Source organism: Opisthocomus hoazin, chromosome 1 (assembly GCF_030867145.1).
Source record: "Opisthocomus hoazin isolate bOpiHoa1 chromosome 1, bOpiHoa1.hap1, whole genome shotgun sequence".
Taxonomy (NCBI): domain Eukaryota; kingdom Metazoa; phylum Chordata; class Aves; order Opisthocomiformes; family Opisthocomidae; genus Opisthocomus; species Opisthocomus hoazin.
This window is the reverse complement of record NC_134414.1, coordinates 101,811,434-101,955,612: the sequence shown is the minus strand read 5'-3', so window position 1 is coordinate 101,955,612 and position 144,179 is coordinate 101,811,434. Positions and strand designations below refer to the sequence as shown.

At 43.0% G+C, this 144,179-nt stretch overlaps 2 protein-coding genes across 5 annotated transcripts in view; both read left to right on the top strand.

The window, feature by feature from the left end:
• The window catches only part of FUNDC1 (FUN14 domain containing 1), a 52,184-nt gene extending 42,104 nt beyond the window's left edge, over positions 1-10,080 (top strand). For 2 of the 3 annotated variants that reach the window (XM_075430944.1, XM_075430957.1), the window contains exons 3-5: positions 874-949; positions 7,707-7,835; positions 9,447-10,080. In XM_075430944.1, coding sequence (XP_075287059.1) covers positions 874-949; positions 7,707-7,835; positions 9,447-9,524 — 283 coding nt within the window. In that variant the 3' untranslated portion in view covers positions 9,525-10,080. Of the gene's footprint in view, positions 1-873; positions 950-7,706; positions 7,836-8,326; positions 8,381-9,446 lie in introns of all 3 variants that reach the window. The other variant, XM_075430951.1, reaches the window with a different exon arrangement.
• A 29,866-nt stretch (positions 10,081-39,946) lies between these two features.
• Positions 39,947-104,873, top strand: EFHC2 (EF-hand domain containing 2). 2 transcript variants are annotated; one of them, XM_075430922.1, is made up of 15 exons: positions 39,947-40,036; positions 48,901-49,089; positions 53,349-53,499; positions 61,291-61,514; positions 64,410-64,661; positions 66,275-66,385; positions 66,711-66,849; positions 74,286-74,451; positions 75,450-75,592; positions 81,190-81,386; positions 85,854-85,987; positions 91,068-91,265; positions 91,855-91,947; positions 98,910-99,015; positions 101,464-104,873. In XM_075430922.1, exons 1-15 carry the CDS (start codon positions 39,995-39,997, stop codon positions 101,557-101,559), a joined length of 2,241 nt encoding a protein of 746 aa, XP_075287037.1. In that variant the 5' UTR covers positions 39,947-39,994; the 3' UTR covers positions 101,560-104,873. The 2 variants fall into 2 exon arrangements, with proteins under 2 accessions (XP_075287037.1, XP_075287045.1); XM_075430930.1 differs by lacking the exons at positions 91,068-91,265; positions 91,855-91,947; positions 98,910-99,015; positions 101,464-104,873 and adding an exon at positions 87,834-87,899.
• The last annotated feature ends 39,306 nt before the right edge of the window (positions 104,874-144,179 follow it).

Sequence of the window (144,179 nt, the reverse complement as noted above, 5' to 3'; positions counted from 1 at the left end):
TCATGTATATAAATATGAATTCACTATTCGTATGCAGGGGGAAGAAAATTGCCCTCTGTGTGTGGGCTGGCGGGGGAGTGGGGGGAGGAGAGTGGGGTGTCAGACACCAGCAGAGCTGCCCAGAGGAGCTGCGGAGCCATCAGCCCTGGAAACATTCAGCGCTCGCCTGAGTCAGGACCCTGAGCAACCCAATTTAGCTGGGGTGTGGGGCTGGACTTTGCAGCAAGCCTAGTTCTGGGAGGGTGGCTGGACCAGATGACCCTCAGAGGTCCATTCCTGCCCAGACTATTCTATGATATCGATATCTATGCTGTTCTCTATTTGATGTGGGAGTGTTTGGAGACTGTGAACAAATTTTGTGGTTGCCTTGATCCGTTAAAAATAGACAGAGACCATGTCCCAGTAGAGGGGCCCCACTGATTTTAACTCTCGTGGTAGGGATGTAACTCTTTCTACCTGAGATATTGAAGTTATGGGTTGTGTAGTTAATATAAATGATGGTATAATATATTTACCTTCCATTTGGGAACAGTTACAATGGCATTTTTGTATTACTACTTTGTGCTTTATTAACGTGCTCCATTTAATAGCAGCATACAGCTTTTGTGTATAGACAAGGCCTGGAGCCTACTTTAAAGGGACTGTCAAACAGCCATGAACTAGCAACCATTACTCATGTTGTCTTGTGTTAGACATTATTAATTAAATATTGTTTGTATTAAATACTCTGATTTTTAAATTTTAAAATGTAAAATCATACATTTTCTTTGTTAAATGAAAAAATAGTAGTAGTTGTAGTTGGGAATTTTGGAGTGTGGCATTGTTCAGCAGACAACTTCATTGGACTGGGTTTTTTTGTTTTGTTCTCCTAAGGTGTGCGGGATTTTTGTTCCAGAAAGTCGGAAAGCTTGCAGCAACTGCAGTAGGTGGTGGCTTTCTTCTGCTTCAAGTATGTAGAATTTCATGCTTTATAAGTTGGCAAATGTTATTTACTAAACAATAGGAAAAACACAGCTGTTGGGTAAAATTTAATTAGGAAGGCTTCTTATCTACTTCATCATTTTAGTCTTATCAGTCAAAACCTTACATTTCAGCTGGAATATTGTGTGCTTTTCTAAAAATCAGTGGTAAATCAGAATCAGCTCTGTCCCGTAAAATAGTTTGTAGTAAGCCAAAATAAACCTCTGTGCAGAAACTGAGATGCCGGATGTGATTCAGTATTGCCAGATTAGAGGAACTGCCTGTAAACCCATGATGGGAGATCAAGGAATATAAGCTGTGTTTATTTTAAATAGGTTTGAGAATTTTGTCAGTGCTTTAAAAGAAGTAGGCTTCTTTGGCAGTTGCTTACAGGGCATACTCTGGTCCCATTATGAAACTGTTTTCTGTTTTCTCCCCATGCTGTATTTACTGGTTCTATCTCTTGAACCCCTGAAGCTTTGCTGACTTCTTGTAGCTTCATTGCATTCCTTTGTTCAATTGGATTTCAAGTCTAGAATTTTAAAATTATGTTATCTGACGTGACCATTTGCATTTTTCATCAGATGTTATGGTTATGGAAGGACATATTTCCAAAAAGCCTTTACATTAGATGAAGAAACTGTAAGTGAAGGAGAACTTCACATACCATTCTGTAAGATGCCAAGTAATTCTTATGTTTTTACTGGCATTTTTCAAATCTTAATACCTGTGAGCTTGTCATTTTTTTCTCAAATCATTATAGAGGAAGTATATTGGTAACTGCTTAGGTTCATGCAAATAATATACCATTTTCTGAGACAGGATGTTAGAGATTTTTTTATTATTATTATTTTTATTATTCTTTCCAACATCACCCTGGAGGGTTTCTGAAAGGCATATCCCACTTTTAGTTACTCTCTTGATTGTAGTGGCTGTTGCAGTCAACCATTGATCAGGAAGGCTTAGGTAGTACCTCTGACTGCTGCTGTGTCATGCATCAAAATGTCACAGCTCTGTGAAGTACTCTCACTTCATTCATGATCATGTTCTCTACTGTTTTAGGGTTTGGTTTTGTTGTTTTTTTTAAACCCCATGCTAAACATATACCTGAACTGCAGCACTCTACATGAGAATGTATGCTCTTGGAACTATGTGGTTACACTTTATATTTGTTGAAAACAAGTTAATTTTGTTTTAATTACTCAAAAGCAAGCATCATCAACAATGTACAACGTCAAAGAGAAACAGTTTTGATATGAAGCTTTATAGTAGTTGCATTTGTTCCACTTCACCATTGTGCAATGATGACCTTTTTAAATCTCCTGGATATCACTGGTTATTGGGCTTGTACCTCAACATAGGTATGAATTTTACAAGGGTGTTGAATTTGAAATGGCTTAGAATCATCCAGATGTGAATTTTTGGCAAAATATTCTATGCCAGCAAATGAATCAATTTGATGGAGTATTCTGGACTTCTTTAGCCCGTAATTGTGGATTTCTGGATCACGAGGGAAGAATTAAATCTTTATATGTATCTGTCTGCAGTGGATCTTGAAGTACTTGTCATGCTTTTCATCTAGTTGACTTTAAGATTCCAGTCTCTCTTCCTGTATTATATGCCATTTGTCTTAATTCTTCTGATGACAATTCTTACCTAAATATGACTGAAGAGCCTACAGAACAGAGGCCTGGCATCCAGGGGTAGCAGGCACAATGTTGCCTGCAGGTGCCTGCTGTAGTACTTCTGACTACAGGAAGCTGAAAACTTAAAACTAAGACCCACAGACAAAGGAAAACAGAAGTTGCTTAAAACACATTACTTGTGCAGTGGTTTTGCTTGTTGAGCTGTGAAGCTTGGGGAGCTTTCCTGCACATAAAATAGATTTGCCGTGTGTCTGAGTGTCTGATTTCTTAGCTGGTCTCATTTACAGTGTATCTGAAAAGGGATATTATCCAAGAGGAAAAATGAGTTGCATATTTTGATTGAGTTGTCTGTATCTTTAATTAAGTAAGATCAGATTCTCTTGGAAGGGAATGAAATAAATGCCTTGGTCTTTCATTTTAATTCAAAATGTTTTGCATTTTAAAGCTGAGTCATAAATTCTATAGTGTAATTACATTCCTGTAGTCTTCAATTTTTTCATTTAAAGATCACACATTGTGATTCTAATTTCCCTATGAATACATGTTCAGTGCTTCCCCTGAGTGGGCAGAGCAGCGTTTCAGCACATGACTAGAAACCTCCTTTTTATCTGTAAATTTCTCTGAAGTTGCAGATTTCATTTCAACTCCTGATTGCAATATAGACATTGTAATTACCTGCTAAAACAAGAACAACTACAGAAGGCAAGATTCTTGGCTAAAGCCCATTCAGTGAAACATTTCAGTCCTGAAACTAAAAAACTGCGTTGTTTCTTCAGCATGGGATGACTTCATCTGAAGAAATCTAGTAGGAAGCCAAAAGCAATACATTTTTGGAGTGTCAGTTTGTACAAGAAACAAAAAAAGACTTTCCCAGATTTTTTTGTAAGTGGTCTAGAATTTTTTCAGTCTTAATACAGATTAAATGAAAAGTAGTCCGAGGAAGAGAATAAAAATGACATTAAGGAATTTGCATACTTTTTCAAAATTATGATCTGTTTTCACATCTTTGTGTTGGGTATTTCACCACCTTGATTTGATCAGTCAACTATCCTTTTTATTGAAATAGGAGTAGTTCTTCAAACGTGCTGGTATAAGACTAATACCCATGCACTATGTTAAGGAAAATACAGTTCATTTCTCATAGCACGTAAGGTATTTTCCTTGTGTAATTTCTAGTTTATACAGCACAGATTTAGTGAAATCCAGAAGAGCACGGAAGTATGAACTCGTGTGGTTCTGCTATAATGAATTAGTTAAAAGCAATTGTTCTTAAGGAGTGTCTGTTCTCTCTCTGTTTTTAAACTCCTTTATCTTCAATAATGGTTTTATTGTTTTTTGCTCTGCAGCCAACATTGCAGGTTTTTCTATTGTGTGTTGACCATTATTTAATTATAAAATTGTATTTTTGTTTGGTGATTTTTGCTTTCATTGATATATTTTGCCTCATTCCATTAACATGCCATTCATGAATTCAATTCAATTCGTCATTAAATTATTTTCTAACTTAAGTGAATCTTGGAAAACAACACAAGGAAGCAAAATAAAGGCACTATAAGGTATCCTTAGCTATATATTGTACGGGGGTTTGTGGATACCATGCCATGATGATGATGCGGCATCTTGTTGAAGTAGGGAGAGAACAACATGCTTCTGGGGGTGGGGACTTAATGAGAAAGAGTTGTATTCAGTTTGTGTTGAATATGCCACTTGACAGTTGATGTCTGCAGACTTTGAGGGAACATTCAGTGGAACAGCCAAAGCAAACGGTAGCTGGAAGTTAGCCTTTTAAAGACATACCGTATTTCTGGCAGGTTTTGACATGAAATGGAGGGGCATCGTTCTTCTGCCTTTGTAAACTGGAGTAGTTTCACTAGTTACAGTGGAGCTGTGCCAGCAGATGGTGGCTGAAGATACCAGCCTCTGCAGTTTAACTCTAAAAAAAATGTTGTATCGTTTCTCACTCCCTCCTTGTCTTTGTATATTGAAGTTAGAGACTTGTCAGATCTGTTCTGGAAACTGGTTGAGTACGATGGGGGTTGCTACCTATCTAAATACCAGAAAATACCTAAAAGTATGCATGTCTTCTGCATGCTGCACACGCAGCTGAGCACAGGGAGCTCACGTGTACCTTCTGGGCTTTGCTGGGCTTTGTTAGTACGAAAGATTTTGTCTTTGAAGAAATAAAAACTCTTTTATCCCATCTTGCCATATAAATTTTTTGCTCTTAAACATTTTTTGCCAATTACTCTTAATGTTTCACAATAATGAAGTACTTGCATGCTGCTCCAGTATCGCCCCCAAAATGAGGTCTTCCTTTTCAGGTTCTCTGTTTTCTTTGGTTAGTGTAGAGAAAGATGCACGTATTTTTAGTATTCCTGCACTGATGTATTTTTTCGATTGCCTTTTTGGAAAAAATCCATTATTTTTTCAATAGTTCTGGAAGATCTTCAACAAAAATCAATTTTACTAATGTTATATATGAGAGTGAGAGATATGTATATAATATATACATTATCCCGTTATCGTTTATACATATATGGATAGGTTTCTGTATATACAGAAATCTACACATGCCCACCTCCTGTATGTGTCTCTAAGAATATCTGTCTATCTATATGTATAGACCTATATGACTCCTTGATATCTGTAAGTATGGAACTGATAATGGAATATTATTTTAGTTTGTTATTGTTGGGGCTGGGTCTAAAAATACTAGTGAACTTTAAGAATTTGTGTTTATGTAAATTTACTGTTGTAAGCACATAGGGTTTTTTTATTATGCATTAGGGTCTAAAAATTGAAGTCCGTCTTGCCAACATTGGAGTTCAGTGGGTTCATTTCTGCGCTTACATACAGAGTTATGTAATGAGTAGGCTTGCAGCCAAAGTAGGTATGACACAGGCTCTATCACTGCAGTGAAGTACAGGGGGTTTTTTTCTTCTCAGTTGTAAATTTTACATTCAGAACACTGTCCTCTGTTGCTTATTTCAGATGTGTACAAACACTCAAAAGCAGAACTTAAGATCTCTGATACTAAGTTCAGGGAGAGAAGTAGTGTAATTTTTATTGTGTAAACTGGAGTTTTGACACAAATATAAGTTGTAACTACTAGAGAGGTAAACAGAACTTAATTAAAAACTTCTGCCTCATCCTTGTACTGTATGGATAACTGAGCTAATTAAACTAGTCTTAATGAAATGTTTCTTTTAAAGTCCATTTGCTTATATGTTTTTACAAGCAAGCAAATATATTATCATGTCTTAAATTGTGTTGGACTCAGTGGATGAGTCCATGTCTAGTTTCCAGTTTTATGATTTGGGAGGCACCAATTCAGTGCTTGGACCTTTTTGAAGTTCTTGTGGTATTGTTAAATTCATAAAATAAAAATTACCCCAGTGAGCAACATTTATTTTTTTCCTGGTATGTCGTCCAGTGACTGGATGCACAACCAGTACAGCTTTGAAACTGGTTTAATGTTTTCACACTTGTATAGATAGTCCTTAATTAGCTATCCCCGCCTAACACTAGTGCCCATGTGGATAAATGGTTTTACAATAGACAGGCAACGTCAATGAATTTGTTATATTCTGAGGTATGAAGTAAAGGAGGGTAGAATATTTAATAAGTTCATTTTTGCATTTGTCCACTGAATTGTTTTTTTAAATCTTGTGCAAAGATGGAAGCTGAAGTTTACTTCCTTACATAGGTAGTCTTTTAGGAGCTTCGTTTTGAATTTAGACAAAATCTGAGACTTGTTTCATTTTAGTTTTTTTTTCAGGATCTTGAAATTCTAATTTGTGGTGAAATATGTTGCTTAATTATTGTGGCTGTTGTAAAACAAGCTACATGGTCTCATTTTAGTTACTTGGTAGAAAGAACTATGTGAACGTCAAAATTCAGTGCCTGTAAGCGATGTGCAACATCTCTTTTTATGCCAAACCTAATAAATCGTATATTTAAAGATCTGTTCCACAAAAGTTCATTATCTGTGACTTTTGTTTACCAGTTGTACCATTTGCATAGACTGCTGTTACGTAAGTTACATGAATTTGCCAAACATGACCTTAAGAAGGACCTGAGAAATCGCACTCTTCATAAAGTGTTTCTTGCATAAGAGTCATTTACTTGTAAAGGTAGTGGTCTGTATCTGTTTGTCTTAGCAGTTAAAATAAGCAGTAATCCTTAGTTTTGGGGTTCTCTAGGGCATGCAGTAATTGCCTGGTTTTGTTTTTTTTTTAAAGCTATGATCTTACAAACATTTATAAGATGTGTTTCTTTTGTGAATTGTGTTAAGGAAATTGGTGGGACTGTCATTGTTGGTCAGGTAGCAGATCATGTTACTTTTTTCGGGGATCAAATCTTAGTAAGAGAAGTAAGGCAAAGGGTTGGGATGATGGTTAAATGCGCTAAAAGTTGTTTAAGCATTTTGGGAGTTGGAGTCTAAATTGGTAAGAACAGGCCCCTCAAGCTTACCCATTTTGCTGATGTTACAGAATTTGTGCTGTACACAGGCCGTTTTATTTTTCTGCTTACTGGCTTTCTTTTGTAGAAAGTATGAGAATTCTCATGTATCGAATACTTTTTTGTTGGACAATTTAAATGATGTAAGATAAAATAATGGTTTTCAGTATTTCTAAGGATGATTCTGCTTAGCCCCAGATACCCCGGCACAAATCAGAATTCCACAATTCTGAAAGAAGCTGAAATTTTAATTTCATTTCTTTCGTTGCTGTCCTATGAACATGGTTTTCTTTTTCCTTTTATTACTAGCAAAGCTACAGTAAATGTTGAAGGAAAAAGCATTGTTATTCAAAGCTTTTAGAACTAAAGAGTAGAGAAGTGGTAAAATTGCTAATTTCTACTTTCTGTCTACTTTCAGGACTTTGCCATTGCTTGTTCTAATTTGAACTGCTGTTACTGTGGAAAGTATTAGTGTTTGAAGCAGAGTACCTGCTGTAATTGAAACAATGTCTTTTCCTGTATCTATAATAAAAAAAGAAAAGGAAAGAAAAAAACCCCAACTTTGTAGGCACTGAGATACTGTATTTTGACTCATGAAATGTTAACTACAAGTGTACTAAATACCCTTTATTTTCCTAGATTGCTAGTCATAGTGGATATGTACAAGTTGACTGGAAGAGAGTTGAAAAAGATGTAAACAAAGCGAAAAAACAGCTAAAAAAGCGTGCAAATAAGGCAGCACCTGAAATCAATACTCTTATTGAAGAGGTAAGTCTAAGGTGATAAACTGTTTTCTACCAGCCGATTTTTCTTACCTTCCACTGCAGGTGATAATTAGTTGAAAATGCAGGTGCAAAAATGGAAGGCGTCAGAAATAGTCTGGCTGTATATTTTATTGCAAGTTAACAGATTGCGCTCTCTTTTATTCACTTAGCTTTCTATTTTGTTCACTTTTAAAGATGATACGCAGGCTTCAAAGTTAATGCATTTCTACAGCTGAGATGGCTTAGGGACTGCCACTGGCTTTGCCGTGTAGTCTGTGCAGATTCTGGGCCGGTGAGGAAGCCAGCAAGGTCGTGACACGGTAAAAAGTTGAGGGTGCTGTGGTTAAAACATGATAGCTGAAAAAACAAAAACCAAATCTTCTTATAAGGCTGGTAACAAAATTACTTGGGTGGAGAAGACTGACCTTTCTTTCTGGAGAAACGCTATAACTACTTTGTAACTAGAGTTGTGGGTTTTATCTCATTTTTATACAGTTTGAAGAATATCTGTCTTCAGAATCTGTCAGTTACATACTGTGTTGAAAAGAGGTAGGTAGCCTTGGTACTGATCAGTGTCACTGGGGCGATTTCAGTCTGTCCTTTGAAGACTTTAATTTAATCATTTTATCTTTTCTTTTTTTAAAAGTATCTTTATCCTGGTTTTACATATTTTCACATTTCATACAGGCAATCTAAGTTTCTTTCTCAATAACTGTGAATCCTGACTTGGAATATGCTGCAGACAATATAACAGCAGCCACACTAGCACTCTGTAATTGAGAGTTTTGACATCTTGGATTTAGCCTCTGTGGAGTTGCACATAGGTTGATAAAAATTACTTAAATTTTAATGTGAATGTGAAGTGGAAGTTCAAGAGAGATGGTTTTCTAGCTTCTTATGTACCCCAAATAGCTTAACCTGTACTTCTCCATTGGGTGGGACAGGATGGGGTTTGGGGTTTTTTCTTTTTTTTTTTTCTTTCTTTCTCAGATTATATTACTTTCTTCTAATTGTGCACTAGTAGCTAGTGTGAAGTGCTTGAAGTGGAGGATTTATGAAATGGCACGTTTGATGTAATGTGTTATACTCTTTGCTGTTACTTAATGAAATACTGTACACAAATGTCATCATACATAAGTGTTTTTTGTAGGATGAAGTTGTTAGGAAGCTCATAATGGATTGAAGTGTATTTCTTTTCCAACGATCGATCTAGTTTTCCAAAACCTGGTATTTTTTAAAAACTTTTTTCATGTGATTAAAATTGAAGTCATGATGGTGCTCATGCTTTTTTGCCAAGGGAGTTTGTAAAACATCTGTCTTTTAATCAAAACGAGAGTGGTATTGGCATGAAATTGCTATGACAATTCCTCTGTATTTTGACTTTTAAAGTGCTAACTGTATTTAAAATAATCGTTAAAGACAGCAGAGAGTCAGTTTTCAACCCATTGGTGCCAGCAGTTGCCAGCTGGCTTTGTATGTTTTTAAACACGTTGCTTACCCCCTCACCCCCTCCATAATTTTAGTATTCTTGTTTCCAGGCAATTGTGATAAGTGTTAAATGTTACAATCAGACACGATTGACTCAGTTCTTTATACATAGCATTTTTCTTCTCAGTCAACAGAATTTATCAAACAGAACATCGTGGTGTCAAGTGGATTTGTTGGAGGCTTTTTGTTAGGCCTGGCATCGTAAGGACCTGAAGGCATCCATGTCGGCAAAGAGCAGTTGTGGTGGCACGCTGTCTTGGAGCAGTGTGGATCCCTGGGGCTTCCAGAGCAAGACGAGTGGACTAGCTAGACAACTTGGAAGCTTTTACATTTCAGGCTTTTGCCTCTTGAAGCTTGGCAAAATTAGGATTTGCTGAAAAACTGTGCAATGTGCTCATTTACAGCATTTTTGGGCAAAACTGGTTCATCTTCATCATGACTCTTTTTATCTATGACCTTTCAAGATCTAGCATTTTTTAAAATGTTATTCTTGGAATATAGATACTTAACCATACTGTAAGAAAGAAAGCTCCATTTCTATGTTTTCAGTTAAATATCGTTTATTTTTAAAGTATTTTTTCTTCATGCTGTTGTAGATAGTATCAATGACTATATAATGTATGTGGTATTGTAGTTTCAGCCTCGTGGCTGTCCATGTTCTTTAGAAGTCACTGCAATAATCTACCAATCTGTAATACCTTTCTACAGAGTATTAAACAACAAAGAATCATGAGCTTATTAAAGGTGAAAATTAACTTTGACTCTGGCCTTTGTGTACATAGAAAATAAGAAAGCCTCACGTTTATAGCCTGTAGGCATCTGGTACAAATATTTGCAGAGATACTTGTGATATTTATGTGCTAAGTAAATGTCTAGATGTCGTTTCTCCCAGATGCGCAAGCCATGTGTAAACTCATCATTAGAGCTGTAGGTAGCGCACCGGTAATTGTGGCAAGCGCAGACTCTGCAGTGATTGGATGCTTAATTGCTTTACACTGAGGAAGCCACGGGGGTCGTTTCAGACCTCAGTGGTTGGTGAGATGGAGCGATGGGGCTTCGGTCTGAGCACTTTGCGAGGGCCAGTGCCTCACAGGGCTTGACAGCACGTCAGTATGACGGACCCTGCGCGAACTGACGGCGGCTCTTGCGGTCCGTTTTAGCTGGAAGTGATGTTCACTTTCATATTCCCCTCTGCTGCCACTATGTTCTCCCAACCTTGGACGTATTTTTTTTCCCCACAGTTGTCACTTAACTTGACTTTCACTGTCTAGGATGTCAGCTGTGGAAAAACGAGGGTACAGATTGGCTTCAGAAGTCAATTCTGAGGAGCATGGACACGCGCCTGTTTCCTCTGAAGCCTGGGGAAGGAAATGGGACTTAATCAGCTCGGTGTGTTTGCTGCCTCCGCCCCTGACAGATCAAAGCAGGAGGCGGACTCTGAAGGAGACTGGAGGCAGAACTGTGGGTGGGCTGGAAAATTTATTCTCAAGTAGGTTGTTAAGGTGGTTTTGGTAATTTGTTACTAGGTTATTCTAAAGAAGTTGAGAATCCAAACAAATGCTTAATGCAGTCTGTGAACCTTTTACAAGTTGTTTGACATAGTAACCTAGTGTGTTTAGATCAGTGCATCTGTGGACTTCAGAGGTCTGTGTGAGGTGTTGATGTCACATATGCATGCTTCTGGCCAAAGTGAGTTAAGAGGCACATCGTGCATACGTCTGTGAGGTTTAAAGGTTTGGTTAAGCTAAAGCCTGTTTAAGACACTTGAAAACTGAACACACACACACACACAGACTCCCCCCAACCAAACCCCAGAAGCAGGGAACGTAAATGGGCACAAATAACACATGAGCATCCTAAATATTGTGTTTTAAGGTGAGTATCTAAAGCTGTGCAAGCACAATTGTTGCAGTTTATTGGAAATGGGAAACCCAAGGAGGAATGTGTGTGCTGGGTCATCTGGGATTCAAACAAAAAAGAAAGCATCTTAAGAAAGATCAAAACGTTAAAAAGTGAGATTTTCTTTGCCTTTGTGTTCAGCCCGAAGGATGATGGGAAGGTAACCAGTCAGCTCTCTTCTGCTGATAAAGCTCATGGATTCTTGGCATGGCAGCAGAGTTGCTGAAGCCAACTGACGCGAGTCGCTCAGCCTGACTGGAGTGACCTCGGGCGTTGCGAAGGGCTGCGGGAATGAAGTGACCACTTCCATAACATGAACCCATAAAGCTGCATTTTAAAAAAGTGTCTGCTCTCTGACAGGATTGCAAGGGAGCATCTTCTGGTGTGCTTGCCAAAAGGCTGTTCGTGTGACCAAGGAATGTACTTCACAGTTAAAAGTAGAATTAAAAATCAAAAAATCCATCAAATTATATATTTGTATGCAAGACTGATTTCTGCAGAGGAAAGTTGTTCTGCTGTTCTGTTGCCACTAGCTGAGATTCTCAGTAAGGCAAGGAATAAAGAACTGATTTAAATATATTTGGGTTTTCTAGTATTATTTTATTTTTTGAAGCCTTTGGAATAAGAAGCATAATGCTATGGTAGATGTAAAACTGTCTGAGGGACAATTGAAACCAGAAAGGTGAATGCTGGCGGTTTGTATTAGGATTGACCTTACGTAACGCATTCATCACGTGAGAAGAACGGCTGGTGGCACAGCAATACTTGCTGAGTTCTCTGACGCAGCTCCTCAGGTTGGTGAGGTAGAGGGGATGCTGCCGGGAGCTACAGGTAGAACTGACATGGTGGGGAGATGATGGAGCGGCAGACTTTGATATGCATAAAGTACTGAGACAAATGCAGTTTTTCTTGCAAATACCTGAGATTTTATATGCGTCAGCTCAGAGCAGAGTCTTGGGCAACCCCTGCTATCAACACAGGCTGGGAGGTGAAGGATTGAGAGCAGCCCTGCCAAGAAGGACTTGGGGGTGCTGGTGGATGAAAAGCTGGACATGAGCCACCAGTGTGTGCTCTCAGCCCAGGAGTCCAACCATATCCTGGGCTGTATCAAAAGCAGCGTGGCCAGCAGGGCAAGGGAGGGGGTTCTGCCCCTCTGCTCTTTTTTGATCAGACTCCTCCTGGAGTCCTGCATCCAGCTCTGGAGCCCCCAACACAAGAAGGACGTGGAGCTGCTGGAGTGGGTCCAGAGGAGGGAGACAAAAGTGATCCGAGGGCTGGAGCACCTCTCCTGTGAGGACAGGCTGAGGGAGCTGGGGCTGTTCAGCCTGGAGAAGAGAAGGCTGCGGGGAGACCTCAGAGCAGCCTTCCAGTGCCTGAAGGGGGCCTACAGGAATGATGGGGAAAATATTTTCAGCAGGGCTTGTCACGATAGGACAAGGAGTGACGGCTTTAAACTAAGAGAGGGTAGATTCAGACTGGATACAAGGAAGGAATTTTTTACCCTGAGGGTGGTGAAACACCAGAACAGGTTGCCCAGAGAGGCAGTGGAGGCTTCATCCCTGGAAACATTCCAGGCCAGGTTGGACGGGGCTCTGAGCAACCTGGTCTGATTGAAGATGTCCCTGCTCACTGCAGGGGGGTTGGGCTAGATGGCCTCTGAAGGTCCCATCCAGCCCAAAGCATTCTATGATATCACTGTACATAAAGGAATGCCCTATAAAATACAGTCAGAAAAATTAATGTTGATGGGATTATTGAGAATGGAACGGAGCATAACAGAAATACTGTGTTTCTGGTGGTAAGTTCTTCTCTGGAATGATGTTACTGTTAGTCTCTGACAAAAACTAATGCAGGCTAAGAAGATTCAGAGAAGAGCAAAATAAAGATTGAAGATGAAGAAAATTGAGCATTTTTGGGGGGAAAAACAAGAGAACATCAATTTTAGAAAGCAGCTAACTAAAAGGGAAAGTGTTAGAAATACATCAGTTAATGAAAGGCTGAGCCAGCATTTCTACGCTTTTTATTGTATAGCTGAAGAACTTAACTGAAAGGTGGAAAACATGAACCTAGCACAGGGAAACAGCTTTTCGCATACGGCGTAATTGGTCTGTGGAACTCATTTCCACTGCGTGCGAGTGAAACCAAGGAACAGGCCCCATTCGGGGAAAGGGGGGACAACACCGAGGTGAACTGCAGGAGCGCTCAGTTATATCTAAAGATGCAAGAAAAGCAACTTCAGGTTTCTCCGGCCATAGCTAATATTGCTTGGTGAACTTCATGATAAAATTATTCTAGTGATCAGATTATCCTACCTTTGCCTTCTCCAGGCTTGTGCATTTTTTTCCCCTCAAACAGTTGTTAGCAGTCACTTTTCAAGAACCCTAAGCTAAATGATTGACTGAGCCAGGCCATACAGCCCCCTGTAGTGAGCAGCTGTTGGAAGTTTACTAAATAATGAGTTTTGTGAAAGATGATTGCTAATAAATCATCTATCTGTTTTGTATTATCTTAATGGGATAATCCATTTTCTGAAATTATTTCTTTTTAGTTAAAGAAGCATTGGGCAATAAGTTTTAATTTAAAGTGAGATGACTGGTTGGTCGAAACCAGTGTGATCTTATTACTGAGTTTTAAGAGGCCAGAATTTGGCTAAACCTTTGAAGACTGTTTCTGTTTTAGCAGCCAGACTGAAAAATAAAATGTTGTAGTTAATGATACAGCTGCCTCTTAGATGCAAGTGCATCCGTCATGAGGTCTTAAGAAAGGGGGATGCATACAGAGTAAAATGCAGACCTCAATACTGTAGTTCAAAATTTATGCCTGTGCAGATTTCATAACATACGTAGCATACAGTAACGTGAAGAAGCATTGGTAATACCTCCTCCTAACCTTTTGAAAACTGTTGGAAATCTCAAATAATTACTTTAAAAATAAAATGTTTATAGCATGCACCTGCCTGTGTGGGGTCTGTAGGTGATAGTGGAAAAAGATAACGTTCACCCAAATTCAGCACTCCTAGAGCTAGGTGACATTTTGGAAGGGAGATTGATCATAAAAAACAGTGGGGTTTGGTCACCCTAGGACTGTGCATGGGGCAAGTGGGGGTGGGGAGAAGGACTAGAATCAAATCTGCCAAGAGTAGGAGGCGGCGTCCTCTCTTGTCTTTTGTATCATAGTTCAAAAATCAGACAGGAAAGATGAGCTTAAAGAGCTGTTTTCCCCTTATCTGATTGGGAAGCAGGCCTGAGGCAATGGGGTCACATCCCAGTACTGGGACACACGGTAAAGTTGACATTCATTATTTTGGGGCAATTTGGGAAGCAAGTGGTGGGCTCTGAACTACTGAGACAGATGACATTCATCCTGTAAGACCAGAAGCCAATCTGAATGAAGACAACTGCAGGGTAAGTCTGCGCAAAGCATCTGGTGCTGATCCAGCGCAGCCGGAAACCTCGATGGTGTCTGGCCCCGCATTCAAGCCAAGAGGCCACCCAAGCCTCCGAGTGCTGAGGAACACGGCGCAGAGACATAACACGGGCTTTTGTGCCTGCCCACTGGCCTGGAAACAGCATGGCCAACCCCAGCACCAGTGGTGCCACGCTTTCACCAAGACACCTTGCAGGACTCAAGCTGGCTCCAGTCTAGAGCTTGGGTGAAGCAAGACAGCATTAACAGATTTGACTGGTTCGTGGGTTCAGCACCCAGAGGTCGTCTGTCTCCACCACCCTCTTGCCTTGCCCCCCGACCTCTGTCCCCAGCTTCTCAGCGTGCTGCATGTTCCTACTTCCCTGCTTCTGTTTTGCCTGTCTGCTTTTTTCCACAGCTTCCGAGGGTAGGGCACCACAGCACACGCTGCTGCCGAGCTGCGACACAGAGGAAACGCAGTGCTTGAAAATGGGGTGAAGCTGGGAAATAAACCCCACAAGCCAATTCAGCTGTTGGACTATCTGCCAGCTCATGCCTCTGGGACGGAGAGCTCGAGGAAGCTGGAGACCACATTCAGTTACCTCTTCCTGGGAAACCCCTCCTGCTTCCTAGACCAGCACCCTCCCTACCAAACCGTAAGGCATTTTGGCATGAGAGAGACTCCCTTGGTCTCTCGTGCGGACATACTCTGTTGTGTGGATGTGTCTCAGCAGTCATGGGAGGGAGGACAGAAACCTGGGTCTCGCCTTCTCAAAGTTTGCCTTAAATCATTGCTAAATAGTTTAATATGCTGCTTGAAGTGGAAATGCTCTAAAAGGCAGGCAGGCAGGCAGGAAGCCAGGCTGGTTACATCCAGGATATTTTGCTGCCTGTTTGGTAGAAGTGTCCTACCTGGTAAGTGTCACCTGAGAACTAGAATATCTTGTTACATATCTCATCCTTGATACATGAGCTTTTGGCTTCACTGTCAAACCCCCACAAAATCAACTGCTCTCAGCCTTAAGCTGTAAAAAAACATTTCTGCACATGTGCACTGTATATTTTAAAAATAATAGAAAATGTTAACATCCACACAGAAAATTAATGAGTATTGAACCAGCAGAGCTGCCCAGAGGAGCTGCGGAGCCATCAGCCCTGGAAACATTCAGCGCTCACCTGAGTCAGGACCCTGAGCAACCTGATTTAGCTGGGAGGTGGGGCTGGACTTTGCAGCTGGCCTAGTTCTGGGAGGGTGGCTGGACCAGATGACCCTCAGAGGTCCATTCCTGCCCAGACTGTTCTATGATATCGATATCAATACAATTCCCGTTTAACACAGATGTTTTGAACTTCCATTGCAACGAGTGCTATCTACATACACTTGCCAACACGCACTCATGGGACCAAGAGAATTAAGAGCCAACATATCAAGTATGCTTTTTAATTAAATGTCTTACTTTCTTGAAGTATTAGTTGTGAAGTAAAGGTTATGATGTTTTCTCATGTGTTTAACAGACAACAAACTCACAGTGCAGCCAAATATACAGAGTTTTATTTTCAGATTTCAAATCTTCTCCAGTGAGACAACTGAAATGCTTTGATAGTTGATGTTGCTCAGACAGAAATCTAAGCCAAAATACATCTGAGCAAATCTGTAAACACAAGAAAAACCTGCAGATGTATGAAAAGAATGTACAAAAATCAAGTGTTGCCAAATATTGTTTCAGGATCCACTTGGGACAATAAAGAGGTGGAATAAAAATTAAGAACAATAAGGGAGTCTATATTTTAATGCTCTTATAACAGTGTGTGATTGTTAAAGTTAAAAAAATATTGAGAAATTGCCTTTTCAAACATTGACAATATTTTTTTTTCTATTTCTATGGCATCAAATATGATACTTAATTTCCAGACTTAAAAGCTACTTGTGCGAGCTAAACTGCATGCTGGCTCCTGCAGGAGCTTTGTTTCGAGGCTGCTTGTGCAAGTAAAGCTGAGCATTTGCTTCAATGACTAACTGGTTTGTGTATGAAAGCAAAGGTAGAACAAACATTGGAAGTGATATGCCCATTTTTCTCTCTTTTCATGTTGTCACAGGAATGTCCAGGTAGGCTTTGAGACCCTCAGGCAGCCTGCAGAGAATCAGAAAACCAAGGACTGCACAATGTGCAGGAGCTGGAGGTGAGGCACAAGAACTGGAATCTGTCTGTCTGAATGTGGACGTCGAGCCAGGTACCCTGTGGCCTGCTCATACGAATGAAAGGAAACAGGCATTTCCACACAAATTTGCCTTACTCTAAAATTGACATCTGCAGCGGCTCGGATGAATCTGACCTAGACGGACCCATTTTCCCCCATGGTTTGTAAACGCAGCCCAGGCCCTGTCTCGCTTGAGGTACTTCAGGCTGTGTGAACTGAATTCCATGAAACCTGCTCAATCTGCTGAGGGCACGAAGGATGACACGGTGATTTGCCAAGGGCGAGTCATGCTTGGCCAGCCTGTCCCCTGACGATATGACTGGCTCTGCAGAGAAGGGGAGGCTGGTGGAGTGGGCTCTTACGTGGGCTGAAAACTTCCTGCGCTGCCAGGCCCCAAGGGCAGCGATCAACGCCTTGGTGTCCAGCTGGCAACAAGCAGAACACGTCAGGGACTGCTGCTGCACAAATATCGTTCAACGTCTTCGTCAAAGACCTTTGTGATGGGCCAGAGTGCAGTCCCTTAACAAACTGCGGATGACGCCAAATTAGGAGAGGCATTTGGCACGCCGAACTGCAGAGCTGCAAGCCAAAGGCAAAGCTGGGGCAGCTGAGCATTGCACGAAGAGCTATCTCGTTCAGCAAGGAGAAGCAAGTCCGGCACCTGGGGCAGGTGGAACCCCGTAGACAGCCACTGGCTGAGCAGCAGCCATGCTGGAAAGGGCATGGAGGCTATGGCGGACCTCAGATTGAATTTGAACGAACCCTGCGCTCTCACTGCAAACCTCAGTACGTGATGGTACCTGGGGAGGAGTACAGTCCGCAGTTATGGAAAGTTATCTGTTGGTTGGTACTCAGAACTGGTGAGATCACACCTGGAATACCATGACTGTTTTTGGTCATGTAGCTAAGCTGATGAGGGACCTAAAGTGCAGGACCTATATGGGGATCTCAGGTTGTTCAGCCTGGGGAAAAGGAGGCTGAGGGGCAATCTAAGGCAGCCTGCAACTACTTCAAGGGGAGCTACAAAGATGATGGAGCCAAACCCTGCTCAACAAGGGCCAGCAGCCACAAGCTGTGGCTTGGGAGGGTCATACTGGACATTAGGAAGAGCTCTTCCACCAGGAGACTGGTGCTGCACTGGGACAAGTCACCCAGGGTGGGCTGGGATTCTCCCTCCTCAGGGGTTTACAAGATTTGGCTGAACAAAGCCACAGCTGACCCGATCCAGCGTTGATGACCGACCATCCTGCTGTGAGCAGAAGGCTCCAGCGGTCCCATCCAAGCAGCACTTCTTTGGGACTGTGAAAGTCAGGTGTCACCCCACTCAGCCCCACAGCCTTTCTCCTGGCTTTATCCTTGTGTCCCTGCACATCTGAACATACTTCATAAATATTCTTCCACGGCTGTTTTTTTCTTACTACTCACTCTAAGCAGGAAAAGTAGATGCTAAGGGTATGTGGTACCACAATTAATGCCAGTTTTTTCACTTAAAAAAAATTTATTTATTATATCAGCATTGGAAAGGTTAGAGACCTGCCAAATGTCTTTGTGATATTAGACTTCCTTTTAGAAAACTAAGATCCTCTGGTAGGTGACATACAGGAATTTGTGTATGTGTGTGATTTGCTTGGACTTGTTGCAGCAAATTCTCAAATATGGAACAGCCAGAAAAATGCGCTTTTTTTTTTTAATAGGCACTTCTACCCTAATTTAAAAATAGTAAACTGGAGCAAGGTAAGTATCACAGAGCCTGACGTGAGAAAGCACATTGACAGAAAATAAGGAATAGAAGATGTGATGAAGATTGACATCGCAAATAAAAAGGAAGAGGAAAAAAAATAACACAAAATAACGGCAGATGCAAAGCGATTAGGGAGCACCGAGAGAGAGAGAGAGGGGAATGGAGAGCTGGTGACAGATGAGGTTGGTGAGGCAAAGAGCCTAGAGGAATTCCTCGCCCCAGTAACCACAGAGGCAGTGGAAGGCAATATCCCAGGAACTGGGATTCATTTTCCTCAAGGAAGGAAGGAAAATGTCAAAAGGTTTTACTCTTGCACTGGAGTGGATAATAAGGCAATTAGTACTATTAAAAGTTGTCAGCGCACCCAGACTGGAGTGATAAATCACCTCCTAGGGTTGTAAAGGGAGAGGGAGATGCTGGAAAGCTTTTCTGGAGCAGTTGTGATAACTTACTGGAAAGGGAATTATTGAGAACTGGTGAGTGTTTAATGAAGTTCACACCAAAAAAACGAGAGGGAGCACCGCAGTCCTGGCATTTACAGACCTGTGAGCTTGGCTTCACTTCTGCAGGAGAAACTAAACACTGGTGAGTCACAGCTGTGTACGTTTATAAGTGGGAACATGAATATATTATTAAAAATACATTATTTTAACATACATGCCACAGGAGAAGTATATATAATACAAATGATTTGGAGTCTGTGGCACAAAAGATTTATGCAAATAATCTCTATTAATAGGATTTCCCAGTGCAAATGCTTTCTCGTCAATATGAGAAGAGGTCTTGGCAATGCTATGCTCGTGATTTACCTTTCCAAAGGGTTTCTGACGTTTCTACAGTTTCAAATGTTGTTTGTCCCTAATTTAATATATATTATAGAGGAGGTAACTGCTAACCTTTTGCAAAGCTCTGTAAATATGTGAACTATGCAGTTTATCATCTGCAGGTTGAATAAGTAGGGAGAGGAATACAAATTCTCCGTACGCTACACACACCTTCCCTCGTCTGCTCTCCACACCTTTTATTACTTGATCTATTTTAGATAAGAACGTGATTCCCTTATGAAATAGTTTAACTGCTCCCGATAAAAATAAAATTAAAATAACGGGCAAACTTCCCTGGGTCAGGGACGTGGGGCTGCGGGTCGGGGTCAGGATGAGCAGGGCCCGTGGCCAGGCAGGGCTGCACCACCACTGGGGTGGGAGCGGGACAAGGGTCTGCTGCGGGCAGCAGCTCCCCGAAGAGGCTGCCCACCGCTCCTTCTCCCACAGCCCTCTCCCCTGCGCCGGCTCCAGGCTCCGGAGGGGGCTGCCCTCCGGCCCAGCCGTCCGCCCGCATCTCCAGGGATGAAGAGGGGCTGAAGGGGTAAGACCAGGCAGGAAGAAGGTCACAAGCCTGCAGAGTGTTTCATTTACCTTCTCCTAGAGCTGCATGTCGTACCTTCCTTGGGAGGCACCAGGGGGACCTCTGCTTGAGGGGAAAAAACAGGAGATAAGGAAATGGGCTGGAAAAATCTGACCCTCTTGAGGAGAGCAGCCTCTGCAGAGAGTGGTTGAATAAACCAGTACGTCTCCAGCGGGCAGGAGGAATCGTCTGCTAGAAGATGCCAGCTGAAGGGTGTCAAAGATGCTTTGCAAGGTGTTTCCATGGTGCCCAGCACCAGCAGCACTGCTCTGACTGGGCTGGCTGCAGAAAACCAGTGAGGCAAGAGCTGTGGGAGCAACAGACTGTGTGAGAATAACCACCACTGGGAAAATGAGAGGAGCGCTCAGGGACGTAAAGGCATCCTTCAGGGTCTTCCCATCTACAGCGACCACCCTGCCCGGGACACTTAGCACCTCCCATGAGGGGTTTCTTTTCCAGGACTTGTGCAGCCCAAATCCTAAACAGATGGAACATGGTCACCACCGCAGGGTGGCCAACAGACCCTCATTAGATACCTGTAGTTCTTGTGTGGTAAAGGCACATGCCCAAGGCTGGGAGACCTCATGGGACCACTGTGCAGCTGCACAGAGAGGCAAAAGAGCTGCCAAGGCCAACCTTGCCAGGACACCCAGAGGCATGGCCACCCAGGGCTGGGACCTTGGGCTGTCCCCGTGTCCTGCTCCCATGTGAGGAGGAGCTCCCCTCCTCCTCAGCTCCCCATGGACACCAGTTCATCCTCCAACATGGCCTTTGCTCTGCTTGGCAGCTGCTGTGCGGGTTTGGATGTCCAAACTCATCTTTGGCTGAAGTTCAGGACTTGGGAAAAACAAAGGCACAACTGAGTCCAGCCGCAATTAGCCTGCTGAGGGCCAGAAAATTTGGTGACGACCCAATGAGTGGCTCTGTGTGTGTGCGTCTGGGCAGGCACCATGTTTCTGGGGTTTGTGCACTGGTCCAGCAAGCGTGACCCACCTGCGCCCTTGCTTCATCTCGAGGTGTCAAATTTAATACCTGCTCTTCCACGCCGTGCTGCTCAGACAGGACACGGCCATACCCCTGGAGCCGCTGCTGCAGCATCTCTCCATGGCTGGGAGGGACATCTGGGGCTCAAAGCTGGCTCACGCACCTTTACTGCAGGGGACGACGGGCATTTCAAAAAGCCAGTTAACCCCATGGCGTGAGAGGTAACACCGACGACATGACCCGGCCATCCCTCATTTCTGACCAGCCCCCAAACAGCCTCATTTTTTTCTTAAAAGGATTCAATACTTTTCCCTGCAGGAGTTTTCCCTCTTGAATTCTTGAGCTCTACAACAAGGCTGCCTCAGCATCCCCGCCTCTGACTGTAATTTTACCTCTCTCAGCTGTGTGCCGACTTTCTCATGGCTCTTTCTCAGCAGCCCGACTCAAGGTTACGCAGCGGTGCCCTGTCAGAGCTGGTCCTTGGGTCCTCGCTACACCGGCTGCCGAGCTCCCCGGGGGGAGGTTGCAGAGATCGGGGGGTACAGCACTGCACTGCCCGTCTCACAGTCTGGGTGTTTCGGGAAAGATGAGCAAGCCTACGGAGCCATACTTTACTCCTCAGGTCACGTAACGGATGGGCACTGCTTCAGTTCCTATCGACTCGGGGGTGACAAGGCAGCGCCCACCATTGCCACCCATCACTTTTGCTCCTCCTTGCTATCATGTCACACCACCAAGGAGCTGTATGACACGCAAAACTGGTGCTTTCTGAATGAAACTTCAGCACAAGTATTTCTACAAACAGCTAAAAGTGATACCATTCTTGTGCTATACATATTGTTTTCAATTCTGGGTTTGAGTTTCTTCCAGCCTGCTCAGTGTTGGGAGACACGCAGTCTTACTTGCTCCTTGCTTCTTCTTCAAACCGATCCCCTTCAACAAAACGAGCAGTGACGGACTTGATCTCCCCAGCTCCATAACCTAAATTGGAACGGTAGTGTGAGGCACCCACAGGCTTTGCGTTGCTTTTCAAAGGCTGTCAGAGCTCTCACGGATGAGCGGCAGCAGTGCCAACCAATTCTGGATTTCAGGCAGGGTTCCCATTCGTTGACAAACAGGTTTCATTTTTCAGAAAACACAAATCTAGTTTTGTGCAAGAAGTTTCCTTCTGAAGAGAGGAGGAGATGTGGACACATGCAGCCCGAGGTTCACACCAGGAGCCAGACACGCACAGCTGAAGTGGCAGCATCAGTCCTGTGTGGCTGAGAAAATGCTCCTGAGTGATTTCTAAAATCAGTGTATTTGGGGTTGTTGATTATCTGCATCAATTTTCTTAATCTCCAGCTTCGTAAGAAGTGGGAAGTCCACTGTGTTTTTATCCAGATTACCTAATACAGCTGTCCTTGGCTCAGCAAGTAGTCACTTAGGCCACTGCAAGTTCAATAAGGGATCAGAGGCACCAGTCAGTTAAATTGTCCAAACATTTTTGTTGGAACAAAATTGCAAACCTTTATCCCACTAGAAGGATTTACAGATTACACATGACACTGATAAATAAGAGTATCAGTTCAGTGTCTGACAGGTCGCCTCTCAGAGGAGTGAAACCTGCATTTGCAGAGGGATAGAGATGGTTATCAAATGATCATTCCTGTCTTTTTCTTTTATGAAAACTGCCTATTTTTTGGCCAAGTGGTACAAAAGGAAAATAGTTTGGAAGAGTTATTTTAAGGCCAAAACCAAGTTCTCAGAAAATCTGTCTCCCAGTCTTCTAGTATGTACAAGGTTGTTACAAATAGGATTATGATCAACTGCTCATCATGTCCATCAGAAGAAGGACAAGAAGAAATCAGCTTAAACTGAAGTAAAGAAGATTTAGGCTAGGCAATCAAGAAAACTTCCTAATGACAACAGTCACGCAGCACTGGAAGACATAACCCTGGGATGTTTTGTTCAACTTTTCAAAGAGAAAATTACGGAAACATCCAGCACTGACGGTTCAGAAATGCTCAGCCCTGTCTCGGTGCATGAGGCTCTACGCGTTGGGAGGGTGTCCCTTCCAGCTGTGAATCCCTGTGACTATGGGATGCACTATTCTAATGCAATGAGAGGCTTTTCAGGTAGCCTAGCATTGCTGAGGGATTCATAGAGGCATAATGAAGTCCTTCAGGCATTTTGCCCTCTTAAGCATCCAAAATTTCACCTGATGGACCTCTTTAGTAAAAAGTGCCATCCCTGTATGCACGCAATTGTTTGTCCTGGATGTTGTAGATCTGGGTGCCACCTCATCTGTGGTGGGGCAATAGAGGGGGAAGGACTCAGGCGCATGGACAGGCGGGTCCAGCACCCTTGGGACACTTCAGGATATCCAAGCCATCCACGTGGGGTTTTGTGTCATCTCTGCCACCTATATATGGATGACTTGGACACTGCAGGGTGTTTCACATGGGACAGGGTGCCTCTGTTTAGACAGCCAAATCATAGCCCCGAGAGATCCAGCTTGTCTCTACATCTGGGAGTCTCACCCTCACCTCTGTACAGCTCCAGTTTGAAAACATGCAACCAACTCCCAACCTGTCTTCTTCCCAAGTGCAATACTGCTGAAACTGAAATGCTTTTTAAAAAGGGAGCTGGGTTATTTTTTCCAAATATCGTCACGGTTACTCAAACCTCCTGTAAATTATCTGCAGCAAAATAGAGCAAACGCTGCACCCCGAGGAGTCTCTCAGCTGAGAGAGGAGTCATGGCCAGAACGACCACACTCCACACGGAATGATGTTCCTTCCCTTGCCCAGGACATTGAGTTGATATGATATGATCTGAAAGGCAGGTACTGTCTGTGCTCGGCTCTTGCTGGCAGCTTGGCCCTGCAAAAATCTTCGTGCTTTAAATTACCAGTGCCACCATAGCGATCCTCACCACAGCTGACCGAGCACCGAAAATGTAGAAAACTGGTCAGTGGCAGCAGGGGACAGAAAACGGCCCATTTTTTCTTGGTAACAGGCTAACATCATGCTACGTGCGACTTCTCACTTGACGTGCAGACTGAAAAGCTGTGATTAGACGACCTCCCCTCACCTTCGCGTTCTTGCCCAAGAGAGAAACTTGACAAAAATATTGGAGAATGTGATTGCAAAGCTATATAAATTAGCAGAGGGATCCCAGGATCTGTTAGTTACTGAATTGATTTAGAATGACTTTTTTTTTTTTAACTGCCTAGTTCCAGTTTGATGGGTCCCTTTGAGAACTAAGCAGGTCATGTAGCTAAACTAAGCAAGAGCTTGTCTTCGTTATGAACAGCCTCTGAGTCATGTTTGTGCTCAAAGGGAACAGTGTCATGCATTAATTGAGTCTCACTGGTTTAATTTCTAATTGACAAGTAAAATAGTCCTGGTTCTTAAAAAATTACAAGACAGAAAAACCTCTCAGTAATACTCTGGTGACAGTCTTCCCAGGTACATTTTGTTGTTGTTGTTGTTTCCAGATCAGCACAAACTGCAAACGCAGTTGATATTGCATCATTCTGTTTCAATGGGTGTTATTATGGTCCATTGTATTAATCTGATTATACTGAATTTTGGCTCTTATTCACAGCTAAATTAACTTTGCTTATTTAATGCAGCTGCCTGTGCAACACTTGAATAAAATTGCTAACTATTTCAGTGACTCTGATTTTGTTCCAAAGCGAAATTCATGTAATCTGCCAAACTGCTGGGTGAGGAATCCAGAAGAAAAGCTGTATGGACACAGTTTAAGGGTCAGCCTTTCCCAGCTGTTTACAGATGCAGAGGAGAATTTAGGCCTCTTCATCTCTCCACAGGGAACAAGAACGTAGGAGTGCTTACTCTCCCGATTATAAAGATTACTGGGAAATCAGCCTCTCCTTTCACCAGTTCTGAGATGGTGCTGGGGTGAAAGAGCCCTGGAGGAGGAAGGCGGGAGGTACAGGGGGATTGTGGCTGGGCTCTTCTGTCTATAGATGTCAACCCATCACCCTAGCTGGGTAGCACAAACCAGCCCAGGCCTCCTTCGCCTCAGCTGCATACATGCTTCTTGTTGGGAGAGTCCCAGGGCAGGCGAAATGCACGACATGGCCGCAGTCTGAACACAGGGTTTTGTCAGAAGCCTGGTAGGAAGAGTACTTTAGGAACAAAGATAGGTGTGTAGAAACAGGCCTCTCTGCTGAGGTGTTCATCTCCGGAGGTCTGTGGGCTGAGAAAGAGAGTCCTGCTACCTCCACTCCCCCATCCCCTGCCAACCACAGCTGGGAGAAGACCAAAGGATGGTGGTGGACACATCCACACCTGGACCACCAGGGGCTCTGCACAAATAAACCCCTCTCTAGCAAGCGTGAGGTCCCATCTGTGCATGCACCCAACTGGCTGTTATTTTATTTCAGTATGACATTGCATCTAAGAAAAGGACTGCTTAGGTAAGCATTAATTTATTTATATCCTCGGGATAGGAGTCTCACTGACTTTGGAAGGACCTAACATTTGCCTTCCCACACCTATGGGGAGGTGACTGGATGAGAGAGACAGGCTCTTCACAGGGGTGCATGGCAGGACGGAGAGAGACAGCGGGCGCACTTTGAAACAAGAGAGGTTCAGACCGGCCATATGGAGGAACTTGTTCCCCATGAGGACAAGCCCGAAGCAGAGCAGGTTGCCCAGAGAGGCTGCGCAGGCTCCATCGCTGAAGGTTTCCGAGTCCTGTCTTTCTCAAGCCATGAGCAACATGGGTTGACCTCAGAGCTGATCCTTCTCTGAGGCCCTCAAGGTCCCTTCCAAACCGTGCTATCCTGTGACCCTATGATTACTTTCGCTGTTGGCAATGCATCTCCCACAGGTGGGATCAGCCTGACTGGAGCTCTGCCCCCCAGTCCCCCTCTCTGCTGCTATTTCCTCCCCTCCCCCAGAGAAAACAAGCTATCCTCTGGCCAAGGGTACTTGGTGTTGTGTCACCACGGTTGGCTGTCGCAAGGCTGCTTGTAGGTTTTAGCTGTGTAGTAACTCAGGTGAACAAGATATGGGACAAGAAATGAAAGGCGGAAAACATGTGGCAGGCTAAATCTGAGCCCTGTAACTTCACCACTGTAAGTTCCCCCTTTGGTAAAGCATACAAATGTGCTTCTCCTTCTGTGTTATGTGCCACATTGTGGGGTACATTCTGCAGGTCCTCTGCGGAGGTAATTCCCTCATGTCAGTGCAGTGGCACTACTGAGAATATAGTGGAACTGCTTTTGCAAAAATAACAGAACTGATTATTGGCAAAAATGCCTTTGATCAGGGATATCACTCATTTACTTCACAATAGCAATGACAGAGTCTTGATGCCATTTAGGAATATGTAATATTGATCTCAGATTGACTATGTTTTCACACCTTGTCTTCCTTGACCAGCACACGATCAAAAAAAAAGAAACCATTCCTAAGAAACTGTACATTTATAAAATATTTTGCTTCACACAGAACGCATACTTTAATTTTCTACTCTGTATGAACTGTGTTCTTCTAAATTACTCAAAACTGTCCAGTATCTGGGCTGATCATCACAGCTCAGCTCTGATGGCTACTGAGCACCACCAATTTTTACATTTCCAAATCTACGACTGTTATGAAGCAGGCACAGAACACAATTAATACATTCCTACTTTATTAAAGAAGAAGGCAGTTTCACTCTTCTAAACATGCCCTAAATCTATAGGTCTTAGAAAGATGGCCTCTCTCCTCTCTTCTTCATAACAAATAGAAACAAAAATAAAATCCAGAAGAGAATCTTCCAGTGCATCTCAAAGTCTCCTTTATGGTGCCTGTCCAGCCAGCATGGATCAGAAATGGTGCTGCATTTTCTCTGTGCCCATGCAGTGATACAACCTTTACCCAGAGACTGCATCCTCGGTCAGAACTAGATGGACTACAATCCATCTAGACCAGAATCCATACTGCCTCCTAAATGAGAAAGGGTCCTCTAAATAACAGTCTATATACCCATGACTAAAACCTGTACTGCTGTACAGAGGGATTTGGATCACAACTACATAAGAAGCTTTAATCCTGGCATGTCCTAACTTTGTAACTGAAATGTTTTTTCAGTCTTTTTTTAGGTCCTGTATTAATATTAATGTGTCAATGAATTGTGTAACACGATGAATGGTATTTGCAGTACTTCTTTGTGATCTAGAAAAGAGGTGAGGGAGCAACATTTGAAGGTGACAAAGTTATTTAGGTCAGGCTGAGCCAATGGAGGGAAAAGGATTCCCAAAAGTTTTGTCCAGCCTGAGTGTGTGGGCATTGGGATGATGAAGTTGTTGGTGCTCATTAATGCAAAATCATGTCCAGTGGATGGGCTAGCCTGAAGCACTCTGCAGAGTGCTTGGTCCTAAATCACAGACAACAAAGTCAGGGAATTCTGGAACATACACCTGGAAGTTCAGTGGAAACCAGTAGCCAAATCACAAACAAGATCTTGGGGTTCATAAGGAATAGGATGGAAAATACACTCAGTATTATGACATTACAATGCCATTAAGGTTTAGTGATTCACCTGGAATATCGCATTTGGTTCTGGTCAGCCTAGCACTCTACAGAGACTTACTCAGAAGACCTACTTTAGCCTAAGGAGCTTACTCTCCCTGAGATCCTTCTGCAGACAAGGGTGAGCTTTGGGCTCTCTCCTAGGAGACATTTCAAGCATCTTGCAGTAGGTTACCATTCTCCAGCATCCTTCAGAATAGCCTGGTTTTCTCCACTAAAACAGAGGTGAATGTTAGCCCTTTGTCAAGACACAGAAATGTAAGGCACGGTTAAGGAAAATCTTTAGGGAAGTTGGAAAAAAAAAATCAAGACTGAGGAAGCTGTTTGATTTACATGGGGAGCAATCAGAATTATATGGGCTGTCAAGAGCAGGTAGACCTGGCACTTCTGACTTTTTCATAACAAGACAGCAAAACCCAGCAGTGGCACTGAGAGGCAGGGGATGAGAGAGGAAGGCTGTTCCACTCGACGAGGGGATGAAGCTTCATTGCCTCAGCAGCCTTGCAGGATTCAAAGAATGTCATCCACGCCACAACGGATGAGACTACCAATAGTTCTGCTAGCAAGGATTAAGGCGTGAGCTGCCTCAGGGATTGGGTAGCTGTGCTTCAGATCACTACTTAACGTCTTAACGTAGAAGCTGAATTCTCATATTTGCCCTTCTTCCACCAACCAGCAGTTTATTCACTGGTTACCCACTCCCATGGCTCCTGCGTTTTTCCATGAGGCGTCTGGCACAGCTACCCCAGAGACAAAACATCCCACCCTCTGGATCAGACCGCTGATCTCCCCAGCCCCTTCCGAGCGACTCTACAGCCGCTAGCTGTGCAGAAGCAGAAGAGACCACAGGGACAAGCCCGAATGCGCACTTCAGAGGAAACGATGAGCCCGACCGCCACGGGTGGAAGGCCACCCACTCCCTTGCCTTCCCACTGGGGTTCCTGCCAGGCCATTACTGCAGACACGCATCGCCGTATCCTGGATGAAAAACGGTGCCGAGAGAGATGCATTTACAACATCCCACCAGCCCCGGGGTGGACCAGCTGTATCTAAGCCATACCTAGCAGACATCTGCCTAACCTGTTGTTACAGGCACTGGAAGATGAGGACGCTCTGCTTAGCAGGGGCGTGACACTCTTCTTCGCCATCTTCACAGCTAGAGCACTTTTCAGGTGTAACTGGATTACTTTCCGTCTTGTCTTCTCCCCTATGGCCATTAAACACAGATAAAGAATCACAGCTCCAGAGAGATAATTTGAACACCAGGCTTTCTCACATGCAGCACCTTTCCCCACGTTTGGTGCTCTCCTTCACGCATCGGCCCAAGCATCCAGGATGCAGAAGCACAGCGAGATGCTGCCAGCACTGGGAAGGCTGGCTCCCTCTTACCTGCAGGGCTTTTGGGGTCTTCTCCTTGGCTATACGTTTTCCTGCCATTCGGCTCAGAAGCACGGGATGCTCAAAGCTTTGCAGCAAATGCCCCCCCCCCCCCCCCCAGCCTCCCAGCCCTCCCTGCCTCCTCCCCTCCTTGCTGGGCATCCTCTTTTTTGAAAGGGCCACAGCTGCTCTCAGCTGCAGGAGCCCTGCGAGAGCACACCAGACCGCTCACGTCCCTCTCCCCCAGCTCCTTCCAGCTCTGGGGCTCCCTGCATTGTACAGCTATTGCAGACCACACAGCCTTCAGCGCAGGCAGCTGCGCGAGCACTGGTAGCAGGAACCTGAGGGGATCTCACATTTTGCCTCTGTTGGAAAGCCCCCTCCAAGCATATTTGTGGTAGGCCTGTCCAGTGCCCCCCGACCCCCCGCACACGCGCACACACACACACTCACCCACCCTTGTGTGTGGCCCATTCTGTACCTACAACACCTGTTTGCTTGTCATAAAAGGAAATTTGGTGGGTTTGAAAAAAGGCCAGTCATATCAAGCTGCATCTCATTTTAATTTCATGGAATTGCAAATCACCTGATTACCTGTTTCAGCCTTTTGTCGGAGCTTACAGGGATGGCGGTTATTTCTAATTCCCTGGCTCCACAATTCCCTGCCCCTAGTTCTAACAGAAGCACTATGTTTGTCTTCTAGTCTTCTTCAAAAAAGTCACTAAGATCTCTGACCTTCTCAGCATCATCTGCCAATTTTCCTACCCACAGAGTAATTCTTCCCTTGGTTTCCCTTTTTGTTACTACCAAAAATGCCCTTAAAATGCCTTATTAGTATAAGCAAAGAATAGGAGCCGTATTTTATTTTGTGCCTTAGACTTTCTGATTTTGTCTCTGTATGCTCATGCTGAGTTTTTTCTTAACATTCATTTTCAGATATTTGACCTAGTTTCTATGTTCTGTACACTCCCTTCTTGCACTTGAGATCACTGAAGAGCTTCTGATTTCACAGATATCTCTCACTCCATTTTCTATTCTTTCTGCACGCTGGGATATTCTGTGATTCTGCTCCTACTGTCTTTTGTTTATTTTTTTTTTAACTGAACCATCAACTGTTTCTGGAGCTATTTTTTTCCATAGATTTTATTCCCAGCAAAATTTACCTGCTAATATCCTCTGTGTTCATTGAAGTCTGCCGCCTTCAAGTCCTTTGCATTCAGGTTTATGTTATCCTTCCTCCATTCCCTGAGGTTTACAAATGCTGTAACTCCCTCACCGACATCGTCCTCCAACTTCACACTCCCCAGCTGTTCCTCTCCTGTGGTAGGAACTGACTCCAGGATCACCACCTGGGAGGCTGCTTTCTGTACTGCTGCATGACAAAATACCAGTGACATGCTTGCCGAGCGGGCTGTGCCCTAGTTTATCACGTTCTTCACAACTATTGGAGTAGCTAAAGACTGCCCCAAACCAATGAGCCACAGAATCACAGAATCACAGAATGGTAGGGGTTGGAAGGGACCTCTGTGGGTCATCTAGTCCAACCCTCCTGCCAAAGCAGGGTCACCTACAACAGACTGCACAGGACCTTGTCCAGGCGGGTCTTGAATATCTCCAGAGAAGGAGACTCCACAACCTCCCTGGGCAGCCTGTTCCAGTGCTCCGTCACCCTCAGAGGGAAGAAGTTCTTCCTCATGTTCAGACGGAACTTCCTGTGCCTCAGTTTGTGCCCATTGCCCCTTGTCCTGTCACTGGGCACCACTGAAAAGAGCTTGGCCCCATCCTCCTGACACCCACCCTTCAGATATTTATTAGCATTTATTAGGTCCCCTCGCAGCCTTTTCTTCAGGCTGAGCCTGGGGTTTTTTTAATGGTTCTGCTAGCTGCTCAAGAAAAAGCCTCACCTACGTGAGTTTCTTATTTAGGGGCAAGCAGACGAGTGTAATGGACGTGATTTTTTGCCCTGTTATTTCCTGCTACTAATCAGAGATTGGGTCCATCGCGCCCTACACTTTTTCTCTGAGAAGAAATGTGTGTAACTGCCTTTCCCTCGCCAGTTCACATTTCTCCAGTTCACTGCTTTTCATTTCTTCCTCGTGTACGCAGTCAGTCTCTCTGAGGAGCATCCTAATGGGAGGGGAGGGAAAAACGCTGGCTGTCGCTCAATCTTCCCTGCTTGTGAGACGTGACAGTCGCGCAGAGAAGCACCTCAGAATTCACAGGCAAGACCTCTCAAGCAGATTACTTCATCCTTCCAGGAAGTCACATAAATTAGAAAGCAAGATTTTCCCCAACCCAGCAGCCATGATTTGACTACCAGGGCCACTTTGTTCCCCGTTTCTTTAATAGGTAGCCTTTCCTCTTAAACATAGATTAAAATTTGGTGCTGAGACCACACTGGATCACTAAGTATAGGCTGATTTGATCTTGTAATCTTCATTATGAACTGACCTTATCTGAAACAGAAACATCATCATAGCTACATTAAATATCAATAAAATTTCGTGCAAATACAAAGATTAACTCATTCCAACTTGACTTTTTGCTGCATGATCCTGTCCTCCTCATCCACATGAATATTATTCAGCCGCAAAAGGCCCTTGAGCACAACATGACATTTACAGCATCTCTGAGTACTTCTTGTTTCTTTCTCATAAATTTCCTTTGTTAATAACTCAGCAACATTCTACAGTATACACATACATTACATGATTATCTCATATTTTATACAACACATGTTAAAGTAATTAATTTTCTCAGGCAAATGTCATACCATTTAGTTCATTGTTAGGAGCCAAATATTTGTGCAACCGTTTGTTACAAATATATGCATAACCACAGAACACTTCAGCTCTGTGGTATTTATTAAGCGCAATTTAAAGGGACACTGTCAAGGTTGTTACAGTCTCAACTTTCACATTAGTTTTGTTCCACTTGAAATTCCTTTAAGGATTCAACCTCAACTCGTTTATTTGTTAACTATCCTTGCTACAGCATTTAGCACACAAAAATAAATACAGGCTCACTGTGGTGTGGAACATGCTATGGACCAGCTAATTTCAAGCCCTAGCATGACAGCAGGGTTTCATCTCTCATTTAAACCTTCCTCAGCCTTTTCATTGACAAGATCTGGAGTTTGTCCCATCTTTAAGGCAGAACCATAGCAAATAAGAATAGGTACCTCCTTCATAAAAAAACCTGAGTTTAATCAGAAGTTCAACTGAGCTTCGAGTCAAGACATTTCTTTCTGTGCTAACACAGGCTGCCTCCAAACAGACAGATAAAACCCGATCAGGACAGTAGCTCTCATTTCAACAGCCAGAAGACAAGTTAGCCACACAGCATCAGGACCAGTTGCCTTGAAAATTACATTTTAAGGGCATGAAATCACACCTGACAGATAGTGAAGTCTGCTTCTCCCATCCCCTAAATTTGGTCTCAGCCATACTCCTCACACACTGATACAAAAGTCCTCCAAAATACAGAGAGAGGAAGAGCAGCAGTGGAGCTGTGCAGTAAGAAATTGTGCTCAGAGACTCGGCAGGCTGAAGCAGACGGCTCCATTCAAGCTAACAGCCCAATAAATCCTACTCCCCACAGACCACTTCTTCAGCACGTTCAATCAACAGGTTTGGAAAGGGGGACTCGACACTTTTCTCACTTATTTTGTCCTTCGATGAGAAAAGCAGCAGTGAAGAAAGGAAGCAGAACCAAAAGCGTTACAAGGGGAAATGCAAAGGGGTAGGAGGAAGCACAAACCCAAGGAAGCAGAAAGACAGGAGTAAGAAATATTGAGGAGACACAGCAGAGTGACAGACAGCAGGGATGAGAGTGACTGGAACCGTGCAGCACCTTGTTGGGACTTCTTTTAGGTTATTGTGAATAGCTACCTTTTTTCAAGGAAGACGCACTCCGACTGGAACAGGCAGAGAGAAAAGCAGACCTGGGTGTTCAGAAGAAAGATGAGTTATATCACACAAATGGAGTGCCAGAAAGTCTGGTTCGCTAAACCTCGCAAAAAGCTGAAAGGAGATGTGATTGCTATCTGCCGTTACATAAGGAGCAGACATTGAATGGCAAAAAAAGAGACACCTTATTCAAAGGACAATGCCAAAACAAGGACGAAAAGGATATGTTTCCCATGCATGCCTTCAGGCTGGAAGTTAGAATAAAGTCCTAACCAGCAAAAGGATTAGGTTTGGGTTAAACCTCAATTCCTAACTTACTCATAATTGACTGATTTCAGTCATTTTTAAGAAGCTGGTATTGACCAAGACTTTTGATCCATGCAGAGGACCTCATTAAGGCAGAGCTTGATTAACTTAAGAAGCAATTTCTTGTGCGGTGCCTGCTGTTGCCAATGTCTTGGTCTCTGTGACGGGGGGGATTACTGTCACTCCCATTCTGTTATTATTCTGGCAGACTTCACCAGTTCTGAGACCACTGCTCGGAAACCCCAAATTTACTTGCTGCTTTGATATCTTACACTGCTTTAATTTTTTCTGTGGACAATGTGCTATCATATTCGAAGCGGAATGGATGAGTTCTCAAAGCAGCTTTGATCTGTCCTAGATCCTCAAAGCAGCCTGCAAGGATAGCTTGAAAGCTTTTTATTTAAAATAAGTGGCATTTCCTCCCCTCTCATTTTAATTGAAATAGATGCTGAATGCAGGGCAAATTGTATTGTAAGCTTGATTGCAGAAAGCAAGCATACTTCTAAACCAGCCTTGATCAATAGCAGTTTCTGGTAATTGACTTTAATCTATCTATCTATTTATTGCCAAGTGAATTTTAAAAATTGTTGTGTTTTTTTGTTGTTGTTTTATCCATCAGCTGAAAAGATTAAGCTGGAAGATGGAGGATGGGAAGAGAGGGAGGAATTGATCAGTGGTTCAGCATCAACTGACAGTGTATCCTCAAGGCAACGTGCAAGACTTGGAGCAACGCCGACAGCATTTTCCTAAGCAGAAGGAAGCAGACTGGTAAATCTGGCTGAGCAGAGCCAGGGCTGGGGCTTTTAAGGGTCTTGTGGTGCCTGGTTGGCTGGATGGGAGAGCTTTGACAACGGGCACAGAGATTCAGGCTGCAGGCAAGTTACCCCACTGGTGCAAAGGAGGAAAGACGCGTATTGACACTTCTGCTGAGCCAAAGCCCTCGTTTCTGCCAGCCAGGCGGTGCAAGGGCAGAAAGAGGGAAGTCAGGCAACGTTTGTGACGTGGCTGGGTTCAGCCCCACCGACATCCCAGACAGGTCAGGAGTAAAGCAAGGGAAACAAATACAGTTGGGAGGGAAATAGCTGCCTCCCCTCTTTACCGTGGCCCCACCGTCCCGCAGCAGCCTGGATGCTGCAGCCAAGGTGACGGTGGCATCTCCCTGACTCTCACGGGGCTGTCTGCGGGCAGCTGCCCGCCACGGGGGCTTTGTGTCCCTGGGTGACCTGTCCTCACTCTGAAATGCATGTTATCTGCAGGGGGGAACATGTGCTTCGCGCTTTGTGCAGGTGACGACATAACTGGGGACCTCGACCGCGTTTTGACGAATGGCTACATTGCTGCCAAGTGCTGTATTTGTACCTTCCTCCTGCTGGTTTGTTGGAATCATAGAATGCTTTGGGTTGGAAGGGACCTTTAGAGTTCATCTAGTCCAACCGCCCGCAGTGAGCAGGGACATCTCCAACCAGACCAGGTTGCTCAGAGCCCCGTTCAACCTGACCTTGGGACGTTTCCAGGGATGGGGCATCTGCCACCTCTCTGGGCAACCCGTTCCAGTGTTTCAGCGTCCTCATTGTAAAAAATTTCTTCCTTACATCTAGCCTAAATCTACCCTCCCTTAGTTTAAAGCCATGGCTCCTTGAATTAGGTAGGTAAGTTACTTATCACGGGTTTTCCTACTCTTCCCAGCAACTACTGCATGCTGTATTAAACGCATGTCTACGCTTTAATTGCAAAAAATCTGCATTCCACTTCTGAATTAATTTAGAGGTTTTCCTGTCAGGTTCATTTCACTAGCGTGGCTGCATCTCAAATCAGTCCACGTAAGGAGGGTGGAGAGGAACAGAACAGCTACTCTGTACTGCAGATCTCACTGAATATATGCAGTGGGGGCAACTCAAAAGTGTCTACCAGACCCAGAATATTTATTTTTTGTGTACTTTCAGAAGTGTGTGGGACTTTTAGGAAAGCGGCCCCTCACATTCACCCCAACTTCAATGACAGGGAAGTCGGGCCAATAGCAAACATCCCTGAAAAGCTCAAACCCTGTGTAAAAGAGATGAGTATCAGATGAGTAGGAACTTCAAGATGCAGACATGATAAAGCGAAACGTGCCCGCTGAGCTGGTTCTGTGAGACAGCAAGCTTCTTCCATCCAGTTTCCAGAGGCTGCTGAGTTTGTGAGATGGTGTGACGGGGTGGGGACAGACGGGGAGGACACCCAGCCCACTGCACGGCCCCTAGCACACAGGCTGCACCAGGGAGGTGGCACCAGCAGGGCTGTTACAGCTCCCACCCTGCTCCCTGCCCAACACCCCGCTTCCCCGAAGGGCACGGCAGATCCGAGCGAGGTGACTCCTGTGCCAGCGTGCCTTATTACGACATGCTGAATTGGAGCAATTAGCCACGGAAAGGTCATTCCGGCTAACGAAACCTTCCGGTGAGACCAGGCTGGATGTAGCTGCTTTTCAGTTCTCCTGTCCCCTGCAGCATCGCCAGGAGAAAAATGTTATGGGCCATGAGCCATGGAAATTCACGCTTAGCACCTTGCCTTCTGGGGCCAGTGGGCAGCTCCAGCAATAAGGTGCCAAGCGCCCATGTGGTACACAGCCAGCACAGACCAGCGGCCGCAGAAATGCCCAATTTTCCCTGTGTGGGTTGTCTGGAGCACTCCACAGCCACAGCCAAAAATTATGGTCTGAGCATTGTTTTCTGGCCACTGAGGAAGTAGCCTCATATGCTACACGTTCACTGACCGATGAAAACAAAATGAATGAGGTAATAAAAGTCAGGGGAAAACCTACGGAACTGATTTTTGTAAGGATCATTCACTGATGGTATCAGTCAACCCATGCTGCACTGCAACGAACAGCCACGTCAGGCTCTGCCCTTTTCCCCTCCCTACGCTCGCTAGCTACAGAATCATAGAATCATTAAGGTTGGAAAAGACCTCTAAGATCATCAAGTCCAACCATCAAGTCAACACCATCATGCCTGCCAAACCATGTCCTGAAGCGCCACATCTACATGTTTTTTGAACACCTCCAGGGATGGGGACTCCACCACTGCCCTGGGCAGCCTATTCCAATGTCTGACCACTCTTTCAGTAAAGAACTTCTTCCTAATATTCAATGTAAACATCCCCTGGCAGGACTTGAAGCCATTGCCTCTCATCCTATTGCTAGTTACTTAGGAGAAGAGACCAACACCCGCCTCACTACAACCTCCTTTCAGGCAGTTGTAGAAAGTGATAAGGTCTCACCTCAGCCTCCTCTTCTCCAGACTAAACAACCCCAGCTCCCTCAGCCGCTCCTCATCAGACTTGTTGCCCTTCTCTGGACACACTCCAGCACCGCAATGACCTTCTTGTAGTGAGGGGCCCAAAACTGAACACAGTATTTGAGGTACGGCCTCACCAGTGCCGAGTACAGGTAGGGCTGTAGCCCTCTCTCTGTGTGTCTGTGTGTGTTGGATTCCTCTAATCCTATCCCCTATGTGATTTCTGCGACGACTGTTACAGCATTTGATATTTTTCTAAGACAGGCCTAAGGAAGAAGTTATTAATAGGTAATAATTTTCCATTCTTAATTTCTGGTAAGTGTATGTCAGGATTCAACTTGTGTTCAAAGTTTCAGTGTGCTTGCACGATGATCCATGTAGGGCCATAATTCACTTCAAGCTATGCAGCCTGGGAACAATCTAATTTTGGACAGCCCCAGCCTTAACACGGCCTGTAAAACCAGTCACAGGAAGAGGATGAAGTAACATGTATGATGGAAGCAGAGACATGTCCTCAGAGTGAAGTGACACTAAATTATGCTGATATAAGTCAAACTTCCCTGGTCTCCTCTTCTTTCCAAACTTCCCTATTCTAGACTGACACAACTTGGAAGTAGAAGACCTGGTCTTCCACTCAGACAAATGGACTAACAAGAGCCTGGAGCCAATGGCACTTGGTCAGAGTAAAAAACATTTTTTTTTTTTAATAAATTGAGCCTTTTCTGGAAAGTTTTGGGTTCCTCAGAACTTTACAATTTGAATACCCTCACTGATTTCAAGTTTGCTAGTAAAACTCAATCTCGATATAAAGAAACCAGAATCTCTTTTTATCACAAAAACAGTATTTTCCATGTTTTCCCCAGCTTCAGCTTCCCTCCTGCTTTTTTCCTCCTTTGAACCATACAGCTAATGCAGTCTTACATACACTCACCATTATCTGTGGAGTACTGTCAGAATATATAGTTAATTTACTACTGCCAACTGCTTGTCTTTGTTGTCACTAACAATCTTCATTTAATAAAAAGCTTTCATCAAAAATGCTTTTCCTGTAGTACTTTTATTTTTCCCAGAAAAGACATTAAAATTAATTTGTTTTGACTTGGTCTGTACTCTTGAGTGAATGCAGCAAGGAACAAAAAAGATAAACATGTGAGAGAAACCCCAAAGAAAAGGTAATGTAGGAAGAAACAATTCTGTTCTAAAGCAGAATATAGGGTAGGTTTTTCTTTCACTTTTGAAAGCAAAAAAAAAAAAAGATTGAAGACTGGTAGAAAACACCACATTGCATCCATGCTTTTGGAGTACAAGGAATACGCTCCCCTTCTCCCCAGCTCCCTGCGGCTGCTTTACGGGGCGAGGCAGAAGGCGACCCTAGGCGGAAAGATCTGACAGAAACGTCAGGGGCGATTCACGGGATCTTCTGCTTGAAATGCAGTGGACTCTCTACTGACGCTGTGCGCTTCACTGACCTCCCTGAAGAAGACAGACAACCTCTGCCCATACTCCCTGAAACCTAGGAGCAACAGTTTGTTTTTTGTACTAGAAGAGTGTTAAGACATTTCAACCGCCCCGCTATGCAATGAACCACAAAAAATGAACAGGAGATACCAATTCTGGGGGAAAAATGAAGAGAAAAGAGACACTAACTCCTTATTACTGTGTTTTGACAATGGTTACCACCCCAAATGAGAAGTTGTGCCATTAGTTGCAGGGGGCCTATGGGGATTCTGCATGAAGCCGCAGCTAGGCTGCTTCCATAACCTGGGAGACACACCAATACACGCACGTCATAAAATGCTTCGGATCCACTTTCTGAAGACTCTCGCTCTCTAACGACAGCTGCCGCAAGTGAAAGGTGTGTTTTATGAGTGTGCCAGCTGTCTCCCATGCAATGTTTGCCAGGTACATAAAGACATACCGAAAGGATGTCGGGGCACCACATGAACAGCAAAGAACAACAGGAGATGCTGAAGAGCTGCTCCGCTGAAGGATGCAGCGTTGCGCGCCCTGCAACAGTCCTTTCAGAATTTGCAGGTCTTGCTTTCCTGCCTTCTCCTTCTCCTTCCCTTCCTTTCCTCTTCTTCTTACCCCTCCCCTTCCCTTCCCCTTTTCAAACTTTTGGAAAAAAAAACAAAAAAAAAAAGAAGAAAGAATTTTCAATGAAATTACAGTTTTTGGAATCAGAACATTTTGGCCAAATACCAATTCTGATAGCGAACGCCACACAAGCCGTACAGGGAGCACCTCCCAGTCTCATTCAGACTGAACGCTGTTCCACGAGCCTCTGTGTCAGGGAGGAGGGAAGATAAGTTTTGGGAATTTCATGGCCTGACACATCACTGAGTATGAAACATGGCAGGGGAGCTCCACTCCATCTACGCGAATAAGGACATTAAGCACCTGAAGTATGGCTCCTCTGAGACAGCATGACGGCGTATCAGAGTTGAAGTATTTGGGTTTCAGCTAACTGTTTTATCCATAAGCTCATTTTTCTGTAAAAAGCAGCTCTAATTAAAAAAATGTATTCATGAACAGCTTTTATGTAAAATGGAGGAACATAATGTAGCATGGTTGCTGTTCTCTGGGACAGGCTTCAGAGGCGACCTGAAATGCACCCTCCCTTATCGACAAGGAAAACGTTACTCCCATTTGGGACAGAAACAACCCTTCCCCCAAACCACCGGTGAGAAACACCCTCTGTATTTGCTGTTTGAAATTTAAATTTGACAATAAGACCACTGGCTATACGAATGGGATTTAAAATGACGGTTCCCTTTACTTTCAATTAAAATGCAACTTCAAAGGTTCACCCTTCCGTGCCAGACACAAGCGCAGGTGCGTGAGGCAGCACAGGAAAAGCGCGCAGCAGAAACCCACTGACCCAGTTCCAACGGCCCACTGGGTCAGAACGCAACAAAAACAAAAATAAAACCAAACAAAAAAGCAGCAAAAGCAGCCCGCCCTCACCCGCACCCAAGCCCGCCAGGGCCCCCCGGTAAAATGTGCTCCACGAAAAAAAGTTGTGAGGTGAAAACCGTTAAAAACGAATTCGTGCACCCAGCTGCACGGTGTTTTGGGGGGGAACCACCTTCAGAGGGAGAGAGGGAGGGAGGGAACGGGGCTACACAGGGCCCTTGGGCTGAGGTAAATCTCGAGCGATTTGTGAAGAAGCCGCCAGCGAATTCCGAAAAAATTAAACACGCGGATTCATATTTAGCTCTGCTTCGCCCTCCTGGGCCCCAAACCCTGACACACACATTCCCCCCCGCCCCCCGCCTCCGTTCTGGGCCCGCCCCGCCACACCTCCCGCACCCCGCGGGGCCGGGGCTCCTGAGGCCGAAGGCCAGGGCCTGCCTCCCTCCGGTGCCGCCTGGGCGGGCTGTGACACCCGGGGAAACGGCGGCGGGGGGCCGGGGCCGGGGCCGGGGCCGGGGCCGGCTGGAGCGGGGAGCGTGGAGCGGCGGGGACCGGCGGGGCCCGCCCAACATCGCCCGTCGCCGCGGGGCGGGGCCGGAGCCGAGCGCGCCTCGCTCCGCTCCACTCGGCTCCACCGCCCGTCGCCCCGCCCCCAGTGACGTCACGGCCCGGTCTCCACGGCAACGGCGCCCCCAGCGGCGCGGGGCTGCCGGCGACCCGGGGCGGCCATGGCGCTGCCGCTGCTGCCCGGGGCCTTCCGCTACCGGAACGTGAGTGACAGCGGAGGGGACGCCCCCAGCCCTCCCCCGCCCTCCCCCGCCCCGGTGCCGGCCGCCTCGGCGCCGGCCGCCTCGGCGCCGGTTGGCCCGGCCGCCCCCCTCAGGCGAGGCGAGGCGAAGCGAGGCGATGGCAGCGCTCCGCTGGCCTGAGGGGCGGCGGGGGGGGCCGGCAGGAGGGGGCGAGGCGCAGGCGTTCCCTGCGGAGCCGACCCCGGGGCCGCGGCCGGGCGCTTCCTCGCTGCCCGCAGCCGGCAGGCGAGGGGCTGTGGGGCGAGCGAGCCGCCCCCGGCTGTGCCGCAGGAGGGGGAAGGCTTCGCCCCTCGGCCGGGAGCGAGGGGCCTGGCGGCTGCCGCGGGGCGGTTCGAGCCCCTGTTGCCTCTCTGACAAAGCCAAACCGGGGGGACCCTCTCAATAAACCCTTTGCGGGGAGGGGGGGACACGCTGGGGATGCTAATGCAGCTTTTCAGAGTTGGCGGTGCTGTTAAATACCGGCGGCAGCCCGCGGGTACGGAAGGCCGTGTTTTTAGCAGGGGCGACAACGGCAAACGAGAGAGAAGGCTGCCATCGCCGCTCCAGACCTGCTCAGCGAGGGTGGCTGGGAGTTCTGCTGAGTGCCATCCGCACTGTGAAACGGTGCCGGGGGAGGGAAGGATTTGGTGCCTTTGGGAGGCGGGTGGAACCGTGTCGGCTTTTCCTAACGCTGTTCAAATACCTGGAAGGGTTTTCACACGACGAACGTTCTGTGGCCATCGGAGCCCTGGTTTCTGCAGCCGGACTGCTGGGGTGCTTTGCCAGCTCCGGAGTCTGGCCCGCGCTATGAGGGAGTCTACGGACAGCGATAACGTAGTTCAGCAGCAATTTGCAAATGATCTGTCAGGACACGTGTATGCCAGTGATACCATGGCCATCAGTACCCCTTCGACATGAGACTTCTCCTTGCTGTTTGCATGCCTGGAGCCTACTCTATGACCTATGGATCAGTTTGCATTAAGTGCGGTCCGGTGCAAAACCCCTGGCAGCTCTCTGAAAAGCAAAGACAGGTAGATGCAACTGTAGCTGCCCAGGTGTTGGTATAGGGAGCGTGAAATTGCATAGGAATAGGTGGACTCCTCAGCCTCACCTGCTGTGTCAGCCTTGCACAGGTGCCTGCAAACACAGGACTTCTTGCAGGAGGAGCCCAGCTTACAAGCACTGAGGATCTTTCAGGCAACTTCTTCCCTGCAAACTGCAGGCTGGGTGCCATTGTTTTAGAAGGGAAAAAGAGAAGGGTCTGGTTGTGAGCACTCAGTCTTGTCTTGCTGAATTCAAATTTGTATTGTAAAGAGTTGGTTGTGTATGTAACGCTTCAGGTAGCTGCTGAGTGGGCATGTCAGCAACACTGAAATTGGTATCTGGTGGGTGCAAGCAAAATAGCTCAGCTAAACATTATCCATGACTGTATTGTTTTCCAAATTTCAGTTTAACTTAATTGATAGGGCTTACTGTTTTTGGAGTGTAATGGAGTGAGTTGTCTCCCGACCTCCATAGGAGCAGGGAAGAGGCTTTGTGATAGGCATGGTGCCTCGTTTTTCAGAGAAAAGGCACAGTATTTGGCTTCATGTACTTGGGAAGTGTTACATACAGAGAGCATTGAACGCCCTGTGCTGAAATACATATAGTGCGTATATGTGTTATGAGAACCAGAGGTGTGAAAACCAAGTCACAATTTCCCCAAGACAGCATTGTGAAACCATGGTTATATCGTTGTCAGAGCTCCAAATTGCTCTTTTTGACAGTCCTTGAGATACTGGAGTTAATACTGATAACTTGCCTTTCTTGAAAAGCATTTCTGATTTCCACTTAGTTGTTGGCTATTAGATTTAGTTTTGGTTTCGTATAGTTCCAAAAATGAGAAGCTAAGAAGAGCATATTTAAAGGAGAAAGGAAGTGTCACTGCTATAGATAAATTGAAAAGAAGGAAGTGTTTTCACCTGTTAGTACTCTAAGCATTGCCGCTGACGCCTCTTATTGCACAGAAACACCAGTAGCAAGCATCCCCTGAAGAAGGGCGAGCAGAGGACAGGGGATTGCTGCTCCTGTCAGCCCTTGGTTTGTAGTTATGGGTGTTAATTCCACTCTTATCACTGTTCAAACTACTGCTGTGATCCTCTTTTCTCTGCCCCTAATGCTTCCACCAGCCTCAAATACGGAAGGCAGTAGAAGAGGATTACATACGCATTTTGTCTACCTTGGATGTGTTTAATTAGGTGGCTGGGCTGTCTCCAGAAAATCATAGCTTCGAGGTAGTTAGGGACACAGAGTCTAACTTCAGGGCAGCAGGGACTGCACTGGCAAATGAGAAGGAGGAAATCCTTTCGTGGCGCTTAGGTCTCTGGATCCGAGAGCCACTGGCCCTTGTGTCACCCCTCCCTTAAGATTATTATCACTTCTGGCTCGCTCTACCAGGAACACTTACTCCCTCTCTGGCAAGGAGCAGAAACGCTGCATCTCCGGCTGGGAGCAAGGGCAGCGAGGCCCAGCAGCTCACAGCTGCGCTGGTGCCGGCACTGAGACAGGCAGCAGCCACTGTCTTTTTTTTACTATTTTTCCCTCCCTTAACTGTAACCAACTGGTGCCCTATTCAGCAGCTTCCCCAAGAGCGATGCTGCCGCGGTGGGACAAAATGTTGCTGCTCAGGCATCGCAGCTAATGAGACCGGAGGGAAACGTAGGAAGGTGATAGGGACTTTGAAAACAGTTGGAGTGGCTCCTATGGTAAAGTAAGGTAATGTTTCCTTTGAGCGAAGTGAAGAGCAGGGATGAAAGGGACAGGCGTAGCACCAGCAGTGCCATGTTTGATGTTTGGTTTGATGGGGTGGAGAAGAATGATGGCTAGCAGAAGGCATGAGGAGCATAAAATATTTCCTGTCTACAAAGAGAGTAAAAGGAACCGCTCCTATTTTTTCAAATCTTTTTAAAATCATAATTACAGTGCTTTGTGTACACACAAGTCCACCCGTCAAATAAACCCCCTTCAGCTCCTTTAAAACTCCTGTTCTTTGAACAGAAGTCCAAAGATAAGCTGCTCATCAGCAGCACCCGTCGCGTTCACGTGTGGGTGATGAGGAGATTTAAGGATAGAGCAGGCTGGTATTTTGAGCGCAGATTAGCCTGTCTCCTGCCCACTGGCGAGGCCCCTCTCTTCAGGGGGCTGGCTGACGGGCAGGAGTCAGGGCTGTCCCCTCTGCCGAGGCTGTGCTGGGAGCGCTGCTGGCCCTCGGCGAGGCTGGTGCCCCTCTGCCCTGACACCCTTGGGGAAGTGCCCATGCCTGCCTGGCGCTGGCAGGGTGTGCTGCTCGCACACCATTTACCATCCTGTTGAACTGAAGACTTTATTAATTTCTTTATTTTCATCAACTGTAACTCATGGGTGACCTGTCTGAAAATTTCACTACCTGTTGCGTGCTGTTGAAAAGGGGAATTCTTCTTTTCTTTTGTTCCTGCCACCAAAGCCGATGTTTAAGAGCCATGAGGAGGCCTAGGTGCTGTAGCTTCTGCCTGCAGAGCCCAGCTGGTACTGAAATTGTGCAATAGCAAGATTTTCATCTTCATCCATACAAGTTATATGCATGTCACCTGTGTCAGGACAGAAAATCATGGATCTTGATAACCATGTTTAATCCTGCATGTGGTGGAAATGTTGCATATAACAGGTTTACTCTGTTACTGCAGGAAAAAGTTTGTGCATTTAGAGTCTGGACTGTCTTAGGGATGACGCTGGTTGCAATGCAACAGCATCAGTACTTCCTTTGTTAGTCTTACTGGTCTACCTCCCATTGTCCAAGACAGCTGTCCCTTCTGATACCAGACTGATGTTCTTGCCTGCTATCAGCAGCTAATGGAGAGGACCTCATGTTCATATGGGTCTGATAAACCACGTGCTAGCTGACCAGTGTGTATTCTTGCCTGAGGTTTGAAGTCTCTCTCAGAGAGAGAATTCTGTGCAACAACTCTGCGTGGCATTTCTCAGAGAATCGGACAATGGGTTTATAGATCTCCGGGGGAGAATACATGCTTGAGAATGTCAGTTTCTGTTGCAAACTTTAGTGGCGCAGCAGAAATTCCCCATCTTCCTTGTTTATTGCAGGAGCTTGGAATTGCCCTCAACTGTGCTGCTGTTGCTGTCTTTGTGTTTCCTGGCTTGAGTGTTTTCTGCTGCTCTGTAATCATTGGTGCTAAAATGAGACATTAGTTTTTCTTGACAGAGTGCTTGCCAACCTCTTTATAAGTAAGCCTGCCTGCTGTGCCTTCCCTTCTCCTTGCCCTGGCCTTCTTTCCTGAACCCCTTCCGCTACCTCCTGCCTCTCAGCCCTGCTCCCCCAGATCTCTGTTCACAACCCCCAAACCTTCTGTAGCTTCCCATCAGGGCTGCATTTTGGACTCTGTCCTTTACATCCTCAGTTGTCTTCTCTCAGGCTGTGCCAGCTCAGGCAGTAAGAGGAAGCTTGTAGTTCTCCTCCAGGCTGTTAGTGTTGATGCACCTTGTTCTGGGACATGTTAGAGGGGCACCACCATTGCTGGGAACAATGTCTTAAGGTAATCCTCCTTTTACAGTATCGCTCAACCTCTGAACATACTGAAACCTCTGCAGCAAGCCAGGGATGGATGATAAAAGTTTGAGACTCGGTAGCTGTAATATGGCTTTTCATTAAGCAGCGAGTGCTACTCTATGGGAGATGCTACTTATACGTATTGCAGGAGCTTCAGCTGTTTGCCTCATCTCTGGTGGCAACCTCTGCTTTCCGCAGGGCAGGAGGTCACATGAATTTGGCACAGTGTGCAGCATTTGCATTTATTTCCATTGCTTAGTGGAAGCACCCAGGAGAGTGCATCAGCAGCCTAGACTAGTTCAGAAACGCCGCAGTTCATCCTGATACAGGATTTGAGCAGGCGCTCCACAGTGCAGCTGCTGTCCTCAAGGTGGGAATTAAAAATGGATATGAGGAAGAGAACCAGACTCCTGCCAGTGGCTTCTGTCACAACTCCCCGTGGGACTTGGTTAAAAACATGTAGCTCCTGAAGACAGTGTGTGTCACAGGGCTCCTTCATCACTCCAGCCATTGTGGTGAGGGGTTTCCAGTTGTATTTAGTTCAGCTGAAATGTGCATCTCCCCCATGAGTTTGCTGTGACTCTGTACCAGAGTATTAAAAAGAGCAAGATGGAGAGAGCACGAGGCAGTGTTCCCCAGGATCTGCAGTGGCTGAGTTTGCAAAGCCAATGGCTGCAGTCAGAGAATCCTGACCTTTGCATTAGTGACTATTGAATATATCCTCAATGTTTGTTTCAGGCTCACCGCACAGAAAATGGCCACCTTTGTTCAGCAGATCTACAGCCTGCTCAGTTTAGTTGCATTAGCACAGCAGACACAGAAAAGCTCTTTCCCTGCACGCGCACGGATTTCTTTTAGAAGTCATTTAATATTACTGTGGAGGTAACATATTTAATATTACTGTGGAGGTAACATGATGTTCTGTCGCCATTTTAGGCTGGATGTGGTCTGAGTTCACTAGCTGAAGTTTCCCCAATGTAATTTTTCTCCTTTGTGATTTTCAGTTATAATTACTCTTTTTCTTAAACTTTCTTTTCTTTGTTTGTTTTTAAAGAAATAACCTGTTCAGATTCTTAGGAGATATTGTTTTGCATATGGATTTGTGTGCTTTTCATGGAGAAGGGGCTTGTAAGTAATTCTGTGATGAGGAATCTAAAATGGTCATTCTGTCAAACCCTAGAAAGTTTCAAGGATGCCACAAAAGATTCTTAACAGAAGTGCAGCTGTTGGGCCATGTATTTTTTCACGTTAAATTGTGAATGATGTTGCGGTTTCATCCTTAAATTCTGGAAAATTTCCAGCAGGAGCAAACCTGGGTTACTTTGATGAACACTTTACCACACCGGAGCTCGCCAACAGCAAATGCTTCTAGAAGAAGCTTTGAGGACATGAAAAGCTTTCCTTTGCCCAGGAAAACTGCCACCCTCACTGTGCTTTGCTGTGCTTTGATAACTATGCCTTTCTCCCTAACTCATGCTTTGGTAATAGGGGGAAAATAATTAAATACTTGCTGTGCCAGGAAGAGGATCTATTCTATAATACCTTCAGTATAAATCAGATGTTTCTGCCTACAAATTTCCCTTTTAAAACTCAAATTGACTATAGTTATTCCACATTTGAACTGATAAATGCAGAAAGCTCCCTCCCATTCTGACTCCTCCCCAACTCCTTATCATCTTACCAAGGAACAAAATTATTAAAAAAAGCAATAGAAGAAGAAAGGGCAGCTCGGTAGTGCCCAAAGGAAAGGGAGAAAGCCATCCCAAGTGCAGATGTGTTACAAAGCGGGTGCCAGACCTCGTCAGTGCCGTCTGTTCCAGGGTCCTGTACCTGGGGAGAGCCTGTGCTCTTTGTCAGGGAAGGGTGGGATGACCACAGGAAGGGCTGCTCCTGATGCCTAAATGTCAGTGCTTATACTGCACACTGAAGCATGAAATTTTGTATCACAGCTCAAAAAAATGTGCCAATATGAAATATTTTATTTTGAGCATTATTCCTGCAAATATGCCCCTTTTTTAATCTTGTTGAATTCCTGGATTGAGCAATGCTGTGAGGCAGGGGGGCCCGCGGGCTAACTAGTTGTTACACAAACAAGTATTTCCTTTTTATTGATTTTCTCTTTTATTCAGTAACCTTTGTTCTTGAGTTATAAACATATGGTTGAGGAGTTCTTTTTTTCCTTTGCATTATTCTTTCAACTATGGTTCTTGCCATGTGCCTTTTTATTCACCTTTTTTCAAAACATTGCTTACCTTTTAAAGTTCCTCTTTGGGGAAATGCTTCAGTACTCCCAGTCATTACTGTCCCCAGTATGTGAACCTTATCTCATTTTGCAATGACTGTTTCGAAGGGTGCTGGCTAGCCCGGCTTTTGTTAACCTAAGCAAGACATGGCCATTGATTATTATGGTATTAAAAATAATAATTTGTAAAAATATTAATTAATTTATTATTTTTCATACCACTGTCCTTGCAAAGGTGGTATGCAAGAGGATTTTAAGCAAAGGTTAAGCAGAGGCAGTGACTGAGCCGTTCACGTCACGGGCAGCTCTCTGTCCTGTGTTGTTGGATTTGGAGAACTGCAAGGCAGGTGAACAGTTCAGATTGTAGCCTTCAGTGTGCAGTAGTTTGTACATACAAGTGTTGAATGTTATGAGCCGTGAGGTTGAGTGGCTGCCTTTCAGATTCCTCACTCTCCTTTATATTGGCGGAATGAAATAACTACTCAGTTACTTTCAGGTTTTGCTGCTTCACTCCTTACGCTTGTTCCTGGAACTGCTGTGCTGAGCGTGTGTCGCGTCATCTTAGAGCACTTGAACGTTGCCATGATGAAAAATGATTGTTTTAACTGTTTTTTTGATTCATGATAGTAACTTAGAGTTGTCTACACCTTTCTGGGGAGTAGTGGTTTAAATATATGTGTGTGATAATTAGTGATGCCCAGTCTTCCAGATGTAGTGGGGGAGGCAATTTTGGCCCTCTGCTACTTTACCGACATACCAGCTCCAGTGCTGCTATGAAAAATTTTGCTGTCCAGCCTTTTGCTCTACCCAGGACCTTCTCTGTGCTCACCCATAACATCAGTTCCTCCCCCTTCAGCCCCATCCTCCCTCGAGTTCACCCGGTCCCAGGCCACGGGAGGGCACAGCTGCGGTGGTCTCTGTCTCCCCGCAGGAGGTGTGCCGGGGTGCAGTTAGCCAGCGGCCCTTCTCCGCCTTCCCAGACAGAGTGTTTCGGGGATTTGGGAGGGCAAAGAAGGGAGGAACAGCGGAGCGAGAGGAGCTGATGAGTCAGAACTGCTGCTCATGGGACAAGGGATTGGTGGAGCTTTCTGTTGGCTTTTCCTGCTTCCCTGTCCTCTGGTGTGAGACTGACGTGTGGGCTCGTTGAGGGATTGCTGCCCGATGTCAGGTCGCGCCGGCTGCCTCCGCTCGAGGGAAGTGGCCAGCAGAGCAGGCAGCTCATTGGGAGGGACGTTCCCACAGGCAGGACTGATATTCATGTGAGGCCGGAGGCTTTTCTGCATCGCTTCAAGACTGCCTCCAGCCCCAGCCAAGAAATGCGAGTAGGCAAGATGGCTTTCTTTGCAGTTCGTTGTGCATATTTTTTTAAGCACTCCATCCTTAATTGCCTGAGAAAATGGTAATAATGTAAAGAAATCACTACAGAGACCTTATTTTGGAATAAGCCCAGAGGGAATGAATATTCTGTCTTTTGGTTGAGATCCAACTTCCCGAATTTGAGGTGTATTCACTAGTACAGAGGAATTTATTTGCACTCCTGGATGCAAGTGTAAATAAGATCTTGGACAGAAGTAATGAGAGCAGGTTTTTCTCTGGGTACTCCTGAACCATTTCCATTTGTCCTCTGGAGATCTGTAGAAGAGGCTTTTCCCCTATACCTTTTGCAACAGTTCTCATGGGTGACTTGCTTGTTTCTACCACACGCCTCAGTCCTTGTTGCAGGGAAGGAGGGGCGGGGGTGGGGGTGGGTGGAAAATTGTTGGTGTCATCCCATCTCTCAGCCTGGGTAAATTACTGGAATATTTTTCAATTTTCATCTATAAGACTGGCAAATTGACCACTGAAATACATCACTTCACTTGCAGCATTCCAATTGTTACAGGTTTTTATACTCTGTATTAAAAGTAATTGTAGGTAAACTTTTACATGATTAATTCCCCTTGCTGAGATAGTTAACGCTTAGAGATTTAAAAACAAACACACAGATGTGTTTTTTTTTCTCTTTTTCTTCCAAACTTTTGACAGATAGGGAAAGAAAAGTTCCACAAGTCACAGCACTGGGATTACTGCAATAATGTCGCTATGCTGGTTGGGGAAGATAAACCTGGAATAGGAGGGGAACCGTTACCTGGCCAGAAGCTGAAACCCAAATACAGTGTGTTTCCTGAAGGGATGGGAAGTGATGCTCCTGCTTGGGTAGCATTCGACAAGCAGGTACGTAGAAATCTGTATGGTTTTTTATGAATAGCTACAATATGACAAAGATGGTATAAAGGTGAAATTCAGTTAGTCAGATATTTCAGAAGATTATTTTGTGCATGCAAAAAAAGCTCCTATATATACACAAAAAGAGTGGTAACAAATGTTTTTCCTTCATATTGGTATATTGGACAATTAGTATAAACATATACCATACAGCAAGATATAAAAATATTTATCTATTGGTGCACATCTCCTACAGGATATCATAAAAATAAGGGAGTGGTAGATATATCTCTTTTTAGTGATAATGGTGACAGTAAAGGAATTATTTGGCAACCTGGTAAGACTGAATGTAAGGTAGGTCACGGTGCAGGAGAAAATGTCCGTGGGTACTCGGGAACTGTTAACCACAGTGGAGGGCTATAGGCTCAGAATTCACTGGTGCCGCCATGTTTGCTTGCTCAAGGTCCTGTTGACTTTTGTGTGATCTGTGCATGTGTAATGTAGGTAGACTGTGTCTGTTATAGGCACAGGAATTTAAAATTAGTATTTTTTTACTTTTTAAGAATGTAGTGACACCTTTAAAGTTAGAGAGATATCAAATAACTGTAATCTGTGATGATATGAATTTTGTAGCACCCTGTCATTACTTTCCATATTTAAATTTACATGAAATTCTGCTTAGCGATGTTTTATTTCTAAAGCAAAAAGCCTACAATTAGAGAAGAAAAATGATCCAGAAAAAGAAATCATTCAGCAGATAGCAAAAACGTTGCATGACTAAATGATTATGGTATTTAAATATTGGGAAGAATGGCTAATCTCATAATTTTTGCTTTAAAAGAAAAGCCGTGCAGGTAATTGCAGTTCAATTACGCATTCGTCTCTTTGGCAGGCCAGAACTACTACAAGAAAATGTAAGGCTTGAGCAGATAGACATGACTTTGGTCAGAAGTCCTTAGTATTGCTCACATAGTTTTCAGCAATGTGCTCAAGTATGAATTGGTCTGATGTGCCCAAGCGTTAAGGTTTCCGCTGGTCCTGCACTAGCTTTATCTGCACACCTCCTCTTTCAGCGTGGCGGTGTGCGTTGGTTTCTCAGGGCCATACATCAGCTAGCAGGACGTGGACTCAAGTTTACGAAATAAAAGTGTTAGGTAGAGCGCAGTGGGGACCTGCCACTGAACGTGGCTGATGAGATGAACTAGCTAGCCGTTCGACATTGCTGCTCCGATCGGTGCATTCCTCCACAGCCAACACAGGGCAGGGGTTTGCAGGTTCAGAACTGGCCTCTGGAGGGCTCATGTGTTTGGATTAGTTGCAGAGAGCTGAAGGGTACTACCCGACTAATTTAGCTTCCCCAGTTAAGAGCCTACAATGCAGCTGTGTCCTCCGGTGCTGCAGTTTGTGACTCGACAAAATGAACAACATGAAAAGTAGTTTTAGTAGGTGTTTATCTTTTTAAATGTAGTCTGCTTTCTTACCATTTTTCTTTGGTTTCTAACTTTCAGCAGTACCATAGCAGCTGGAGGAAGGACAGGCATAAAACTTCATTATTAAGTAGGATATGAAATAGTTTTTGCGATTTCATATGCCTAATGGGAAGCAGGTGTAAATTTAATTTCTTCTACGATTAAGTACACACACAAGGTCTCCTGGGCTTGAAACAACGTTTATAACTGGACTACCACAGGTGCCAAGAAAACCTTGTGCCAGCTTTACAAAATGCCACAGATTTTATTCAATATTTGTTACTCTTGGTTTTCACACATAACATTTAATTTTTTAAAGAGTGGGATGGGAACGCTGCACACAGCAATATACTACAGATGGGACATGAGGTAGGAAGTGTTACATTTCAAGTATTTTCAAAATTAACTTTGCTTTGAAATGAAAGGTAAGTAATCTTCTTTTCTGTTCCCTCCCCTTCTCACCCTTCCTGAATCATCTGTTTGGATCTGCAACTTGCAGTTGGCTGCTGCACATTATTTCATACACTAGCATGTTGATAAGGGTATGAAGAGAATAAAGTTTAAGTGCAAAAGAACTTGCACAAACTCCTCGAACAGAGTAAACCAGGACATAAGTGTATGCTCAGTGAAAGAAGTATGTCACGAGACAACCATTCTCAGAAGAGTTCATTGACAAAATCGAGAACAATTAGTAATCAAATAGGGCTCTTGAACAACATGTTTGTCAAACAGCTATGCTCTAGTGGGACTAGCGGAATAGGGAGAAGAGGGTACAGCATCTCAGGAAGCTTCCAATGGTTGCATGGCTTGTCAGCAGCTGGGCAAGGAATGAAATTCAGCTCCTTGTCAGCTGAACCCCAGGATCTTTGGACTGGGATAAAGTGGTTCCACCATAGTACCTTTTAAGACCCCTGGAGTATTCAAGAGCTTCACACAGTAGTAGCTGGAGGCCAGGAAGGATACCTTGGCCACCAAAAATGGCACTATAAACCAATGTTTAGACAAATGGAAGGAAGAAGAGACTTTAAAGGATGATAGAGTTGTTTTGTGTTGCCTATGTTGTATGTCAGATGTTTTATCGAGTGTTTTTATATTTGATACGTGACGCAGTGAAATCCACAGTTAGAAATTACCTGTGGCCAGAATGATTTTTTATTTATTTTCAACTATTTTGTCTGTAGGTTGGTCAGAAACTTGCATGTTGTACTACTTAAACAAACAATAACTGATGGTGTCTAGATTTTTTTGTGTGAAGATTTAATGCCATCAGGTTTAACAGGTAACAGTTATGTCATTTGATTATAATTTAAATTTTATTTCTCTAAAGGTGGTGGGTCACAGTGCAGGATAGTTGATGCCAGAAATGTGCCTGTCACGTTATTTGATGTATGCTGAAAATCAGTGAGATCTTGGCCTGTGAAATAGTTCGAAGAAATGGAGTTTTTCTCATCTTGCAGTTACCCTGCCTGAGAGAAGGAAGAGTGGCCTGTTGAGAGGTCTGGCTGGGACACAGGGCGGCTGTTCTTGTGTGCTCCTGAGCACTCTGCTAGCTCGCTCTCACCAGATGTAGAAAAAGAGGTTGTGTTTGTCTATTAGGGTGTTTTAAAATCTCTGTCATTAGTATCCACAGAAGTACTTTGAGCTTCTCAAAGACATGTGTTAAAGGAATACAGACTGTGAACCAGTCTGTTCTGTGTCGTATAGGGATCTTGGCTAGCTCACTAGATTTTCAAGCATTTTAAACCATGGTCTCCCAGATGGTCATTGAAACATAGGGAACAGCTAAATTGTCTTTTTTCCAATGCTTCAGGTTATCTAATGAATCAAAAATAAAAGTAATTGAATATATTAAATAGAATCATTGCAAAAAGTGAAATAAGGATTAGCACTGATTTGACCCAAATGAGTTGAGGGGGCAGGATAGAAACCTTGTTTTAATTATTACCTTCTTGCACCTACTTACCGCAGCAAGCAACCTGGTAGATAATGCACTACTAAGCAGATACTTCTTGCACCTTCCCTTCAAATTGGGCTTGGTGATTAAAGACCATACATGATACCAAGAAGTGCAAAACTTGTATAATGAGTTTGAGTTGGGATCTCCAGACATAAAGGCCACTGTAGTAAACCACTGAGCACCTCACCTATGAAGGTTTTTTTCCTTGCATTATTGCTATTGCAAGAGACCATGAAGACCAGTTGGTATATTTTCTGAGATCTCTGAAATCTGTCTGAGATTTCCCCACTGGCTGAACTGCAGAACCAGGTAAGTTTTGAAATGCCAATATTGCTCTAAAAGACTCCTGAAAAATGTCATTTCTTTCTGATAGTCTTCAGTACCATTCATTAGACAGCTTTCATGATCTACTTAAAAAGAACACTCCTTTGCACTTACCTGAACGGTAAAGCCATTACTGTCATAATGCACCTTATTTTCCAGCAATTCATTGAATAAAAGTGTAAAATTTGCTTCAGGACCTTGGTAGCTCATTGTGCTGTCAAAAGTGCTTTGTTTAGAAAATTTTCCAAGCAGCCTGTTGATAGTTTTATATTTGATTTATTTCTTTACTTTAGAGTTCCATCTCTGCTTAGATGTTGTGACAATAAAAATGCCAAGAAATAATTTTAAATTTATGTGATTTAATGTGGATTGCTGTTCTTACATTTCTGAGAAATAAATCTACCTCCTGAAATCCATACATTTAGTTACTTGTAATCTATACAAGTTTATTTTATGGAGATATTTTGCAAAAGCATTGGGGATTTTGTTGCTTTATACTTATTTATTGTTTTTAATAGGTATTGTCTTTTGATGCCTATTTTGAGGAGGAAGTGCCTGACAAAAATCAAGAGCTATACAGAGTGAGACATTGTAAAATATACTTCTACCTTGAAGATGATACAATTCAAGTGATTGAACCCCAAGTGAAAAACAGTGGCATAACTCAAGGTATCTATTTTTAATAGCACTCTTTTTGTTGCCCTTTATATCTTTCTTCAGTACAGTCTTGGTCCACTCCAAAGGATATGTAATGTGACTTCTTATAGTTAAAATGGGATGCAAGTGAACAGCTACAGTTGTCTTTTCTTGTTACGGATCATAATGGGAACTTTTTTATTGTCTTAGTTTCTGAAAATGCAGGTTTTGTTAAGGCAGAATCCCCTCCCATACTCACACATAGAATTTTTTCTCTAATACAGTTTTTTGAAATTATATAGTAGTAGGTCTTTTTTCTGTCAGTGTTGTGTCACTTCTGCAAAAGCAATTTGTGTTCTAGATCTCCATTCCTGAGCCTGGCTCCTCCCATCTTGGCCCTGACAGTAGGTTCTCTAGCTGCAGCCCAGTAATTGTTCATTAGCTGCTGTAGTATCTCTGCCATTGTTGGAGGAGAGCGCCTTTTGTGCCTCTGGCTCTTGGCTCTTTTATGATCAAAGTGCCCTTGGCAGAGTAATTTTTCCTGGATACCTCTAAGTTAAGAAGCTGCCTTGCCTCAGTGTCACGTCGCCGCACTTGGGCCAGCCTGAGGACTTTTGGAGGAGGGTTTACTGAGCTGATATACTGGAGTATTAATGGACTTGCTTTATGTTAAGAAAATGCAATCTAGCAGTCAACATCCTGTTGCAGAAGGGGAGCACAGCTGCTGCTTCTTGGTGTTTATGGGTCACTGCCTGAACTGAAAAAGTTTTCAAGGGATATAGTCCAGATAAGCAGGATGTCTTGGGATGAGTATCTTGGGATGACTGCACCTCCCAATCTCCAAAGATATTCTGTATGTTCTGGTGGATCTTAACACAGCAATTTTCAAAAATAAGTTAACCATTTAGCTACTATATTCTTTTCCAAGATGAGCAGATGCTATCAATTTCCCTGTCTACAGAGTAGAATAATATTTAAGGGTGTTACATGCATCATTACTGTTAGACCTGGGATAAAATTACCTGGGAATCTTTGCTTAAACCACTACTTCAGGCCTTGCTCTGCCTGTGTTGAGTGGTTCCCCTTGCCAGAAATCTTGTTGGCTCTTCAGCAGGAACTGATTTTGAATGCAGAGGAATCTCGTCCTACTCCTACCTGGGCAAGTGCTTTTTCAAGACCTGAAGAAAAGCGTGCTGGATCTCTTCTCCTGGGGACTTACAAGTTACTTAACCCCTCCCTGGACTCATATGCATGAGGCCAGAGACATCATCAGGTTTAGGTTTTCCTTGACTGGCGTGTCACAGGAGTGGGGGTGGCTGTTTCTGGATTTTGTGGCTTAGAACAAATGACTATCGACAAAGGAAGCGCAGTGAACCTGAGAGGCAGAGGTGATGTCTTTGAGAGGGAAGGTGGAAGCCACGTTCCTTAGAGCAGGAACAAATTCAAAGCTGATTCCTTTGAATCTAGCTACAGTAATGAGTCATTGTCTTAGTAGTATGGGTTGTGCATGCTGCCCCTTCAGGCCTGATGTTTCTGGCAGTCTAGTGATGCCTGTGGTTACAGCAAGGCTGCAGTTTCCCCCTGTTTCCTTGGTTATATCTTATGTTAATGGTTTTGGAGTCACTGTCGGTACTGGATCTAAAATTAACTGAATAGTGTTAGAGAGACATAAGAATTCTCCCAGTCTTCCATGTAAGGATGTTTCGAAGGCTTCTACAGCTTTGTATGAGCACTTTATGTGGGATAAAGGAGTATACACGACGTATTAAACTGATGGATTAAAAAGAAATGTTCCAGGATCTCAAAAGTGCACTTAATTTGTTGCTGATACCTGGGCTAGTAAGGAAGCTCTGTATATTGATTATGTTTAGGAAGGAAGATATATTGTAGATGAAAGGCCCAAGGACTATTTGGGATGTGTTTAGGCTTCACAGTTGATGAGAAGATCTGGGGCCTATACTTTATCATCAACATCTCCATATTCTTCTTATGCTAGAGAGTAATATGATGATATGGGAAAAAGGTGGTGTAGATGCCTGTCAGAAGATTCTTTACTCACATGCACTTGGGCAGTGACTTCGTGCTCCATAACTGAAGAACAACCACAAAGTTGTTATGTTAAAGGCACTAAATATTTGTCATTGAATATATGCTAAAGCAGTGTTTCTTAAAAAGAAATCCCAAACCATCAACTGCTAGTCTTACTCCATTTTCAGTTAAAAATTGGCCCATTGCCTCTTTTATTATAATTATGTATATCTCGTATATTATTCAAATTCCCTGTCCCGACTGGGAATTTGTAAGCCTGAGAACAGTAGAAGCATAACTGCATTGTGAAGCTGGGTAAACTGACACACAAAGGAATGAAAATCTTGCCCACGATCATGCAGAAAAGGTCGTTAACAGGATGAGGAACTGAACTGACGTTCGGGATCTTAGCCATAAAGTTGTCCTCTGCACGTCTGCTGAAATACGACGTTTCAGTTAGTTAAAAGGCCAGGGGTTTGTAGAGGAGAGTTCTACAGTAGGAGAGCTTGGGTTCTTGAAAGACAAAGTGTGCTGAACAAAAGAGCACAGGTGTGGGGATGTGGGTGAAGAAAGAAGTGTGGGAACATCAGGAGCAGGATAGGCTCAGTCTGTGTGAGCAGTTGGAGAGTTGCAGTGGCAGGAAAGGGGTTGTGTAAAGGAGGAGCAGCAAAAAAAAGTGATGGAAAAAGTGGAATTGTACTGTGGAAGGCAGAAAGTGGTGGTGACCTTAACTTGGATGTTTAATCCTGGTGGAAAAGATGTAAAATATCTCAAATGGCTGTTCTCAGGAGTCTTCTTGCAGAGTAGCTGTGGCAGTGGTGGGGTAGATCAAAGGCAGGTGGTAGGGCAGATCAAAGGTAGATCTTCTTAGCTTTGCTGGTTAATGCCTTGAGGCCACAGGATTACCAGTGCTTGTGCTGTAACCCACAAATGAGAGCTTGATGGTCTGAATGGGTGTCCCTGGGCATGGTGGGATCAGAGAAATGTAGTAGTTTCCCACTGTACTCTCCATTGTGGGTAGCACTTGTGGCTTTGCGGAAAAAAGAAACTTGGAGAGGCTTATGGACTGCAGGAAAATTTGGTGAAGGAATAGCTGTCACAAGTTAGAAGAATTTCCAACTTCGATTATGATTTTACAAAACTAAACCAAATTGGCTTTGGGGGAAAAAAAAAAGGCCAGAAATGTGCTCATTGATCAAAATCTCAAAGTGACACAGTAAATGATCTGTGGGAAATGTATTTCAGTGACTTTTAAAAAGTGCATTGGGGAATTGGCTGCTGTACTTGGACATGAATTTAGACAGATAAGGTTGCTACCAAATACCTGAAATTTAAAGTTAATTTAATTTTGGAAACTGCCTTGCTATTTTTTGAACTTTGGAAAATATTAGAGGCGTTAGAAGAAATCTATACAAACAGAGAAACTGAATGCAAAACACAAAGCAATGCAGAGGCCAACCTGAACTTGAGAAACCAGAATCGAGGCAAAAAATACCAGGAAAATCACAATGCACAAAAACTAACTAAAGATAAGGGAGTACAGAGCGAAGAGAAGGACAGTAAACTTGACCGCGTAACAAACTCCACTATGTTCTTCCAGAGCCAGAATGCTAATTATTCTTCCCACATAAAAAGAAATTCTCCCATGGAGAGCCAGGCTAGATATGGCAGTGCAAGTGTTTTGTAGATCTAATTCCCAGTTAACAGGACTGTGACTGGCTGATACTGCCTTATCGAAAGGTCATTTATGTCCCATGGGGTTGGCTGTAGCTTCCAGTGCAATCCAGGCCCTGCAAGCCAGCACAGAGTGGAGCAGCTGGCTGGTTTCCCCAAGGTCAGCCAGCTGAAAAGGAGAGCGGAGCTGCCTGCTGGCTGGGTTCCCAAGGCCGGCTGGCTGAAGAGGAAAGTACAAGCGGGAAAGTGAAGTTGCAGTCAGCTCCTCCAATATAACCGATTATCTAAGAGTTTAAGATGTCCCCTGAGGCCTTGAAATAATTGTGATTTTGCCATACTTGATGGTGGCAAAATCATGACCTTGCTATGTTCTGAGATGGGTGAATAAGTGCATGTAAGAAGCCCCCTTGTTTATTGGAGTGAACTTAGTGTTGCTGGAATACTGGTGGTTGCTTCTCCTCCTTTCTGTGCAAGCAGTCAAAGCATGTACGAACTCCAGGTGTTACCCGTTCCTCTCCTCTAATGCGCTCTTGAGTAGTGGCGAGGGAGTCAGAAAGCTGTGCTGAGGAAATTCTTGATACCACTTTATTCCTTCTGCAGTCCAGCATAGCAGCAGAGACCAAATCATTCGCTGCCCAGCTTCACGAGCTGCCTCATAGTCAAAAGGCCTTCACTACTATTAGGGTCTCCTTACATTGCTGCTGTAGTTGCCAAATAATCAGAAGCCCTGAGAACAAAGAAGATATGCTACAAATTGTGGTGTGGGAACTCGATGCCACCACCAATGTCAGAGAAAAGCAGTACTCCAACTCCCTTTACAAGAGCACAGTAGAGGAGAGCTTTAGCCTGACCACATGCAAATATTTAAAATAAAGCTTGGTGGTGCAGTAGGTTAGCCTGCTCAATATACTGACAGAAGACAGAAGAAACATGAAGGATAGCTATCCGTCCTGAGCAATCTGAGTGTTGCACATGCCCAGATCCTCCTATGACAAATTGTAGCAAATTTCTAGAAGTAGAAATGTAATTGTTTTCCAGAAGGAAGGACAGTTTAAAAATGCTGAGACCTAACCTCAGCTGATCAGGTTTTATTAAATTTCAAATTCAATGATATAAAGTGTATCCTCTATATATGTAGATCAGGCACAGTGATACCTAATAAAAGGAAAGGATTGCTATAGATATTATCTTTACAAGACATTCTCCATTAGGAAAGAAATTCTTATCCCTCAGAACAAAATGGGCATGTGTATTATACTTTTAAAAGTGACATGAAAAACTAACCGAAGGCTTATTCACCAGTTCTGAAGTGAATATACGCTCAGGAAACACCTCATATTAGAAAATTGTCAACCATTATATTTTCACTAAAATGATGATTCAACAGGATTTGCATTAATGCAGAAGACTGTTCTGACTTAGCACATTATCTGTTGGGTTTTGTGGGCGTGACCCAAGGATTAGCCAAAATCAGGTAACATATTTTAAAGTATGTGGTTTTGCTAATGGTAATGCGATGCAGTTTTTCATCAGGTTAAAATGTACCAATTACCATGGTTTCTGACTAATATTTCCTTGACGATACATCTTAAATACATGTATAAGTATGTTTAAGCAGATGGAGATTCAAATTTATTTTACAGTCAAAGGCCAGTAACCAGAATGTTGGGTTTGGTACATATGAAACATCAGAATGCTGAACGAGTCTTAAATAATTATTTTAATGGGTACATAAAGTAAATCTGCTTTGTTGCTTTATTCCCCTGAAAAATTAAGGGTATGTTTTCATTGTGGGAGTTAGAATTTAACAAACAACTCTGATAATGTAGTAGTGGAAGGTATTTCATACAGATTAGTCCCTAGGGAAATAAGGCGAACAATAAAGAATTTCTGTGGACTAACTCAGAAATAAGGCCATTCAAACACCAAACAAAACCACACAGCGATATCTTTCTCCCTCCTCCTCTGCCTCTCTTCATCCGCTCTCTCCCCAGGCCCTCCTCCGCCCCCACATACCCCCAAAACAAAATAGCAGTGCTGGAAAATCATCAAACGCGACTCAGTGGGAAACACTACCAGATGCACAGCTGAAGGGCACTGGAAAGAGATCCAGCTCTGTAGCGAGAGATAATGAGACAGACCTTTTAGATAATTGTGTCTAGTAAACTGTTATTGTAGTAGTAGGTTAACACTGGAAGTATTTTTAGTTTTGGAATTTTTGTGTGTTTACTGTAGTTGTATTAAAGTTGCACCTTTTGTAATTACTGTAATTTTGAAGTTGTTGGCAACCTATGATGACAAGGAATTATTATAATAGTTTAGTTTGGTGGTTTCTGTCTGGTCTTAACCAGTGAGTATCCACATTATAAAGCTGGTGTTACAGAGGTGTTTGAGTTGGTAAGCACAGCAAAGACCCTGAGGTTGAAGACTGGACCATCTTTTTATTCTCTGTACAGTATTTTCACACAACTATACTGAGGTATTGATGTGGCAAAACTTTCACTGTTGTCCTTTTTGTTTTCTCATAATGTTGAAAAAAAAGAGTTTAGTCCCAGCTTTGCCAGCCTGCTGTTCTTTGTGAACTCTAACTTCACTCAGAATAAATCATAGGCTCGCATACGTGCAGCTGCATACCTTTCTTTAATGTATGTGTTACATATTTGTTTAACCTAATGAGACTGTAACTTCTAAGTTGTTTCTAAAATACCTGTGGTATCACAGAATCGTTGAGGTTGGAACAGATATCTTAAGATTGTGTAGTCCAACAGCCTGCTCAAAGCAGGATCAGTTAGAGCCAGATGCCCACGGCCATGTTCAATTGGGTTTTATGTATCTCCAACGATGGAGACTCTACGGTCTTTTTTGATCAGCCTATTCCAGTGTTTCATCACCCTCATAGTTTTCTTGTGTTCAGATGAAATGTTATATCTTTGAATTTGTGTCCATTGCCTCATGTCCTGTCAGTGGGCACCATGGAGAAGAGCCTGTCTCTGTCTTCTTCATTCCCTGGCATCAGGTATTTATAAACATTGATAAGATTCTGAGCCATCTGTGCTCCAAGGTGAGCAGACCCAGCTCTTTCAACCTTTCTATATGAGAAATGGTGTCTTAATCATCAGCAGTGGGTACTTTTGAAGCATTACCCAATTCGTCAATGTATTTGTGAGTTTTCAGCTGATAGACCAATAGCAGATTCCGTCTCTTTTAATGTAGCAGTACGTAAAGTAGTAAATGCTCCCAGAATAGCATTCCTTTCATTTAAAGACTATCAAGAAGAAAACCTAACTTTTAACTTTTTAACTTTTAACAAAGTTAAAATATCTCTCTTTTTCCTTTGTGCTTTTTATTTTCCCTTTCTTTTTCTTTTGGATAGTGTTCCTGTTAGACTATGGGTTATGAGTTCCTGGCTCTGTATTTCTGGGATGAATCAGTATTTATGTTTCTCTACTGCAGCCCAGCAAGCAGCCCAACTCATCTCAGTTGTCTCTACTTTCAGTTTGCTCCTTTAAGAAGCTCAGTTGAATGCACCTGCTTCCATGCTTGATGAACTTTTTTCCTTGGTAGGGCAGTTTTTTCCCCTGACCTTAGCTATATATGGCTCTCCTCACCCTGCAAAGCATAGACGAATCTAGTCCCTCCTGTACACCCCTGCCATGTAGATTTTTTGCACAACTTTTTGTGTGTGTTTTTTTAGACAAAAAATAAGGATACTAATAAGTGCTGGAGACTGCTTTGCTTCTCAGAAAAAGACATCTGTTTTCATAATGAGAGCAGTGTCTTTGCTATTCTTGTTGAAAAAATACTAACCTGTTACATTTGCAGCAACACATGGGGATTTATTCCAGTGATTTCCTGTTTGCTACAAAGATGGTAATTTTCTGTATTTCCTTCAGTCAAATACTAGCACCCGAGGTTCTAGAAAGATGATCAGTGTAAAGTATTGTTGTTAATAAAAAGGATCCTCTTACCTAATAGTTCTTTTGCTGAATGAAGGATAATTTTGTTTGTTCCATATGGCTTCATCTGTTTTGGTCATATCAGCACAGAAAATTAGCAAGTCTGTGAAGTCATCCTTAGAGGAAAGGATATTAACTCTGTGAATTTATTCTAATTCTTTTACAGGAACTATTGTTCGGCGGCATCGGATTCCACTTCCACCTCCTCACGAAGATCAGTTCTATACTATAGATAATTTCAATATCAACATAGAAGTAATCATTTATGCCCGAAGATACAAGATTATAGATTGTGACCAATTTACAAAAAATTTCCTGAGGAAGATGGGAGTTAGATTAAATAGTCCCGCAGGTCGTCCAGATGACCCATACACCAAAGAGCGGCAAAAGGTCACATGAAGCAGTAATAGTGAAAACTTGATTTTAATAGTAGTGCCATTGCTATTAGTAATATACATTATATAGAATATTTCTCTAATAGCAAATAAAAAGTGTGTAGAAGTAACTATTTCAACATAATGAATCACAGGAGAAAACTTGCTTTTTAAAATTTTGTTATATGGCTCATTGTACTAACATAGTGAAGTCCCAAATATAACTAATTTTCTCCTCATGTGTTCACACACCTTTTGAAACTGAAAACAATTAATCGGTAAAAATAAAATAAACCTTTCCGTATTAAACTGAAAAGAAAAAAAATGGACCTATTATATGTCCTACTTATGATTTTGCTTGAGTTAATTTAATGATAATAAACACTTTTAAAGTGTTTAAAGGAAGATCTAATTGGAATTGTGGTTCAACCACATCCATGGCTTCCTGCAGACTCACTTACTTGGTCTATTCATGTCATCCTTCATCTCTACCCTACATGTTATTAACAGCTCTTTGCATCTGTAAAGCAGATTCTGCTGCCACAAAGAACTGAGCACTCTGCAATCTTAAGACCTGTAAGATTTTGTCTGAACACAGTTCCCTCGTTTATGAGTATATGGGAATACATACACACCTCATCCAAAAATCTCACTCACAGCTCCTAGATGCTACATGGATTCTTCTCTACAGGGCTTGGGTCTTTTCTCTGGGAACAGTAGTGGGAGTGATGTTTTTTTGTAGGGGATAATGGCAGTTTCTTTCAGTTCTGTTTTTCTTGATGAATATGACTGCAGATGGCAGTGTATTTTGCTCTTGACCTGACTCTGTTAGGACTGTTGGCCCATGATATGCAGCCTGTTGCAGTACATCAAACCTAGTACTATGAAAGCAATAAATACTACACGTGTCTGTTGTGTTCAACTTCATCCTCCTATTGAGAAAACTGCTGCAGCCCTCAGCAGCAAAAATGGAAGGTAATTATGACTGAGATGTGTAGGAGCATTTGCATGTCTTTGAGGCACTCTGAGGCCAACATGTTGGTTTCACTTCGTTCACGGTTTCAGGCTTTTTGCAGCCCCCCCAGTGAAGAGTAGTATTTTTAATTCATCTCCTTGTTCTGTGTAGTGGTGACTCAGGCTGGCCATGGGTTGCTTTTCCCTTACTCAGGCCTTGTAAGTAATAGGTGTGTATTAACACATGCTGAGTTGTCTTGATATTGGCAGACTGCATCAACATTATATATGGTACTGCATAACTGGCTTGGATTTTTTTGTTGTTGGTGGTAAAAACAACAAGGAAAACATTCAGGTATTGTGCATATGTGTGCCCAAAGAGAATGGAGGAAGGAAAAAGAGTTTTGAGAAATAAGAGCATCAGAAGACCAAAAATTACTGGAATCTATGTCTTAATATTCTCAGTTGTTAAGAAATTACAGAAAAGTTGTCTAGCAAATTCTGTCTGCTTTATGCTCTCACTTCCTGTGACTAATTTTTGGAAGGTTATTTATTTATTTATTTAAGGGTGGATTGCTCTGGACTGCTTTGAGCAAAATTAAGTTGATTTGCACCAGACTCCTTATAGTGCAGATAGCCAGAAAATGAAGGTACAAAGGAAAGGAGGGAATATGATGAGGCAGAAAATGAGACCAATGAAAAATGTAGCAAGACCATTAGATTCATATTTCTGTATTGTTGGAGATGATATCCCATGGATGGTGATGTTATCTGGCTCTGTGGCTGTATTTGATTGCTCATTGCATCTTCAAGGGTCAGGAAGGAGGAAAGATAGTACTGGGATGGTAAATACCATGCATATGAACATGATGATGCTTGAAATGGAAGGAGTGCTACAGATCAGCAAGGATGTTGGCAGGCAAAACTTGGTTCTGCTCTCCTTATTTTAAGACTTGATGCTTTGAAAGAATGAACCTTTCCCCTCTCAGATTTTTAAGGGCAGAAGATGTATCAGTGGTTAAATAGAAATGTAGACAATGGTATAAACTGCCTGTAGTCGACAGTACTTTCTGTTCAGGCAGCTCAGCTTACAGTCTCATTGATGTCTATCACCATTCTCCTTTGGAAGTAATTTTGTAGAGTTTTGTAGATTAGAAGGACTGTCTTGCCCCTTTAACCCGCTTTGGTCATGATGGATTTTGACTTTGGAGAAACACCCTGTTCAGGTCACCATTTAGATGTGTGACTGTAACTGACAGTATGTAAATGCAATCTTTGGACTGGATCATCATCCTGGGATCCGATTTAATGCAGTGCTACTGGTTTTGCAGCAACCATGACTGTAGATAGCATCTTGTCATATGTCTTACCAGCTGGAATATATCTTTAGCTGGAAATTTGCTATTCCTTTTCAGACCTATGGGTGTATATTGAGAGAAGAACATCCATACGCAGTACCTGCCAACTGTGTGATGTGAATCAAAAGTTAATTAACTATTTTTTAAAGCTAAAAGAAAGAAAACACCAAAGGGAAAAGAAAGAATTAATTCTTTATACCACATCATCTATAAAAAAATAATTTTCAAGGAAGTAAATCAGGCAGGGTGATGCTATTTGGAGTCGTAGTCATCTGATTACCATGGGCAATTTGTGGAAAATGTGAGCTGTACTATAAATAATTTAACAGTTCTCTGATCTGAAGGACCTTAATGCAAGAAAAACAAGGATCAAAACCAATCCAAATTTGTTTTCATATATTTTCTGAGGGCACAGCAACCCTGTAAATAGTTCTTTGGTAATGGCATAAATTGAGTTTCATGTATTGCAATTGTATGGTATTACTTGAAAATCCTGAAAACATGTTCTAAGATTCGATGGTACCCTGCAGTTTGGTATTCTGTTTTTAAGAGCAAATAATTTAAAAAATTGTTTCTCTTAATTTCTCCTTTATCTGCAGATTCTGGATAGTATGAAGCCATTGCGCCCTTACGAGCGCATTGACACTTTGAAACAATTTCTGGAGCATGATAGACACGTTTTACGTTTTTTCTGTGTGTGGGATGACCCAGAATCCATGTTTCATGACCCACGAGAACTTGTTCTGCGCTATTATTTGTCTGATGATACTATTGATATAAAAGAAATTATACCAGTAAACTCAGGCCGGGATGCAGTTCCACTTTTCCTCAGAAGAGATAAGCTTCCAAAGGTGAGGAATGAAAACTTCAGCTTACTTCCAATTCTTCTGCTTTTTAAGAAATCTTAAATACCTTGTTTTGCAAATCCTCTGTTAGGATTGCAATGATACTTAGGAAGTGTTATCAGAGTATTAATCATAATTGCATGATTTAGGCTTTGCACACATATTCATATAATAACTTAAGTGATGGAAAAAAATAAATTTAGGCTTTTCATGCTTAAATTATAAGGAGAGAGAATTTAGGCAGAAAGATACCCTGTGCTTTCTCCCATATAGTCTATTATGTACTAATAAAGCTCTGCAGTAATGGAAATCCAGAAAATTAATTACTATTGATAGATAAATTAATGTAAAACTGAGGTGAATTCAGATTTGATCCATATGACTTATATTTGGAACCTTTGGAAGAGTCCAGTTGTAGTATTCCATAAGATTACTACTTTGTAGCAAATCTACAGTGATTTCTTAGAATTGAGTTCCTAGATTTGGGACTTTATGCAAAGCTAGTTAAAATCAATAGGAATCTATGAATAAGCTTTGTCAGGCATTAATCAGGTGCTTATTTGAGAAGGCTTCTCTCAGAGAAATCTTCAAGGGGTTTGAGTCCTCTGTAACCTATTATGATTATAAAATTAATGAGCTGATACACTTCTGTATCGCTTTAGAGAGATGATAGAATAACGTCAACTCACAGGTGGAGTAAAACACTGGGGAATCTTTTCCCTCCTTTCCTTCTAATACTGGTTATCTATTTGGGATGCCACAGATGCACATGAGATTTTATAGTAAAAATCTAACAGCAAAATATTGTGCTTTTCTACCTCGTGCATCCTGTGTTCTGAGATGCTGATTTAGCAGCGGCTGTATGTTAACAGACCGTTCTGCTGTTGAAGTGCATGTTGCAGTTTTAAGGGGTAGCTTCTTCCTCCGAGTTCAGTGGAAGTTTTGAGGACCGCAGAGGAGATCAGTCAAAAGCTGGGGTGTCAGGGAAGATGATAATACAAAATAACCCACTTCGGTGACCCTGAATCAGCAGTTTGTTCACAATTAAAAAAATGAAATGTGTTTGTTTATTAAGTTTGATGTTACTGGGATAAACTACTATTGTAATTTTGAAATTCATAATAGAAACAAAAATACCTATGCTTTTGCCAATAGAATCATGCTGACTTGAATGCACTGTATTGGTGCAGTGGTTAGCACAGTAGGACCAATCCTGAGCGGTTCTTTTGCATGTTTTATAATTATTACCAATCAAAATAGTAGCCTCTAGAGCAGATGTTGACAATGATGTGCTGCTTTGGATGTGCTAACCTTTGCTTTCTGTTTGCTTCCAAGAGAAAGACTTTACTCTTGGACACACAGTAAGATTCTGAATGCTTCTTCTGGCATACGTACTGGCTGTTGACATACACACTGGCTTTTAGGTTCGGTCGTGCAATCTTACTTCAGAAGTTACTAAAAATTCTCCCAAGAAAATACTACAATAACAGTCAGTCTGAAAAAAAAAAAAAACAAACCAAAAAAATCCCAACAAAACAGACCTGCTAGTTCTAAGGTAACTGAGTTCTCTTTCTTCACTGTTAAGTGTATTTCTAAAGAGCTGGTCTCTTTTCTTGCAGTATGCTCCCACCGGGCTGTATCAGCCAGGCGCAGTCACCAGTCGCACTGTTCTCAATGTGTTTGGAAAGTTAGTAGGAAACAGAGACCATTACATTCTGGACAATCGTAAGGTCAGATATTATTGAATGCCTCCAGCTGTTGAATGTCTTTATAGTAGTTTTTGTAATTTCTGTGGTTGTTATCCTCTACAACAAAGAGAGTTACAAAATTGTGTTGCCACTGGAGAACAGTTCAAATGAAAACTACTGAGATTTACTGTATGTAAATTCTGCATTTGTGAAAGTGAGGTAGCTTAGCATGGGGTGAAAAATACTGGCAAATGGGCTATGAAGGTTATATTTTAAATGACGTGCACTAAATGACCTAGATTTTAAGAAAGGTTGTGGGATTCTGAGATTTATAGAGCTGCTGTATAAATGCTCCCTCTTTTATTAGACAGGAGCAGTGCATCAGGAATTTTACAGAGACAGTGACCTGAAAATAGGGGCAATAATCAATGTTTGGGGAAGGAAGATAATGCTCTGTGATTGTGATGAATTCACTAAAGAATATTACAGGACAAAGTATGGAATCGGTAAGTAGTGATAATTATCCTTTCCTTGTGAGCCTGTTTTATACTTCTGACAGAGCTGTCTTTGAATTTTATTACTGACAAAACATGTTCATTAAAACCTTTAGCAATAACAATCTGTTGTAGGCTGTAAACAGCAAAGCAGTAATTTTGCAGGTGATCCAGAAGGGCTTTCTTATATGTTACTGCATGGAAAACTAACACATAATGTACATATTCTGTTCCTAACTGCCTCTATTTTAAAACTAGAATGACAAAATAGTCATATGGATAGACTGTCACTTCTCTCCTTCCCCCTCCCATTCCAATAGCTCTGTTTGCAGTCAGAAAATGATAAAGAGCATGTAGTGGGTGAGGAAGTAGAATGAGCTCAATTATTCTCCATTATACTATGTTTCATTTTATATGGATGTCTAAATCCTCACGTAATAAGATTTTCTGACATGACAGTAGTAGTCTGTCACATTATTGGTTTTGACAATGCAGTTTTGTGTATTCTGGACCATTAGAGTATGTATCCTGTGAAGCTTCACCACTGAATTCTGGAAACATTTAGCAACTGTGTATATAATGGAAAAGCATTTTGGAAATGTATTAACAATAGGGGCTTTCGTTTATCTGTCTCTGAATTCACTCTGTCAGACGTGCTAACGGTTCTATTATGGACAGCTTCCTGCAAAAATGACTTAGTTTCTGGCAGTTTATTCATTCAATAAATATAGCTAAGTGGAAGAAGCTGGCTGGAAGAATCCTACTATGGCCTTTCTCTGACATTGTGAAACAAAATACCTAAGTAGACTATTTATTTCAGCTGGACTTGTGATCAGATAGAGTGTAGTATTTGGATCAAAGCTTGTCTGCAGCATTGGGGGAATTACATCATTTAGGGCTGCCATTAAAACACTAAAGTTCTTCATTGGCGAAACATGTCTCATTAGGAGTTTTTTAATAATAGTTTAGCATGTCTGTACCAGAATAAATCTTTTCTTATACTAACCAGTGTGTGAGGAAGACATATTCAATAACCTTAGCGTTATCTGTAATAATAGTGAGTCTAACTCCAGAGATGCAAAATAGGGGGTTCTTCACTGAGAATTTCTTCAGCGAAGACCGCTGCCGCTGTTTGGCAGAAATATCCTCTGTCTGAGCAAAGTATCCTGGAACAGTGAATGGGGATTTCTTACTCACAGCAGGGAATAAATGAAATGCAGCTGACGATTCTCTATCAACCAAGCAATGCAACCAAGTGCTACACAAACTCAAAGGCTCTTCCCCTCCTGCAGTGTTGGCTCAGTAATTACTGGTTATGTGTCTGGATGTTAAAGTTAGGTGGTTTGCAGGTTAGGATAAGTCAGAAGTTGCTGATGTTCAGAATTCTAGAAAATTAGGACCACAGGTGATCTAGTCCATTCCCATTGTTCTGAGGCAGGATAGTGTATATAGATAGATTGTCACTGGCTGATGTTTGTATAGCCTTTTATCAGCATCCTTCGGTAGAGGAGATTGCCTCCTGAGGTATCTTGTCCTAACCTCATAGTTAGAAATCCTGCTTAATAGCTTCTCTGAAGCTGGTTTGTGTAAACAGAGTAACTTTTTTGTCTTACCTTTGCTGGACATGGAGAACAACTGCTCAGTTTCCTCTTTTTATAACAACCTTGTACATATTTGAACACTATTCCAATACACCATCTTACCACCCTACCTCCCTCCTGGGCCATTTGCTGCTGGGGGAAACCTTCCAGTCTTTCTCCATGGGCCATGCTTTTGTATCTGTGATTGATAATTTTTGGGTTTTTTTTCTCAGTGCTCTCTCCAGTTGCTCTGCCTCCTTAACACGAAACACACAAAGATGTGCTCTAGCTGAGAGCTTTGGGAGACTGGGAAGTGTTTTGCACATACCTTTAAGGATACATGATGGCAGAGACTCTGGCTAACACACATTAAAAAAATCCATCTTGATGCAGCCTATCTTGTTCACAGAAAATACACACTTTCTTAGAGCTAAGAGATTCTCACAATTTACTGTGAAATTCTTTCCTGCTTTCCCCATCAGGATTAAGCAAATGTAGGTACGACTTTTTAACTAGAAGGGAGTAGGAGTAGAATCAGGGTAATTTTTGGCTTAGAAGCAGGTTTTGAGAGAGGAAGGGTGAAGGTTCACCTTGTATTCTCAGTGAGTTACAAATTTTGTTTGTGTCTGGTGGACATAGAAGGTACTCTCAGTGGGCTCAGTCCCACAAAGTGCCTGGCATTCTGCTCCCATCCAATTAAACACTGAAACGTGCTTAATTGCAGTTTGAGTCCAGGGAGGCCATTTACTTGAGTAAGAGTAAGCAAGTGGATAAATTAGTTCTTACATCAAGGCACAGTGCTCAGCACCTCTCAGCATCAATCCAGCTGTTTGTTATTGTGTTTTCACATTACTCCCCTTCAATTTATACTCTTCTGCCAAAGCCATTAAAGAGGCCGACATTTATTTTTGACTCTGCAGTTTCAGCGTAAGTTGCTTGCCCATGGAATTTGCCCTTTAGGAAAATCAAGGCCAGTTTAGATTTCCCTTGAAGTGTGTGATTATGATATCTGAAATATTTCCAGTGTTGCTTTTGCTGGTTTTACTCTTTATACTGTTTGTGAAAATCAAAGCAGAGCTTTTCTGTGGGTAAACAATAGCTAATGCCCTTCATTAGGAAGCTAATGACATTACTGTCATCTAGCTGTGCTATGAATGCCAGAGAAAATGCCTCAATGTGTGATATTATCTGTCTAGACTTGCTAGTGCAGCCTCAGAGAAGGAGGAAAATATTCTGTAGCCATGTAAGTGTTGTGGTCGCTCAGCTGAAACATGAAATATACTGGTGTGTGGTGGGGGGAAGCTGATACTCGTTCTTCTCACTATGCTCAGTATGTTAGCGCAGAGTTGAGTAAAGTGTAAAGTATAAAGTGTTCTTTCTTAAATAACAGATTGTTCCTGAAGGAACAAAGCCAGTAAAATTTGGTTTCCTACTGATTTTTATTCAATGTCACGGCAACTCCCAAGCCTGTCTGCTACGCCTTTTTGCAGCACCCTGAGATCCCTCTCCTGTCCCGGCTCTCCTCGCCCTCCCACCCCCTCATTTCTCAGGCTCCCTCTCTGACCTGCTGCCCGGGCAGAGCAGCGTGCGGGGTGATCGCCTGGCCAGTACATGTGTGCTTTTGGCCAGGCAGCTGCTGCTGGATAACAGCTGACTTCTTGTTTTTCCCTCAGTGGGGGCATTAAGGCCTGCTGCCAATTTTCACTAGGCTCGTTAGAGATCGGAGTCTCTCTGGCGTCTAACCCCTCCGCTACATGCGACGGAGACTGAGCAGCAGCTTCTAAATAGACTCGTGCATTTACAGATGCCTTTTTTCCTCAGGTAACTGGAATAATCGTGTAAGAGTAAGACTCTGTAAAAGGAGATTTTCTTCGAATCGGAATAAACACTGTCGTGTTTTAGCTGCATGGATGGTTCTGTGAGCAGTAGATTTTTTTTTAATCCTGCATGTAAAAGTTGTGAAGGTGGTTGTATTGCCTTCTTATTTTACTTCTTACCTAAATTGTGAAACAGACTCTCACAAAAACCAGGTCTCAGCTGTTTGTTATATGCCTCCTCTTATGTATAGAGAACACCTTGTTAAAAATGTCCTCCCTCCAGGTTATCACCACCTCTTATGTTGTCCAAGGCTGGTGGGACTTCTCTCTCCTGTTCTTGGTTGTAATGCTCAGCGGTGTCTGTCCTCTTCCTCTGAAGGCAGAATTTCTTGCCTGCCTGTTATATACTGCTGTTCAGTATGGTTATCGCTCTAATCCAAAATGTGTAGCACTTGACTCTTCCTTGAAATACGGTTTTATCTAACACATGAGGGTTTTCCTACAGCTCTTTGACTGAGGGCAGAAGGTATCGTACAACGCACACCAGAATCTTACAGTGTATATTGAAACTGAAAGCAGACAAGCTTATTCAAGCTGATTTAATGCTGCCTCTTTGGCAACAAATTCTTGAGGAATTTAGTTTTTCTTACAAAGAAGGCTGTGCTATCTTCAATTTGTTTATATGCTAAACATGTGGCTGGAGCTGTTTTGTTTCTTGCTGTTCACAGTGCTTGTTCAAATCTCACGCAGGTTTTGATGTCGTGAGAAAGTTACTGGTATGTGGTGCCTGTTTGGTCTACTGGATGAAACAAACCCCGTGGTGCCAGCCCGTCTCCTGCTGGGCATCAGCTGATGCAGTAACGAGGGGTGACACTGTCCGTGGGGAAAATACCTGTGCTGTTCTGTCTGGAGGTAGAAATTTGTAATCCCGGACTTTCAGTTTACCCTCTGCCCACTCTAAATTCACACTGAGAATGTTACAGCTTGGCAGAAGAGAGCATTGATTCCTTTTCCAGACTGGACAGAGGTAATTTTCATAAGAAAGAGTGATAACCTTGAGAGGAGCGCAGTTTATGTGTAAGTGCCAGTTATCTGTGTGATTCTGCCCTCATGGTGTGTGGCAGAGCGAAGATGAGTTTAGAGCTCAAGTGTAGCTGTTGGTCAGCTGCACCTAGCTGGCTGTTCAGAAGTTGCAGAAATGCGTTTTTTGACTAGTTCCATAAACCGTGTTTCTCCGTGGCAATTTCTTTCTGAATTTCCTCATTCGCAGGAGAGAATCTGAGTCCGTAATCCTTTAAAATCCTGGAAACTGCCGGTGGCACGAGGCTGGGTGTTTGTGTTGGGAGAATCTGAATGAAGCCAGGTCGTTTTACACCAGGGAAGGGGTGGGGACCGAGGCGCTGAACTCCTTGGACTTCGTATACCCCGTGCTTGGGTTATGAGGGCTTTAATATACTCTCTGGGGCCGGCACAATATTCCTCTTAATTCGTAGTTTCCTTCTGGTTTATTAATGTAATTTTCATCCGCATGTGCCGGAGTACATCCAGAGGGAAATGCCTTAGCATTATGGGATGCCTTACGCGTCAGGCACGCCGTGACCCGCACGCAAAGACATCGCCTCGGGTTCGGCCCAGCGCCCGGCTGCCCCGGCTCCTCCGGCCGGCCGGGCGTTACCCGCAGCCCTGCGGAGAGGAGGGGGTTGCTACAGCCCCAGAAACAGCCGCGAAGGCCCGGCTGGCAGAGCCGGCCGTCCGCGCCCGGCGCCGCGCCCTGACGGGAGCGGGGCGGGGAGGGGCGGTGCCCGCCGCCGCCCGGCCGGGCACGAGGTGGCGCTGTGGGAGCGCGGGAATCGCCACGCGGGGCTCCCCGCTCCCCTCGCCGCCCACCCGAGGGTCGCTGCCCGCGGCGGAGCTTGCTTGGAGAATTTCGGAACGGGCTTTGTTCTGCTGGTGGGCTCGGCCTTTGCTCTTCTGGGCCGCAGGAGGGGCACCGGTGGTTTTTATGGAGAAAATGGCGGCGTGGTTTTGCAAAACCCCTCTTTGGCTGAGTCAGGCGAAGGCCTGAGCTTTGCAAATCAGACCATGTTCTTCTCAGAGGTGAAGGCCAAAGGAGATGTCACAGAGTTTTCGAGTTAAGGAAAAACTCTGACATCTGAATGCTTTCTAGATTTGTCAACTTCATGCTGCTGTTAGGCAAGTCAGATTTAATTTAAGAGTGTGTTGCTTTGATCTTCTGATATAGCCAAGTTTGAAACATTTTAATCACAAACCAATGCAGAAAATGTTCAGTGACAGCAGTTTTGTCATTCTTCTCTATTTGCACCAAAACCCCATCCTACAAATGTAGGTTATTCATCTCCCCTTAGTTCTGGGTAGAAAACTGAAGTTTTAAAGAAAAAAACTTATTCCATGGGGTCCACTTTGATACACTGGTCTCTTATATCACTCTTTGCCCCCCAGGCTGTGGTTTGTGATCCATCTTCCTCCCAGTTCGCCTCACATGTTTGCCTTTGTCTGCCCAGCACAGCCAGCTCTGTCCCAGGCAGCATCCCCAGCCCGCCCGGGCGCGGAGGACTCCCAACTTCTCATTGCTCCCACATTGGCACGGGAAGGGCTCTGCGGGTTGTGGGGGGCAGCAATTTGGGCTTGGGGCCACAGCAAAGAGGGCCTGGGCTGCCCAAAAATCGAGGAAAGTGACTATCCCCTTCTGCTCAGCCCTCGTTAGACCTTGTCAAGGTACTGTGTCCCCTTCTGGGTCTGCCAAGACAGGAAAAACATGGACCAGCCAGGGCGTGTTCAGGGGAGGCCTCAGGACGGTCAGGGCTGAGGAGCACCCCGGAGAGCAGGGAAGGGAGACCAGGCAGCCTGGCTCTTCACAGGGGTACCTGGCAGAAGGGCATGAGTGGAAACAGGAGGCTCCAAGTTGGGTATCAGGAAAAGCTTTGCTCCCTGGGGCAGGCTGCACAGGCTCTGTCCTGGGAGGTGTCAAGCCCCAACTGGACACAGCCCTAAGCAGCCTGGTCTGGCCTGGGGCTGACCCTGTCCGGAGCAAGGAGACCACGCTGAATGCCTCCCGAGGTCCTGTCCAACCTGAATTATCCTGTGTTGCTGTGATTTACATCTTCATTTGCCTCAGGTCTACCCGTTTACTTTCTCCCATATACAAGTTACTTTTTTCTCTCACCTTTTCCATTTTCCATTGACCTTATTTAACCTGCAGACTGTATTACTCTGTTGAAGTTTTATGGAACCCCACTGGCAGCTGGAAGCTGTGTTGCAGCAAAAGAGCAGTGCAGGGAGGCAACAAGGGGCCAAGCAAGATTTTCATCAAGAGAGGAGTAAGGAGGGACCATAGGGCAGTGGGGCTTTTGGGAGCAACCCCTATGGGAAGTGAGTGCAGGTCCCTGACCAGACATGTCTCTACTGAGTCAGAAGAGCTCCTGTTGTGTGTCTGGGATAGTCAGGACCATTGATCACCATGAGGAAAGACTTCAGGCTGGGGAAAATGAGTAAAAGCAAAGCTTCTCAAATGCTGGATAAAGTGAGATGTGGACTGAAGCTGTTGTCTTCGAAGTACCACATGCTTCTTATGTATGTATGATTTAAATAATGCATAAAATGTTATTTGTTTATGTATTTATTTTCCTCTGGCAAAAAGCAGGGGGCAGGAAACTCATAAGCCAAGTATTTACTTAATCATGTTGTCTCAAAGGATATAACTGAAAAATTAATTTAAAATTGTTAATTTATTATTTTATCCCATTCTGAAACTATATTTGTTTTTTTCTTTTGCCTGTGTATCTTAATGATATTTGTCAAACATTTGAAGATTGTAGATGAAATCCTGAAACCCTTGAAGAAACACTGATTTTGCTTTTGGCTTCTATGGAGTCTTTTTCTATCCTGTAACGGTAGGAGGGATTCTGATTTGACTTTGATCAGTGCTCTGTTGCAGAAATAGGCTAACGAGTATTCGTATTGGAAGTTTAGATGCTTAATAGAGTGGCTTCATCAGAACAGCAATAAATAAGTCTTACTGTCTTTGTTGTAGAGGATTTCACCCCAGTTCCATATAAGACTCCATCACCTCCAAAACCAGAAAAAACGTTTCCTCCATATACTGGATTTGGTTCTGAAGAGGATTCTCTGTGCTCCTGTATGGGTCTGCTGCTGAAGCCACCCAGTAAAGACTTCAAGAAATTCATGGAGAAAGACAGGTATTTCAGTGAAAAATAATTCCAACGTTTAAAATTACGTTTATTTGTGAAGGAGATAAATGTTAAGTAGGGGTGTCACTTTTTTCAGCAAAATATGTAGCTCAGCAGACTTTCAAGGGACAGGTGAATGAGGACTGGTTTTGTAACATGGTAGTCCAATTTTATCCGAACTCGGCAAAATTTCTCATTTGAGAAGGCAAATATTCTGACCTTCCCATCTCCTACCTCCTTCTCTTCTGCTGTCTTCAGTGGGAGTTTGATGGAAGTCTTAGTCCAGGAATTAGTCAGGAATTTTGTATGCTTTAGCTGTCCAACACTGATTTGGTTTTCTGTTTGATTTTCTGCCGTTTACTTTTTTTTTTGTCTGCTGAATTTCATGCAGTTTACTGTAGCAGTATTAAAACATTAACCTTTTACTTTTCATTATGAAATGGTTTGTCAGGCAGTGGTTGTTGAAGCCGAAGTGGAAAGGAAGGTCACATGCTAGAGATTCACCTGTAGAACCTCTGTAAAAGAAGGCGGCTATTAGAAAAAGGCTTGGGAATGTGTTGATAGTGCATATAGTGGTACTGTAAGTCATTTAAAACACAATTGCTTAACAGATATCCAGCTATTAAGACCATATGGTGGGCCTGATTTTGTGGAGATAATCCTAGTATGTATCACCATTCAGACCTTCTTCCTTTATAAATTTTCTGGAAAGAAAGTTGGAGCTTGATTTGCAGCTGAATTTGAATACAAATCCGTTCCAGACCTGTGGCAGAGAAGTAATTTTCTGATGAAAATTATTCCTTTTTATCTTGTTGACTTTAGTTGGTCAGTTAATTTAAGCTGAAAATGGTTTTTGACAAAGTAGGGAACCTTATGCCGTTTCTCTTCTTGGTCCAGGAGTAACGCAATTAATGTATGTTACAAAACTCAGGAGACTGCGTCTCTTGGTGATGAAAACTCTTCTCATACTGCGTTTTCGATTTCTTACATCTCCTTTTGCTGTTTAGAAGTGGCATGGAAAGTAATATACTGCGCTTTGTTGCAAAACTCATCACAGATAGTCCTGTTGACAAGGATCGGAAATTCATTATTTCCTACTTCCTGAGTGATGACACCATTTCAGTTTTTGAACATAAACAGCAAAACACAGGTAAGATGTGGTAATGTCTTGCGATCAGTCCCAGTTGCCCTGCTCATTTGATTAGCGTTTACAGTCAACACTGTGGGCAGACTCAGCACTAGCAGAAGCAGCGATGTGGATTTTTAAATGCAATGGGGATTACATCAGCAGGTCTACTGCGTTATCTTACATAGCTCTATGTCATAGTAATTTATAATCTTCATCGCTCAGAATAATGCTGTGCATTGTATGACAGTACTTCATAATCTCCTCTGGGAACTGGAATTTTAATGTGTTAGAACTTGTATTACATTTTAATTTTCAAATCTGGCCTTTAAACATTTCCTTTTGTTGTGGATAAAATACGGGAATAGTATTGTAACTGATGATAAATAGGGACAGGAAATGTAAGACATCAAGAATGAAAGAGTAAATCCTTTGTTTTGCAAGACTGTGTTATGGTGTTATGATACCTATATAACATCCACTGTATAGAAGCACGTCTTGAAAGCAAAACAGCTGTGATATTTTTTTAACATACTTTATCATTAATCATGTAGTGTTGAGCATATAAAGAGTGACGATTGCCCTGTGCTAGTCTCTGTACGTGTGTGTGTGTGTGTGCGTGTATAACACTGAACTGATTTTCAAGAGCCAGACTACCAGTGTTGAAGTGACAAATGCTTTGTTCTCAGTTGCTTGATCACATTTATCCTGTTGCTGGATCATAGTCACCCAATGTTGTCATGGTTAAATTCTTTTGACCACTGTTGTTGGTTGTAGGCTGACTCCAACTGAGGATACAAAAGGTTTTGTGATTTCCAAGCATCTTTTTACTTCCTTGGAGTGTCTTGTGCATGGATGGAAAGACACAGCACTGGGAAGGATGTCAGGAAGTCATTCCGTAACTCAGAGAGATAGGGAAGCCTTGGCTAACCATGACCCTGTTGGAGAGATTAATGTATTGCTGTGAAGCCCACAAACATCTGCAGCAACAGTTTCATAGCAGTTAACGTCCAGAAGTGTTCTGGCACCTCTCAACATGTGCTATTGAAGGACTGACTCTTAAGAGCTGCTGTCGGCCTCTGATAAAACAAAGAGAGAGAGCAAAAAACCAGAAAATCACGTTTTTTCTCAAAGGCGAGAGAAAGAGTAATAGAAAGTTTCCTTAGTTACCGTGCTGGGCTCTTGCGGAACCTCCTGACTAGCTCTTGTAATACTGCTTGAATCGCCCTGTATCAGCTTCTTGGCACAGAGCACCAGGTATTTCAGGTACACCTTGCAGTGGTGACCAGCTCGCTGTGCTCAGTACTGACCTATTTGGTACTCCCAGCTCACTGTCTAGAGCAAAGACTGTCCCAGGGAGGACTGTTCACTGTCCCTTGCTTCAGGCTCTGGTGGCAGCAGTTGACTTTCTGAGGTCCAGTTATGCAGCTTACACTTAAGGACTAAGTATTCTTGTGATCCTATTCTTAAGCCTTTACTAAAAATGATATCTGAAGTTAATCAATTTCAGACCTGTTGTGAACATCACATCCATAAAAAAATGAAGGTGTGGTGAATATCCAGACCCTGCTGTATTCCTTCAGAACTCTTTCCGTGCCAGTGGTGCTACTAAGGTATTTTGAATGTCCTGCACAGGAGTAGGTTTTTGGGAAGGCCTGAGCCTTTTCAATGCAAAGAGCTTCTAATAGCATCTCTGCTTGTATCCAACTATATTATGAATGCATAAATAGGGACCTCACCCCCAGCTAAGATACAAGCAATTCTCTGAGAAATGTTTTGAAAATGTGTAGAGTACCTGTCTGGGCTTCAATCGGCATTCCCAATTAGCCCTTCTTCACTGCAACATCAAGATTCAGCACTGCTTATGGCAGCAGTGTCCTCTCATCATTATTTTACTAGTTTCCTGCCATCCAGTGGCCTGTAACTTATGCAAACTATTTTACTGCAGCTAAATACACATACACATATATATATTTATTATGTAATGCTGCTGTGAGGCTCAGGAGCAGGTCAGTTCTCCACCAGTGAATGACATGTTTGATTGGCATTCTTTATGTCTGGAGACAAAGGATGCTAAGGGTACAGCTGCACTGTTAAATTAAAGAAATCCAGGGAACAGTTTGAATCTTTGACCCCAAGCATATGTAATGCCTGTTCGGTCACTCCTCATTCTGCTTTGCACCATGTCAACTAGACAAGGGCCCAGAGAGCCTGGGGCCCCTCCTGGAGGGTGCTTAACTCCAGGAAACTCTCCTGCAAGGCAGTAAGGACAAGGCTGCACCAGGTTTGGCTTGCTCCACCCTTCTCAGTCATCAAAAGCTATCCCAGGAGGTTTTGCACACTCAAAAACTCAGGTCTTTCTGCCACACCCAGGGGCTGCAAAACATATTCTCAGTTTTACGCTGTAAAACACCACTCTGTTGGACTGCAGCACAGCCCTCACAAACCTTCAAGCAGTTGGAACACACGAAAGTAACAGCTGTGTCTTGAGACCCCAGATTTATCACACAGCACCCAGAGCAGAGCCAGAGCCACGCACTGGGCAGTGTGGATGTAGTCATTTGGTCAGGCTCTCAACAGCATGGGTGCCAGGCCAGAGATTGCTTCCGGGCTTCCTTTTATTTTGGAATGAGAATACATGCTGGGATTGCACCTGGGAGCCCGTTGAACATTGCTAGTCAAACAAAATGTGAAACAATAAACGGGCAAGTTTGCATACCAATGATAACAAATAAGAAGGACATGGACCTGTTGGAGTGGGTCCAGAGGAGGGCCACAAAAATGACCTGAGGGCTGGAGCACCTCTCCTATGAGGAAACGCTGAGAGTGTTGGGGTTGTTCAGCCTGGAGAAGAGAAGGCTCCAGGGAGACCTTATTGCGGCCTTTCAGTACTTGAAGGGTGCCTACAAGAAAGACTGGAGAGGGACGTTTTTACAAGGGCAGGTAGTGGTAAGACAAGGGGTAATGGCTTCAAGCTGAAAGAGGGTAGATTTAGATTAGATATAAGGAAGAATTTCTTTCCTATGAGGGTGGTGAGGCAGTGGAACAGGTTGCCCAGAGGAGCTGTGGATGCCCCCTCCCTGGCAGTGTTCAAGGCCAGGTTGGATGGGGCTTTGAGCAACCTGGTCTAGTGGAAGGTGTCCCTGCTCATGGCAGGGGGGTTGGAACTAGATGATCTTTAAGGTCCTTCCCAATCCAAACTATTCCATGATTCTATGGTTCTAAATGCTTTAAGACACGTATGAAAGGCAAGTATCTATAAATGGGTTTTTAACTTTCCTGGGATGTTAAAGTGGATGGAGTAGCTGACTTGCAGAGGTGGTAGAAGGTGAAGTGGAAGGATGTGGCTAAGAACCAGTCATTGGAGAGTTTAGTGAGAACAGCCTTGAAGAGGCAGGATAAGAAGTAGGGATGGAGGGGGAGGTAGATCAGCAGCTGGAAAGAGGCCTCAGACTGCAGAAGTTTCTTTGTTCCCACCTTCCTTCTTTTCTTTTCCCTGTTTCTTCTCTCTATCCCTCCCTTGGTTTCGTCATGTCTGAAGGAAAAGTGAACGGGTTTCTTCGGGGTTAAGAATGAGAAGGCTTTGCATAGGTCAGACAGGAAAAAGGAGTAAGGCATGCAAAATGGGAGCGAGAATAGCATTCATGTGTGAGAAGGAAAGGTGCTGATGTGGACGGGGTGGGAGAAGAGTAAGGCTGAGCACATTTTGGAGAGGGGATGAGTTAAAAGAGTAAGTGCCTCCCAAAATAACAACTTGACCATCCCTTTTGTATACAGATTCAAAGGGCTATTTTTGCCTTTTTTTAAATGACTTGATACAAATTGGCAAGTAAAAATGTTCCAAATCTCAGTCCTGAGATGGAAGTAATGAAGTTGCTCTTGATTTTTTCAGTCCAGCAGCCTGAAGGTTGCTGAGAAGTACTTCACACTATTAGTAACACTCTGCAACTGTATTTGAAATGCACAGGGCTGGACATCTTGAAGCACTTCTTGAGATGGGGGTCAAAGTGTGAGAACTTTGCCTCCCCATGTAGGAGATGACAACTCCTTTTTTACTCAGTGTAAGACCAAGCCAACAGCTGTACAAACACCTGCAAAGTCTAATCTGATCTTAATGGAAGAGCGTCTTTGGTTGTGCTTAGAGCCTGGCTCTTGTAGATTTCCATCAAAATCTCTCATCAGGTTTCAGTGTAAAATCTCTAACCTAGTGAGATACTTTTGGTTGTTTTTCTTTATACCACGTGAAATGTACTAACTTGTAACATTTAAAAAACAGTTATGGGATAGAGGTATTACGGTAAGTTTCCTATCTAAGTGCATAATTGCAAGGAAATACAGAGGCAAGAGTGAAATTCCAATCTTACAATGACCAGTTCTGCTTAAATATTACAAAGAGTTGCCAGGATTATATAACCTAAAGTTTCATATTTGTTTAAATAGCTAGATGAAAAAGAATGTGTTGAGATTAGAGTTACATTAGTGATTCAAATTGTTGTTTTTGTCGAACTAGACCTGACTAGTACCATAGTGTATTTTTTGTCTTTTGCTTTTGTGGTGCTAGTAAAGCAGTGAAGACAGACATCTGATCCAAACTCTGGTTTAATAAGTAGTTTGGGTTTCACATTCACTTAGAAGTTTGACTATAAAAGGCATTTTGTTGCACTGTTACTCAGCCTTTTATTGGAGTTGCATCACTACCTAATATGTAAGACATCATTAAACATTACTAAAGTATGCTTTTTTGGCATTTGGCTTGGAAGCTCAAATATTAGCAGGAAAAAAACCCCATGCACTCCGGAGTTGTTGTGGGGCACGTATCCTGATGAAACTAAACATGTGACAGACCGTTTTCTAGAAAGCTTGGTATAGGCAACGCAGCCTTGTGGTGCACCAGATGATAGTACTGGAAAGCGGAATGTTACATCACCTTGAGCACTGTGTGCAGTTTCCTGTGGCATGAATAAAATCATTATAATGTGAAAAGAAATAATGTGACATACCCATCTCACAAAGAAAAAAACAGATCGCAGTTAAATTGCATTGGCAGAACAGTGTGTGGAAGTGTCATGTCACTCCAGCTTTTTTTTTTTTTTTTTTGCATTCAAAAGCACTTAAAAACAAGTTAGAATTACAGTACACCAGAATTCATCATCTTCATAGGACTGTGCTATCCTAAGTTGTGATTTTTTTTTTCTTTTTTGTTTAAACAGTTCAAAGATAATTGCCTGCATCTTACATTTTGCAAATAATGTTTCTCAAGGGTCAGTCCCAAAGCTGGCAACAGGGTTATGGGAATGATTTGAAGAGGCACATTTCTGTCCCATTTTAAAGAAAAGAAAAGAAGGGAAGGTGTTGTTCAAATGTGACATGTCACAGAATGTGCACAATGTAACTGTTGCCGTGGACCCTGGAAGAGACAGTTCTTTCAGCAGTGAGAGCGAGAGGGAGAGTATATTGAGACAAGAAACTCAAGGATGAAAACTGATATTTAAGTACAAAGCAGCTGGTCTGGCGTATCTTTTGGGTTTTCTTTTGTGTTGTTTTCTGGGTTTTTGTTTTTTGTTTTTTTTTTTCCCCCCAAGTAGAGCCACAATTAATTATTTACAATTCTATTCCCACAGGGATACTTGGTGGGAAGTTCTTGGAAAGAGGTCGCATTAAGAAGCCTGGGCAGGAGCTATTTAAGAGTGAGCCATCTGAATACTTCAAGGCTCAGAATCTGTTTGTTGGAGCCAGAGTTTGTTTCCATGGTCACAACTTTCTTTTGGTGGATGCTGATGAGTACACGTTCAACTACATGGAGAAGCATGCAAATGAGGTGAAACAAGCTTTTGTTATTTTCTGTTATCTTTAAGGACTATCTTATCTATATATTTTTTAGAATGATTTGTGCCTAGTTTCTTCCCCCAAAGTTCACAGCCTAGTGCTCTCTGTCTAGCAATGGATTTAGGAAATGCTAGCTAGGGAGTGCATGCACTCCTGGTCACTCTTTACTGTCTGTTCCCTTTCTACTTTCTCAGCATCCCCTTTTACTGTATTAGGAGTAGTTAGAAGGTATATCCCGGCCTATTCATTTTTGAGACTGTTTATGGACCTGTTGTCCCTGAATTGATCTAACCCTTATTGAACCTACAGATACTGTCTGCTTCCAGAGCTTTCTGTAGCAGCAAGTTGAAAAGTTCACTGCCTGCTCTGTAAAAAAAAATATGATAATAGAAGTAACTATCTTTTATCTGTTTTAAACCCACCTCCCACTAGTTTCAATGCCGCTTCTAGTGTTCTTGGGCTTGGTGAAGATCCCCATTCACGTTATGCACCACCCCTGTCATTTTGTAACTCTCACACATTCTGCCCTCTTAGCCTAATCCTATCCAGGTAAGAGTCTCACCCTTTTTAGTCTGTCCTTGCAAGGCAACTGTGAGGTGTGGAGAATGGAACAGTGCACAGTACTCAAGATGTGGACACATCCAACTTACAGTCTTACTGATGAGGCTATTTTATTCCCTGCTTTGATTTTTTGGGGTTCATACATATTTATCTGCTAAAACATTTCCCTTGTAATATTAGAAATTCATATCACAGTCAGGAATTCAAGCTTACTGTTTGTGCAGAGTTTCACTATCTTTTGGTGTTGCCTTCAGAGGGGAGAGCAACAATTAACACAGAGCTGGGGTGCCTCTGCTGATAGATACTTTATGCTACCAGTCATTACACAAGTGACTGATAAAGAAGCCTTCATTCGCCAAAGCCAGAAACATATCCAATACAAGGAAATTTATTGTCCTATACCAATTATCAGGTCAAAAAAAGAAAGGATACAGAGATGGAGAACCACAGGACATTTACAGAGCATTTTGTGGGGCTTTATGTTGGTTTGGTAAGAAATGTGGACTATGTTTTGGGTTTTTTTTGTGATGAAGTTTGTGCTGCCATATTTGAATAAATATGCCCTGGTATACTTGGAAATTCCTGTTACATGCAGTTCTGACCCAGTCACTCTGAGAGCCAGCTCAGGAGCCAAGGCATTTCTGCATCCCAGTCTGTCTTCTGGATAGTTGCTTCATCACAGTGTCATCTTGAAGACCCTTTGGACTAGACTATGCTGTGAGGACTTGTAGTGTGTATGCTTCATGGCTCGTGGTGCGGCGGCAGCATGAGCTGTGCCTTCAGCAGACCTTCTCCAGAGCTGCCCTTTTGCTTAGGCTTGCTGAGAGTACCCCTAGGGAAAATATCCAGGAGGGTTTATCGAGCTGTGGTCCTCTGCCCATTTGTCCAGACCTTTTGTGGATGGAGACGGGAGAAGGTTCTTAGTGCAAGTTTTAATTGTCCCCTGTGTGCTGGATCACCAAAGCGAGTAAACCTGCAGGACTCCCAAGACCCCAGTAGGCCTAGCGCAGTCTTGGGGACTGCGAGTCTTGATGCCATTGTGCTGCTGAGGCAGAGGTAGATGTAACCTGACCCTGTGCTGCCTTTGGGCCACACGTGCTGTTCTCACTCGAATGAAAATAGCAGAACGGTGTGATTTCTTTGTAAATGAACATGGCCTTAGCACCACCTGCCTTTCCTGGAATAATGAGGAATGTCTGCAAAACGCTTGTTGATGTAAAACACTACAACTGCTAAATGCTTTAAGCAGTAAAATGCAAAGCTATATACATTATGTTTTCTTACTGCTGGACTGTTTCTCCTCCTAGTAGGATGAAACCCAAAGCTATTCTCCAAAATGCAGAGCACATCATTAGATTGTAAATGTTGTTTGGAATTGCTGTTTGCATTGATTATCTTGGATCAAACAGATGAGTTCTTAGTTTTCCAGGCCAAATGACTGTATATTATTAAAATAACATCTGCAAAATGGAAAGAAGCAAGACTAAAAATACTTCTTTAAAATGAATTTTGAAATGTTCTTTGCAGAGTTAAGATTTCAAAACAGCTGGTAGAAAAAAAGGCTTATTCTCACAATGATGGATGCTTTTATTCACATCCTTTCAACAGATCTCCAGAAGGAAGGACATCCCTTGTTTGCCTCTGTTCATCAAGGGATTGCATATTCAAATCACAAGAACTTGAGCAATTATTAGAGAAGAGCAGACCTTTAAGATGGTTTGAAGAAGGGGAAACAATGTTGACTATTAGTCAGTTATTTCTAGAACAGAAAATAAATAATTTTCCTTCTGAGTAGACAGAGATTTCCTTTCAGCAGAACACATCAGTATGTTTTCTGGAAACTGGTGAAAGAAATCCAAATGGAATGTTTTTCTTCTGGAAAATACCATTTTGACCACATTGCAATAGGCATATGTTGATGTAGATGAAATTTTGATTTGGTAATCATGGTGCAGGTGGGAATTTATTTTGCCGGCATTAAAACTTTTGTTTGACACTGTAGGAGATATTAAGAAAATTTTAATTTTCTGTTTCAGAATTGTATTTATTGTATTGTTTTTAAGTTATGGGGAGAGAAAAATCATGGAGTCTCGTCACTGATTTTTTTCTCAAAACTTTTCAACGCTGCTAGTTTCTTTTACAATTTGAGGAAAAAAGATGTATTTAGGAAGCGTAAATTTGCATGCAAAGCAGAACATGTGTGTTGTGCACAGTCCTACCAGTATTATTGAGGTTTGAAGAGGACCCTTTCAAATAATGCCTCCTTGGAAATGATTTCATCATCTCTGAAACAGTTCAATTTTTCAAACTTTGTAGTCTTCTGCAGCACAAACGTGGAAGTTGATTTTACTTCCATTGAATCCAACATAATAACTTCTGACCTTAGCAAGACAATCAAACAAAACGAGATTGTGACTATAGCATGTCAGCAGTTAAATGACAACGGAGTAGAGTGTGTAAAGATTTATTGCCATGCTGCTTGGATACTTGATGTCTATGTAGGTGTTTGGAATAAGTAGTTTAGAAAAAAGATGTAAAAATAACTGCTTTGATAATGTAGGGAAGACAGGTTTTTAAATAGGCAGAACACTTTGTCCATCTTTAAATACTCTTCTGATTGATTCCTTCTGCCCAGTCTTTTCTCAGTCTCTGTTCCTTGCCTTTTCAAAAAAGCTGTGTGCTGTGGCCCAAACAATAACAGCTTGGAGAGAGGATTGAAAAAGTTGCTTTCTCCAAAACTTTTTGATCACTGGTCCAGCTGCTCCACACCACTGCCTTGCGTGGCATTGCTTGCCAAGCTTGTACCTGGAGCAGTTTTGGCATATGCAGCAACTGTTTTCTCTAAATCTGAACATGTTACCTGCAACCACTGATGCATTTGCTAAACTTGGATCACTTTATACTGCTCTGTCAGTGTCATAGGGACTTTACCTACTTCTAGATACTTTTGAACTGATACAAAGCTGTAGATAGACTTCAGCATAATTGGGAATGAGGCCGAATCTCGGTTGTAATTAGGTCCTTAATATCAGTCATGCCAAATTTCAAATAATTGCTAGTTGAAACAACATTGCTTACTGGAAGAAATGGGAGAAAACTACTTTTGGACAGTTCATTCTGCTTTGTAAGTTAGGTAGAGCATAACAGATGTAAGGGTATATGAGATACTCGTGCTTGGATTCAACCCCTATTTAATGACTAAATACATATATGTTTTATGTTAAAAATGAGTACAGCAAGTAAATCTTTGATAGAGCTGTGCCACAACAATCTGAATGTAGGGCAGAAGCTTAAGTGCTTCAGTTCTGTTTATCTAAATTTGATTTTGTTTTAATGGCCTTTATTTAGAAGAAATAAGCATTCTTCTTACATGACAGGAGAAACTGGTTCCTAAGAAATTTCCAGTATGTTAATTCGGAGTATGTAAAACAGCATATTCAGTCTAATATGAATGAGAATATCTGTTCAACAGTTTATCGGAATCAACGGTGAAAAGATTAGTTTTAACATGGTGAGTTTTGTTGAGAATAGAGATGCACCAAGATAAAATGAGGACCAAGTTATCAGAACAGTGCTTTAAATTCTTCTGCTTTAACAATTCAACGTTTGAAGCAAAAGTGGATGTCCTTTTATGTACCTGGAATAAGCTTTCTGAGAGCGCCTGGTCTGATGATTTTTGTTTAATTTTTTATATTCTCAGTAGGAGGCAGTTTTTTTTCATTAGCAAGCTTCCCTTCAAACTTGACACAGTGCTGATTTATGCATTTGAAGTGAGACAATGAAGAAACTAATAAAACTTAGAAGGTCAGCATTGCCCTGCATCTTGACAGCTCTTGCAGGTACATGCATAGGTGGTTGCCTTTCTCTCTAATCTATGTGTTGCTTTCCTTTTGTTAAGTTCTCCATGGCTGATATTGGTGTCATCCTCAAGAAACTGAAAGACACAGCTGAACCTCATTCCCGAGAGATCATACAGGTGTTTGCAGCCACTGACCCTGAGCATACCGAGGTGATTGAGTACGACCCTTTCAGGTAAGACAGTGGATTTTGTTTTTTAGTATTTAATGAAGGCACATTGCCCAAAAATGTATAGAGCATGACTGTTTCTTGATGTTTTCTGCACGTGTTAGCTGACAAATGGGATACATTTGTTTTGCATTTACTTGGAGACTGTATGTGAAAAGAAAGTGAATCCATACCCCAGAAAAAAAAAAAAAAGAGAAATGGAATAGTTTGAAGTAAGCTGAAAAGCACAACTAAAATCTGTCTGCTTTTTATGAAGCTGGCACAGGATGTTGGGAAGAAGGGCAAGTCAGCACTAGTATATACACCAAAGGATAAAGAAAAGCCTATGCTGAGAGAGTCAAACAGGTTAATTAGTAGTTTTGAAATTCAAGAAGGCGTGTTTGAGTGGGCCTCCTGAAAATTATGTTATTTGGGTTTTGAGTCATTGATAAAGAAGAGAGTCTTCGCAGCACCATGGTGTATTGAAATTATAGGATGCAGTGGTAGCATCTATAAGCATCTTTAAAAAACACTGGAAAGCAGTAGTGAGAGCAATGATTAATGCTTGTATAGTAATTTCAGCAGAGACCGGCTGAGTGATTGTGAGATCCAGTGAGACCTGGATTCTGGCAATGATGCATATATGGCAAGCTGCAAATGGATAGATATTTGAAAGAGCAAATCATGTTCAAATGCAAGCTGATTTTAGTTTGTCCCACAGCCAGAATACTTGAGCATATGAACTGTGCTGGGTACTGGTGAAGTTAATGATGTGGAACAGAGGAAGAGATTTTGCCTAGAAGCATTTTGATCTTCACAGTGGTAATATACTATGTATCTAGGAACTGTCATAGCAACTAAAGCATATAAGTAGATGTATGTGTATATGGGAATGTTAACCAAGGCAGAAAAGGCTTCTGAAATATCTGAGAAGATATGTAGGTCAGCAGAAGGTTCATCCAGCAATTGAAAGTAGTGAGAAATTAAAACAAGGTGGTATTCAGAAATGAAACATAAGTGATTAAAAGGTAGAACTCACACTAAGAGAGGTCACAGTTATTGGCAGTTTTTGGTAAAAATATTTCTAGGCTGAGATGTTCTACTTGACAGAAGCAAGATTCTGAGTTGTTAGCTGCATTAAGAGGGACTCTAGTTATTACTAGAGTAAGAAGGGGAGAAAATTGAAAGTTCATGTATATCTGAAGAAACTTTGTAGCACTTGGAAAAGGGTTTTAATTTATGTACTCAGCAACTGTTTAGAATCAAATAGTTACAGTTTTGGTTCAAATTATGAAATAATCATCTGCAAAACTTTGTCTTCTTGCATGCACTAAGAGCGGGCCAATGTTTCGGAACATTTTCATGACAAAATTGGCGGAGCACACTTTTAGAAGGGATGATTGTGCTTCTAAACAAGCAGGGAAAGATTTTTATTTTATCAAGGAGAGACTCAGTTGAATGTAAATTTAATCACAGTGCAGCTATGAACTGTCCAGCTGTATAATTTAGGCTAGTGCTGTTCTGTGGCATGCAGTAAGGTAGGTCTAGTTATGTGGTATTGAGGCACTCAGTTCCAGCAACCAGTAGCCTTCTCCATGAGTAAGAGAGAAAGCAGGGCAATCCATGTAATACTGTTTTTTTGGCCTCAGTGCTCACCTGGGCGTGTCTGAGCACCTACTGATGGTGTACATGCCTCCTGCGGTGGGACCGAAGGGATTCCAACAGGAAGCGTTCACACTGACAGAGGAAGAATTTGCCCCTAAGGAATGTTTAACTTTGGTGCTTTCTAGCAACAGTAGATTTTGTTTCTGTTAATTCGTGTTATATCCAGTAATCTAAAGGCTCTCTTTATTATCCATGTGTCTTATTTTAGAATGATGGAAACATTTTTTAATTATGAAGACGAGAGCACTTCTTTGCATCTATGAAAAGTCAAAGATATTTTTCTGTGAATAGAGTATGTATTTTTCTTTCAGTTTTGTATTTGCTTGTGTACATCACTGTTTGTTTTTAATCTGTTGTGGTATTTCGTGATTATAACTAACTGCAAATGATTATTTTTAGTACAGGCAATTATCTGTGTGACAGTTTCAACCAGCATGATAATCCTCTTTTCTTATCTTAAGTACAGCTAAAGCTGTACTGTGCTCTGAATTTGACTGTTCAGATTTATTCCTTTCTACCTATGTAATTTCACATAAGCTGCATTTAAAAGTACACCTGTAAGTATGATGTAGTGAAGCAGAGTTGTAATTACACAATTTATTTTAACTGCTTTCAGAACCCAAATCAAATCTACAGCACGTCATCCGGGAAATAAATACATGAGGTACACTGAAGCTATCCCCTAAGCTATTGTTAAAACTATTGAAAGCTTTGTTAAAAAGAGAAGAAAAAAATAACTAAAACTTTGATGCCTGTGCGTCACATGTTCCCATCCAGACTGCTTTTTCTCATGAACTACTGGCAAGACTGTTCACTGTTAGAGACAAAGAATCATGTGGGTTTAACAAAGATGACTATCTTCAATTCAGCTTGAGAAACAGCTCTCTTAGGCAGTTAATTGTTATTTCTGCTTTCTCTACCAAATTCAGACTGCAATCTGTCTTATGCTTCTAGAACCAAAAGAAAAAAAAAAGTAAACCCAAAGATAACTAATCTGTGGGAACAATTGTTGCAACTTGTTTCTTTTTGTCAGTAAGAGTTTAGATGTAATTCTGTTTGCAGATCTTTGGTCTCACTCATTAGTACTTAGCAATCACTAGAATATTGCTTAATTCCCAAATGAGACAATAATTTTATCTGAGGGTTTTGGTGACTTGATTGTCTCTGACTGGCTTAAGAAAATAAGAGACCTATAAAATCCTGACCCTGGAAAAATCTGTGCCATGTGTGGAAATTCAGTCTGTGGAAATATTCAGATGGGTAACGTTGTCTACATCCTTTCAGCTTCACCAGCCCAAGCATTCAGAGTGCCAGGCTTATCAGGTGGTATTGTCCTCTTCTTTGTCTTTGCAGTAGTATTACTTCAGGTTCCAGGAAAGAGGCTTCAGTTTTGACTGGATCTCTGAACGCTGCTATGATATAAATAATAATATTGAGTAAGTGGAATAAGAATACTGACAAGATAATGATAATATTAATAGATGAACCAAGTTTTGGTCATTGAGTTTGCATAATCTCCAATAAGATTCACCACTGTCAACAACTTGTCCTTATATTTATTCCCTGCCACTGCAAAGAAAGGATCTTTCTGATTCATTTAATATGAAAAAGCAGCAGTTGAATCAAAGTAGACACTGCACATTGTTTAGCATCCTTTTTTGAATAGCTGTATAAGTGCAATCATATTCTATGAAGAGATCATCATTTGAACAGGACTGCAAAGCCTCTGAGAGGAACCAAGTGAAAAATTCTGTTTGTTGATAAAACTTTGCAGTTTGGAAAGGTATTAAGTTTCTGTGCTTTCAGTTCATATGTGGACGTTAAGAGACCCATTATCAGATTCATTCAACAATTTAACTGTTCTCCAGCTAGCAGTTTGAGTCTTGCATCAGAACTTTGTGCATCACAAATAATTTCTCCAATCTGTTTTCAAAGGTCGGTATATAATAACAGTGATGCAGTACCCTCAAGGGTTCCACAAGGTACAGCTCTAATTGCATCAGCAGTTACAGGGAAGTTTATTCTTAGTGCAGTTTATTCAGAAGTATTATATATAATCAATGCATTTTTGATTGAGGCACATAGGCCTGTGTTGACAGTTACTGTTAAAAAAGCCCCGTGTTGAGCGTGTGTTCACCAGAGACAGACGTTTGGGTTCATAACACCAATGTATAGCTACACTAAGCCAGGTTTGACAAGAGAGCTTGTAACAGCTGAGGTAACCTACAGTTCAGGCCATTTTTTTCCAGGAGAGCAGGAAGCCTCTTAGGTTTTGCATACTTCACTACTGATGTTTTTCTTCCCTTATGTTGTGTCAGCTTCCAGGACCTATGAATAACTCTGTAATCATTGAAGGCAACAAAACTCCTACTACAAAGACAATGTGTTCTTTAAAATTACTTCTTCTTCTCCCCTCCACCAGCACTATAAAGCAGAGGGAGATTGTTCTGAACTGTAATTGCTAGTCCTGATTCTTAAGCTCCAAAGCTTGTGTCCATTTGCTGATATACTACATGCACTTTCAGGAGCTTACTGTCACTCCAGCTCTATTACTGGCAATAGATTCATGATATTAGCAGGAATGACTAGTCATTCAGTGCCAGCACTGGTGCATCAGATGGATCTCAGGAACATTTCTTCTTCCTTGGACTGGGCAGATCCATCTGAGCAGCACGAGCAATCTTGGGAGAGCACACCTCAGGCTCTTTCCTGCATGGGATCTGATTCTCTGCTGACAGTGTCCAAGCACAAACAGGTCTTGCTACCGCCTCCTGTCTTCCATTCTTGCCCGAAGGACTTGTGGTTACAAGTTGGGTGTAATTTTCTGCCCTTTCTCTGTGACCATTTTCTGTTTCCATTCCCCCAGATTTCCCCTGAAAGCTACCCCACAGAGCCAGCTTTCACAATGACACTTGATTAATATCCTGTTCTCTGTTTGGATCTTCTGCCCCACTTCTCTGCCGTTGTTAATTCTCTCTTTGTTTTATGCAACTGTTGTTGTGCATGCTTTTTGTTTACAAATAATTAATCATGCGCTGCAGAATGCAAAATAGAATTAGGAACAAAACAGGGTAACACCTTTTTAGTTCATTCTCTGGTTGGATAAACGCAATGATGTAACTAATCTTTGCTAATATCCTATGCCAGTATGGTATCTCTGGTAAAAGGCTTCAGCCATGATTTTTATGTATTTTTGTATGTGTAGCCAGCTATTGAAGAAATGTGGACATCCCGCAAAAGTTTAAGTGTTCAGGTATTTTCCATTATACTTCCTCAAACAGGTCTGGATTTCAAATTTAAGTGGATGCATTCTTTAAAGATCTAAATACAGCATTTTATAATGAGTGCACTTTAATCCTTTTTTTGCCCAAAATGTAGTGATTATTAACTGATTTTAACTCCTTTGCTTAAAACTAATGTAGGCTGGTTTTTTTGTGAACAGGAATTTGATAGTCAGTGTCACTGATGGAGCGTTTTCAGAACATGAAATTATGACTCTCGGGCGCTATTACAGCATGAGAGATGAATATGAAATGGACCGCCACTTCCTTCTTGCAGTGGCTCAAGAACAACTGAAGAAAAACAGCTTTGAGAACTTTGAACAATTGTCTGCGGTGCTTATATACAACGACCGCAAAAAGTAAGTTTGCTCAGTTTGTCCTAAGCTGTTATTTGGAAGCTCTGCTTGTAAACCTACCTACTTTCTGGTTGTTGCTGAGCAAATGGTATATTGCGGCCAAAGAATATGATTTATGATGTTAAGCATCTCTCAGCACTTGACAGTAGACAAGAGAAGGATGGCCTTTTTGTCTCCTCTTCATTTTGTTTGTGGACTTTTTATTATAGCTGCTGTACTGAACATTCTGTGACATAATCAGATGCCTGTTGACAAGCAAAACAGTAATTTAAATCAGAGGAAAAATAGTTATTTAAGGGAAAAAAGAAAGGGTTTGTAGCTGATTCTTTATATGACTCATCTGCCCTTTTTGTTCTCTGATGTCACAGATAAAGAATCACAGAATCGCTAAGGACCTCAGCGTGGGGCGGACAGGCCCCGTGTGCTCTTTAAGTTTCTCAGCTTTGTAATAGCGAAATTTCAGAAAACCTCGTTTTCTTTACCTCTACCCCAATATTCCTCATGTATTTTCCTATTCACAGCAACATTCACTTGAAGGAAATCTGGAAAATACCTAATGTACGCTTCTCCCCCTCTCCTTCTGTTTGTGTAGATGTGGAGTGCTGCCCCATGAGATGTGCAGGACTATTTGCAAGTCCTTTAAGTTGCCGCTGGCTGATGATAATCTCCAAGCTTTACTGACCATGTAAGTTAAGGGCAGATAGTATGACCTGCATACATAGGTGCAAATCAATGCTAAATATCTATGACAGACACAGTTCTTCAGAATTTGTCTTTTATATAATACTAATAATTTTATGATGCCGATTTTGTCCCTATACACATGTGGACTTTCATATTTATAGAATATTTATAATCAACTAAGGTGCATCCATCTTAGAACCTTCTCTTCATTTTGTCTGGCATGGTAGATCATCTGGGTTTTGCCAGTATTCTATGGAATTAGTCTTATGGGAATCAGCTACTGATACTTCTCATCATCAATGAGATTCACTTTTTTTGCAGTACTTGTTCATATGTATATGTAAGGTAAAACCAATAATCTTATGAAAGCACATTGTGCGAGTTTTAAGAAACATACCAAGATGAATACAATGAAATGTCCCTGAATCAAGTAAACAGCATCAGTAGTAAATAAAAGTGGTTTGCTACTCCTATTAATCTCACCTGAAACATAGTTTATTGTAATTTTTAAAAAGGAAAAGGAGTGTTGGCATGGTTTTGGTATTTTTCCATAGCATGTTTAATTGTTTTGAGACAAGTTGCTTGGCTAGCTGTATTAATGGGAATAGAAGTGAAAAAAACAAGTATTCAGTGCACTTGTATTAAAGGCTAACCTGTGGTGTTTTGAACACTGATGTCATGTTGAGTTTGGTTTTCATGGCCAGATTTTCTATTAATAGATTTAAATGCATGCTCATTAGTCTCTTCTTTCCCCTGTGGGAAATCCTTGAATGTGTTGTCTGTGCCTTCATGCTACATAAAAAGCAGGAGCAGGTCTTGTCTTCTGTCATGTTTAGATGCTTTCAGGTAGATATGCTTTTTGATTTCAGGAGGAATTGCAAACTAAGCATCCGGATTTATCAAATAATGAAAAGACTCATGTCAGGCAGAGATGTGGAATCTATTTTAATAAAGCGTCTTTGTACTGCAAGCAAGACTTCCTACTTAAATCAGTGTCAACAAGACTGCTTTAAGAAGCCAAAGGGGCTATTTTTCACAAAGCCCATGTTTCCAGACCAAAAACTTCCAGAACAGTTCCCTGCACTAGCCAGATAGAAAACTTTGGCAGTTTGTTTGCCATTCATCACTTCTGACAGTTAGGTTACAAACATTAGTCATCAAAAGCGTGTCTGAATTTTAGCATTAATTTAAAATTCAGCGTTTAGAACTCCCACTAAGCTGCCCAGCGCATAAAGTGTTGGAAGACAATTGACATCCTGTACTAGACAAGGGGTTCTCATAGTTTCTGCTTCATAAAGGCTGAAATTTAATAGGCGCACAGACAAGGGACTAGAGGTTTTCCTTTATGTACTAACTCAATGCTGATTAAAAACAGACAAGCCTGTCACATCATAGGCTCCAGAGACATGTTTATTGTTTGTGAATTTATACCAGGGAAAGCTTTTGTGAGATGAACCTCTGCTCTCCTGAGAAGTCTCAGTGTAGGCAGTTAATAAGTCCAGTACACTATAATAAAAATTAGAGATAAGCTTAGAAGACAAGGAGGAGACTAAGGGTTGGATTTCACGCAGCTTTAGGCAGGTACTCATAACAGCTGAGTTAGGATTCAGCCGCTGTAGAGTCTTTCTGTAGACAATGGAGGAGAGAGTTATCTCCTCAGCTTGTACAGAAGCTGGATTTCGAAATTACCATCCATTTTCCTTTGTTTCTAAAGGGGCTGTGGCCAGCCTGTATTGCAGATTTCTGTGTGAGAAAGGTAAATGGTGTGAAGCTGGGCCTCAGATATCAGTGTGAGAAGTACTTTGTGTGGTAGAGTGCTACGTGTAATGCCAGTTCTACGTTACAATATCACCTGCTTCGAAAGGCGGTGGTTTATGTGGTGAGTCACTGCACTGCAGACAAGAAGGAAGACTGTCACATGCTTAATAGTGTGTGCAGTTGTCACTGCCTGGTCATTTTATTGTACACAGTCGGGGAAAGATTGGGGTTTTTTTTGAAGTCTATTTAATAGGAGTCAATTTCCAGTAACCTGGAAATCAAAGAGTAGAGTTGGCGGTATGAGATTTAGACTTCTCTTCCTTTCCTTCTGAATTTTCTTTGAGACTGAAGGAGCGTGAAACAGGCAGATTTATTGTTAGTGAAGAACAATCTCACTCCTGGGGAGTATGCAATTCAGCGTGGGCAAAGTTTGTCAGCAATATTTCTTCCCTGGTTTTTTTTTTTTCTTTTTTTTAATGAGGAAGCATGTAATTTTGTGTCCACTGATGTTTCTGAAGCAAGTGGTGATGGAGTTCCTACTGTGTGTGTCTGTATTTATGAAAGAAGCAAGTGGTACAATAAAAGTGGTTGGACTGATTCCCACAAAATCAGTATATATAGCTAATGCATTAGCTGGACCCTATTCAGCTATAAAATGATGCTAGGCAGTGTGATCAGATAATAGCTGAAGAGTGAAGCTGTATGTTTATTCAGCTTTGTTGTCTGAGATTAGGTGGCTAAGACTTTCTGTAGGACTTAATGGTTCTATTTTTCCATTTTGAAAGGTAATACTCTTAAAGTATTTGTTATTTACATTTGTAAATTATACTGCAACGATCTGTCACTTATTAAAAGCATGGGATGGGAGTAGAAGTTACTGTCTAATTTTGTGGTCACCTCCAGATGACCGAAGAGTTTGTTTACTGTACCCAAAGACCATTCAGTTTCCACAGAGTGCAGGGAGAATTAGCACAAAGACTGTGAGTTTTCATAACACACTTTCAAATTGCCTGTCTAGAGTAAATTTATATTTTTAGTTGTGGGATGGTGGAATAATAAGATTTAGGTACCCAACAATGTGTCCATTTTTCCAGTTTACCTGGGCTGGATTACCAAAAAGTATTTTCTTTCTCCATCAGCATGTTCTCACATAGTTTTTTAATCACAGGGCAATACACACACTTAATCACTATGTATTAAGCAATGCAGATGGTGCACAATTGTTTCTGCCAGAAAACTGCAGCAATCATTGTAAGCATTTCTTTAAATTTAGGCGGGCACAATGGACAATTATAGTTTTTTTAATAAATAAATGTTGTTAAGGTGCTTAAGTAATGAATTTAGGGTTTTTTTCTGTTATTTACTGCAATGCTAAATGTATGCTAACAAGGACTTAAAAAAGATGCGTCCTTTCCAAGGGTGTATATAAACAGCTGGCAGATAAGGAAAGAAAAAAATGGAGGCGAGAAAGAATGGATGACAAGTTTACAAGTATGACCTGTTGATTGTTCCACAGGAGTTTAGTTGTTCAGCATGTATCCCTATTTTTAAAAATATGTCTTTTAATTTCTGTTAAAAGTGGCTGTGTAGTTCTTCACCTCTCCACAGTACCAGGGTGAGGCTGTTGGACTCTGGAGGGGAGCTTGTGGGTTTCAAAAAGTTAATTCCTAATGTCTCAGGTAGCGGTGCCTGATGGCAATGGGCCTCCTGCATGGTCATCCCAATACTTACATTACTAATAGGCCCGTCCAGGTCACTCCTGCCTCCTTAGCCCTGGTTTGTGGCTGAGTAATAATTTTTTACCTAGTTGCGTCCCTGTAATATTTTTTTTTTAGGGCTGACCTATTTCTTTCAGGAAGCAAACCTTCTTTTCCTGCTATAGCAAGTGTTCTAGTAGCAGAAGCGAGATTGGAAATGGTCTCATGGTCGTTCTGCACTCGGTTTTCTGCTCGTTACCTTAGCTGCCTGAGACTACCTGTGCCTTCATTTGTGATGAAAAGAGTCTCTAGCATTAGTATTTGAATCTCTTAAAAGAAATTCTTTCTGTTATTCAGTATGCTGGGGAACTGATGGTTCAATTTATTCAAGACATGAGTAAATGTATACACAAGATGGTAGCCATTACTTAATTCATACTGATCAACTGCATAGACTTGTCTGTGCTTGCTGTTTTAAATCTTTCATAATGCAGTTTATGACAGCGTAGATGTATACCTGTATTACACAGACACCATCAAACAGACTGAAGAATCCCAATATTTTCAGTAAGTTAAAGCAGCATGATGCTTCTCCACAATTATTATCAGATTAACTTCTTAATAAATGTTACTCAAAGCTAACTAATTAAAAAAACTCTGCATGTACATTAACATTTCACATAAATATTTGGGTTACAGATTTCCTGATGGGAAAGAAAAAGTATGTGTAAGTAGCCTTTACTCACCAAAGCATCCTCAGGAATGGTCATAATGTGATTTAACGAGATTTTTTGCATATCTGGAGTATTTCATTATGGATATATTTTTAAAAGCAGAAACGTGTGATTATTTCTGCAATGTCAAAGGAAAAAAGCTCTGCAAACTATGACAGGGATGGAGAAGTGACTTTCGTAGTCGAAAATCACATGTATTGGTGAAGTCATAAGGCAAAACTGAAAAGAAGCATGGTCTCAAGAGATCTTTGTTGCATCTTCTTGATAAGACAAATCTAATTTCCTTTCCTGAAGAGCATTGTCAGTTTCAGTCATATTAACTTCAGCCACTGAAATGCATGACATCTCTGTCCTAATAATGCATAAAAATTGATAACATCTCCTCAGTCCATCTGGATACTCTGTGCCAAATTGCAAGTGTGTGCTTTTAGTATATTGATACAATAAGTCACAGCAGGAAAGAGATCTAAAGAGTAGATTATTTTTTTTTTCTTTCTGGATTGTTCTGGAGTAATATTTTAAGCTGCTTTCTGTAGCTATTTAAATATGGGATGTAGGAGTCCCATTTCCTCTGCTTATATTAAAATCTTTGGTTGTAGTTAACTTCATGCCCATGTTGTCATCTCAGTTTGCTAGTGCTGTCACATCAAAGGACTTTTCTCCTTGTTAATGGTTTTTGAAAGCAGAAGCAATGCTTTCCTTGACTTCATTGCATCAACATAAAGTTTAAGCAGTTACATGCCTTCACTTGTTCTGTATTTAAAAATCCTGCTTATACAGCTCTGCATCTTGGCAGTAGACTTCATCTTCTGACTTTTCAAAATGAGAAAAAGTTAAATACATATGTAGTAAAAGAATAAGTAATTGTCATGATAGTTCTGATGTTCAAAATCTGTGTGCCATAGTTTTTTTCCAAGAGGCATAAGCTTTTTTATTGTCTGGTTACTTCTAATGCAAAACTCCTTTCTTTTCCCAATTGCCACCTGCAAAAAACCTGAAAAAAACACATCCTAGAAGTGGGAATGACAATTTCCTTATAGCTTGGATATATTCCCCAAAAGTAAGGCTTTATGAAAATGTTAACTTGCGTGTGAGCTGTTATAAAGAGGCAAGCTATTATAGGAGGGTTTCTCATGGCAATGTTTCAGGCTCCTCTTTAATACTAGTAACAGTAGCATTCTTTTCTGACTTTGCTTTCATCTTCAGCATAACTCGCTGTACTTAGCATTCCAGTTTATCGCTATAGCATCTCTGTTTATGTCTCTCAGTATATTTTATTATTACCTCTCCTACTGACTATTGAATAAAAGGTGTGGGGGGAGGAGAGGATGAGTTGCAGTTTATTGCAGTTTATTTTTGTCACAAGGTTTATTTCTCCTCTTCTCTGGTATTCTTTTCCAAGTTTGTGCTGTAAATTCTCCCTTAAAGTACCTTTATGCTTGATTTTTATCAGAACCCTCTGCAGTGGTTGAAAGGTGTGGAGGCCCATGTTTTGTGCAGTGCTATTTCTTTAAGAATGAGATAAAATGATTTGCTAAAAGACTTGTTTCCTGGAGATGATCTTTCCCCTTTGCAGCTGTATTTGTCTCACCAGATTACAGGGCAGAATTATTTAACCTGATGTTTCCCACCAAAGAATAGGTATTGCGTCTCTCTAGTTGTATCTGACTCTTCATGGACCCCAGTGAAGCACAGACACTTCCAGGGTGTTCTTACATGCCTAAACCAGGTCCTTTTTATATGTAGGTGGTGTTAGGTGAGACAGAAGTCATTCACAAAAGCTGCTAGTACTGTATTTATAGCAGAGCAGTTAAGCTGTTCATTTTGAGAATGTTTTGTATGGGAGCTTCAGCTTGCGGGTATCTTTCAAGCATTTGACTAGTCCCACTGAAATAACAGTGGTTCCCAAGTGCCTTAATCACCTCAGTGTTTTGTTGAATTGAGAACTTTTTTTTCTGAAGCTGCTTCATCCAAATCAATGGCAGAAGGATGACATGGCTTACAAATCTGCTCCCATGGGGTTTATTAGTGCAGGGCAATGATTTTAGAAATTTGAGGGAGGGAGACAGTGTGTTCCACATGTACCTGTCGACCTTAGCTGGCAGCATATATATCTTCATGCATTTAGGGGATCCTTATAACTGACAGAAATATATATTTACTCCAGAGAAATAAAGACCAATGCCATAAAACAACTACCAAATGACAAGGCTTGTGATTTTTAATTCTGGCTATTATTTGATCGGTTAGAGACCTGTGTGGTTGTCAATTGTAAATTGATCCCAAGGTGTGTGCAAACAGAATTTTTGAAGGATTGATTATTTTCAGGAAATGATTGTAGAAGCCATATAAAGCAAGTCAGTCGTGTTATAGCACAACTCTCTTGTATCATTCTACCTGTTTCTTTTCTACACAAAGGAATCAGATACTGATATCCCAACTCTATGTTTGTCACCAGTTGTGAGATCCCAGTGTTGGAAAAGGTTGGGCAATACTTAAAAAGTAAAACGAAATAAATGGAAATGTAGTAAACCTTAAAGAAGTTGAATTCTACTATCAGAGACAATAATAAGGTGCAAGAATATTGAACAATGTACGATATAGAAGTCCTGACGGTTTGGTAGTGTTTTTCTGTCCTCCTGCCAGTGTTTGGAAATAAAGGAGTAAAAATTTATTATCCAGAAGGTAATGTATTAGTATGCTGTAGATAACATGACACAACTTTGTTAAAAATTTGCTTTAACCTTGAGTCATCTTATGGATACTCTGCTTAGGTTTGAAGATGACCATAAGCAAGTGGAATATAAAAAGTTTGTGGATGGGCTGAACTGGAGAGAGAATCAAATCCCTGCTTTCCAGACAATAAAGGTTCCTCTCAAGGTAAAACGAGTGTATATAAGCAAAGGAACAATACACTACATTGATATAATTTGTCCAGTGTTAACAGGAGTGCCTTATCCAATGGAGACCACAACAGTTTTCATATTTGTGTATTTGTGCCTGTTTTCTTGAAGTAATTAATTATTTTTTGGGAAGTTTAGAATGAAGCAGAGAAGTCAAACAGGGACGAGGAGCCCTGTAACGCCCCCGTGCCTAGTAGGTGTCACATCTCTGTGACATTTTTCTAGAAGAAAAAAAAAAAGAGAATGGGAACATGAACAATGGGTGTGAATACCGCTTCACCCACAAATATCGTTGTCACATGTTAAATGATCTGTTCGCTTGCTGAGATAGACAGGAAATACTTTAAACTCCACTGACACTGCAGAAAATAGCTGTGTATTTTTTATAACTGCATAGAAAGTTGTACATAATACACCACATCACTGGTAGGCGTACAGCAGGAGCAGTATTGATGGATCAGCTTTGTATATCTCCCCCAGCCTGCTGCTTAGGGTAAATAAAAATGTGGTAGCAACAAACTGCAGAGATTACTCTGATCTTGCCATCTTGTGCAGAATGGAACATTTTTAAATAGATGGTGCATAAGGCAATTATGCTGATTTTTAAAACCTGTGTAACAGAGAAGTCCAAAGCCCTGCTGCCAACTCGTATCTTTGCTGTTCTGGCCTAGTCAATGTGTTGCTATGCTTGTGCAGAGTTTGTTTGACTGTATTCAGACCTTTTAGAAACTTAGCATTCCTTTAAATTCAAGTTCAGCAGTGACATAGTTTAAACCAATATTCCTGAAGTATTGTGTTATTAACCTGGTTCCTCTCTCTTACTTGGTTTACCAGGTCTTCTGTAGCACTTGAGGTGCTGAACTGTTGTTGATGTTTAACGAGGGCCCAGTGCTGCTAGTTTCTTCTGCTTTCCATGGTGGTTTATTTTTCACTTTGTCACTGAGAAGAATTCTTCCATCTTGTACAGATAAAATCAAAGCCCTTCCATGTGTTTTATACAGCAGTCGTGTGGTTCAAAGTGTGCAGTAGGTTTTGTGCAGTGGGTAGTCTTCCTTTTTATGGAAGAATTCTGTGCTTAAGTTATAACTCAGTATTTAAACAGTAACTGCTCTCGGGAGATTGTGTCAGGATAAGGGGCCCTGTGAGCTTCAGTGCTACAGAAACAAAAAGAAGGTCAGAGCCTGCGCCCGGAGGTTTTTTGCCTTGAAGATGGTGCTAAGCTCTGTACTGAAAATCAAGGATGAAAGAAGCAGAGGCGCAGACGCACTTGCTGTTGACTGTGTTTGACAGTTTTTTTCCCCTCACAGAATGGCTTATCTAGCCATTGAGCATGACCTGGTTTCTGGCAGGTGAGGGAAGGGTTTGGCTCCTGAGGGGTGAAGGTGGGGTGCAAGTGGAGGTGGAACCAACAGGCAGCCTTCACAAGTTGAAGGTGTGGAGGAAAATGTGCTTGCGACACACCAGCAGGTTGAAGTGGACATTTGTGGTGAAACGTATGTTCTGACCAGCGTAAGAGATGAGGTTTTGTTTGGTTTTTGTTTGTTTGGGTGTGAAGAAGACATTATCTTTGCTTGGAGGGACAGCAGGTGCTTTCCGTGAGTGGCTGACACCTAAGAGCCCCAGCTGAGAACGGTACATGGAGTTATGGGAGGAAATTAAGGAGCATCAACAGCTGAAATAAAGGCGCATCAATAGAAATTATAATCAGTCATCATCATGCTGGGATAATCAATTCCTCATCAGCTCCAAAACCTTGCTGTAACTGTCATACTGACATATAGCACTCTTTTTAATGAACCGCACTCACTTTGGTGCCAGTATAGTTTACTGAGTTTTAATGACTTTATTATTTTGTTAGTTAGCTGCAATGCCTAGACTATCTTTGGTACAGTACAAGAATATTTTAATGAAGAGATCAGTATGAAATGGAAAAAATCAGAGAAGGGAAAGGATTTAATTCTTGTTCAACTTCAGAATCCAAACGTCATTCTGTTCATGACTTACCATGAATTAACAGCAATATTTTGGAGCTACAGTACCTGCATTTCACAGATAGATTTCAGCAACAGAGTTGTGCTTCTTTAGCTGACTTTTTTCTTCTTTCTCTCTATCTCACTATTTTATATAATTTTTGGTGTTGAGACATAGATGACTTTCAATGGTAAGCATCTCAATGAAGCATTACTTAATTTCAAAATATCTGCAAAAGGTCTAGTGACAAATTTTTTTAAATAAAATATTCTGGAAGATTGATTAAAATGATTATGTAGCAATCTTTTAAGAGGATGTACTATATAAAGGTCCACTTTTTCACAGATTTTTATGTAGAAATGAAGCAGCGCATTCAGTCTTATGTTGACCAGCTTTTAATTATTCTTGTTTTCAATATTATATTCTAAGATATTCTCTGGGTTACTAATTTCAGAATGAAGATGACTGGATTGGACAGCCACCGTCCTTTCCTGTGAAAAGGATCAAATACTTATCTCTTCTGGATGATCTGTTCGGCAAGGAAGAATAATCTGATCTGTGCAAGGCACTGCGTTTGGATTAGCGTTTCACCTCCAAAGCTTACTTAGACAGATACTGAAAACATTCCTTGTAAAATAAAAAGATCAGATATAGGTTTTATTGCATTTAGTTTCTTATTCCAACATAGATGTATACTTTGTGTGTTTTTGTAACTCCGTCTAAATCAACAATACTCTTTCATACTTATACAAGCATAATTAAACCTGTATCCTCCAATCTTTGTGTCTGGTTATACGGAGAATTTACAAGTATTGAGAAATCTTTGAGTCAAACAGAGCAAAATCTGACTGACCCCACTTTGTTCTACAAACAAAAGAGGTTGTTGAATGGCCTCTTAAAATATTAGGTTGAACTATCTTAGCACTATAAGGTAATTCTGTTCAAATGTCCTCTCTTGCTCTTTATCTTATACCTGTGTTTTTCCTGTATCCCTGTGGTGATGCTTAATTACTGTTTGTGTCGATGTTTTTTATTTGATGGAGGAAATGCTGGCAAGGTTTTAGCACAGTATAAAGTTGCTCTGGTATCAGAGATAATTATAGCCTTCCAATGTAGAAGTAAATATTTTGCAGGCACGGCATGGAAGCTATCAGTTCTTCCTTTTTGTTTTAAATGTGACTCAGATTAGTAGCCACATAAGTTTACTAGGATGAGACAGGTATGAAGAGAAGGTGTTTCAGTATAATTTTAGTGTGCAGCTTTCTTGCAGTAGCACTGTACTTGCTCTTTGAAAAATAATTGATGCCTTTCTGTTTGCTCAAAATTGCGGGACTAAATGGAGTTCCTGTTAGCATTTTTGTATCTTCTTAAGCTTATGCCAGCTCAAAGCCATTATTAGATCTGAATTTCCTGCATGCTTTTGTGAGAGAAGTAATTACCCAGTTTAAGAAATGGGAGCTGAGATGAAGGGGGGAGCTGACTCATCCACGGCAATACCATAGGGGAAGGGAAAGAGGTGTGAGTCAGCGCAGCTTTGCCGGTGGCTGGGAAACTCACACATTCAGTAGACTGAGAACCCAGCACTTTCTGTAATCTGAAACTACAATTTGAGGAGAAAGTGTTTGATTGAGAAGAATGAGAATTCAACATATCTAAGTCCCCAAACTGAGGGAAAGACATTAGTTCAAGAATAACTTAATTCAGTAAATCTGTATCTTTTTGGAAACTTGGAGATCCCTTTTAGAAGTATGATTCCATTTAGAAATACCTTGTTGTGCTTTTGCATAGTAGTATAAATGAAATTTTCAATTCTCTCTAGCCTTCCCCAGCTTTTGAGAAGAAATTATTTTCCCTCCATATGGCAAAATGCGAAGCTTTTGGCAGCTTTTTACCTTTTTTGTCAGCAGAAAGGGACTAGAGGCAAGGCACAATTTTGTGTGTTGCTGCTACTTAAGAAGATGTTTGCAATAAAATGAGTAAGTGATGGTCTGTGTCCAGGGGATCAAAAAGAAAACTGTGAAAACTTGTTAAAGTGCTTCAAGTTGTAGATAAGACCATGTACTGCTTTTTGATCCAAAAGAGGAAAAAGGTTTCTTACATGACAACAAAAATGCCTGATCACAGGTATAGTGTCAGGAGCCAAAACAATAATAACTTGTGTTTGAAGCCAGTTTGATGAAAGCTGAAGAATTTTAAAACACGCCACCAAGACTGAGCTTGACACTTTAAATGACTGCAGTTGCCTTGTAAGTTTTTAGTGTTCCCCAGACTTCAGAAGGATATGTTTCAGTTGTGGAAATCTTGTACAGCCGAGGGTTTCCATGAAAGATTGACTCTGAACATTTAGAACTTCCCAAGTAGCTTTTAGAGATGAGAAATTCACTTTGGTTTGCTTTCTTTTATGTGACAGGACAAAGAGGAGCCTCTTTTCAGGGGGAAAAAAAAAAGTACAAGAAATACAATTTCTTATAATTCCATGTGCAACCCTCTGTATAGGTCTGGTCTATCATGGTCTGGTCTGTTTGTGACCAAGAAAGGTGACTGCAGACTGGAATCAGTGCAGGGAAGAACTAGAAAGGTGACCAAGAGAATGGATATGAAAGGAGACTAATGGAGCTCGTCTTATTTAGCAAAATAAAATGAAGTGTCAGAGAGAATATGACTGCTCTCTGTAAATACATTATGACCAGGTGAGGAAAATAATCTGTTTCAGTGAAGAACATTGGTAGTCTAAGAACAAATGGGTATAATTTGCCAGGAATAAATTTAAACTAGACAACAAAAGGTAGTTTCTCACTTCTAAAACAATGAGGGTTGGAACCAGCCTTCCAAGACTAAAGTACTCAGTTTTAAAGTTGAGATGGGTCATCTGATGACAGTAATTTTAGGATGTTTATTAACAGCGTTCTGAGTTATTATCCTCACTTCTTTCTCCTCTTTTCCCATGCATCTTGCGTAACTCTGACAAGCACAAAAGGATCTCTTAGGTGCAGGGCAGACAGGGCCTGAATAATATTTTCAGTGCTTGTCACTGTGCTCGCAGTGTGTCATATGCTGTGATCAGATGTGTTCTAAACACTTTTTACCAGGTTTTCTTTTTTACACGCAGCAGTGCTTCCCTAAGGGAAAACCCAAGCCAATGAGCAGTCCAATAATACTCTTTGTATAATGTGACTTACAGCATATGCTGCCCAGAATATTTCAGTATCTCCTCTAATCCTGCCACCAGCTTTTCTCTCTTTTCACATTGCTGATCAGGGGCCTGAATGAAGACAATACCACCAGATTATGTTTCAAGATGGCAGGAGGGCACAGCTTTAAAGCACGCATTGCATAAAGGGGAAGGCAGCCCTCACAGTTGCTATTGATCTCAGCTCTCGATCTCTGTAGGGCAGCCAGAGATATCTTCTTTCCACAAGTATCTGTGCTGTCCACGGCAGGAGTGAAGAGATTCACATTACAGTAACGGCTCCCCATGTCACTGCTGGGGTCTGCTGCGTAGTCAGTGCTAATTTTTATTTCCTCAACTTGGCATTTGAGAATAAGAGGCTTCAAGTTCTCTGGAATAGCTGCTGCTGCAGGCAAATGGCAGGCTGCAAATGGCAAAGAGGACCTGTCCTCGTGTGCAGGTGGTGTGCTGGTCAGCCCGTGGCCTCACATCAGCTTCTGCTCCTGCCCAGTTCAGAGTGCCTGCTCTGGTCACCAGCAGGTGAGCCGCCTCAGATGTGGTAGCCACCGGCAGCCACAGACAGTCTGTGGACAACAATGAAGTTCCTCACCAGGCAATATTTTCCTGTGCCCTGCCCACCATACAGGCATCTACTGTATTTTTCTAGACAGACCCATTTGTACCAACGTTTGGTTCATGTACATAAATTAAAAGATGTTGAAGTCCTCCTTCTGCATTTGTCTGTCTCGTACTGATGTGAATTGATCCTACTTCATGGCAGGAAAGCTCTTCACAGAAGAAATTTGAGCTCAGTTGACTCCTATGTCTGCTTTCTCTGTCTTGTCCTTTTAGCCCAAGAGATGTTTCTGCATCCCAAAGGTGAACTTTCTGTGGGAAAACTGCAGGGATCCGAATTCCACAATAACCAAAATATTGGATGTTTTAGTTCAGAGAACGGCAGTCCATACATCACTAATAGTAATTCACTGGTCTCTTGCTTGCTGGATGCTTCTGTATGTTCCCATGCTTTGAGACACGGAGCTAAGCATTAGAAAAATTTTCCAGTTTTTAACATCTGGTAGTCATAGATAGGTTATTCAGTGACATGGAGGGAAACATTAGTTCTTTAAGCAATAATGTCCTGTACCCTCAGTAACTTACCCATTGCATATTTACTCTCAGCATTTCTTCCTCTTTGAGGTGGCTTAGCCAGCAAGCCGCAGTACAATGAGAAGGACAAAATGGCAGCGTGTCTGTGAAGAAGTTACAACATCAGGAGGAAAAAAAACCACAATCTGAGCTCAGTCAGGTTTTTAAAATTAATTGTAGGTCTTAAAAGGCAGCATAGATAACACTTGAGAGAAAACTGTCTTGGAAGAAGACTTTTCCAAGTTACTGTTTGCTCTGAATTAAGTTCTTGTTGTTTGTTTAGGGTGGTAACTCAGCTTCAGTCAGAAGCAGCGTTCCTGTTTTAGGCAATGGTCAGACAGACCAGGTAGGGTGGTGGGGGGAGGTCCGTGTCCCTACCAGTTTCCAGTGTAAAGTTTAAAACCAATGAGGAAGCATAACCAAGATGAGGAAGGAAGCTAATATAGATATAATATATTGAAGTTATAGATTGATTCTAGAAAATCTTTCTCTGCACAGCTGGCCATTTCTGAATCATCTGGAAGTTTCTTCTGGTATGTATTACACAAAAATAAACTAGCTGTCCTCATCTGCCCTTCATCCTAGCCATTTGTCCTCTTTGCTCTCCTCTGTCGTCAGGCTAGTTTCGTACGAAGAACTACGAACAAAGGGGAGTAAAGAAGCTGATTCACAACCTTCTCAGTAATCTGATGCAGATCCCTGGCAAGCAGCATGGTGGGATGATCTGCACAGCAAAAATTCATTGTATCACCTAACAGTATTTGAGAGAGCTCCCACTTTCAAAGGCAAATCTGCCAGAAGAATGGCATTGTCTTGAAAGACAAGAGGAAGGCCTTTTGCAGAGCTGCTGTGGCGCAGGTGGGGCGCAGCCTCCTCTAAATTAGCACGAGGTTTCTGGGTGAGACTTCTGTTCCTCACCTTCAGATGTCTACAGTGCAGATGTCTGCCCCTGCACTAGTTCTCTGGATCCCTTACGGGCCGAGGGAAGGGTGGTGGGCACCTCGAGGGACGGGAGGCCTGTTAGCCATACACTGCTCCTCCCTCTGCGCTGACCGTGGAGGGATTTAAAACAACCAGCTAAAAGTGGGTGTTTGCATTGCTGTTGAGATGAATCCCACCCTTGGGGTCCATCGGCATTGCTGCAGGAGCACTGGGGTCAAGCATGGTGGGAGCTTGGCTGCTGCCCACCCTTGCTGCAGGTTGCGGCCGCGCTGCAGCAGTACGACGGTGCGTGTAGGAAGGGCTGAGCTTCAGGCAGCTGCGGGGAGTGCGGGTCGAGCTGGGCAGACTGGGCAAGGAGAGCGCGAGTCCACGCTGCGTGCTGGCCGTGCGTGTGATTCCTCTCGTGGGGTATTAGGGAGCTCAGGCTGAGCAGAGGCTCGGGGCCATGTTTAGCAGGAGGACCTGGCTGTCCTCAGTGAGCTTGACTCATGCTCTGGCCAGGGGGTCTTGGTCAAATTTCACTCCAGCTAGGTAAACAGGAAAACCTGGGTTGATTTAAATGGAAATAGGGTTTGTCTTGTTAGAGCTCTCTGAGAATCTAATTCAGCAAAGTATTTAAGCGCATGCGTAAGGCTGTCCCTTTTGCACAAAGCCACTCGAGCGTGTGCAGCAGGCTTGCTAAAATCTGTCAAATGAAGCACTGGTGGAAATGCTTTCCTGACAAAAAGGAATTCCTGATTTGAGGCATTTAGGGATTAAATCATTGTAATAAGAAACCCCGCCGTATGAGAAGGTAGCAGTGAAAGGAGGTAATATAGAATTGTCTGGACATGTTTACACAGGCTATATATTGTGTGTTATTATTGTAGTTCTTCTGCAATATAAGCTAGCAATTAGCAATTAAATTCCCATTATGGGATCATGTTGGTAATTGAGATAAACTGTAAGCGTGTAACTGCTTTAAGCCTTTCTTTTAACTAACCCAAATACTGTAGTATCTCTTATATAATTTAGAGATAATATCCACATTAGTAGAGTTTATGACTCAATAAACAGCTCCCACAAGTTCATAAAAGCCAAAACCATAAACACCAGGACTATTAATGCAATAGAAATTCTGTGCCTCCCTGTTTTCTTGGTGGTCTAGTTAGAGCAAAGGGAAATGCTATCTCAGAAAAAAAAAACATTTGTTCTGGCTGCATAAATATAAATGAATTGTCTTAAAACCCATCTGGAAATTTCCTCTCCTCCCCATGTCCCAGGTGGTCTGGCAACGGTGATGCATTCTGCTTTTGTCTGCGGGCAAGAGCAAGAGCTCCCATTTCAAATCATTTACATGAAAGGGTTGCATGCAGAAGCGCTGGTGGTATCCTCACCCCACCTCTCCCTTCTGGAGAAATGGAACAATATTGTCTCCAGAGCTGGGTCTCAGTGTACTTTTCTATTATTATTCTTATTCTTTTTTTTTTTTGAAGGAAAAGCCTCATCGAAGTCCTCGGACTTCACAGTTTTTGAACCTCTTTGCTGCTGGCATTTTTTCCCTGTTTTGACAGCTAAATGAGTTTTAGGGAAGAGCATCTGTTTGCCTGGAGGTTAGTACAAGCAGAGCTTTTGTAACTCAAGTCTTTTTCCATTTGGAGCTGAGGGAAGTGATTAATTAAGCCACTTGCAACAAAAAGCGAACCCTTTCCTTTGTCCAGAAGAGCTTTATTTTGCAGTGTGGTAGGGGCCGTTCTCTTAGCAAATCGTTGCACAATGAACCACCTCGATCTGCTCGGTCACTCGGCTGCTGGAGCATGTTTCTTCCTGCGCCATTAGAATCACATTGTGGGAGCTCATCAAAATGCGTGAAGTTTCTTGTCATCGCGAGTTCAAGTGCATGTGAAAAGTGGGAGGTACGCGAGAGAGCAACTGCTCTTGCCCTCCCTCTCCCAGCAGGTAGCTCTTCCCAGGACGAAACGCGGTTTTCATTTGTTTCGCTGTTTCGTCACGTCTCCTGTTTTTTGCCACTTTTGTGTGAGGGTTTGTTCCCAGAGTAAGCGTCTCAAGCAGCTGTTGGGATTTGTGTCTATCACCTCGCCGCGGCTGGATCCCTGACCTTTACGCCTACAAGGGAGTTTGGCCTTTAGGACCCCAGGAAAGCTCATTTCCACAAAAGGCAGAAACTCAGACATTTTGTTCTGCGGAAGCGTGGTGAGTAGTGAGCAAATACGTCTCTCCCGGGCTTCGTGCCATTTGCATTTTGCTGGCCTTCCCGGTTTATCCTGAAGTTTTAAATTTCCGTAAGAATGGTATCAAACAGGGAAGCACTCCTTCGGGAACCTGCCTGCCCACTCGCTCTCACCCCACACGCAACACCCGCTCGGGAACGTTTCGTGGCCTCGCAGCAGGTTTGGAGATTCCCCTTTTGATTCCCTGTTGGCAACCACATCATGAAGACAACCCAAGACCCAAAGCAAAATAAGTATTCGAATTAGAAAGACTCAGCAGCTTAATGAATCAGAATTCCTTTTAGGAGGCAAACAGTCACGAAGGACCTGAACCATCACTGCTGAGCTCCTGACAGTTTCACCACTGATTTCTGTGGGAACAGGATTTGGCTTTGCTTTATAGGGAAGGACAGTTGCTTTGCTGCTTTCCTACCCTCGCACACAAAATCCTCAACTCGTCTCAGAGTAGTCCACATGCTCCCGGTGCAGCAGCCAGGTCCTAGGGCTGGCAGATCCCAGGTCAAAATGCAGTATTGCAGGCGTGCAGGTATGGGGCTCTGTGATGGGTGCACTTGACTCAACCAAACTAGCGGTAGTTTGGTACAGGCTTCAAAGGAGGTAAAAGCCTAAGCCGTAAGCGGGCTGAGGCCTCCTCTAGTTCCCATCTGTTCTCTGAAAACCCACAAAGGAGCAGAGTGACACAGTGGGCATCAATGCATATGAGCTTGGAACACCCATTATGTGATTAACACGTGAACAGAGGGTGGCTTTTCCAAGACTCATTGATCAAGGAACAAAGAAAGTTGCGGGTGCAAGGTGCCTCATGCACACCTCTTCCATCGCATGTGATTTGACTGCAAGCCATCACTTTATTCCATAAATGCGACAGCCTAAGTGAGCCTTCTCTGAGCTCTCCCTGCTAAGCAGCCTGGCTGCATGGCGGTGATCTCCTCCTGAGCTGGGACACCTCTCAAGGTTGCTCCTTGAGGCAGAGAGACCTTTCACCGATGGCAGACCTTCGGCGGACGACTGATACCACGCATAACACGGTATTATTGTAACTTCAGTTTTTGTCTTGGTAACGTTGACTCTGCCTTGGTAGTTTTGAATCATTGTTGAAGTGATTGTGCAGTGCAGTAACAGAGGGAACCTTGCCATCGAACTTTGTTAAGTCACACTTTTACATCATCGTATTTCAATACAAACCCTTTTGCTGATACCTTTGACAGTGGTTCTTTAAGCGATCTAAATTTCCCTTTCACATGGGGTCACCCCGCCTGCTCTGTGCCTGCAGCATTAGCAGCTCTGGCTCCCAGCACATGGTGGGATGGGGAGCCAGAAGGAGCCGTGCCCTGGCTCCTGGCAGGACAAGAGGCTGGATCCAAGCCTCGTGCAGGCAGGAAAGATGGATGGTGACTCCAGTGCCAGCTCCAGCCCGTGAGTAGGGAGGTAACACTACCAAGACTGCACAGGGAAGGGAAAAGGAGTAATTCCTAGGTTTGAGATAGTGTTCCTGATGCTGTGTAAGTATGCTGAGGAGCAGGACGGAATCTGAGATTCTCTGTCACAGAAAAATGTCCGTAATATTTTCTGCCTGATGTACTACATCTCTATCATCCTGTGTCAACAGAGGGGATTGATGGAGTAATAGAAATATTTTCAGAAGAAACACTTGTAAGAAGAGAATTAATGATTTTTTCATTATCCTATGCTACACCTTAATCTAAGTATGTGGGTGGGCTGTTACTTGAATTATGGTGAAGAAAACTAGACTTCTCAGGCTTTGACTCCATTGTATGCAGTTACGAAACGCTCCAAAGCCTCCTGAGAGGTTCTTGGTCACTTAGAGGGAGTGGGATGAGTCTCTTCTCTCAGGTTAGAAAATCACCATCTGAACTCCATGGGTGACTTCAGGTCTTGTGGGTTGCCCAAGTCGCTGCGTGTAGCTCGGGAGGCAATGTTGGGGCTGTTTTCCCAAAGTAGGCCCAGCAATTGCAGAATTGCCTCCTCACTGAGAAGAGGTTTCAGCTTTCAGATCGTTCTTTTCCCTCCTGGATTACTCCACTCGGTTGCACCCACTTTCCCTGGGTGAGAAGCAACGCTCCCTTTCTCGTGGGTCAGGGTGATTGCGTAGTCTTCCTCCTGCTTCATCTGGGGCTTCTGGATACTCTGAGACTGTTTAGTTCTGCCCTGCAAAGCCCCTGGCCGAGCTTTTCCTGCTGATGGCACAAGGAGAGCTATAGGAAGCACGAATGGCATGAGCATTAACACCTGACAAGCAGGAGGAAGAGCTGCACAACCAATGCACGAACGTTGATGAACGCTTCCCTCCCCTCACATTCTTTTTATAAAAATGTCCTGTTGGTGGCATTTGAAGCATCTCTGCCTCAGTGTGCCAGGGGCCTCTCCCACTGCAGGAGGTAAACTGTAAATTACAATGTGAGACACAATTTTTTTGATTTAATATTGCTGATTCAGTCCATGTTGGCTACGCTGAGAATGCATCAGCCAAGGAAAACTGTTGGTTGACCACCTCTGGGGAGCATTTTCAGAGTGTTTTCAGGTCTGAAAGGTGGACCCCAAGTTTATGGAACAGGATGTTTCCAGCACAGGTGAGTGGAAATTGTTCTTGGAGTGATACAGCATAATGTTTATCTCAGGGGTACAACTAACAGATAATGTACCAGTGCAAATGGATTTTACAGTATGATGTGATAGCAGCCTTTCATTTGTGTGCCTAAACATTCAAACCAGAATAACATCCTTGAGAGAACTGGTTACTGTCCTTCCGGAAGACAATAATGCAGGATTCGGCATAAAAAGTTGGCCTCGTGCAGCAGGCTGGATAACATCAGTTAAAACAGTGGTGGTAATGTAAATAAAAGATAGGTGGGTTTATCAGGATAGTAATGGGACTGTCGCTGCTTCCCTCCCCCTGTTTGCATGACTCACCGTGTCTGCTCTGGGTAATACGGGGGAGAGGAGATACGGAGCTGAGTCTGCCAGGAAAGAAAGGGTGGGTTGCACCAGGGCGCATTGTTTCCGAGAGTCAGGCCATTTTAGGAAGGATGAGCAAGAAGGACTGGGAAAGACTTGCCCCACAGAGATGATTACAGTTTTGTGAGTAAGCCTTGCTTTGTCCTCTGGGAACTGATGGCTTTTGTTTCAAGAAAGCCGATGTGTGTCGGATGGCTGAAGGGGACTCGTTAAACAGCACATGTTAAAATTACACTAGTATTGCAGTGAGAAGTATCAGGAAGGGAAGGAGAAAGAGATAATCAACATTTGTTTACTTTTAACAGTACTGAAATTAAGCTTTTTTTTATTACTGTTTTCAGGGCCAGCTCCTGAGGTTGCTATGCTCCCTGTTCCTCTGTTCATGGCTGTTGCTGTTCCTTATCCAGAATGGTCTTCCACATCAAGTGAAAGCCAGCGTTATGAGTTGGGTGCGGGCTGGTGTGACCAAGGAAGGCGGTGTCTCTGCCAGGCTGCACTTGCCATTTAAGTGATAAAGATTTCAAACTCTATTTTTTTCGATTCAAAGTGTGATGCTGTAATGCTGGACTGGTGGGAACACTGCTGCACACAGTTGCTAGGGAAACATCTTCAAGTTCATTTTCCTTTGAGTTTTGTCATTCAACTCGCAGCACGGCCGTAATTGTTCTTTTAAAAGTGGGACGTGTGAGCCATGAAGAAGGGCCAGTCACGGATGTAAGAGCTGGAATTGACCAAATGCTCAGGCTTGAATCTCACCGAGGTTCTTGGGGTCAACAGAGATTTCTGCAGGTGCTGGAGCGGGGTGGGAAGCAAACCCGCATCAGCACAGATTTGTATAATGTGTTGAGAAACCCTTTTACCTGAAGCAGTGATTCAAGTTCAAGCTTATATGCTTGAGATGTTTGCTAGACTTTGTATTTACGTTTGAGTAGCCTTTTCTTCTGGCAGTGATGTCCCTTGTTTGTTAATGAGTCTGCTAGCAGTTATTGGTAGGCTCTGTAATGAGGGAAAATATGACAGGATTTATTGACACAATACTCAAAACTGATCAGAAAATTCTCCTCTAAAGAGGAAGTGAAATGACAAGGCTTTTTCTGTTATTCAACCTTGAACGTCTTTAAAATCATCCCTCATCAGCATGCCACAGAGGTAGTGATGGAAGTTGCAAACATCAACCTTTGTGCAGGAGGAGGCCTCTCAAAATAGGTGTTAGCTCCCTAATATTTGTGTGTCTAAACTCTCCCGTGAAGAGATAATCAGGCACAAAATCACTGATCCTTCAGTAGGAACTGAGCCGGGGACCATTTTCTAATGGACAATTCTAGGAATCGCTCTGTGAGCAGTGGCAAAACAGATATTTTGGAAAAACAGTTGCAGTTTTGTCATCATCCCTCTGTAATGCCTGTATGTCAGCAAAGTTGTGCGTGGAGCCTTGTTGTCTCATCGCACAGACACAGTGGGAGTCGGCTTGTGATCCAGATATCGCCCTTAAAGTAGATCAGATGAAAGCTGGGAAGGGGGTCTTGAGAAGCGGGGCAAAGTGACACAGCCAAGATTAGCATGGCAGACCTAAGGCAAAAATCTTGACCCTCTGAAACCCTAAATAGCACTTTCTCCAGCAGGCTTCATATTTCCCTTTTTCTTTTTGGGTCTACACCCCAGGTAACCTCTTCAGAGGACGGCTGCTCCCTCCCAGAACTTGCCAGCTGAACCGGGATGGGGTCTTCTGTGGGTTTTGCCTTCCTGGGGGCCCAGGGTCCTGTGCTGGGTGAGGATTTGCATCACGCAGAGAAGGGGGACACAAGGCAGGCCCCCACAGAGGGATGACCCCTCCTGGAAGGCTGCACCCCTTCTCCAGCTCCTGTCCTCAGTCTCCTTCACAGCCCCAGGCTGCCAAGCACAAGGAGGCTTTTTTGGAGTGAGGTGGGATCCTGGGTGTCAGGAGAGAAGAAGAATGATCCCACACCGGCTCCATCATCCCCATCCCTTGCTTTGACAGAAAGTTGGGTCAGTGTTGTTTTTGTTTCTGCTTCTTCCTCCCTTGCCAAAGAAATCATCGTGACTAACTCCTCATTATATGTGTTCCACAGTGTTTCTGGGATCAGGTCTTTCTCATGAAAACAAAAACAATCCGTCTTGCCTCCCCTCCCAGCTATCCCATAACATACGTAAGTGTTCAAGGAAGACAGGAATGTATTTTAATTAAGATCATTATTAATAAGTTCAGGAGCTATGAGTTTTCCCCTCTTCATTTAAAGTGAATTATGTTTTGGAGAAAAATATATCCATCTTACAAAGTTTTAATCCAAAGGGACACTTCTTAATTAAATTAACCAGTGAAAAGGAAATACTTGTAATAAGGGTGCAAGATAAGTATTTGTACCATGCACATTCTAATTTATCACAGCCTTAAAAGAGTCCATAAGGTTTGTTTTTCTTCACTGAAATGTGACGCATTCAGATATCATTCTAATTTATAAATTAGTGTACGCCACATGGGATACCCCCCTGTGGGTTAAGGGTATTGGCCTGTGAGTGATATACTGCAGCTGAGAGAGCTGTGAAGTGAAGATGAGTAGACCTGAAATGCAAGCCCGAAATTTAACATTACCCAGAGGCAAACACAGCCCTGAACTGACTCAAGGGTGGAAGCAAGGCTGCACAGCCCTGATGTATTATCATGTGGGAATGCAGTGTGATGATGCTGCTAATTTTGAGGGAGAAAGGTGAAAGCACTCACACTCCCTCCATTAATCTGCATTTGTTTACCTAGGTGGTACCATGATGATACCCACGGAAGCCCTGAGTAGGTGAAATATTGAGGTGTGAACCTATTTTTAACGCATCTGATAGGTTGCATTAGTTTCACAGACAGTGCTTTCACACTTATGTTCATGATTAAATACTCGATGCCTTCATTGCTATAGGTTACTTCTACCTCTTTGGGTTTTACTTTTAGCATTTTTTGAAATAAAACACAATTCCTGTACACGTACTCATGCTCATGCAGTGTTACACGCACACACACACACGTACACACACTCAGGTGTATAAGACAGACGGAGAAGTCAAATATAAATTTGCATAGTTTTAGCCTATGTTATACGTTTGACTACATTTTGAAAGGGTTTGGTATACAAATTTCTACTTTGTAAAACTGGGGCTGAAAGTGCTGAAGGCAAATATGCTAAAACATAAACAAATATGCACAATTATTCCAGGAAAGGAATGTGTACAGGGAAAGCTGTACCAATATAACTGAGATTATGGAGGTAAAATAGTGCTAGTGCATTTCCCAGTGTAAGAGGGCTCTAATTAATTGTGAACTCAGAGCACAGCATTAATTGCAGATGCCAAACTATATGACAACTGGATGTTCAGTTGGTGCCTTGTACTACGTTTGAATCATAAGAGATGATAGGTGCAAAATTGTGGGGGAAGAAATTGCCAGTGCATTTTGCTGTGCAAAAAAGAAATCAGCACTTTATTCATGGAATAAGGGCAACTTCCCAAATATTTTCGTTGTGGGCATACTTTGGGCCAGTCTGTGGAAGAAGTTACACTTTCACCAGGGAACCTAGCAAAGACAACTGAACTTGTCTACAGGTGTCGTCATTTAAGCCAGCAGCTGGCAACCAAGCACTAGGCAGATGCTCGCTCACCCCGTCCCTTCCCCCCCAGCGGGATGGAGAGGAGACATGGACAGAAGGGGAAACTCGGGGGTTGAGACAAAGCCAGTTTAATAAGACAACAAAGTCAATACTACTGCTACTGCTACTCCTACTGATAATAAAGAACATGCAAAACAAACTATATAGAATACAATTTTTCTCACCACCTGATGACCGATTTGCAGTCAGTCCCTGAGCAGTGATTGTGGAACCCCAAACTCATGAATTTTTGAAAATTTCATAAAACTCACAAAAACCACCCAAACTCCCGGAAAAGTTTGAACTCCTGGACAAGAGGGGATTCAAACTCATGGAAACGAGAAGAGCCAAATCCTGCCTCCTGGCAGTCCTCATTTCTAAACTGAGCATGGTGTCTAAGGTACGGAATATTTCCACTGGCCAGCTTGGGCTGGCTGCCTGGCTCTGCTCCCTCCCAGCTCCTGCACATCAGCTGAATATGAGAAACTGAAAAAAGTCCTTGATTTCGTAGCAACAACCGAAAACATCAGTGTTATCAAAATTCTTCTGGTACTAAATCCAGAACACAGCAGCTGCTGAGAGGAAAATTAACTCTATCCCAGCCAAAACCAGGCCACGGGGAATGTTTCTTTTCCTACTAATTATTAATAAAACCTCACATTTGAACCTTTTGTTTCAGATACAATAACTATAGCTAGAAATAATTCAAGAATGAAGCTGAGAACTGCAGACTAATGTGCTGGTCTTCTACAGTGGGCAAGGTGTTGGAAATTGTATCACAGATTAGAATTGACAGACACGGATGGCCTCCGTGTGTGAGATAGATGGTGGAAGGAGAGGAATGTTGCATCTGTGGGGGAAAGTCAGGCTTTGCAAATCTGTTGGCAGTCTTTGCAGAGGTTGGTAAGCATGTGACTAAGCAAGGTATCACTGATAAAGCATATCCACCTTTCCAAAAATGGTACTTTTACCCCAGGCACGATGGAAAGCCAAGCTGTAGAGGGAAAAAGGCCGAAGAGAAAAAAGGCCAGAGAGCTGCTCTAGTCTAGAAAACATTGTACATGTATGTGGTATAATCCAAGGTATTAATCAAAGACCTGGAAGAGGGCGTAAATAGTGAGTTAACTCCATTTGCAGATGTTGCAGAACTCTTCAGAAGAGCCAACAGCGAACAGTTGCAGGAGGATCTCACACTGGGAGATGAAGTGTCAGGAGAAAGTCAGTGCAAATTAGTGAAACAGAGGGAAAGCAACAAAATGACCACTGCTTGTTCAGCAGCTGGCTTTCAGCAAGCTGCTGCCATTTAGAAAGAAGTTTGGAATAATGATGGAAAATTCTCTGATAGCATTGTCTGCTACTCAGCAATGGAGGAAAAATACAAGCAAATGAAGTGCTAGATACTACCAGGAAAGGAAGCTGTTGTTTGAATCATAAGTCCAAGCCATGCCATGTTTCAACCCCTCTAAAATGCGTTACAGGAGAGCCAGAGGTATGGGGAGAAGAAAATGAGAATGAGGAGGGCTGTGACCAAGCTTCCACGAGAGGAGTGATGGGACAGCTTATGAAGAAAGGCCTATTCAGGGAAAGAGCCTATTCAGTGTTTCTTGTAATGTAAGAACTAAGAGCCTTCCAAGGACATTATCAGGTTTAAAAAGAGGGCAAGGATGCATTGATTCCACACGCAGCGTAGCTGCCTTGTTGCCTGCGTCTTTGCCACAGGAGGCTGCAAAGGCCGAGAGGACAGAGGGGCTTGAAAGAAGCTTAGACAAATTCGGAGAGGACTGGGCCATCAGCGACTGTCAAGCATGGTGGCCCAGCTGCATCTCCAGCTCAGGAAGTCCTGTGACCGCGGAGTGCTGGGAGCACAGCGGGGACACCGGGAAAGGCCCCTGGGCTGTGCTCCGAGCATCTGCCACCGGCCGCCGTTGGAGGCAGGATGCGGGCTTGGACCGACCCCTGCTCTGACCTTGCAGAGGAGCAGTTCGTGTGTTCCTCTGTCTCACCGAGAAATACAGATGGGCCGTGCTGACATCTAAATAAAATAAAATAATCTAACTCTAAATAAACTGAATGTTCTCCTTGAACTAAAAAAAAACACCCCAAACAAACCAACAACAAAAAAAACCCACCCAAAATAAAACCAAGATAATGTTTATACTAGTAAACGTGCATTTTTTTCTTCCTGGGTAATTCAAAAACAGCTGGAGGGGTTTTATTCAGGCTCTCCCCCTCCAAAGTTCACTTTTAGGTTGAGAAAAATTTTTTCAGTGCCAAAGAAGACATTTGAAGGTGGCTGTAAATGAGAGAAAACAGAGTTAAGATGCAAGCTTAACAAGTAATCTCACGATTGACAGTAATTTTGCTAACATTTGCTTATCTTCAGGGAGAGAATGGCTCTGGTTTAGCGGAAGCTGTGTTTTACCAGGAGGATAAACAATGATCTTACTGACTACTCAGGATTTCCCAATGTTGTCTCATGAAGATTTCAGGAAAAATCTCCTCAGAACAACGCTCTTAATAGTAGGGCTGAGAGATTTGAAAGCAAGCGTTGGACCCGATATTGCTTAGCAGCTGCTGGGACAGACCCTGTGCATGTCACAGAACCTAAGGAAATCTGGAATTAATCTTGGTGGCAGGCGCAGTGGGGGATTTTGCCTTCAGTAAAGACAGGATTGCCCAACACTTCCCACTATAAGCTCTTGCTTGTGCTTTCTCATAACATTGGCAAACTTTAGCTCTTCAGGCTAGAATTATGCACGTCAAATATCTCTCCCTAGCTTACAAGTTTGGGAAAATGTCAATGCAAATGGAAACTTCTGAGGAGGAGGAGAGAATGGAGGCAGTAAATGGGGGGCTTACAACCTACCTACCAGCTCGTTCCCATCAAGGATGCAAAGTTCCTCTGGAGGCGTGGCAAAGGCTTGAAACCTGGAAAGGGAGCCGGTGTCAAGAAAGTGTGTTTTCTTTCTGTCACCACAAAAACTAGCTGTCAGTTAGTTATGTGGTACTCTAAAGTCCCATTTTTACATGCTCTAACATGCTGAAAAAGTCCCATTTTTACATGCTCTAACATGCCAGCAGTACTGGGAATGCTCCTGTTACACAATCCCTGTTCGGTGGGCATTGTCCTAGAGAAGAAGATTTACCCTAAACAATGTTTTGAGGGGTAGGAAGAATCGCGCATTCCCGGTTTGGCTCTTCCCCTTGCGGGTAGCTAGAAGCTGATTTTATAAGAGCACCAGTGGTGTGACTTCAGGCCCTGTGGCATTAGGGAGTGCTGGCATGGAGTGTGCAACCTTGGCAAGGTTGGACTTCAAGGACAAGGTCCCAGAACTTCAAGAAGTCCCAGCACCCTCCCGTCTTCCAGGTGGGGTCAACCTGGTGCTCCAGCCATAACGTCATAGGCAGGATGGTGTGTTAGCAGCCACGGTTCTCCCCCTCTGCAGGGGAGATGAGAAATGACCAAGGGTGATAAGTACCAAAAAGCTGTTGATGTGCATTCAGGAGTCTGGGAAGGAACATAGGAAATCTGTGTTTCCTGTTCTGCCAGAGGCACATTTGATGAACCTACCATAATATGTATGTGCAGAAGGTTTGAATGAAGGGTCATTACATGTTAAATTAACTGTATTGCAAGAGCATTAAAGAAAACAAGAACAGGAGAAACTCTTCAATCCATGAGAGGATTTGTGTGATGCCTCAGAAAAACAGATCTTCTTGTTAGCAGAAGTCCTGTCATTCTTGTGGGGTCACTGGAAGAGACCCAGGGCCTTTCACACTCTGCATGTGCAGCATAAAATAGCTTTGCATTTGCTTGATCTTTTTCATTATATTATACAACCTTGAGGAAAGAAAAACAAGCATCGAATTTGTGATTTATGGCTTGATATTTACTTGCCGTATCCGGGTGCGAGACCTAATCCAAGAAACAAAAAGAGACTGTGAGCCCAGAACAAAACCTACATGCTTAAGGACTAAATGTATTTTTCTTGGAGCAATGTCACCACTAGCTCTGCTTGGAAAGCTGACCGCCTGCTCACCCTGCAAGGGTTTCCAAGCTCATGTGCTTCCACGTTGAAGTCTCTCTCTCTGTCTCAACGCTCTTCACACTTGGCTCAGTGGACCTTAACCCTCATCCTCACTGCTGCTTGTGGCGGAGATTCCTGCGCCCCATGGCTGGGCTGAGAAAACCCCTTTTCAATAAATTAACACAGTATGATGGGATGCGGGAGCATCTGGCGCTCCCAGTTCTGATTTATTTCTGCAGCAACACACAAAACATCGAGTGATAAATTATTGAAAGTCAGTGTGCCCTTGGAGAATGGGGCCATGATGAATAGTGAGCAGTTGGCATCCCACATAACCCTGTGTCCCAGAGGGCTACCTGGGGAGATGGTAAGGGGAAAGAAAAGGCTGAAGCCTTTGAAGGATACAGCTGTTAGGAATGTCTTCCTTTCAATGAGAGATTACTTTGATTTTTAATGCCTTATTTCAGCAATGGGGAACAGGATTAGTAGTCGGCTGGGAATAAATAGTAACCACTAAACTCACTTTCACCTGCAACCTGGTGTGATACAGGATGACAATGAAGCCGAATATTGATTGACCCTAAATGAATTTTTCATTAAGGATGCTGGGGTTCCCTTAAAGATGTTGCGGATACCAGAGCTGTCTTTTGCAACTTCCAAGGCAGGGAAATTCACAGTCTGTGCCTCACCAGTAAAAAAGCCACAATGTTCTTGTTTAGTATGGATATTAGAATTATTTTGGAGTCAGTGTTTAAGGATACTGGAACAAAGGTCAGATAGTGTAAACACTTCCTGATTGCCCTGGTTGTATGGGATTTTCACAAGGGGCAGTGGAGAAACCACAGAGAAATACCCTTCCTTAATGATCCTGGAGGCAAAAATCTTCAGGTGAGGGGATGTAGCAACTGGGATTGCTGCAGGGGGCTGCTGGCTGGGGCTGCTGAGTGTCACTGGGGCAGGTAATCCCTCCCTGTGCCCCCATCCCGTAACCTGGGGGCTGGGTGCAGAAAAGGCACCGTCTAGCATCAAAGACCTCTTGACAGAAGATTTTTTGTACATCAGATTGTTACAGTGGCCTTTTCCAAGCCTGTACGTACCATGAGCTTCCCTACATCCTATGAAGCAAAATATGCCCATATCTTGCATACATGGGTGCGAGAGTTAAAATGAGCCCTGTACCTAGAGGTGAAAAATTGGAGCCAGGATGAGAGCAAGAGAGGGTAGTGCTCTGGGCCCTGACCACCCTGGCCTGACTCCAGCTTTTCCCACTGGATCTCCTTTCAGGACGGCATGCAGGTAGCTGTGCATGGACATCTAGAGCATCCTTGCGCAAGGACTTTGAAAATCTTGATCTGGTGCTTCAGACTTGTTGTGCTTTTTGGATGATATGACTATTTATCAGTATTACAGCTGGCAGCCAGGGTATATTCCACAGTCTTACTCGGGGGCACTCTCATTTGCAAAGATTGTATCTGGCAGCTAGCGGCAACTTCACTTTGGCTTCAAAATTTTCATTTCAGTTGCCACAGAAGCCATCAAATGCTACATCCTCTTGTCTGCTTCTGCTTCAGACAGCTCTGCTTTCAGATACATGTTTGGGTGGGATGTTCACATGCATATCTACCTCAATGAGAAAAAAGTCAGTACAACATTTTCATGTTTGTTTTCTCTCGTCTGCCTCTTGTGTTTTCTTCTCTGCCTCCATCTTCTGCTGTAATGGGTATTTGTATTTACTAGTTATTATTCAGTAACTGGGGAATTCCTTACTGGTAGTGTTTTTTCTGCTCTGCTTTTGGCTGAACTACATGTTTTGGAAGTTCCTAAAAATTGGTAGTTAGATGATTCTCATAAACTGCTACAAGTAACTCTAAACAGAAAGATAGAAACACCAAAACATCAGCGTAATTTATAATTGCTTGCTGGAAGCCTCCATGCGGGTTTTTGTTGTAACCATGGATTGCTCAATGGGCTGGTTGAGCTATTTGTTTTCAAACTTCACTGGCTTTTGTAAAACTGCAGGTGTGGAGCAGAATGGGCACCCACAGGGTGGAGGGGGCTCGGGAGGAGCCGGTCACGTACACCCCGTGGATGTCAGCATAGACTCCGGCTTCCCCTGTCCAGCCCAGGCTGCGATGGCATGCCGGCTGACAAAAGCTGGTTTTGACCGTGCTGACTTGGGAGTCACCAGGCATGGCGTGGGGTCTGGAGTGGACAAACCTGTATCGCTTCTCTGGAGGGCTTCAGAGCCCAGGCTGGGCTCTGGGCTGGCAGGCATGCATTCAGGCTGCCTCCGGTGTTTCGGCCACTTCTATTCACACCGTTCGTGCTGCCTTATTGCAGCTATCACAAGGCAATGGCTGCTGAGTTGGCCCTATGAAGGTGCTTATAACACAGCCATGTCAGGATATTTTGGTGCCCATTTAAGACCTTCCTCCTTGCCTCTTACTCTCCCTAACTCAATTTCCAGACTCTCTTTCTTCCTTGGTGACAGTGTCGCAGGTTGTCCGTACTGCCTTGCATCCCTTCCCCTCCATCCTTGCCAGCCTGCGTTTAAAGCTCCAGCGAAGAGATCAGAGTCTGAAGGGACATTAGAGACTGAATTACTTCTGGCAACCTATTCTTTGCTTCCGAATGGACCCAGCAGCGCCGACTCTGCCTCCTGAGATGGGAGACACCATTAGGGTGCAGGGGCACCGACTCTGCTCACGCAGGACTTTGGTTTTCCTGTAGCTAAACCAGCGGTTTTTATTAGTGGACTGCATGAAAGAAAAACACACCAAGGATGTGTCATTTGAAGTACCTTAATTAGAATAAACTCACTATTGATGATATCAACAGTGTTCTTCTTATAGCATAAAAGCACAACTTTTATTCTTTTTATTGGAGCTTTTTTCCCTCTGCTTCTCATATGAACAGGGGCTTATTATCACCATTTCCACTCCTATATTCCATATGTGACTCCAAATCAAATCCTGAGTTATTTAATCTCTTGCCTGGAAGGGTCAGTTTAACATATCAAAATCAGTTTGACTTACATCTGCTTTGCAGATCATCACTGGCATACTTTAAAAATTGTTATATGCCTATAACAACGCTTTCCTCCCCTCCCCCAATGCTCCAGTAATGTCAAGATTTATTGAATCTGAAGGTCCAGTTGTGACCTTGGCTCTCACTCGCTAAATCTGAATCTCTGGGGTCTATAAATCTTTGTGCACTGTTCAATTTATAGAAGTGAACATCTGCTTATCATACAAAATTTAAGTTGCAGGTGTATTCTACCAGTAAAACAAACACGTGAGATCACAATTGCCTAGGCTATAGGACATTAGACAGATGTTGGAGAGATGGCAATGGTTTCGCCTGTTGAGAGGGCCCTCAGCAGGAGCACTCACCATTGGCAGAGCTGCTGGACGGCGAGGTGGCTCTCCAGGTTCTGCGTCACCAAGAATTGAAGGTGGCAGAGCTTCTACCTCAAAACGTCAGCCTAGTCGTCTTGCTGTGCAGGGAGCAATATCTGGCTGGGATACACGCAAATCACGTAAGGGAGAGAAGTCTCATCTTCCTGCCGCTCCTATGTCTGGTGGGAAAGGAGTCAGCCCATGTAAGGACCGTTAGCTTTCTGCAGAACCTGGGGAACAAGGGGCAGAGCGGTGACTCTGTTTCTTCACTTACATGATGAAAAATACGGTGCATGAGAGAACACGATCTCAGAGCGTGCGTGGAGAGGGAGAGAGCTGCAGCCACCTGAATATGATGAGAAAGGCTGAAGGCTCCGCAGCGTAAGGAAAGCATTACTGACCACAAATCATTGGAAAGAGAAAACAAAAGGCGCAGAAAGTATTCACTGTGAGTGGAAAGGAGGAAAGAGGAGGTGACCAGGCAAATATAATCAGAGAGTCAGTGATGACTGAGCTGGGAAACGGAAGGGCAGCACAGATCCAAGATGACTTTGTACGACCCATAGGAGATGACCAGGACAGAGGATTTTTGACAACAACAGAGGAAGCCGGGGAGACAGCAGTTTCACTAACAAGAGAGGGAGGAGATAAAATGAATTACTAAAATGATTGAAAATCTTCCTTGTTTGGAAGGAAAAAGTTGAGCTTTAAATACTGTTTATATTTGAAGGCTATCTCACAACAAAGCTCCTGAGTCCAAGCAAGCACCCTAGCTGGATCCTAACTCCTTGCTGGGAGGTTGCCTTCCTCCCCATCTCCTTACCTGCTGGGAAGGGAACGTGGCTATGGGGGCCAGCAAGGAGCTGTAGTGTGCCCAGGACCTCCTAGGGCGTGTGGTCTGATAAGCCACAGAGATGAAGGAGGCTGATAGAGCCATTCAGGACAGTGGGATCACTCCACCCAGCTCCACTGCTCTCCCCATGGCTCGGGGCTGGTCACACCATACACAGAAGTATATTCCAAGTAGTACCTACTGAGCTCAGAGCTGTGGTTAGCATGCACAGAAGCAGGGGCAGCACTTCTGGTTGCCCTCCGTCCCCATGGTTGACAAGGGCAGAGGCTCTCTCCTAGCTTTGCCCAGGAGATTCGTTGTAAAGGGCTTTGGCCCATCACCAGGTGAAGTGTCAATTGAAAGCAGGTAGCAAATGTGCTTTTGGGCATGGGGCACTTAAAAAAAAAACATGTTTGCATTTTAAAAAGTGTTTATGCTTCTTGGGATAAAAAGCCTCTCTGCAAGAAGCCCAGCTACCACACTGGAGCATGGGGCTTTCTCCTCCCAGCGAGCAGCTTCCTGGGGAGGCAACGAGCTGCGATGGACGCAGCTACACGGCGTGGCATGGTGCTGGGTTGAGAAACTGGCTGGGGTCTCACAAGCCATGTAGCTGTGTCAGCAGCAGGCTGGCCCCCAGCTAGGTAGCCCTGTTTTGCAGGAGGAGGAAGGAGAACCAGCACCAGAGTGTTTCCGAGGCAGAAGCCTGGACCCTATTCTGCCCAAGCACGCTGGCCACTGTGCTTCTCCCTGCTCACTGCTCCCTCGATGCTCCAGGCTGTACAGGTGGCCCTGGGGCAGCCCGTGACACTGCTGGAGCTACTTTGCAGTCTTGCACTGAAAATGTGAAATCACTAAATGGAAGGGATAGACATGACACGAAGAGTTGCAGTGGCACAGGATGTATTTTACTTTGCTTTTATTTCTGCGTGTCCCCGTGGAAGGCAGAGCTCTGCAGCTAGACATTGTCTCATCAACTTCTTGCACGCAGTTTGGAGGGTGACCAGCTCAGTTCATCAAGTTGCCCATGAAAGAAGGCAGGAGGGCATCTAGTTAACGTAACAAAGCACCTGAAGAAAAAAGATTGTGAAATATTTTAGCCTGGCTTCTATCAAAACATCTATTAATATATTTCAAGACCTTCAACAGTTGTTTCCCTCTCTCTCCAGGGTAGTCTAACCCCAGCCATAATTTAGCACGAGGCATGAATATCTTCACTTATTTTACCCATAAAGGAAGAAAATTGGGAATTTGTTCAGACTGCCAGGAATCTGGAATTTGTTGATGAATGGACATTTGGCTGAACATAGTGAATTCCCAGCTAATTGAAAGCAGATAACGAAAGTAATGCATTTACCTTGAAAAACATAATTTTCTTAATAAATAATTGAAATGGCAATCTTCTGACAGACGAAATAAGAAAAAAATACTAAATAAATTCAGGATTAATTCCTGTCCTATATATTATAGTGTACTTAACAGTCATACCTTTTGAGGAGATTAAAAACTATAAATCTTTTTTTCAGCACAATCCCAGAGAGTACTTTGGTCTAGAAAGTGCAAGGGCCATCCTGTTCAGGGGAGTGTGGTTTCAGTCATCGTCGGACCATGTTTCCGTCTCCAGATATCGTACCTAGGGAAAAGAATGAAGAAGCCAGGGGAAAAAACCAACCTTGGAAAAATGTAGGGACTAGCCAATGTGATCACAAACAACTGAATTAGCGTCTTTATAGGTGTTCACCCTTCTCACCCCTTTCCTTTCCATGTGGGCGGGCCAGAAATGCTGTTTCACATTGCACTGGTGAGGAACTGTGGCTAGATATTACACTTCAGTGTAGGGGCAATGATTTTCAGCTAAGAGGAGGTTAATGGCTGAAAACATGTTAGTCCGAAACACTTGCAGATGATCTGAGCACGCCCTCCATTTTCAGGAAAACATAGCAAAGGTTCGAAACAAAAGCGTATGATGTCCAAATATCCTGATCTGGGTAGGGCTATGATTTGGAAACCCTTCTGGATCTGGAAGCAGGTTCCTCCCATCTTTATGCAACAGGACAAAACTAAACTGCAGATCTGAACTCCACCAAAGTGTGGACTTTTCAAAATGCAAAGGTGGATATTTTTATAGCTTTAGTTTGGTGGTAATAATTTGTTGTGGGATTGTGGTTTGAGTGGAACAAAATGTTCACAGAGAGACATGAAACATGACAATTTTTAATGCTAAACTGCAAAACTTGGCTGTACTAATTGGAAGCATTATTAATCTGGGTTAAGTTTGGAATTAGTTTTCAATGAATTTGCAGCAGGTTGGGATTTTGGGAAAAGGCCATGGAAAACTTGGCAATTTCACAAATTTTTAATGGGAAAAGGAGGGAAACCATGGTGATTTTGCTGGAGTTGTGATTCAAGACTTTAGGTTTGGTCTGACTGATGGGCTACAAGGCCATGTGAACTAAAAGAACAAGTCCCACAAATGGAAACTTTCCCACTGAGTGCAGCAGAGGTGCTTCCCATCAGATCAGCTTTTTAGCTGATAAGCAGCAAGAGATGCATCCAGCTTCTTTGTGAAATTAGTGGGCAAGAAGTTCTATGAGGCCAGAAGAGCAGCTGAGGAGTATGAAGAAATGGGATAAATGGTTTTGAACTTCTAGCTTTCTTGCTACTAAATGTTCACTAATGTGCAAGGTCTGTAAGTGCTACTAGCATGGAGAAATTGCCATTCTGTAAAGACAGAGTTAAAGAACAACTGCTGAAAAGCTTGACAGTGACTAAACATGATGGCTGCACTAGCAAAGATGTATTTTCTTTGTCTACCTGTAAGAGCATCTAGCTGGTAAAAACAAACAGTATCTTTGGGAATGTTTGAGAACTCTATGCTGTAAAGAAAGGTCTTCCTAGTTGTCTCAGTGGTGACACAGTCTGCTGTATGAAAGACTTGCTGAAAATGTGTGCCACCACTCACAATCGATTTCCATAGAATTTCAAGGTTAGAATAGACCTGAGGGTCTTCTAGACAGATCTTCATTGTAACATGATCGATGGGACTAACCTGGGTTTCTTCCTGCTTGAAATTTCCTGATTTCAATGTTTTACCATAATTTTTCTTTTTTTTTTTCAGGGAATCCTCCAAGTTTTATTAGAAACTGATCAATAACAAGGACCGTATTGGTGAGTAATTCTGGAAGTTAATTATTCTCTCCTCTGAAAAAGTCTCTTATTTCTGTCAGAATTAATTGAACTTCAGCATCAGACCATGAGATTTGTTAAATGTTTTCCAACAAGTGAAGGACTCCATCTTTGTGAAAGCTCTGCTGTGTGCAGCCATAACTCATTAGTACGAAGTCATCCTTGAGCCTTCCTTTGGACTTGTCACAGAAACTGAGCTCTTGACTCTCTCAGAATAAGGCATGCTTTCCTATCCTTAAATCAAATTAGTGTGGGTTGTTTTTTTTCTGAATCCTCTCAGGATTTTTTCAGGACCTTTTTCTGAACACCAAAACAATTGTAGGAGCCATCACACCTTTGAGAAGCACAGAGGATACCTTGCTCCTTAATAGACTCTGCTTTGCACAAGCAAAGGCTGTCTTGGCCTCTTTAGAGACTGAGCTCATGTTCGGCTGACTTTCTACCAGGATCTGGATATCTCTTCAAAATCACTGATCTCCTCACTTGGTATGTCTGGCCTCCTTTGCTGTCCCTTACTTGTGCTGCGTCACAGTTACGGAGCAAACCGGATTTGTCTCCCAGGTTAGCTGTTACATCTTTGCCATTCACTGATCCCTCCCAGTCTTTGTCTTATTTGCCAACTCCGTCAGCAGGGAATGATAGTTAAAGAGAGAAGGGCCAAGAACCCAGCTCGTGAGACTGGCTGATTTCCCAAAGATAGTTTTATTTGAGGACCTATCAGTTGGTAAAGTAGTCCAACAGTATCATATACATCAGCACTATTACCTTTACCAACTAAACTTGCACATGCTCCAACTTTGTAAAATTATTTGGATAGAGCCTGTTTTTAATAGGCTTCTGATAATTTCAATTTAATTCTGTTTTTTCCCCTTTAATTCTTTGTAGAGTCCCCAAATAACCATCCTATTATTTTGTTCAGATTGATGTCAGGCTGACAGGTCTATATTTATTCATGTCATCCTAGTGATGCTCTGTAAGTGCTGGCACAACATTATCTTTCCTTCACATCTCTAACTTCTCTAGTGTTCCAAGACTTATTCAAAATCAGCAGCAGGGGTTCAGTGAACATCTTTGCCTCTTGGGTGCAAATTATTCAGGAACTGCCAATTAAAAATTTCTAAGTTTAGAAAGTATTGGTATAAAAGAATGGGTTGTTTTTCTTACATAAGATGAAATGCATTATCTGGCTTTTCCCTAATATAAGTGGGAAACATTTACTCAATATTTTTACTTCTTTGGGTTTATTATTGGCAGTGTTAGCATGTCTATGTAGAAGCAATGTGGTACCTTTGTGATGATCCCATTTGTAGCTAACATGCTTTTAGAAATCCTGCTGAGCATAGATTTCTACTTCTGTCCTTGCCTTACTGTACTGCTGTAATTTAGATCCTGTAATTCATATTAATTACCATCAATTTACTCTTTTTTCATTGTGACTTCTCTGGATGAAAGTCTTTAGAATAGTTTCTCAACTTATTAGACATCAGAGGACCCACCCCAGAGAGAGCCCTTATGAATAATCAGCAATAAGCAAAGCTTTGACCAAGCTCAAGCCTTATCAGACACCAATAGTCATGTAGTGGTGAAAGACATTCCTCACAAACCAGGATTCATTAATCTTACTTGTCACTGATCTGATGTCATTAAGTAGTTGTCAGTCATCCACGTTTCTCTCCTTAAATTCTTCCTTTGAAATTTTCAGTTTTCTGGAGCCAGACATTTCAAATAATCAGTCCTGGTTGGGGCTATATGATGATGATCCCAGCAAACATGATCCAGCCACGATGGCTTGTTTCTATGCAGCCACTACATTGCACTGTCTGATCAGCTGGCAATCTGTAAAGAAGCAAAAGAAGCACACAGAATGTTACACACCAGATTTTACACACTAGATGTTAGACACTGCATGAATTTAAGTTGTGCTGACTTCTGTATAGCTGGACGTGCCATAACTGTGTTGGCAGATGCAACAGGAGGTCCCTCGAACTACACAGGCTGCAGCAGCCATGACAATGTAGGTTTTTTTGTCCCTACGCATCCTAATCCAGCAAACTAAATTCACTCTTCCGTGTCGGCTTGGGTGTTGATGCTGGTTGTACCCATCTCAGACACCATTTCTGAGGATACTAATCTGTAACAATATGAGAACATTTGTTCCCGAGTTGCTAAAAACTTGGAAGCAGGCCAAAACCCTTTGCACAAACATTGCAAGTCCTCCTTAGCATTTGCTCATCTGATCCTCCTGAAATACACAATAAAGACTGATTTAAACATTCCAGCCATGGGAATCTTCCCACCAGATTTCAGCAACAGTGACCAGGTCAAGCTTTTCTTCTGAAAGGAGCAGAAATTGTTCCCAATTCACTATGCAAGCAGTTGCAGAATTTCTTCTCCTGGGATAGAAACAGTTTTTTCCTGAACTTTCTGATTTTGTGCTAAGGGAATGGTCGGATCTTCACTTGCTTGTCACCCCTTTGCTCCAGCACGGGACCTTCCTTCCTCCTCAGGAAGATCGGTTCCTTCCCAAGATGGATGCTTCCCAGCCCGCCGCAGCCCCTGTACTGGAGAGCAGAGCCAGCTGAACCACAATCTAATGATAGCTGCTTTTGGCATTTTAAAATGGCTGGTGGTAATTTTGCTTATGAAATAAAGTTTCTAGCTGTTTCTCATGTAGCATAGGAGACAGCATGTCTCAGTGCAGATTGCATTATTATAATGAAGTAATCATCCTTTTGCTGCCATTCTAGTCTTACTTTGATGGGGTTGTGCCAAGTGATAAATAAAGACAAGAGAAAATGAAGCTAAGATATTGGCTGGCTCCCTCCAAAAACTCCCCTCAGGTCTTTACAGAGGCATGGAAAGAGAGTATAGGTTGGGTAAATGTTCAGTGATAATTAGGATGAGGATAAAGAAGTGAAACATGAGGTCATTCTTATTTGAACATCTAATTAATTCATTATGTTTATTAGGATAGTCTGGCTGGTTTTCATATTGATTTAATGGAAATGTGTCACTTTTTGAAATTCCCAGCTTTATTTTCTTGTTGATATTCAGTTTTGGGTGAAAAGCACAGAAAGAATAAGTTAACTTGAAACAAACTGGTCATCTGTTAGCAAAGGCTTATTCTGCCTTTTGTATGTGTTTATTGGATGATAATGGTAAGGCTGAGGCCAGTCATTGTAAAAAAAGTTTTCCAAAATGAAACCAAGTTGTACTTGGGGCTGATGGCCTGCTCTGACCGCAGAGGTGGAGTCTATCCAAAGCAAGTAGACATCCAAGGCTCAAATAAATCCAGGGCAGGATTCATCTCACCTGGCTTTAGAAAGCCAGAAGGAAGCTTTTTTCTGCAGTGGAGAAGAGCAGGTTTGTCCAGGGCCTCAGTCTTCCTTTCCGATAGTAAGTGGCCACACAGTATTTGGTTTTAATTAACCACCGTTACTCATCTTCAGGAGCCCCAAACTCTGTGGGCAGTGCTGGTTCCCTCAGCAGGACTGCCCAAGGAGCAGAGTCCTGCCCGAGCTGGGTGAGGTGGGCAGAATGCAGGTCTAAGCCAGCCCATCATTTTGCACGGAAGGTGCAGTGATTTGATCCGTTTCTTTGGATTTCAGAGTCTGACAGAGAGCAATGCAATTCTCGCAGCTTTTCCCTTCCAACTGTCCTGCCAGACTTGGAATGCTCTTCAGCCATTTGGGAAGGTATTATACTTGCAAATCCATTTATTACTTTGACTTTGGCGTTCTCATTAGAGCCCTGGCTGTACATCTGAACTATTACCCCAGCTAAGTTTACCTTCTTGTAAACTTTGCTGATATGTGAAGTGTTGGATGGGTCCTGTGTAGAGCATAGTGTCCTATTAAAACACATTTAAAGAGTCTTGTAAACCCTGGAGATTAACCCCAATGTTTATGGAGAGTTATAGATGCTAATTCTTGCATACTTGTCGTTCCAGAGCATGGCCTGGTGGCAAACATTCTTGTTACCCCACAGCATTTACGTCAATGGGATTTGTCCATGCTCCGATTCCTTAGGACAAAGAAAAGAAATGGTGGGAAAGTGAGGAATATGGGCATTTACCATCCTGGACTACATTAGCTGGTCATAAAATCTTATAGCTATCTCATAACAGGAGACCTCAGACTGGGAAATAGCAGAAGGACCTCCCCCAGAGGACAGTTTTGGTTAAGAGTGTATTGATAAGAGGCGGTGTTGCAAGAAAAATTTTCTCTTTCAGATTTTGTTAATGTTCCTGTGATGGGGCACATCTATGTATCATCTTCTCTCCTCCCTGTCCTGCCAAACACACTGAGTTGGCAGCAGCAACCCCACAAACCTTCAGTTTCCTCACCAGTTATGATCATCCTAATCTGCCCAGCACCCATCATCTTCTTCTCTTCTGGGTTCAGCAGATTTTCAATATCTACAAGCTTCTGCCTGGTGGTAAAATAGCAAATAAAAAAGTGATGAACTAACTGTTTGGTGTATATGGGTGTAACGCTGGGAAAATATGTGCTGTGTGTTCATATAAATATGTATATATATTGGTTCAGTGCATTCGTGTGTGGGGGTGTGTACACACACACATGCAGTTCAGCGCATATTTACATGGCTAAAGTAAATTTGAGCAAATTCAATTCGCATGAGCTGACACCTGACTATACCACTGCCATTGTTGATATCTTAAACAAGTAACTTTGTAGATCTCCATAAAGATAATCCTGGCAACTTTCTGGCAGAACAGAAGGCCAGTTTTGGGTGATACAATTTCTTTTGGAGACACCAGATATATCAGTTATGACACCCAGTGGAGCCACAGCTAGCCCAAGAATTTGAACTTTATGGATAGATGGGCTTTTTGGGGAGAACTGAGGTTTGTGAGTGTAAAGGGTTTCAAGCAGTCTGGTAAGCGGCAAGGGGGAAAGCCCTCATGTTGAGTAATGAGGTTCAGAGTGGACCCTCTTGCTTTCTAAGCTCCTTCTCAGAGAGGAGCCCAGGTAGTCCCTGACTTGGTCAATGGTTTATGTCTAAGGGGTTAGATATGTAGTCACTTAACAGAATCAACGTTTGCCTGTCAGAGCCCTCCCAGGGACTTTCACTGCAACAGTTTCGCAAAGTTGAAACTACAGGTAATTTATTCAAGCGACAGGTATCACAGATTCGGGATTGCTGTTGATAAATGAACTGTCTGCAAAACTGGATCTAAACTTAATAGTTTAGCGCTTTAGTTAACAATATGTTCCTGGGGATACATCAGACAAAGTCGGGCGCATGACTCTTACCAAAACGGTGTCCCTTTTTTTGGGGGAAGAGAGGTTCAGGCCCGTCAGCCTATCCATCAGGTAAGGTTTTCATTTGGCTTGTCCTCCAACAGAGGGTTTTCAAGTGCCAGTTTTTGTACTTCTGATAAATCTTTGGTAGATCTTGGCGAGGTGGGACTAGGTCAATTATTATGTGTTATTTGGCTTTTCGCATAGCGTGTTATGTCATCAGAGGCGAGACTCAGTGGTTCAGCACGCCCTTGGGGTGGGGAGCTTAGTAGGTACTTATGTTTATGGGGGGCCTTTTTTTTTTAACTGAAGCAACACCTGGTTGTGCACCTTCGTTGCACCCCAGGTGTGACTTAGTTGATAGTAGTGGGCCATCACCCGTTACTTCTGTCTGATAAGATAAGCAAAGCTCATTGTACAAGTCGAACTGCTCCATTTTGTTAACTCTTTGGTGCTTGACACACAAGTCCGAGCAAGTCTTCCTGTGGCATCGACAAGTCCAGGAAGACCACTGACCCACAATGAGAGAGGCCACCATGAGACCACCATGGAAGGAGATGATGAGGACAGAAAAGTAACACGTTGCTGACCATGTGCTTTGGCAACAGCTGTCAGCCAGAAAGGTGGCGAGGGTAGGAACTCCTTTCCTGAAATTGATTATTCCTGTCTTCAGGAGAACACGTCTTTATAGTTTGTTTTTTTTCTTTGTGCCTAATTTGATAAATATACAGATGCCATCAATAAATCAACTGGCTTTATTGTCTGCTTAATTCAACACAGTATTCTGGATTCCAAATTTTGGCTGACCACTGTGATTAAGACAAGTAAGGTAGATGGAAATGAGTCATCCTCACACTAGCCAACTCAAAACCAATTTTTTTGATGGAGAAGAATTCTTTTAAGCTTGAACAAAGAGAAGTGCTCTATACAATTAAGAAACCTAGATGCAAAAATAGGACAGCTAAAGGAAAGTAGATCATACAGTCTGTTTTGGTTAGACTGTTACTTGACAAAGCTGGGCTAATAATTTTTCAGCAAAAATCAATCATCTGATGAATTTAATCTTTTTTTCTTTTTAATGTGTTTCCAAGAGAGCTCATTATTTTGAATGCATTCATTAATCAACCATACTTCCTGGATAACTTTTGAAAGACATTTCTTACTCTCTTGGCCTAGAGCAGGTCACAGTGAATAATAGATATTTACAATGTTTTGGTTGCATGCTTTGCTGGGTAGCATGTTTCTGCCATCTGCCTAAGGAAGTGCAGCTTAAAGAATTGAGTTTCTAGTAACTGTATCTATTACCCAGCTATATCTGTGATGTAGCATAAAGGAAGGTACACTCACCTGTACAGGAAGATTTTATGTGCAACATAAATGGTAAAAAAGATGTGCTCCCTTTGGCTTTTAGAGCACGGGGGGGCTTCTGGTTTCTAGTAGCAGTTAAATCTTCGGAAGATCTTTCCTTTAGTCCCTGTGCTGTGGCCAGCCTCAGTAAAGAGCCTATTATTAAGAGAGATGTGTGAAATAACTCTTGCCTGCATGATGACCTGTCTGCATATCTCCAACATATGATTGTGCTCCCAAATTAAAAACCTATAAGGATGCCCTTGTAAAGACCCACAGGCATCCAGCTCCAGGTGGTGCTGAGCACAGCCATTTTACACAGATGTAGCATGGAACTAGCGGGTTTTTTTTTTTTCCCAACATCTAGTCCAGTCAGAAATACCCACAAATTACTGTATAATTACTGAGTGCTTCTGAAGGTGAGATTTGCCCTGCCTAGTTTAAAGGAAAAAAAAAAAAGATAAGCACAAAATGTCATCCAGGGTTAACTTTGTATTTAAAAGTGCATCTGCACTACTTTGCAGAGTGATTCTTGGGGCACTGGTGAGAAGACAGTCTCCTGGCTGTGCTACTAACCTTCAGGTGCACCCTCAGGTTGGACTGTCTTGTAGCTCCTGGGAGGAACCATGGGTACACATGGTGTTTCAGGCCCTGTTTACAGTGCCGCCTGTGAGCAACAATGCAAAACCTAGCACTCGTTTCTGTCCGTCTTTCTTGGTTATGCTTTGTAATAATTACATCCTCCTGTGAACATTTGTGTGGGCCCTCTCGGAAATTTTACTGATAATAGTTGAATTTCACCTCTTGCCCTTCCACAACATCTCATTTAGGAAACTTGCCTCATGTAGGAGCAGCTATGTGTCTTGCTGACCCACATGCTTGCACCCAGAGCACAGGTTACAGCAAAAATGAAGCCATAACACCAGCAAAGAGCTAAAGACAGTTTTGCTTTTGGGTGACTAAGAAATTTGAGTTTGCTATCTCAAATAGCTAAAATGTAGGGTGCCAAAATTATTTCATCTTGGAGCAGTGCAGAGTTGGATGAAGACAGCTCCTCCACAGAGGAAGAGGAAAAGCTCCCCTTCCCAACCATTTATTAGTTTCATGCTTGACATGGGATGGCTGATAGCTTTAAACAGCAAATCCACTCACTGCATTTGCTTATGGGAGCTGACTGCGGCGGCTGGTCCAGCTGCAGGGCGTGGACCAGGGCGCTGTGTGCGTTTCCCATGGCTCTGCAGCATCCTTCCAAGCACCACAGCTTGGGCACCGGGGCTACCACAATGACAGCCAGGCATGGGCTAAGTCCGCTGCAGCCTGCCTGAGAGTCTCCCCACAGAAAAATTGAAAAACTGTAAAACTGGTAAAGGGTTCGATGACAAAAGGCTGGCAAGCCTTGCTGATATCCTGGGAGCCATAGTGGTCCCTCAGGGTTGGTCTCCCCACCATTTTTCTCTCAGTGGTGTTAATTCAGACCTTTGTCTTGCAAAAAGTGTTATGTGCAGGCCCCATATGCTCCACTTGAGCAGGAGTTCCGTCTCTGGTCACAGCAGGTCTCTGCAGGAGCAAGGGTGGCAGCGGGGACGTCTGCAATGTCACTCCTTGCAGGTGCCCAAGGGGGGTGGAAAAGCCCCCGGGGTGCTGTGCGGGTGTCCCTCTGCAGTGGCCTCAGCGGTGAGGCGAGGTGGCAGGCAGCAGAGATCAGGCTTTCAGCATTACAGGGAGAGCCCGAAACATCAGGATTTCTTCATCACTAACAAGTGTGCTCAGACTGGATCTGGTTTATTTCTTCCTCAGTGAAGAAAAGAGAAGATGTTGCTTGAGTCTATAAATTGGGAAGCAACCAGCAGAGCTGAGCGGCTTGCAAGCTAAAGCAACAAGCAGCTATTCAGTTTGGTCTGGGTGAATGATTACCTGATTGTGCAGTTACTGGAAAATGTGGTTTGAGTGGCAGCGCAAGCGGTTTGTTGTAAAGCCTCGGGAGACGCTGTGTTCCCACTAACCGTAGGCTCTCTTGCATCCCGCTGACAGGCTGGGAGCCTCCGGCGGGGCATACGGGAATGCCGGCTGCAAGGCAAATGGTGGCCAACGACGCGGACCCTGAGGGTGCTTGCTGACCCGCCAGCTGCCTGGCGGCGGGAAAGCCAGCCAGTGTTCCTGTCAGAAGCGCAGGCTCTTTGTGGAAGCCAAGGCTGCGGCATCACCAAGCGAACAAAAAGTGGCAACCTCAAATGAAAACCATTTGGTGGACGGAGTGAAATCAGTAGAAGATTTCTATTGCTGAGAGACAGGCTGCTCTGCCTTTCCTCTTGCGAGGGTGTTGAGGCCCCACAATGACGACCACAGAAACAGCAACCAGTAGCTCATTGTTTGTGAGGAAGGCCCCATGTTAAATGTTTGCTGTCCCGAGCAATTGCTTGTTGCAATTAATCTGCGACTGATTGTTCAAAAAAGCTGTTGCCTGTTTCTAAAACGGACTCTTTCTCCCGTACCTGAGCTTGTGGTGTGGGACTTTAGCTGGCTGAGCACAGGAAGGCGAGGCTGCTAGTAGGTTGGCTTGACTTCGTCGTGCATACCAGCTCCAGCCTGGGTTTGGGTTAGCGTTGAACAGGCTGTGGCTTAGCTGGGGCTCCCCATGGCTGCTTCCCTGCTCCAGCTTTGCACAGGGGCTCCTTCCGATGAGCGGGGCTGGAGGGGTGTGTACAGCAGTTTGTCTGGTCTGGCTCCTGAATGGCGTTTTCCTACTTGGATGACCGCAGCAGAAGAAAGAAGGTGCAGATCATGGGAAAGTGTTGAAAATTTCCCTTGATGAGCCAATTACTCAGACTTTCCCCCTCTGATTGTGTCAGGTGCCTCTTTCAAAAACCTTAAGTCACACTGTTAGGAGTTTAATTTTAGGCTCATGCCTCCCACATATGGCTTTTATACTGTGGGAAGCCTTCAGACATATCACACTTAATCTGTTTATCCTTACTCATTTTCTTGCCATGCTTGATATTTGTTTTTAATCAAGAACAACTTTTCTGTCTCATGCATTCATCCAGCTAAATGATAATGTGCAGTTCTGCTCCAAGAAATCACTATGTACTTGCTGCGTCAGTTCAAAGCCAGGCTTGCTGAGTTAGGTGGCAATACAGCTTTTCCTTCTGCCACCCCTGAGCAGCCGGTGCAATTCTGAGGCCGTAAAATAAATTATATTCTATTCTATTTAATATCTCATCAGCAGAAATGGCAAATAAATTTCCTCTCTGTGCGCAGCTGCGTGGCACTTTGAGGATGCTTGTAGGACTTTGCCTAGGAGGGGAGTTAGTAAGGACAGAAAGATTCCTGTCTGAGTGACATTGTCCATGTGTTCATTAGAAAAAACCCAGCGAGTGAAAGCTTGACCCTCCAGAAGACAGCAAGAGCTGTGTTACAGACTTTTATAAAACCAGGATAAAACTCACACAGTTGTAACACAAATTTTGCACCTAAAATATCTGAGACATTTCCCATTGAATGTACTGCAGCTGAAATCAGATCTTGGGTCTGAGATACAGCAAACTCAGAGCCACAACCATACATCACTGGGGATCCTATGGTGATGTTGCCAAGGCAGAAGTACGTGGAAGACAAATGTAGACATTTTAGCTCTGTAAGCCTTGGAGTCAAACTGGAGGAAGAACTGGATTTAAAGAAAATACACTCTTGCTTCCCTTACAGTCATTGAAATCATGACGGAGAGAAAGGAAAATGCTTGTCCACAACATGTATCCGTACCAACATGAGTTTGCAGGGTGTTAGAGGAAATAAATTCTATGAAAGCAGCTTCGTAAAAAGATAAGGAAAAAAGGTATATGTGGGTTTTTTTGTTCAGCCATCACTTTTTAATCTGCTTCTTTATTTCTGTTGGCTATTTCAGGGAATGTGAGCTGTTTGGGAATACCTGACACACACATCAAGTATTTTCCATGTCAGAATCACCATTAAGGTGATACCGTTATGTTTTTCAGCACTCCTTTTTATCTGTTAGTGAAAGAGATGAGTGAATGAATCTACGTTCCCAGCAGAGCTACCCGGGTGGGATGGACATCCCGTACAGAGAGCCCCCTTGCAGATGCTGCCACACACCAGTACTTTAAAACTTCTTATCTTTCACCTTCCATTTTTGCGTACAGAATACCCTGCTAAAAGTACGTGCTCTGGAGGGGTCAAGGCTTAGGTGAGACATAACCATATCTAATTTCTCTTTTACCTTTCCCCTCTTGCAGAAACCATCCTCCAAACCTCTTCTTATAACATCTGCCTTGCTCTGGTTTATAAGGGGTGTTCTTCTGCTTGGCCAAGTTTTACAGCACCCGGCACCGGGGTTGGTCTCTTCCTTAGCTGCTCCTTGGACCACCAGTTCTGGTGTGGGTGACAGAGAGGGGCTGCACCGCAGAGCTGTGGTGTGACACGGCCAGAGGACGGGGGGAGGACGGGCCACACAGGGACTGATTTTTCACTCAGCCATAGACACAAAAACAAGCTTTAGCCAATCTGTGCATAACTCCTGGGGGAGCAAAGGGCTGGCCTGGTGCTTATTACCTTCCTGGGGCCCAAAGCTTTGGTGCTGCCTCTGTTCTCATGTGGCTGCTGGGGCTGACGAATGACAAAATTACCTGCGCTTTGCTTTCCTGAAAGATGCTACAGTCATGGCACAGCTGGGAGGGTGGTGACGTTACAAAAACCAGAGAGTGACCGGGGGGAAGGTGGAAGGGAAGAGATGCTCAGTCAGATGGCTTGCTCTTCTCTGGGCTGGAATTTTTCCACTGCTGCAGAGGTATCCCAGTATAAATTCAATGTGTCTCCTGTTATGGTGGCAGACAGTTTTGGTTTTGGCTTCTGTCAGCATCTGCATAACTCAGTGACTACTTCTTTATAGGAGTAGCCATTAAGGACTCAAACCGTCTGATGCTCCACAGGCAGGTGTAAGCAATGACAAATCAAAGATCCATAATATCAGTATAACTTCTAGAACAGGGAAAAGAATTGAAATTTTTTTTAAATTTCAGACAGAAACCAGAAACGCATCTTTAAACTTTGAGCCTCTTGTACATCTTTAGCTAAAGCGACTATATTGCTAGGTTAAAATAAAATGTTCTTCCTAAGTCCTCTTTAAGTTAGCCTTACCCACATTTCAGTCAGGTACTGAAGAAGCAAAACAAAGCAGAACAGCCTTTCAGTTTCATAAATCAAAAAGCTTTTCCCATCCTACTAAAGCTTTGTGCCAGAATTTATTTTACTGATAAATGTACACATATGCTCTGCCTGAAACATCCACAATTGCTAGAAAACACAGAGAGGCTTTGAAGGATTAAAACAGAGCATGGGACCTGCAAACAGAGCTTGGCTAATAAGGGGTTTTTTTTCAGTTCGTTGGCAGTACTGAAAGAACTAAAACACAATTTGTTTCAAGTTGCCCCAAAATGAGAATATTCAAAGTGTTTTGGATGAACAGAAGAGTGAAAAAGATCATTTGTGGCTGGGTAAAATGGCTTATTGTGCCTGAAACCAAACATTACAAGTATTTAAGTGAAGTTGGAACCCTGGTTTTAGTCAAAAAAGCATAGCATTTCACCTTAAATATATGAACATTCAATTGTTTTTTCACTTTGTCAGAGTCTTTTAGGGTCTTATTTGTCTGACCAGCCCAACTATGCCATGATGGACATAAATTAGAACTTATTTTTGTTGATCTGTGTCAGCATTTTCCAGGAAAAATCTATAGCCATAGACACCATACATTTGTCCAGCCAGAAACTACGGTGTTACCTGCTTCTAATTTGTGTAGTAAGTGTGATTCACTAATGACATGCGACTGTCAGGAAATTATCACAAACTCTCTGTCTTCCAGCAGACCGCTTGTTTTTCATCCTTTTCTGGTAATATTGTACTGAAAAAAAAGAAAGACGACACCGGTCTCTGCCACCTCTTTGGTGAAAGGTTTTTCTCTGAAGTGTCAGCTCCATCTTCCATGCAGCTACATGGATCGTGGAATCTGCTAGGGCTGCCTGGCATTAACAAGTTTGTAGACCCCAGGTGAACAAGTTCTTGAAAGTTGTAATCAATTTGCATTTTTAATGGTGGGAAATCTTCCATCTCTCAATGGGCTCTTACCTAAAATACATTATGCAACAGACTTTCACCATCCAAGATTGAGGTTATTCAGAAAGCTATTGAAAATGCATAATGCATGTTATTTGACATAATAACGTTTTATGTGCATCACATGTTCTAAGTTATTTGCTCAAAAAGACCTGTGGTAAAATGTGTTGACCTTAGCAGCATTTCCATTTTTTTTTAATTTGCAGTGTATATGGTTGTCGAAGAGCCAGCGCTTTCCTAGCTGTGCCAGCCTTGCATTTGAAAGCCAATACAGGAACAGAAGACTCACATAATGGGGAATGAATAGATCTGTCAACTTCATATTTCTTTCTGGCATATTAATGCACATCACGGGGTGAGATCCTCAGCTGCTGAATACTGGGCCCCAGTGTGTTTCCTCTGTATAGCGTGCTGTGAAGTCCAATGGTTGTAACGCAGCAACAAAGCAAGCTCATGAAGCCTGGAGCAACTGTAGTGTTTCGTAACCCAGAACATGAACACAGTGGTGTTGCCAGGACTGTCAAAGCAGCTGTACAGACTCCTGACCCCCGGCAAGTTCCACGTTGCACCTCAATCAATGGAGATAAGGACTTTGTGAGAGTCAGCATTTGTGTTGATTAGAATAACTGAGATGCTTGTCTTGTGTTCTTTTGATCTCTGCCATCCATGGATACATGTGCTCAAGATGGAGAGTATTACTTTGTCTAGGAAGCCTACAGTGCTTTTTGTTTCTTGATATTGTCCCACAGGACTAGTTTCCTGGACACAGCGAAGGAGGATTTTCAGAGAGTTACTCAAAATCTTTTCTTGGCTGGAGATTGTGTACAGCCCCAGGAAACAAACACAGAGGAGGGCATGGAAAAGGAACAGACATTAAAAGCGCTATCACATGCTTCTCTTCCATTCTCAGAAATTCTGGTAGTATACCATGCTTGTTCTCTACGAGGAAAAAGTGATGGAAGTGAGGGCAGTGGGGAGCATCTTTCAGTTCACTGAGGAAATGACTTCTTTCTGCTCTTCTCCACGTAGGAATGGGAACCCTCTAAGGGAACCCAAAGGGAGCACAGTCCCAGAAGGAAGAGCTATGGGTAAAATACGATGCTTTGCGCAACTTCAGAAATGCAGCAGATTTGCATTAAATCATGGCCATTGATGGAAAAGATGTTTTTACCCTGGGTAAGATCATGGTTCTGCAGAAATACTGCTTGGTTGTGGGGGGGTCATGGAAAGTCCTGAGTGTTCTGATATGAGCTGTGCTGCAGAGGTGGGGAAGATTCACACCTGCCTCAGGTTGGACCAGTGTCAGAGGGCAGTGTAACTCTCTGACATGATCTAATTCTGGACTAAAGAGGACAGCTACTTGGAAAATGGTCCTGGAAACTGCAGGTTGGTGAAAAATCATGAAACCAATTAAAAAAAAAAAGAAATAATTTCTTTTCAGTTCCAGAGAAGCCTAAGACCCTGCAGGAGCTCAGTTTCTCTTATTTATTTGTATTGTGTTGCTGCCTGCAGGCCCTACTGAAATGCTAGCAACCCCATGTGGCTGGCACATTAGTGGTAGAACCAGCTGCAGTGGCCTTCTGGCTAGGAGTCAAGAAGAAAGTTCAGAAAACAGATGCAGAGGGTACCACTGACAGAGAGGCAATTGCTACTAGGGTAAGCTTTTGCTGTTTCATAGTAACAGACCACAGTAGAAAATTGCTCAAGGTACAATTTTGGCATGTCGTGTTCCAGTTTTCACTCTGGCTGAGGAAGACTATGCCTGATGATGTGACATGTGAAGATTGTTTTTTTTTTCCCCCATGGGTACTGTTGTTCAAAGTGAGGACCTGAGCCTGTCACCAGGATTTTGATGGTCCACACAGCCCTGCTGGGCTTCCTGTGGTGGTGCAATGGCTATGTTGGAGATCTCCATGGGCTAGGGCTTCTCACTGCTCAAGGTGGCTGCAGTCGTGAATTCTTTATCAAAAAGCTTCTTCCATGAGAAGAATAAGCAAAAGTAATGTACAGGTGAGGAAAGACTGAAGGACAGTATTAAAGCATCCAAAGTGCAGTGTGTGAGTAAGGAAACCACTGGAAATGTTGGTCTGTACAGCGTGGCCCCCACCCAAACTGTGATACCGTGCACTTTTTATCATGAGCAGCAAAGTAAACAAACCTCATGTTCACTTTGCAAGTTTTCAAAAAAGATCCAGGCAGAGAGGCATGTCATGTGAAGCACAGGGAAAGCAAGCAGGATTTTGGTTTTCCAAGGCCAAGCAAGCATGATTTTGGCAACTGTGAGAGACACATGTCTCCCCCTCACCCTCCCACCCCTAAACAAGTGGTACTTGGCAGAGACAACCCCAACCAGGGATGCTGGGGGGAAGGTACCCTGTTCTCACCCTCTAGCCTGGCGTCTGTTCAAGAGTCTTGAACATCAGCAATTAACCCCCTGCTCAGTCTTTCTTAGCTGACCGATTCGCTCTTTTTATGGAGCTAACCCATTTGCAGATGTCCTTTGCTCCACAGCCAGAAATGATTTGCTGTTGTAGTGTATTTTTGCAAGAGAGTATGCTTGTTCCACATCAGCCCAGCCCCCCTGAGGTGCCGTGTGGTAGACAGACTGACAGCTGGGTCCTGTCCATCCCACCCTGAGTGCCCAAAGCCCATCACAGCACCCTCACAGGCTCAGCATTGCCTAAGGAAGTACGGGACTTGGTCCGTTTGCTCCTTTCACCAGCGTTGTCAGCTCAGAACAGGGGTTTCATGGAAGCTGTTAGCTCTGGTGGGTTTGAGTCTTGGTCAAGAAGAGGGTGGGACTGTGAAACCATACACAGGGAGGGTGGGATGGGTGGCCCAGGAGGTCAGCGGGACTATTTCCTGCTCTGAAGGAATCCCACATGTATCTGCATTGCCCCTGGCAGCCTGCTCATTCTCAAGCATTTTGGACCAGCTTCCCACTTCTGTGCCTGAAGTCTCCCCAGCATAGCCACCCCATGCCAGCAAGTCTGTGAATTTCAGCATTTAATATTGTTCTGAGTATTATTTACAGTGGAATCCTTTTTCTAGCCTAAATGAATTATTCCTTCATCTTTTCCCCATAAATCATGTGTTTCAGCCCCTTGCAGCTCCTCCCGCTCCTCTTTCCTATATGCTCCCATACGGCTGCATCTTCTGCAGAGCCTGGTGCCAAAGTCTGGGCTCAGGGCTACTGCTCAGGGCTCCTCAGTGCAGAGCAGAGCAGTATAATTGTTTACAGTGCTTGCTGGGATGTCCCAGAATGACATTTGCCTTTTTTCCAACAGTATCACATTGTTGATTCATGCTTGCTCCCTGCTTTGCTCTGAACCCCAGACTGGTTTGTGCAGCAGCCCAGTCCACCTCGCCAGCTTGTCCTTCTGGGCACCCGAGTTTTCCTTCCTGAATGCCGCCCTCCGCATCTGTCCCAACGAGTTTCACCCTGCTGATTTCAGATCAGTCTTATTTTATTTCATCAGGACTGCTTTGAATTCCAGTTTTGTCTGTGAAAGTGCTGCTCAGGTCTCTCCAGCCTCATGCTACTGAAAATCTTATTGAAGCCAAGATAGGCCATATTTACAGCATAACCCTACGGACCAGCCCCATGACCCTGCCAGAGAAGGACATTTGGTTGGTTTGACATAATTTGCTCTTCACAAATGCACATTAGCTGTTTCCCTTCCCCTTGTTATCCTCTGAGAGTCGCAAACAGGTTGGCTCAATATTTTTCAGGGTGTCAAACTTTGGCTGACTGCCCTATCATTCCACAGGTGGTCTTTCTCCTCTTTCTAAAGAGAGGTACAATGCTTTGCCCTCAGTTAGTGAATCCCACATCTCAAAATTCATTCACACCTGGCTTATTGGGAGCATTCTCCATGGGACTGCCAGGAGCGCTGGCAGTATGCAGTGAATATAGCCACCCCAAGCCAGCAAGTCTGTGAATTTCAGCATTTAATATTGTTCTGAGTATTATTTACAGTGGAATCCTTTTTCTAGCCTAAATGAATTATTCCTTCATCTTTTCTCCATAAATCATGTGTTTCCCTCAGCTGAGTGCTGAGGGAGCTGGTGGATGTCATTGCTGAGCCACTCTCCATCATCTTTGAGAGGTCCTGGAGGACAGGAGAGGTGCCCAAGGACGGGAGAAAGGCCAATGTCACTCCAATCTTCAAAAAGGGCAAGAAGGAGGACCCAGGGAACTACAGGCCGGTCAGCCTCACCTCCATCCCGGGAAAGGTGATGGAGCAGCTTATCCTGGAGGCCATCATCAAGCAAGTGGAGGAAAAGAAGGTTATCAGGAGTAGTCAGCATGGATTCACCAAGGGGAAATCATGCCTGACCAATCTGATAGCTTTCTACGATGACATGACTGGCTGGGTAGACGAAGGGAGAGCCATGGATGTTGTCTACCTTGACTTCAGCAAGGCTTTCGACACAGTGTCCCATAATATCCTCCTAGGGAAGCTGAGGAAGTGTGGGCTGGATGAGTGGTCGGTGAAGTGGATAGAGAACTGGCTGAATGGCAGAACTCAGAGGGTTGTCATCAGCGGCGCTGAGTCTAGTTGGAGGCTGGTAACTAGTGGTGTCCCCCAGGGGTCAGTACTGGGCCCAGTCTTGTTTAACTTCTTCATCAACGACCTGGATGAAGAGTTAGAATGTACCCTCAGCAAGATTGCTGATGACACCAAACTGGGAGGTGCGGTAGATACACCAGAAGGCTGTGCTGCCATTCAGCGTGACCTGGATAGGCTGGAAAGCTGGGCAGAGAGGAACCTGATGAGGTTCAACAAAGGCAAATGCAGGGTCCTGCATCTGGGGAGGAACAACCCCACGCATCAGTACAGGCTTGGGGTGGACCTGCTGGAGAGCAGCTCT

Coding starts and splice junctions, on each gene's coding strand:
- EFHC2 (XM_075430922.1), top strand. CDS start 39,995: ATGGCGCTGCCGCTGCTGCCCGGGGCCTTCCGCTACCGGAAC. Junction 74,452..75,449: donor AAATTCATGGAGAAAGACAG/GTATTTCAGTGA, acceptor TTTGCTGTTTAG/AAGTGGCATGGAAAGTAATA. Junction 91,266..91,854: donor ATATACAACGACCGCAAAAA/GTAAGTTTGCTC, acceptor CTGTTTGTGTAG/ATGTGGAGTGCTGCCCCATG.